The following is a 144,179-nucleotide window of genomic DNA, read 5'->3' as shown; positions in this document are numbered from 1 at the left end:
GCCATACTCTTGTCCCAGCCAATGAAATGATAGTGAGTGTGAAATGATCAAAGGCTTTCAAAGCACCTTCATGATGTTCTTGCCCCTGGGCCTCTGCCACCACCAGGGGAAGAGCTTGCCCCCAGGGCTGCTGATCTCCGAAAGAGGATGATAGATTCACAGAGCAGAGGTCAGCCTGGGTCAGTCAGTCCACATGAGAAAAAGTGTTTGTTTTGAACAACTTGGTTTGGGGGTAGTTTATGGCACAGCACATTTGTTGTTAACCAAACAGGTGGGCAGGTAAGGTGTTCTGAAGAAGTATGACTTAGAGTGGAACATACAACATTGTGGTTGAATCAGAAATACATACGGTACATTGGAATTTTTGCTCCTTTTGGTATTTGACCATAAATAAGCTTTTAAAACTCTCTTAGCCTTTGTTTTTTTTGTCTGTCAAATTGGACATTATCATAGAATTATGTATTATATATAATGGAATATACCTAAAACAGAGTGGGATGTTATACATAAGATACATAACTTTATAATGGCAGGATTTGAGGGAAAAACAAGAAAGTCGTTTGGATCTTATTAATACCATAAATAAATAAGGAAGAGAAGGGGAACCAAGAGTTTATTGACTTAACCTCAAATTGGATTTCTGATTGACTCCCAGTGGAATGTCAGAACAAATCTTTGTTAATGCAGGGTAATGTGAAATCATTTCCTGTATCAGTCACCTTAAAAAGCAAGATATCAGAGCAAGTATGAATCAAGAGTGACAGATCCTCCCACAGAGCTGAAAGCATTGACTTGTGGTGGCCATCGTCCAATAACACACCACTGCTTTTTCACACTCACGCTCCTGTCAAGCGTGATGAAAATATAGACTTTGCTTAATGAGGCATTTCCCAAATTGTGATCTATGAAACTGTACTTTCTTGGAATGTTACTAAATGTGTCATGAAGAAAAATTAGTTCTACGTTCAAAGTGGTTTTAAAACTTTTGAGCTAAATAAAGTTCCATCTTTAATATATTCACTTGTTCTGTGTACCTCCAGAAGAACAGGATAAAGAAAGATACCGTATACAGTATATAACATTACCCACACTCACTATGAAAATATTTTTTCTAGGGGGTATCTTGTAGGACTATGTTTTAGAGAACATATTTAGGTAAACACTGGGTTTATAAAAGTGCCAGGTTGAGACATTCAATAGAACCTGAGATTTAAGATGGTTGACTTTCTCAATAGCCATGAAACATAAGAACATTCTTGTAAAGAGATAAATTTGGCCTCGTACTACCATTACAAAAAAATACAATAGCCCTTGCCATAAGTACTTAAGTAAAAATCAGAATAAATCTGATAAAGATTAAACAGGGTTTTTAAGAATTTTGAGGTCGGTGCAGTGGCTCACACCTGTAATCCTAGCATGTTGGGAAGCCAAGGCAGGACAATTGCTTGAAGCCAGGAGTTCAAGACCAGCCTGAGCAAGAGCAAGATCCTGTTTCTACAAAAAATAGAAATATTAGCTGGGCATGGAGGTACATGCCTGTAGTCCCAGCTACTTGGGAAGCTGAGGCAAGAGGATAGCGTGAGCCCAGGAGCTTAAGATTGTAGTGAGCTATGATGATACCACTGCACTCTACCCAGGCGACAGAGCAGGATGCCATCTCTAATAATAATAATAATAATAATAATAATATTGAATAAAATAATACTATATTTATTTGGCATTTCTCAGGATCCAGACAGACTATAAGAAACTTTATATTATTTCATCTGTTCTTTCTAAGACAACCCCGAGGAATAGAAATTACTATCCCTGCTTTACAGACTAGGAAACTCACACAGAAAGTTTATGAAATTGTCCTTAGTACATGATAAATGTTGGGCAGTGGCAATTCATTAACAATTCCTTCACTCACTGAGTCCCAAAATGTGTGTTTTTGAACTCATGCAAGTGCAGTTGTGCAGAAGCTTCTCAAACTTCCCCATTAGTTAGTTGTGATGCCCCCAGCAAACACATATGCCCTGACACCCACATACAACAAGGTTGTGCCTAACAAAGCTCAAAACTAAGCCTCAAAAGGATCAACTTACTTTCAAGTTACTTAACTTCATCTCAGAACAAGTCACAATGATATTTATATGAATAAAAAATATATAGTGCCCAATTTGATTAAATTTACAATGATTTTCATCTAATCAAAATGAGAAAGCATGCCAAGAAGCAAGAAAATATAACCCACAATGAGGAGAAATATTAATAAATAGAAATAGATGCAAAAATGACACAGATGATAGAATTAGTAGAGGACATCAAAAATAATTGCATAACCATATTCTATATGTCCAAGAGGGAAAAGGAGTACAAGCAAAGTAAATATCTAAAAAATTTAAAGCAACCTAAATCAAACTTTTAGGAATGAAAAACATAATATCAAAACTGGAAAATAACACTGAATGGAATTAAAAAGCATACTAAACATTTCAGAACAAAAAATATTGTGTCTAAAAATATAGAAATAGAAACTATCCAAGTGAAGCAATGAGAGTAAAAGGATTGAAAAAAATTAACTCTGAAAGGAATAAATTGTGGGACAAATTCAAATAGCATAAAAATGTGTAATTGGATTCTATTTTAATAAAAGGGAAAAAGAAAAAACAATTGAAGGCAAAATATGGGTTGAAATTTTCCCAAATTGGTGAAAGTCAAAATCTACAGATGCAAGAATTTCAACAAACTCCAAACCCAAGAACGTGAAGAAAATTATACCAAGATGCATCATAAAACCAGTGGCAAAGATAAAATCTTAAAAGCAGACAGGGAAAAAAAAGACACATTATGAACAAATATAAGAATGATAGCAGATTTCTCAAGGAAAATAATGCCTGCCAGAAGACGGTGGATCAACATTTTCAAAGTAATAAGAGGAAAAAAAAGTCAATCTAGAAACTATACCCAGTAAAAATATTTTTATTTAAAAAGAGAGATATTTCAAAGACACAAAACCTGAGAGAATTAATCACTAGCAGACCTACACTCAGGAATGTCAAATCAGAGGATGGAGCAAGATGGCTGAATGGAAACCTCCAGTGATCATCCTTCGACAATTCAATGACTATTCACCCAAGGAAGCACCGTTAGAAGAACAAAAAGTCAGGTAAGCAATCACAGTAGCTGGCTTTAACATTACATCAAGGAAAGATGCACTAAAGAGGGCAGAAAGGCAATCTTGCACTGTCTGTACCACACACCCCCATCCCGTGGCAGTGCCATGCCAACATGCCGAGGGCAGAGAGAACCTGTGTGTGCCCAGGGGAGGAAGAGTGGAGTGAGTATGGGACATTGCACTGGAATTCAGGGATGCGCAGTCACAGGGGAACACAGAATAGGGCAGGATTCTCCTGGTGCCCATGGTGGAGCATTTAGACCAGCCTGGCCAGAGGGAAATCCTCCACCTTGAAACCTGAGTTCGGTTAGCCCCACTACTGACTGAGAAAAAGCGGCCTGGGGCCTGGATAAATTTGTAAGTCAGTCCAGACACAGAGGCTGCATTGCTTGGGCAATTCCTGCAGCTGTGCTGGCTCAGCTCAGCTTGGGATGCACATGGCCCATGAGACACCCACAGCCATGGCCAAGCCAGTGCCTGTGTCACCCCCACCCCCACCACCCCAACTGCAGGCAATGAAGCTCGGGGAATCTTCTTCCACTTGGGGAAAGAAAAGGGAAAAGTTAAAAGGACTTTGTTTTGCAACTTTAGTACCAGCTCTGCCACAGAAAAATAAAGTACCAGGCAGATTCCTGAAGCCCCTGAGTCCAGGTCTTAGTTCCTGGAGGGCATTTCTGGACCCATCCTGGGCCAAAAAGAAACATAAAGGATCCAGTTCTGGAAGGATTCGCCACCTGCTGCCTAAAGAGCCTTGGACTTTGAATAAACATCAGAGATAGCCAGGCAATAGTCACCAATGGCTTTGGGTGAGACTGAGCTGGCTTAGGTGTGACCTGGCATAGTCCAAGCTGCAGTGGTCACAAGGGAATGCCCATGTCATTCCTCCCCCAACTCCAGCAGCTCGGCACAGAGAAGGAAGCAAGAGATTGAGAAACTTTGCCTGGTAATCCAGGAAGTTCTTCTGTATCTTATCCAAGTCCACCAAGGCAGTACCACCAGGAGTCTGCAAGAGTCACAGCATTACTAGGTTTGGGCACCCCTCGTGCTGATACAGCTGCAATGGTCAAAGATGTACATCATGACACTCAATTCCCTTTGAATATCTGGAAAGCCTTCTCAAGAAAGACAGGGTCAAACAAGTCCAGACTTCAAAGATTAAAATAAATACCTAACTCTTCAATGCCCAGACAACAATGAACATCCACAAGCATCAGGAACATCCAAGAAAACCTGAGCTCACCAAACAAATTAATAAGGTGCCAGTGACTGATCCTGCAGTGATAGAGATATGTAAACTTTCAGCCAAAGAATTCAGCATAGGTGTCCTGGAAAAATTTGATGAACTTCAAGACAACACAGAGAAGGAATTCAGAAGACTATCAGAGAAAATTAACAAAGAGATTGAAATAATGGGAAAAAATCAAGCAGAAATTGCAGACCTGCAAAATTCAAGTAACAAACTGATAAAGTGCATCAGAGTCTCTCAATAGCAGAATTGATCAAGCAGAAGAAAAAAATAGTAAGCTTGAAGACAGGCTATTTGAAAATACAGTCAGAGGGGACAAAAGAATAAGCATGCCTACAAGATCTAGAAAATAGCCTCAAAAGGACAGATCTAAGCGTTACTAGATATCTCATCCTTAAAGAGGAGGGAGAGAGAGAGAGATTGGGGTGCAAAATTTATTCAAAGAAATAATAAAAGAGAACTTTCCAAGCCTAGAGAAAGATATCAGTATACAAGTACAAGAAGGTCATAGAATACCAATACTTTCATAAAATCAACAAAGGAACATTGGACTTAATCTACACTGTAGACCAAATAGACCTAATATAATGGATATTTACAGAACATTTCATCCCACAGCTGCAGAATATATATCCTTCTCCTAAGCTTATAGGTCATTCTCAAAGATAGACCATATGTTAGGCCACAAAAAAAGTTCTGAACAAAGTCAAAAAAATTGAAATCATATCAAGTATTTTCTCTGAACACAATAAATAAAAGTAGAAATCAATAACGGGAGGAACATTGGAAATAACTCAAACACATGAAAATTAAACAATATGCTCCTCAGTGACCAGTGGATCAATGAAGAGATTGAGAAATTTTAAAATTTCTCAAAACAGATGAAAACAAAAATACAACATATCAAAAAAGAAAAAGAAAAAAAAAACCCTAAGGAATACAGTTAAAGCAGTACTAAGAGGAAAGCTTATAGCAATATGTTCCTACATCAAAAAAAGTAGAAAAGTTTCAAGCAAACAACCTAATAATGCATCTTAAAGAACTAGAAAAACAAGAGCAAACCAATCCCAAAATTAGCATAAGAAAAGAAATAATAAAAATAATAAAAATCAGAGCAGAAATAAATAAAATTGAAAAAAAAGAAAGATTACTGGTGGGATTGCAAACTAGTTCAACCTCTGTGGAAAGCAATATGGAGATACCTCAAAGCGATACAAGTAGATCTATCATTTGATCCAGCAATTCCACTACTGGGCATCTACCCAAAAGATCAAATGACACTCTATGAAAAAGACACTTGCACTCAAATGTTTATAGCAGCACAATTCACAATTGCAAAGATGTGGAAACAACTCAAGTGCCCTCAATTCATGAGTGGATTTATAAAATGTGGTATATGTATACCATGGAGTACTACTCAGCTTTAAGAAACAACAGTGATGTAGCACCTCTTGTATATTCCTGGATAGAGCTGGAACCCATTCTACTAAGTGAAGTATATCAAGAATGGAAAAACCAGCACCACATGTACTCACCAGCAAATTGGTAATAACGGATCAACACCTAAGTGGACATATAGGAGTAACATTTATTGGGTGTAGGGAGGGTGGGAGGGGGGAGGAGGGGATGGGTGTATACAACCACAACGAGTAAGATGTGCAACGTTTGGGGGGTGGACATGCTTGAAGCTCTTACTTGAGGGATGAGGGGGGCATGGGCAATATAAGTAACCTTAACACTTGTACCCCCATAAAATAAAAAAAATGCAAAAAAAATGAAAGGAAAAGTTGATTTTTTGAATAGATAAACAAAATTGACAAACATTTGGCAAAACTAAATAAGAAAAAAAGAGAGAAGACCCAAATAAATAAAATCAGAGATGAAAAGGGAGACATTATAACTGATAAGACAGAAATTCAAATCACCTTTAGGCACTACTGTAAGCAACTGTATGTCAATAAATTGCAAAACCTAGAAGAAAGGGATAAATTCCTAGACACATAAAAACTAAGATGATTAAACCAGGAAGAAATTCAAAACCTGAGTAAGTCAATAACAAAGGATGAGATAGAAGCAGTAATAAAAGTCTCCCATCAAAGAAAAGACCAGGACTTGATGGCTTCACTGCCTAATTCTACAAAACACTCAAAGAACTAATGTCAATCCTACTAAAATTCTTCCAAAAAAGTCAAGGAGGAGGGAATACTCCCAAACTCATTCGACATGCCCGGTATCTTCCTGATACCAAAATCAAAGACACACAATAAAAGAAAATTATAGGCCAATATCTCTAATGAACATACATGCAAAAATACTCAACAAAAGACTAGCAAATCAAATTCAACAACACATTAAAAAGATTATTCATCATGGTCAAGTGAGATTCATCCCAGGGATTCAAGGATGATTCAACATATGCAAATCAACCACTGTGATACATCATACCAATAGAATGAAGGACTAATTGGAGAACAATAAAGAGGTTCCACAAAAAACTAAAAATAGAACTACCATATGAGCCAGCAATCCCACTGCTGGGTATCTATCCAAAAGAAAGGAAATCAATGTATTGAAAAAATATCTGCACTCGAATGTTTATTGTAACACTATTCACAATAGCCAAGATTTGGAATCAACCTAAATGTCCATCAGTGGATGAATGGATAAAGAAATTGTGGTAGAAATAACACCACTGATAAGCCATTTCTCACCCTGCCCCTAGACTAGAGAAAAATGCTGGGCACCATTGTGATGAGGTAGGAAAGAAAAGAGTCACTAAAATGCCTGTGGTTTAAAAGAATTTCTTATGAGCCAATGAGCCGTTAGAATGCCAAAGCTGAGAAGAAAAATAGTCCTGGGACAAAGGAAATAAACTATTTTCTGAAAATATGTTTGCAACAATATATCTAAAATAAAATATATTTGGTTACAACACACAACAATGTTGTTTAGTCAATCATGTTTCTTTTTTCTGTTTCATTAATGCTATCCTGGCCTCCCTACTAAATTTTCAACTACTCTTGGTTAAATACTGTGTCTGCTTCTTAAGTTGACTTACTGGCACGTCTGCGTTAAAAGACTGTTAGGCTGAGCTCAGTGGTTGGCATCTCCCTTCAGAGAGAGACTCCTGAAAACACTGCACATAAAATGACATAAATGAGACAGTGCAGGCCAGTGAAGAGAGCACAGCACAGTCTCGGGAAATAGAAAGACTCTTCCAATTGCAACCTAGTATTTAACAGCTGTGATAATTGGAGAATCAGTTAGGGTCCCAGCAGAGAACAGATTCCATCTGAGATGGCTCAGACAATTTAATAAAATGTAGCTTACACAGTGTGAGCTCAGATAAGGGAAATTGGGGGTGTTGAGGTACCCGGAGACTACCAGCGTGTGGAAGCCATTGCCACCCTGAGGTCTGGAGCAGCAGGGAGGATCTGCTATCAGCAGGGCCAGCGAGAGCTGGAGTCCCCAAGAGGAGCTGCCTAACAGCCTCGGAAGTCACGGAGAGAAGCAGCTACTGCGCAAATGCAGTAGGAAGGGAAGTGGGCAGTAGGAGGGGAAGTGGGCAGTAGGAGGGGAAGCGGGCAGTAGGAGGGGAAGTGGGCAGTAGGAAGGGAAGCGGGCAGTAGGAGGGGAAGTGGGCAGTAGGAGGGGAAGTGGGCAGTAGGAGGGGAAGCGGGCAGTAGGAAGGGAAGCGGGCAGTAGGAGGGGAAGCGGGCAGTAGGAAGGGAAGCGGGCAGTAGGAGGGGAAGCGGGCAGGAGGAGGGAAGCGGGCAGTAGGAAGGGAAGTGGGCAGTAGGAGGGGAAGCGGGCAGTAGGAGGGGAAGCGGGCAGTAGGAAGGGAAGCGGGCAGTAGGAGGGGAAGCGGGCAGTAGGAGGGGAAGCGGGCAGTAGGAGGGGAAGCGGGCAGTAGGAAGGGAAGCGGGCAGTAGGAGGGGAAGCGGGCAGTAGGAGGGGAAGCGGGCAGTAGGAAGGGAAGCGGGCAGTAGGAGGGGAAGTGGGCAGTAGGAGGGGAAGCAGGCAGTAGGAGGGGAAGTGGGCAGTAGGAAGGGAAGTGGGCAGTAGGAAGGGAAGCGGGCAGTAGGAGGGGAAGCGGGCAGTAGGAAGGGAAGTGGGCAGTAGGAGGGGAAGCGGGCAGTAGGAGGGGAAGCGGGCAGTAGGAGGGGAAGCGGGCAGGAGGAAGGGAAGCGGGCAGTAGGAAGGGAAGCGGGCAGGAGGAGGGGAAGCGGGCAGGAGGAGGGGAAGCGGGCAGTAGGAGGGGAAGCGGGCAGTAGGAAGGGAAGCGGGCAGGAGGAGGGGAAGCGGGCAGGAGGAGGGGAAGCGGGCAGGAGGAGGGGAAGCGGGCAGGAGGAGGGGAAGCGGGCAGGAGGAGGGGAAGCGGGCAGGAGGAGGGGAAGCGGGCAGGAGGAGGGGAAGCGGGCAGTAGGAAGGGAAGCGGGCAGTAGGAGGGGAAGCGGGCAGTAGGAGGGGAAGCGGGCAGTAGGAAGGGAAGCGGGCAGTAGGAGGGGAAGCGGGCAGTAGGAGGGGAAGCGGGCAGTAGGAGGGGAAGCGGGCAGTAGGAAGGGAAGCGGGCAGTAGGAAGGGAAGCGGGCAGTAGGAGGGGAAGCGGGCAGTAGGAGGGGAAGCGGGCAGTAGGAGGGGAAGCGGGCAGTAGGAGGGGAAGCGGGCAGTAGGAAGGGAAGCGGGCAGTAGGAAGGGAAGCGGGCAGTAGGAGGGGAAGCGGGCAGTAGGAAGGGAAGCGGGCAGTAGGAGGGGAAGCGGGCAGTAGGAGGGGAAGCGGGCAGTAGGAGGGGAAGCGGGCAGGAGGAAGGGAAGCGGGCAGGAGGAAGGGAAGCGGGCAGGAGGAGGGAAGCGGGCAGGAGGAGGGGAAGCGGGCAGGAGGAGGGGAAGCGGGCAGTAGGAGGGGAAGCGGGCAGTAGGAAGGGAAGCGGGCAGGAGGAGGGGAAGCGGGCAGGAGGAGGGGAAGCGGGCAGGAGGAAGGGAAGCGGGCAGTAGGAAGGGAAGCGGGCAGGAGGAGGGGAAGCGGGCAGGAGGAGGGGAAGCGGGCAGGAGGAGGGGAAGCGGGCAGGAGGAGGGGAAGCGGGCAGGAGGAGGGGAAGCGGGCAGTAGGAGGGGAAGCGGGCAGTAGGAGGGGAAGCGGGCAGTAGGAGGGGAAGCGGGCAGTAGGAGGGGAAGCGGGCAGGAGGAAGGGAAGCGGGCAGTAGGAAGGGAAGCGGGCAGGAGGAGGGAAGCGGGCAGGAGGAGGGGAAGCGGGCAGGAGGAGGGGAAGCGGGCAGTAGGAGGGGAAGCGGGCAGGAGGAGGGGAAGCGGGCAGGAGGAGGGGAAGCGGGCAGGAGGAGGGGAAGCGGGCAGGAGGAGGGGAAGCGGGCAGGAGGAGGGGAAGCGGGCAGGAGGAGGGGAAGCGGGCAGGAGGAGGGGAAGCGGGCAGGAGGAGGGGAAGCGGGCAGGAGGAGGGGAAGCGGGCAGTAGGAGGGGAAGCGGGCAGTAGGAGGGGAAGCGGGCAGTAGGAGGGGAAGCGGGCAGTAGGAGGGGAAGCGGGCAGGAGGAAGGGAAGCGGGCAGTAGGAAGGGAAGCGGGCAGGAGGAGGGGAAGCGGGCAGGAGGAAGGGAAGCGGGCAGTAGGAAGGGAAGCGGGCAGGAGGAGGGGAAGCGGGCAGGAGGAGGGAAGCGGGCAGGAGGAGGGAAGCGGGCAGGAGGAGGGGAAGCGGGCAGGAGGAGGGGAAGCGGGCAGGAGGAGGGGAAGCGGGCAGGAGGAGGGGAAGCGGGCAGGAGGGCAGGAGGAAGGGAAGCGGGCAGGAGGAGGGGAAGCGGGCAGGAGGAGGGGAAGCGGGCAGGAGGAGGGGAAGCGGGCAGGAGGAGGGGAAGCGGGCAGTAGGAGGGGAAGCGGGCAGTAGGAGGGGAAGCGGGCAGGAGGAGGGGAAGCGGGCAGGAGGAGGGGAAGCGGGCAGTAGGAAGGGAAGCGGGCAGTAGGAAGGGAAGTGGGCAGTAGGAGGGGAAGCGGGCAGTAGGAGGGGAGCTTGCGCAGGCGCCTCAGACACTCCTTCCACCTCCTGGGGTGCAGTGCCGGGCGGAGACGGGCAGAAAATGGGCAGCGTGTGTGGGGATATGTGAAAAATAACAAACACTTGAATGAGTATCCTAACCTCTCTGAACCTAGATGCTTTCATCTGTAGAAAATAGATCATAGCATCTACCTCATAGGCCTTTTGGTAAAGAATAAATTAGCTTTTCAGCATACAGCACGTAGCACGGTGGGGGTCTCACGGAAGTGGCTCCTTGTAACAGCGTCGAGCAGGGATGGCCACACAGTGGGTCTGCAGACTATGTCTGCAGATTCCATCAGAACAGAAGCAAAGCTGCCTGAGGTTCCAGAGCATGTGCTGTCCGGGAGGACTCGCCCGGGGCTGAGATGGCAGATGTAGGGTGCAGCCTGGGGGTCGGGGCATGGCAGCAAGCGGGCAGCGGCCCGTGCCAACAGCCACCTGGTTGAAATTCAAAATGTATAGCAACCCAAAGCTCTCACCAGTGATTTCCTCACTCTAAAACAGCAGTGTAAAATAAATCTTAGAAGAAATGACTAAGCCAGCCTACATAATAATGCTTTCAAGAGTGAAGAAGAGTATTTATACATTTTTGTAATTAGCTCATGATGACTAACATGTATTCAACATAGTATGTTCAAACTGTTTGCAAATGGGTCTAACAAGGAGCAGATCAAGCCCTCACGTTTGGCAAATATAACTAAAGCAATGTTTTGCTGGCAATTAATGACTATCTTTATGCAACTGGAATCAGATTTGAGCATAGCTTGCAAGATACTCCAATAAGGGAAATATACCACTGAGGAGACGGAGAAAACACCTCCCATAATATTTTCTGGCAGAAAAAGAAAATTAAGAAAATTATGAAAAGTAATTACTACACTCATTGGGGCTCATAAATTTCTTTTGGTGAAACTCCACCATTCCCGTCAAGATATATTTTTGAGTGTTTGTGTTTGTACTATGACGTCATGAGACACAAGTGGGTTATCCCGCTAACTTTCACTGCAGAGTAGAATGACATTTGTTTTGTTCATTCCAGATTCCTCTACCTGACTTAATTTGCCTTCCCAATACCTACTCATTCATTAATTCATTCATAAATATTTATTGGACACATTGTTTTGTCCCTGAAAAGATCAATAAAACATGGTCACTAATCATAGGACACTCTTAGTTGTAGTGGGAGGTGAGCCCTCCAGACTACGTGTTCCAGGGTGGAAGCAACGGCGACTTTTGCCTGGAGAAGGGCTGAAGTGCTGTGCCCCACCCTCCTTCCCTCAGCATTCCTCTTCATTGACACAGCATGTCTGTCACCCCCCACAGGGGACAAGACTGGGGACAAAGCCCACAGAGATACTATGTGTGGCTATCATGCTCCTGTGAGAATTATGTGGGGTAAAAAGTATGAAAACCATCTAGAGAGCCAGAAAATTATAATGACTAGATTCTGAGGAAAGGAGGAAAAGGAGTTAGGCCAGAGTGAGGAAGAGGAAAGGGAAGAAGAAAACCTATGACGGGTTCCGGCTGCCACTGTATTATCACCACCAACGCACGGAAGAGGAGTAATAGAGGGTTTGCTGAGGTGCTAGACTGACTTATGTTGCCTTCCCTCTGCCCAGCCTTTTTATGTGGAGAGAAAATTGAACCTTCTCCCAGGACAGTGCATAACACAAAAGAGTAACCATCAAGAAGAAAGAGATTATTTTCTCTCAGCAAATGAGCAAAGTAATTTTCATTGCAATAGTTTCCGTGTGTTCTTGAGCACTTTGTTCCTTTGAGTTTAATGACTTTATTTTAAAACCTCTTTGTTTATATGCCTGCGAATGAAGAAATTGGTATCAATTCAATTAAGCAGGCACTTTGTGAGCAACTATTATGTACCAAGCTCAGTTCTAAGTGCTAGGTGCCTTGCTAAATGTCACTTCTGCTCTCAAAAAGCTTCTAGTTTAAGAGAAAAGTTCAGTTTGAAAACACATAAATTGCAATACAGTAAATACAGTTTGATCAATGCACTAATAAAAGCCTGTTATTAACATTAGTAGTTAATAGAAAAATAAAAAAGTAAAAAAGAGGGAAAATGACCATCAGGAGATTTAGAGAAGAATTTCTAGAGAAAAAAAATCCACCTGACAGTTTTAAGAAGTGAATGTGGAGCGATGTCACTGAAATATGAGGTTAGGGTGGTTCAGGAATTGGTCTCCCCACTGAGGTATCCATTCAGCTTGAAAAAGCTGAGATAATCAACTTCCGTGAAGTTCTATAATCTAGTCAAAAACTTACAGCAGCCACAGGAGTACTTAATGAAGAAAGGAGCTGCTAAAAACAGGTGCAAAAGTGTGCTGGCATCTTTGCTTACCTGCCTACTACCTTCCATTCCCTAGAGCAGCAGTAAGTGTGGGGGTGACAGCCCACATTCCTAGTGTCGGGGGCAGTTTAGAGATATCCCTGCACACGTTCTGGTTGTGCATTTTGACCTGCCCACTGGAACCCTGAGGGATCGATGTGGGGCTGTCCCTGTTTCACTTCTTGAGGCGGAGTGACTGGGCAGGCAGCGTGCACAGAAAGCACTTAGAGATGCACATTGCATGCGCACGGCCAGCTAGTGCAAGGAAGGACAGACAGACACAACAGCTGAAAAGGAGGAAGCTAAGGAGAAATATCCTTTTTCAGTTTTGTTTTTTTTTTAAATTTTGGATATGGTCTCACTCTGTTTCCCAGGCTGGAGTACAGTGACATGATCATAACTCACTGCAGCCTCAAACTCCTGAGTTCAAACAATCCTCCTTCCTCAGCCTCCTGAGTAACTGGGACTGCAGGCATGCTCTGCCATACCTGACTCATTTCTTTCCTTTTTTTTAATTTTATTTAGAAACAGGGTCTCTCTACATTGTTCAAGTTGTTCTCAAATTCCTGGTCTCAAGTGATGCTCCCTGAGTCACTGGGACTACAGGCATGAGTCCCCAGGTCCGGCTCAGGAGGAATGTTCTTGAGGGAAGTAAGGCCTTTGAGAAGCTACCACATCTACTAGAGAATTAGGGCACAGTGCACATGCCCACGCCAGATGCGTGCTCAAAGCAGCTCTGAGAGGAACCTTGGTGTGTACCTCTAGCTGATATTTTCCATTCCTGCGTGAGCAGGAATGGAAAGTGAAGGCAGGTGTAGGCAGCTGGGCTTAGCATTGAAGGAGTGCTTTGGTCCAGAGCCAATATCCAAAGATTGAGAAATTTGTGTCAGATCATTGGCTGACTGCTAAGGTAATAAAGCAGAGACTCCAGTGGCCACAGATAGCAGGGGGTACAGTCTTTTAGAATATAGTTTGAAATGTCACTAAACAAGTAAATAACTATGGTGCTCAACAACCAACAACAGCAAACCTCAGGGACAGGAGTGAATCTTATTTCCAGAGTCACTATATTACAATATTCAAAATGTTCTGTTTTCAACAAAATGTTTTAAGGCAAACAAACAAACAAAAAAAAGGGAATGCATGATCCATTCACAGGAGTAAAGAAAATTGACGCCAATGTTGAGTAAACCTAGATATTGGGCTTACTAGACAACACTGTAAATGTGCAGAGAACAAGAAAACCATGGACAAATAACTAAAAGAAACCTAGAGAAAAATGTATGAACAAATAAAGAATATAAATGAAGATACAAAAATTATTTTAAAAGGAACCATATTGAAATTATAGAGTTAAAAGTACAAATACTGAATGAAAAATTCAGTAGAGGGTTTTAATAGCAGATTTGAGCTGGCAAAAGAAAGAATCAGAAAACATGAAGATAGGGCAATTGAAATTATCCATGAAATATCAGAAAGGGAAAAAAGAAAAAGAAAAATGAACAGAGCCTAAGGAACCTAGGGCCACTATCAAAGATATTATATACATGTGTATGTTTATATATATATGTGTGTATATGTATGTATATATACACACAAACACACACACACAATTTAGAGTCCAGAAGAATAGAAAAAGGGGTAGAAGAAACATTTGAAGATATAATGACCAAACACTTCCCAAATTTATATTTTTCATAAACCTACATAAGCAAAAAGCTTGATGAACTCTAAGTAGGATAAACCCAAAGAGACCCACACCAAGACATGTGAGGCTCAAACTGTGGAAAAACAAAGAGATCATTTTGAAAGCAGTAAAAAAAAAAAAAAAATGACTTGTCACATACAAATTATGCTCAGTAAGATTAAGAGCCAATTTTTCATAAGGAACAATGAAGGACAAAAGGCAGCATAACTACATATTTAATGTTCTGAAATATTTTTTAAAAGTCAACAAAGAAATCTTTATGTGACCAAACTATCCTTCAAAATTGAGTGAGAAATTAAGACATTCTCAGCTAAACAAATGCAAAGGAAGTTTGTCACTAGTAAACCAGCCTTATAAGAAATGCTAAAGGGAGTTCTTTGGGCTGAAATAAAAGCACATTAGCCCAGAACTTGAAGCTGTACCAAAAAACAAAGAACTATAGTAAACATAAATAAATATGTAAATAAAATCCAGTATTATCATACTTCTCATTTGTAACTCCTATTTTTCTTTACCATATTATTTAAAAGACATAAAATAATAATTATAAATCTATGTGAATGGACACACAATATATAAAGGTATAATTTGTGACAATAACAATATAAAGCAGGGAAGATGAGTAGGAGTAGAATTTTGTATGCTATTAAGCAAAGTTATTATCAATTCAAACTAGACTGTTGTAAATTTAGGATTTTAACATTGTAATCACTAAGAAAATAACTTTAAAATATACTTAAAGGGAACTGGGGTGAGAATAAAATGATATACTACTAAAAAATTAACCAAACATAAAAGATATATTATTGGAAGAGTTAGTATACAAATGATATAAAACATATAAAAAAACAAATAGAAAAATGGTAGTAGTATGTCCTTCCTTACTAATCACTTTAAATGTAAATGACTTAAATTTACCAAATAAAAATCAGAGACTGGGAGAATGGACTTCTAGAAGGATACAATTGCATACTATCTACAAGAGATTCACTTTAGATTCAGAGACACAAATAGGTTGAAGATAAAAAAATAGAAAAAGATATTCCATACAAATAGTAACCAAAAGAGATCTGAGGTAGCTATATTAGTATCAGACCAAATGTATTTTAACTCAAAATTTGTTACAGGAGATAAGTAAGTATGTTATATGTTACTAACATTGTCAATTCTTCAAGAAGACATAACTGCTATAAACATATATTCACTAAACTTCAGAGCCCCAAACTATATGAGCCAAATATTCATAGAATTGGCCAAAAAAGTTGACTGCTGTACAATAATAGTTGGAGACTTGAATAAACCATTTCAATAGTGGATAAGGCATCAAAACAGAAGACCAATAAAGATATAGAGAACATGAACAACACTATAAACTAACTAGACCTAAAAGATGATAGGTTAACTAACTAGATATATAGATAATACTCCACCCAACAACAGATTACACATTCTTCACAAGTGCACATGAAACATCTTCCACCACAAAACAAGATGCAACAAATTTGAAAAGATTGAAATCATAGAAAGTTTCTCTCCAATGACAGTGAAATCAAGCCATGAGTCAGTAACAGAATAAAAACAGGAAAATTAATAATATGTGTAAACTGAACAACACACTTTTTAATAACACATGGGTCAAAGAAGAAATCAGAAGAGAAATTGGAAAATACTTTGAAATGAATGAAAACAAAACACAACCTTTAGAAATGTATAAGATGCGTTAAAGTGGTATTCAGAGGGAAATTTATAGCTGTAAATGAAATTTATAGCTGTAAATGAAGAAAAAGCACAACAAATCAATACTCTAACTATGATATTAAGGAACTAGAAAAAGAAGAGTAAATCAAATCCAAATCTAGCAAAGGGAAGGAAATAATACAAATTGGAATAGAGAAAAATGAAATAGAGACTAGAAAAACAATATAATCAACAAAACCAAAGTGTGCTGTTTAAAACATAAATAAAATTACAAACATTTAGCTAAACTAACAAAGATAAAAGGGAGAAGAGACAAATAAAATAACTACAATGAAAGTGGAGATATTACTACTGACCTTACAGAAAAAAAATTATAAATGAATACCATAAAAATTTCAGGGCAGGCACACTGGCTGGTACCTGGACTCCCAGGACTTTGGGGGGCTAAGGCAGCAGGATTGCTTAAATCCAGGAATTTGAGACCAGCCTAGGCAACATAGCAAGACATTGTTTCTATAAAAAAAAAAAAAAATTAAATTGGCCAGAAGTGGTGACACACACCTGTAGTCCCAGCTTATTTGGGAGTCTGAGGCAGGAGGAGCACTTCAACGCAGGAGTTTGAGGCTGCAGTGAGCTATGATTGTGCCACTGCACTCGAGCCTGAGTGACAGAGTGAGACCCTATCTCTAGGGGAAAAAATGCACACAAATATATAACTTAGATGAAAGGGACAGATTCATAGAGACACAAAAATTCATAGAAACACAAAACACCAAAACTGACTCAAGAAGAAATCGAAAATCTAAACACACCTATAAGAAGTAAAGTAATTAAATCGGTAATAAAATACACCCAAACAAAGAAAAGTCTAGGACCAGATGGCTTCACTGGTGAATTCTACCAAAAATATAAAGTAGAATTAATACCAATGTTTTTCACATTCTTTCAAAAGATAGAACAGAAAATATATCCTACTTCCTTCTACAAAGCCAGCATTATTACCCTGATACCAAAGCCAGACAAAGATACCACGACAAAACTACAGACTAATATTTCTTATGAATATAGATGCAAAAGCCCTCCCCAAAATACTATCAAACTTAATCCAAACACATATTAAAAGTAACACACACAATGACTAAGTGGGATTTATCTCTGTTTAAACAAGGCAGTTTACCATGTAATATATAGCACATTAACAGAAAGAAAGAAAAGAACCACATAATCACAAATTGATGCAAAAAAAAGCATTTCGCAAAATCCAACCACCAATGATGATAAAAAAAAGAAGCATCTATGAAAAACCCTCAGCTAATATACTCATTTGTAGTAAACCAATGAAAGCTTCTTCTCTACAATCAAGAAAAGGAGGTCTGCTTCCACCATTGCTGTTCAACATTGTACTGGAAATTCTAATCAGAGCAAGAATAAGAAATAAAAGGTATCAAAATTGGAAAGAAATTAAACTCTCTCACCTATATACATAAACAATCTCAAAGAAACAAAAAGAAATACAAATGAATAAATTCAGCAAATTTGTGAAGTATAAGGTGAACACACCAAAATGTCTATTGTGTTCTTGACATTGAAAAGGAAATTAAGAATACAATTCCTTTGATAATAGCATCTAAATGAATAAATTATCTATTAATAAATTTAACAAAAGAGGTGAAAGACTTATACACTTAAAGCAGAAAACATTGGTAAAAGAAATTAAAGAAAACCTAAATAAATAAATATTTCACCCACGTATGTTCATGATTGGAACACTAGTATTGTTTAAGTGAAAATACTATCCAAAGCAATCTACACAGTCAAGGCAATCATTATCAAAATCCCAACAGCTTTTTTTTTTGCAGAAATGGAAAAGTATGTCCTCAAATTCATAAAAATGCAAGTGTCCCTGAATAACCAAAATAGTCTTGAGAAAGAAAAACGAGATTATAGGACTCACATTCCCAATTTCAAAACTTAACTTCAAGAACAGCAATCAGAACAGTGTGGTCCTAGCATGAGGGTAGGCATTTATCCTAGTGAAGAGAATTTAGTATCCATAAAGAAAATCATACATCTATGACCAATTAATTTTCAGAAAGGGTACTAAGACCATTCAATAAGGAAAGAATAGTTTTTTCAATAAGTAGTGCAGGAATAAGAGGATATCCTGATGCAAAACAAGAAAGCTGGGCCCATACCTCATACCATATACGAGAGTTAACTTAGAATGGGTCAAATCACTAAATAGGAGAGTTAAAACTATTAGATAAAAACATGGAGTAAATTTTCAAGACCTTTGATTTTTCATTGGATTCTTAGATATAATACCAAAAGGACAAGCAACAAAAGAAAAAGTATATAAAATAGACTTCAACAAAATTAGAAACATTTGGATCAAAGGACACTATCAAGTACCTGAAAAGACCACCTACAGAATGGGAGAAAATATTTGAGAATGATGTATCTGATAAATGTCTATCTAAAATATATAAAGATCTCCTATAGCTCAGCAATAACAGATAGCTTGATTTTTTAAATGGGCAAAAGACTTCAAAGAAAATGTACAGTTGGCTATTAAGCACATGAAAAGGTATTCAACATCACTAATCATTAGGGAAATGCAAATCAATACCACAGTGAGATACCACTTCACACCCATTAAAATGCTTATAATCAAAAAGATGGAAATATAATAATAATTGCTGGCACAGATGGGGAGAAATTGGAGCCATCCCCCATTGCTGACACCAAGATAGAAAGATGCATCCACTGTGGAAAAGTTTGCTGGTTACCAAAGGTTAAACATAGAGTTACCAAAAAATTCCACTTCTAGGCCGGGCGCTGTGGCTCACGCCTGTAATCCTAGCTCTTGGGAGGCCGAGGCGGGCGGATTGCTCAAGGTCAGGAGTTCAATACCAGCCTGAGCAAGAGCGAGACCCCGTCTCTACTATAAATAGAAAGAAATTAATTGGCCAACTGATATATATATAAAAAATTAGCCGGGCATGGTGGCGCATGCCTGTAGTCCCAGCTACTCGGGAGGCTGAGGCAGGAGGATCGCTTGAGCCCAGGAGTTTGAGGTTGCTGTGAGCTAGGCTGACGCCACGGCACTCACTCTAGCCTGGACAACAAAGTGAGACTCTGTCTCAAAAAAAAAAAAAAATTCCACTTCTAGGTATGTACCAAAAAGAATTGAAAATAGTTATTCAAACACATACTTGTACATGAATTATAGCAGCACTATAATAACCAAAATGTGTAAACAGCCCAAATGTGCACAATAGATGAATCTACAAATTGTGGTATACACATGCAACAGAATGTTATTGAGCCATAAAAAGGAGTGAAGAGTTGATACGTGCAGAACTAGAGAAACCTGACGAACATTATGCTAAATAAAGGAAGCCAGGCACAAAACGTCACATATTATATAATTCCATTTACATGAGTTATCTCGAACTGGTAAATCCACAGATACAGAAAGCAAATTTGTGGTTTCCAGGTGCTAGGGGAGGGGGAAGATGGAATGAGGAGTAACTGCTTAAAGTGCATGAGTTTTATTTGGGGGTGAAAAACGGTTTGGAACTAGTCAGAGGTGGTGATTGCACAGCATTGGAAGGTACTAAATTATATACTTTAAAATGGTTAATTTTGTTATGTGAATTTTGCTTCAATTTAAAAATATATTTTTAAGTCAATGAGACTATGCCAGAGGGAGAAAGGTAGAAAGGAAATTCCAGGCAGCGGAACCAACAGAAATAACGATATGCCGTTTAGCAACAGGAGAATGAGTACAGGAATCTCCAAATAATTCCACAGGATAGGATCAGACATTTGGGGGCCAGAATTGGAGAGTCAAGAGACTGGAGAGGGAGCCAGGGGACCTTGTGTGGCCTTGTGTGCCATGCCGAGGGACTCAGACTTGATCCAGCAGGGAAGGGAACCACTGGAAGGCTCTACCTATAAGAGGGGCACGTCCAGATAAGGGTTACGGATCACACTGGCCATTGACTGGAAGGAGAGTGGACAGGGCTGTGCCCACAAGTGGAGACCAACACTTAGGAACTCTTGTGGAGGGAGTCCAGTCAACGGGTGATGAGGGTATATGGACTCAGGCAATGGTAACAGGACTGGAAATAAGGAGAATATTTAAGAAATATTTGGGAAATAAAATGGGCAAGACCAGATTGTAGACTGAAGCACAGAGTTGAAGGAGTAAACACCAGCGTGACGTCCAGGCTTCCAGCCGGGTGCTGGGAGGACGCTGGCACCACCATCTGAGGTCGGGAGGGGATCTCATTTAAAACACACCCTGTCAGAAGGGCTGGAAGATTAAGGGGGCTCTCCTGGCATAACAAATTTTACATACCAACAGAAGATACATGCATCCTGCATCATCTCAAGCAGACGCCAGAGCAGCCAGGCCCTGCTCCTCAGAGGTCTGCATCCCCACCCGCCCCACTGCGCGGAGCCTCCCCTGAGAGGACCTGTCATTCCGGGTCCACCAACAGAAAGGCCTGGCGGTTTCACCCATCCTTTTAACACTTGCATTTGGTTGTCAACATAATAGGTTTATAACCTTTCCTTTGGACGAAATGCCATCTGCTTTTCACTATGCTTAACATCTGGCTATTATAACAAAGCGTATAATTATATTTAATGGGTGAGAAGTGTCTGATGGATTGTAGCCAAGTATCTAAGTAAGTCAGGAAAGCGTAAAAGCAATTTTTAGGGATTTGCATGATAGGACTTCCAGGCAAAGGGGAAAGGTCTTCTTTTGTCCAGGTGTACTGTCTGGCGTTCATATAATATCCAGTACAAAAAATGAAGTTAAGCGTCCACACTGGAATGCATGTGCTGTTAGGGCCTGGTACCTAAAGTTGTTTACCTCCTAAGAGTTATTAATCCAGAGGGCAAACAGGCCACCAGCACTGGCAGCCTGATAAAAGGTGAGACAGGGATAGAAACCAGGGACTGTCAAAGCATCCCGTAGGACCATTCAAATGAGCCAACGAGGTGGGAATCACGCAAGATTTGGAGGAAGGGCAAGAATTCTAATAAGCAGGGTTTAATGAAACAAAGAAATGGGAAGGACATTTTCAGGCAGAGGTAACAGCACAGGTAAAGTTATGGAGATTTCAACAGCATGACATTTGGGGGGATTATACCTAGTTCCATAGGGCAGGAGAAAAGTGTTCCTCCAGGGACAGAGGAGAGGCCAGGTTGCGTCACTGAGGGCCTTAAGGCCTGAGGAAAGAAACTCTCAAACCACATCCTGAAAGCTCAGGACCCACTGAAGGATGAGCAGATTCATTTTCAACAAGCCTGTGTGGTGCTGTAGGAAAGAGAAGAGGTGGCTGCTGGGAAAGGTAGACCAAGAGAATCTCAGGAGAAGACGCCTCAGAAATGCAAGAAAGAGAAGGAGCCAGAGAGCTGCGAGAGGCATTTACAACACTGAGGAAGCTGTGTGACCTTGGGAAAGACACTTAACTATTCTGAGCCTCAGTTTTCTTATTAGCAAAATGGAAATAGTAAGGTGTAACTTGTAGGTATTTTTATATTAGGTCCACTAAATGACAGCCATGTTTATTTCTGCTGTATTACATAAAAATAAAATATGCCTTAAAAGAAACCTCATGGAGCTGGGACTTAGGAACCTTTCAATGCATGCAAAATAACAAGAAACAAAGTGATTCAGAATCGAGTGTCATACCCAATGCATGTTCAGATGCTAAACCCACAAATGTAGATCTAAAGGTGACAAAACATCATAGTGAAGAGCACTGTTCTTAGAATCTTCCTTACCTGGGATTACACCCTGGCTCCATCACTTAGAGGTGCTGCTACCCATTCCAAGTCAATCCTTGGAGCCTCTGTTTCCTATTTTAAGTGAGTAAATCCTCCTTGTAACTAAATAATGTGGCCCTTGACACATAATAAGGCTCAGTGACCAACCCAAGGTCCATAAAAGTTAAAGTTCACCTGTAAGAGCTAGTCAGGAACTAGTCAGAAGCACAGGTAGACCTTGCACCCAGGTCTGTCTCACTTTAGAAACTGTACACTCTTATCTGAACTTTGTTGAAAAGTATTAAACCTAAAAGTGAAATGTTTAATCAGATCAAGTAATTATTATTTGGATAATTATAAAACAAAACAACACAAACAAATCAGATGACTTAGATAAAATGGACAAATTCCTAGAAAAACACAAACTACTGAAATTGACAAAAAGACATAAAAATTCTGAATAGATTTAGTAACAAAACAAGTTAAATTAGCAATTTTAAAAATTCCAACACAGGAAATCCTAAGCCCAGATTATTTACTGATGAATTCTACCAAACATTTAAAGAATATTAATTCTAATGAACTCTTTTAAAAAATAAATGAGGAAGGAACACTTCCCAACTCATTATTGGATGCCTATATTACCCTGATATGAAAACAGAAAAAGGCATCACAGAAAAGAAATTTACAGACCAGTATCTCATATAAACATAGACATAAAAATCCTCAACAAAATACTAGCCAACAAAATTCAGCAATAGGTGAAAGGGATTAGATATCGTGACCAATTTGCATACATCCCAGGAATGCAAGGTTGGTTTAACATCCAAAAATCAATTAATGTAATACTCCATGTCAATAGAATAAAGGATAAACACCATGTAATCATCTCAATAGGTAGATAAAAAATGGTTGACAAATGCTAACACCCTCTTGTGATAAACACCCTCTGCAAACTAGGAATAGAAAGGCAATTCATCAAACTGATGAAAGGCATGTATGAAAAATACACAGGAAATATCCTCCTTGGTAAAAAAAAAAAAACAACAACAAAAAAAAAACAGAGATCAGGAACAAAACAGGGATGTTTGCTTTTACCACTTCTTTTCTAAATTTTGCTAGAAGTTATAGTCAGGGCAATTAGGCAAGAATATATATATATATTTTAAAGGCATTCATATTGGAAAGAAGGAAGTAAAACTGTATCTTTGTAGATGGCATGATCTTGTATATAGAAAATTGTAAGGCATCTACTAAAAAGCTATTAGAATTAATAAATAAGTTCAGCACAATTTCAGGATACAAAATCAACATGCATATTAATAAATCAATTATATTTCCATACTCCAGCAATGAACAATGTAAATGTTAAATAAGAAAAAATTCCATATGAAATAGCTTCAAAAGAAGTAAAATAACAAATTTAACAAAAGAAGTGCACAACCTGTACACTTAACATTACAAAACATTGTTGAAAGACATTAAAGAAGACCTAAATATATGGAAAGATATCCTGTGTTCATGGATTAGAAGATTTAATGTTGTTAAAATGCCAATACTCTTCAAATTGATCTCCAGGTTCAATGTCATCCCTATCAAAATATCAGGTGACTTTTTGCAAAAATGGATGTGCTGATCCTAAAATTCATATGGAAATTCAAGGAACTAGAATAGCAAAAACAGAAGAACAACATAGGACTCAAATTTCCCAACTTTAAGGTGAACTACCACACCACAATAACCCATCAAGGCAAAATAGTACTTACATGAGAATGGATATAAGGATAAGTGAAATGCAATTGTGAGTACAGGAGTAAACCTTTACATTTATTGTCAGCTAGTTTTCAAAAAGAGCACCAAGCAAATTCAATGGAAAAAGAACAGTCTTTTCAACAAAAAGTGCTGGTATGATCAGATATCTGCAGGTAAATGAATGAAGATGAACCCTTTCTTCACATTACACACAAAAATTGACTCAACATGGATCATGAACCTAAAGGTGAGATCTAAAACTATAAAACAGGATCTTCATAACCTCGAGTTCAGGCAAAGCCTTCTTACATTATGGCACCCTAAGCTCATGACGAAGATAAGTAAATTTGACTTCATAAAACTTAAAAACCTTGTGCTTTATAGCTGCGGTCCCCAACCCCCTGGCCATAGAGCTCTGCCTCCCTCCACACCCCCCACATACACTCCTATCCATTGAAAAGTTGTCTTCCATGAAACTTAGAAACTGGGCTGCACGGCAGGTGAGCAGTGAGCCGGTGAGCAAGCTTCATCTCTTTTGACAGCCACTCCTCAGCACGGGCACCACCGCCTGAGCACCGCCTCCCCAGCCTGGCCATGGAAAAACTGCCTTCCATGAAACCGGTCTCTAGTGCCACAAAGGTTAGGGGCCACTGCTTTGTAGGATGCCATTAAGAAACTGAAAAGACAACCCATAGAATGGGAAAAAACATTTGCAAATACTAGAAATATTAATAATAAGGGATTTGTATCTAGAATGTATAAAGAACACTTACAACTCAGTAATAAAAAGACAAGTAACTCAATTTAAAAGGAACAAATGATCTGAATAGACATTTTCACAAAAAGATAAATGAGTATTCACTAAGTACTTGAAATGATGCTCAGCGTGATTAACCACCCAGAAAAATGCAAATCAAATCCACAATGTGCTACCACCCACTAGGATGACTATAATTAAAAAAATAAAAACAAAAAACAAGAATATGATGCCATATGTTGGCAAGGATATGAAGAACTGGGACACTCAGAGAGTCCCCTAGTGCTGTGAGGGAGGTGCTGTTGCCACCCTCATATCATAATGAAGAAACTGAGTCGAGGAAGATTAAGGACCTTGGCCAAGGAAGAGTCTAAGCAGCAACTTATGATGCAACATACACAGCTTTCTCTGCGTGTTTGTTTTGTTTTCCTTTCATAGAAACTAGACTGTTGGGCCCAAACTATAGCAAGTTGAACCCCACATGTTATGTACAACATTCTAAAGAAAGCAAAGTAGAATATCCACTACATGTAACATACCCAGCATGTCAATAATTGTGTAGACAATTGGAATGTTAAATTGTACAGCCACTTTGGAAAACAGTTTGGCAGTTCCTTAAAAAGTTAACTTTAGTTATATAGTTATATATAACTATAGTTATTGTTAACTTTAGTCATGTAGTTACTATTTGACTTAGGAAGTTTTCTTATGGGTATTACCAAGAATAAAAAAAAAAAAGACCTTCATACAAAACCCTGAACGTGAACTTTCATGGCAGCATTTACTTAATAGCCAGAAAGTGGAAACAACGGATGAATGGATAGGTAAAAATGTGGTACGCCGTATAACGGAATATGGGTTCCGCAATAGAAAGGAATGAAGAACAGTGAGTCCTCACTTAACATCATTGATAGGTTCTTGGAAATTGTGACTTTAAGTGAAACGACATATAACTAAACTAGCTTTACTATAGAGTACTGATATACACAAAAGTTAAATTCCTACAGCATATTCTGGTCACAGAAACATAACCAAACTTCTAAATAAAGACTCAAGCGCTTCTAATGTGAAACATTGAACTAAATGCGAAAGACTCCAATAAATGAAGTAAGATAATTATTTGCTCAGTTATTCCAGTTCAGAGTGCCGGGTGGCTGGAGACCATCCCAGCAGCTCAGGGCACGGGGCAGGGCCACTCACACACACCCACACCTGCTCAGGCTAGGACCACGCAGACATGCCAATGGACATAACAGACACATGTTGGAAGAAACCAGAGTATTCAGAAAAACCCATGCGGACATGGAGACAATGTGCAAACTCCACACGGACAGTGACTTCCATCTGAAATTGATTTTTTTTCTCACCAAGGTGAGAAAAGGACATTGACTGAAACGACGTGGTTTGAGGACCTGCAGCACGGATACATGCTGCAATGTGGATGAGCCTTGGGAATACAGTGTGTGCTAAGTGAAAGAAGTCAGATATAAAAGACCACTGACTATATGACTCCATCCACATGATATGTCTAGAATATGGAAATCTACAGAGACAGAAGTTAGATCAGCAATTGCTTACCTCTGGTGGGCGGTAGTTTGAGGGAAAATGGGGAGTAATTGATAATGGCTGCAGGTATATTTTGGGGATAATGAAAATGCTCTAAATTTGATATAGTGATGGTTGCACAACTTTGAGTACACGAAAACCACGGGGCATGTGTGTGGTAGGTGAATTGTATCTCAATAGTACTGTTTTATTAAAAACAACAAAAAATTCAAAGTTTTTGACTAAATTGAATGATTTTTATTTTTTGAAATTTTATTGGATTTTAATTTTGATGGAGAGTGCCCGTCCCTGATAAAGAGTAAAAATTTACATCTGAGGAAGTTGCAAATGTTGGTGTTTGTGAACATTAGAAACTTAGAGAAAATAAACCACGTTTTTCACATCATTTTAGTAAACTCCCCACTTGCTGCCTTTCCCGCCCTGTGTGAGGAAGGCCTGCACCACACAGCTGAGAGCGCCGGCCCACCGCTGAGCAGCCCGCCTGCCTCAACGTGGGCCACCAGGTGTCGGGGGAGGGAGCCCGATGTCAGCGGTGGGGGGGGCAGGAGCCCCGCCCTGGCCAGGGGACTGAGCAAGGCGCCCGCCTTCTCTGAGCCCCGTTCCTTTGTTCTTGTTACGCCTGCTCCCCACGGCCTGCCAGCTACGTCACAGAAGTGCTGTGGAAGATGGCACCCAGTGTGGGAAAGCAGTTCTAGCACTTCCAAACCACTTTACAAAGGGACACTGAGTGGGGGGTGATTGTGCCAAGGTCTTCATTTTCCAGATGGAGGCCAGAGACCGAGCGGTGAGTTGCAGGACCGTGGAGTGGCCGGGGCGGGTCTAGCATCTATGTCATTTTCATCCCCCTCCCCAGACATGACTCCTGGTCATCCACAGGCCATTCTCAGAAGGCCATTCCCCTCCCCCTGCAGATTACGGGAATCGGTCTCCTCCGCATGCCTGTGGTTTTATAAATCAAGTAGCTTTCAAAATATACTTCAAGTTACCACGCCTGCTGCTTGTGAACATTGATCATTTCTGGGTCAGAGACTTTTGTTGTTCGATGTTGGTTTACTGAAAAAGATTAAGGAAGTGTCTTAAGTAGCCACCAAATTGACTCTCCAATTATCAATGGACAGATACCTTTGACACTTTTCTATTTTCACATATTTTCCTCAGAAGGAAAACAAATGTTCAAGAAGTGTGGATCAAAGAAGATAATTCATGTGCAAACTGTGTCGGTACTGTTAAATTTGTGAGGATAAACACATTATTTAAAACAAGGTCAAATTTGCTTTCTGTGGGAAAATGGATATACATACCTATGTGTGACTTGCTTGACATAATATAGAATTTCCTTTAAGAAAAAGGCTTAAATTAACAGACTTCCTTGACTGTGAGCATTTGTTGATTTTTAGTGTGAGTATAAGAGTCAGAAATTTGTTTAAAAAACAATCGCTAGACTCCAATTCGTCTGACCCGCCCAGGCCCGACCGGAAGAAAGCAGGCCAACATCTGCGTCCTTCCTCTTTGTGAAGAAAAATGTAGATAAACATGCAAGCCTAATGCTTAACATTAAATCTAACTGGCCACCCAGACACGCACGCTTCTCAAATGCCCTGCAGCCTCCTTTCTTCTGGACATGCCACCTGCCAGAAACAGCTCCTTGGCTGCCTCTCCATGAGCCAGGGTCGGCGGTAGACACCAGCGCTGCCCCACAGCTCAGCGGGACACTTCTCTCCTTGAGTCAGCCGTCCCCAGTTCCCCTCATTGACCGTCCCCTGCCCTCAGCCCCACGCCATCCCAGCCGCACAAGTAAAATGAGAACCCGCTTTCTGGATTCCTCCCATGTGGCAAGCCTTGCACTGTTTGCATTTATCTTTGTCTCCCCACTTGACTGAGCTTCACGAGAACAGGCAGCATGTTTGAAGTGACTCTTCTCACTCCATGTGCTTGCTACTCACAGAGCCTCGTCACAGAACAGAGGCTCCATAGCTACCTGATGGATGAGCGAATGAAAGGAAGGACCGAATGAGAAGGACCTGTGCTGGGGACGATGACACTCACTCTCGGCCTTGGGAATTGACTCTTGCTTGTGGACTAGAGAGAAGAAGTCCCAGGCCTTGCAAGGCAGGACCACTGCCATCCTGGCTGTGCCTCCCTTCTGGGCTGCAAGCTCCACGGCGCTCCTGGGCAACCCCAGTCCACCCCCATCAAGCCTGTCCCTGCCCTTCATGACCCAACATCCATACCACTTTCCACCACATCCCCTGCACCCCATCCCTGACCCCTCATGCTCACACACAGAGAGCAGCTCAGTTCATGACGAGATGCTGCGTCCAAGATGGCTGACTGAGCACACGGCTTGGTCTTGCGTTCTCTCCTAAGACCCTAAACTGACAGCAGAAGCATGACAGGAATAAATCTGCACTAAAATATACGGCCGTGAGAAGGCAGTCATCAGTGGCCAAAAGATGCCCAACAAATTTCTGGAAGAGAAGACAAGATGAATAGCAGCTTATCACTGCTTGGTCAAAGTGAGGGGCGCTACAGCTGAGAACTGTGGCTGGGCAGAGGGCTTGGAGTTAGCAGGGCTGGGGAACGGACGGGAGGCAAGTGGCATCCAGCCTGACATTGAACCCCAGGGAAAAACACACACATGAGCAACTGAAAGGGGCTGAGGCTTCTAGTCCTTGGAGCCACAGACACAACCCACCTGACCCTGGCGAGGCACCGGGGGCTGGAGAGGACGGGAGAAGGCGATGCATCCACGGCCACCTCCCGTCCACCTCGAATCGAGCCCTTCCAGAAGCAGGTGCAAGGACAGATAGTCTCTCCTCCTTGCCAGAAAACAGACCTATCTGCCATCAGGAGACAGAACAGAATTTGAAATTCAAATTCTTAACCTAAAAATTTGAAATAAATATTATACTTAATTTTTTAAGTCAGATGCTATTTTAAAAAGGCAAAGAGAATAAAGACAAGCTGTTGGGGAAGAAGGGGGAAAAGATTGCCAAAAATGTTTAATTAGAATGCCTAGAAAATAATGTTGAGGAAATTTTACTTTCCAGGTGATAGAATTAAAGGAGATGAGAGAAAAGAGACATTGAATTTCAATGCAGGTTCTCCAAGAAAAAGGAATATAAAATAGAGGTGACATAATTTTAAAGAAATAATGAAAGAGTAGCTTCCCAGAGCCGGAGAGAAGCCTAAGTCACGGCATAGACAGAGCACACCATAACCTGAGCAGAACAAATGAAAAATAACTCCTGTTTCAACACATCTGCAAGACTCCAGAACACCAAGAATGATAGAAGGTTAAAAAGTTTCAAGAGAAAGAAAAAAGTTCCTACAAACTCTTAAGAATTAGGCTGATCTCAGACTTTCCTTTGGCAAGACTTGGATCAGAGCCCATGGCACAACAGCACCGAGTTTCATGGGAAACGATTACAAGCCTTGAGTTAATCTCAAACCAAAGGCCAGATTATGAACCAAATAGGAAGACAAAATAAAGCTATTTTCCAACATGGAGAGACAGAAAATTGACTTCACATATATCCTTTATCCTTTCTGAAGATATTACCTAAAATCTGCTGACAAAAGGAAGCACAAAATTCAAGGTAAAGGAAAACAGGGTACGGTAACAATGGGCTTAACCCAAAAGTCCAAGAAAAAGGAATTAATTGTGGGGTTCCAGCTGTGCAGCAGGTCCAAGGGAACACGGTGCGGTGAGCTCTCAGCAGAAACTATCGAGAGAAACAGGACACACAGCACCCGTTAAAGGAGCGCACGGAGCTAGCAGCAATGTGATGAGGCAGCATCAGTTTCTCCTTGGTGATCATAGGCATAAGCACTGGGAAAAACTAAAAGCAAAAACAAAAAACAGGGTGACAGAGCCACTCGAGGAGAGTGGGCTGCTCTCAAGATGAAGGGAGGAGAATGGAGGAGGGGGAGGTCATCAGGACTTCAAGCAAAACGATGATACTTTATTTCTCTTTAAAAACCTGAAGCAAAATTAAAAAGTACAATTGTATCTGGAAAATAGAGCTGAGAGTGGGAAGGGGTGAGGCAGAACAAAAGGGGTTACTATTCTTTTCTGTTATAAGACTTTTTGCAACGCTGGTTTCCTTCCCATGAACACAGGTCATCTAGATAAAAGTTCTGAAATCAATCAATTTCATTTTACTATATTAAGGGTCCATACGGCCCCACTGTGTCCCTCTGGGTGGAGTGTGGGACTGTTTCCTGTCGAAAGCCCCCTGGTGACCCTAATGTCAGCCAGTCCTCAGACTGGCATTGAGGAACCTGCTTAATAACTGTTTCTCTTCGGAAGAGCTCTCAATTCATCCCTTGCATATGGCTGGAGAGCGGGTGTCCCTCCTCTCTCCCTCGGCAGTGGTTTCGTGGTGTGCGTCACCCTCGGAAAAGAACGGAGATCTCTATTTCACCAGGCTGTGCCTGCTGTTTCCCCACAGCACTGTGGACTAAACACATAAGCGACACTCAATAATTATTCCCCTGACTGTCGGAGGTAGTTAAAAGTGAAGAAGTAGTTAAAAGTGAGGAGGTAGTTAAAAGAGAGGAGGTAGTTAAAAGATCATCCAGTCCTTAAATTCCCACTCTAATCAGCAGTAAATTAGCAAAAGATATCAAAGAAGCCCTCAAAACGACTTCCCTGGAGTCCACTACTCCGTGCAAGGCATATTTCGCAGTCCTGCCTCTACTCAGGAGAGCCGATTCCCCGGGGAGCCCTAAGATCCAGGACCCCCGGGGTACATGAGCTCCCCATTTCCTTTCCCTTCATTCTTCAAAACCCAATATGTATCTTTTAGTGCATTTGATTCTGATTCCACTTAATATATTTTTGTATATAGTTGACATTTCATATCTTCGGATTCCATATCCACGGATTCAACCAATCATAGGTCAGAAATAGTCAGAAAAAATAATAAATAAAAAGTAACAATTCAACAAGAAAAAGTATCAAAAATTTTAAAAGTAAAAATAGCAACTATTTACCTAGCATTTGCATTGTATTAGGTGTTACAAGTAATCTAGAGATGATTTAATGCATGTGGAAGGATGTGTGTAGATTTTATGCAAACACTATGCCATTTTATGTCAGGGACTTGAGCGTGGAATCCACAGGAGTCCTGGAACCAATCTCCTCTTAACGGCTGACGGTAAGCTGCAATAAAACACCAACTCCAGTATGTCATGTAACAAAATTTGCACAAGGGAGTCTACAGCATGCTCCCAGGGCAGCTAGGTTTACTTCGGGTAAATGTTGTCTTGCCATTCCCCAGCCTACAATTGAACTTCTGGGAATTTTGTCAGCAACCAGGAAGGGATTCGTCCTGCGGTGATGCCGGTTTGCAGGCAGAGCCGCACTTCCGCTTCCCTCGTCTGCAGACGGGCACCGTCCTCAGCTCACACGCACCACGGGCGGCTGAACGCTGGGTGCGCTCCGTGTGCGGGCAGTCACGCGGCACTAGCAGGGGGCAGGTGGCCACGCTGCACTCTGCAGACTGGAAATGACAGTCACAGCCTAAATACACTCACGGCCCAAATAGAGCGAGGAAGGAACTTGACAACCAAAGGTTTTATTCCACATGGAACACAGCACCAAAGAATTGCCCATTTTCATATTTGAGATGCTATTCAGGAGAGAAGCAGTGAGGAGCCGGAGCTGTCATGTAGCAGCACCTCTGAGCTTCACAGAATATTTAAATCATTTCCTATCATGCGAGGAAGAATCACACTGACTGTGAAGCCATTAGGAGCACAAGCTATTTCTAGAAGTAGATATGATTAGGAGGTCAACTTTGAAATAGGAGTTCCTGTTACTCTTCCAATTTCCAAGCTTGGAGATAAGTTTAAACGACCTGAGCCCAAAAAGGAATTACGAGAAAGAATTTTATCATTTTCAACTGGTTGTATTTAAAACTTTGAGATTTTCAAATAATGTAAAACAGAAATAAGTTGGATGCGGAAGCTGATGTAAAGCTAGTGGTCACAGTAAAAAAGCACACACATAATTTCCAATGTCTGTGATGGTCAGAACACCCTAATTTTTCTCACCGATTATTTTACAGGGAAAGCTATAATGCATATCTACTAAATAAGTATATGTCAATGCCCTTTTTACTCATTTTTTTATGCACTGATGTTCTGTGACTTGCCTGAAGACAAAGCTCGCTTTACTGGCATCCACCAGAACCAGGTGGGATCCAGGCTCTGTCACCTACGAGCCAGCAGACGCCTGTGATTCTTTCTAGAATAAGCCAGAAAATATTAAAAAGAAAAACTTGGAAAAATTGTACAACTTCATTAACTTCTGTAAACCTCAGCGTGCAGTGGAACAGCGATGCTCTCCCGAGCGTTGCTGTGAACGTTCTCAGCCTGGCCTTGGAACTCACACCAAGACTTCGGGAGCAGCTTAGAGTTCACCGCCTGCCTGACCCGGGCCGTGAGCTCACCTGCCCGGAGTCTCACTTCCCTCCACTGTCATGGGGTCCTCAAACCTCCCGCGCCCCACTGCCTCACAGGGTCGAGGAGCCAAGCCAGCCGCCCGCAGCGCAGTCCCGGGCCTGCTCTCGCAGGGATGCTTGGTGATAATCCGCACTCCCTGCGCAAGGGGGTCTGCTTTCTCTCACTTCCTTCTTGACGTGTTCCCATGAGACGTCATCCCAGACCTCAGCCACCACTCCTGTGTGAGCACAAGTTTTCTCCGAGGGCCTCTGAAGCCAGACATTCAGATTCCCTCTGCTCCACGCAGGCGCACGCGGCACCCAGACGCAGGGCCTCAGGACGCAATGTCTAGGCGCTTCTTGACACCTCTTGAGCAAAGCAGTCAGAGTGGCACAGATATCATTATTATTATTATTCACCCTCAAGCAATTATAATTAATGCAACACAAATAAATCCTACTGACCTCCAAATAACAGGACATTAAGAACCAGAAGAGTAACTTCCACTCTATTAGGCAGAAAAGTTCCTCTGATCCTTACTGAGAAATTATAGTCTTTCCAGGACAGATTTGACAACCACAAAAAATAGAACTCCATATTTTAAAAGCCAGATGAACAATATGTAATTTAAGGCATACTTACTTATGTCAGGAAAAAAGTCTTCCACTCACTCCTTATGTGGTTCACTTTGCAGCGCCAGCCCGCCACACGTGACGTGTGAGTGACAGATTAACAGGGGCTAGAAATGCACGTCCTTGCTTGATTCCAGAAGGAATGAAAAACTTACATGACCTGTTGGATAAAAAAGCCTTCATTATTTTTAGAGTCTCTTTGGTTGAAGGGAGTTTTGCTGGCTTTTCTCAATAAACTTTTTAAAAATACATCAGGTCCTCAAACTCTTTTAACACATACAGGTTCTGAAACAAGAGTGCTCAAGAAAGCTTCCTACTTTCTCTTCCCTCTCCCCTCAAGGGGTGGGAAACAGCTGACAGTGCTTGCTGTCTTGGGCAGGCATGCGGAAGGTGGGTCACGGTGCCGCTGGTTGGCTTGGTGGTGAAGGGTCACTAAGGGGGTCACAGACCAACCCCAGGGGTGCACACAACACTGTGGACTGCAGAGGTTGGGGCAAGTGGAGGCCACCACCCGCCCCGGGCATCCCATAAGGGAAAAGTCCATGACTTCACAGCCAAGCAGTGCCAGCGCCGCGTCCACAGACTCACTAGCCCAGCAGCAGCAACCCAGCACAACAGGGTCGGGGACCAAGCGAGCAAGGCACAGTTACCACCAGAGCCCAAGGAAGTGCACACCCCCCCCCCACCACTGAGCTCCGCTCTGCACACGGGCCCTGGCTTGGGTGGGGAAGGAGAGAGTAGAGTACTGAGAGTCTTACCATTAACCTGAAGGAATACATTTTGAACCAAAGGACACTAATCAGACCAGAAGACATTTAGATATATATTTTTAATAGCCAAGTTTAAGTTGTCCCGCAGGCCAGGTGGAGCTCATGGGAAACAGGTAGGTTTGTCCATCAGGGCAGGGCCTACCTCACCCAAGGCACATCATGAGACACCTGCGTCCACTTACGACGTGCGTCGGTGCGTATTTGCCACACGGCAATTGGTCCATCATCAGCAGACCATGTAAGGGCTGTCAGAAAGCACCCAGCCACCGTTAATATAAAGAGGATGGTTTGTGCGACATGGATGTAATCTGGCAGCCCAGGCAAGTGGACTGGGACGCGAATGTGTGAACAATGACAACTTCCCGGCACTGGTCAGTGGGGCGCTGGAGTGTTGAACGTGTACAGGTTAGCTTAAGAGACGCTAGAACTGTGTGCGGTCCCAAGTTTCCTACTTTGAAGGGGACTGAGGCGTCATTGTCCTATATACAATGTTTCTTGTACCTTATGTCTTCTTCAATAAATGTCTCTATTTTTCATATTACACGGCTGGATACTTTCTGGACAGACCTCTTCTAGTCACCACCCCTCCATCTGTGAAAGTGCCACACATACCAGACACTCGGCTACAACCTCACCAGCCTGCAAGCTGGACAAGACTACCCTATTTTACAGATGTGGAAACTGAGGCTGGAGAATCTCAGTGTCAGATGTAAGGTCACTCACCTGGTAAGTGACAAAGTCAAGATCCCAACCCAAATCTGTGGGACTCCAAAGCACGTGCTCTTTTCCTGAGCTGTGCAGAATTCTAAGTGGAAAGCCACATAGTGGGAAGGAAATGGGGCAATGGCAGTAGAGAAATGGAGGAAAGAGGCTTCCACTTTAGGGTGAGCAAAAACAGGACACCACAGCAGTGACTGAAGATGAAAACGGGGAAGAGGGACAGGTCCGGGCAGCGTCTGGCGTGCTAAGGCACAGAGGACACACGTGGGGCGTGGCGGGTAATGAGGCTGGCAAGGAGGGGGGACCACGCAGTCCCGCTCAGCGGGTAGGATGTGGAGGTGAGGGGGATTCCAGGAGGCCCTGATTCTCCAGGTGACAAAGGTCTCCACCTTGTGCAATGACTGCAGGGCCAGGCAGCCATCCACTTGGGAAGCAGAAGTGCGTGTCGCCCCGGCAGCTGGCTCCACGACACAGTTCCCCTGTCTTGTGCCTGCAGAGAACACACTGCCCTGGGCTGGGTCTTTGGCTGTCAAAAATGGCCATTGAGGGGTCTCAGCCCAGGCCCTCCTGCAGGAATAACGTCTCTGGCTCTACACCTGCCTAACCTGCAGGACTGGCCCACCTTATGCTCCAACTCTAAGGTTTACTTTAGACATAGGAGCTGAGTCTCCTCCACAGCTAATGTGTACCGATCACATGGCTAAATTATACAAGGTTGTCTGACGAGGTCAGGGGTCACCTGCTTGGCCAAATCCCCAGCTCCACCCCTGCTTGCTGTGTGACCTTAGACAAGCACTCGCTTCCCTAGCTCTCAGTCCCTCACTCTACAGTAGGAATCATAATATCTACCCCACAGTGCTATGGACAAGCTCACCAAATCAGCTCATCTCCATAAGACACCTACTGTAGGTTAGCTTTTACTAATAAGTCACCCCTTCCACTAAACTTGATATTCATGGGAGGTGACAATGATTCTTTTATACATAGAAATGAGACTCCAAGTGATTGATGGCAGAATGTGATTGGGAGGTATGGGGTTTGATGCCGGGCAGCCCAGGGTTCCGTGCATGTCACTGAGACCACAGACCTGTGGAGCCACCAATGTGCAACACCAGCCTGGGAAAGCCACAGGCACAGGGCACCTGGTGCCTTGGGGCCTTGGGGGCCCAACCTCCACCCCAGTGTGTCTGGAAGGCAGGATATGGAGTCAAAGAAGATGATTGTCAAGCCTTAAGATTGTTTGCCTTGTTGGGTTTAGACTTACTTGAGACCTGTCACTCCTTTCTTCTTGTCTATTCCTCCCTCATCCTATGCCTGCCCCTCCCTTGTGTTTTGGAAGCACATGACTTGTTTGATGTCACAGGCCCACAGCTGGAGAGCAGTCTGCCTCAGGATGAACTCCGCTTGAGTCTCACCACATTTGATTGGGATGAGACTTCAGACTTTAGATTTTTGAGTTGCTGTTGGAATAAGTTAAGACTTTTGGGGATAATGGGATGAAATAAATGTATTTTGCATGTGAGAACCTGAAATGTGGCAGAGGTGGGGGGCAGAAGTAGAATGCTGTGGTTTGAATGTGTCCCCTCCAAAATTCAGGTGTTGCCAATGTGATGATATATATAAGAGGTGACTAGGCCATGAGGATGCCTCCCTTGTGAACAGGACTGGGTGCCCTTATCAAAGAGGCTTCGCACAGCATTCGACGAGCTTGCCCTTCGGCTCCCACCACGTGAGGACACAGCATGCAGGAGCCAACTTGGAAGTAGAGAGCAGCCCTTACCAGCCCCCGAGACTGCTGACACCTCGATCTTGGTGATCCAGCCTCCAGAACTGTGAGAAATAAATTTTTTTCCTGTATAAATTACCCAGTTTGGGGTATTTTGTTATAGCAGCACAAAATACACTAAGTCAGTCAGAATGTAGAATTTTACTTTGGGAAGACGACAAAGTTCTGGAGATGGATGATAGTGATGGTTACAAAACAATGTGAATGTGCTTAATGCCATTAAATTGTACACTTAAAATGGTTAAAAAGCTGAATGTTATGGTATGGGCATTTTACCACAATTAGAAACACCTTCCCAAGCTCAAGCTCTCCAGCCAGGCTCACAGTTCCCGCCACAGGCTGGGCCCATGTACTAGTCCACTGTCACCTCTATTTCCTACCTGTAGTCCAGCCACAGTGAGTTTCCTGGTGTCCCTTCAAGGCATCCTTCTCTCACGTGTGTGCTTTTGTGCATGTGCTTCCGTCCACAGGGAATGTCCTTTGCTGTCAATACTTACCTTGGTTGGTGTGACCCAGCTCATGTGCTACATTCCTCTGGGGATTCCTCCTTGACCCTCAGAATGATCATCTTCACTTCCTCATCCTTCCACTGCTCTCTCACAGCACTGACCACCTTGCATTATAATCATCCTGCAACCACACAGTGGGGAACACCTATGAGAAAGAAACAAAGTCATCTCATGTTTGGACTTGAATGAGAGGAGAAAATTCCATTGATAGAAATAGACCCAGAAGTTACATAGACAATATAATTAGTAGACAAAGATGTTAAACCATTTATTGTAAGTATATTCCATATTCATAAGAAGGAAAGGAAAGTGTGAGCACAGTAAGCAGGGATGTGGAGCATATATACAAAGAACTCAAGTCAAACTGTTAGATATGAAAATACAACATTGGAGATGAAAAATATATGATGAATGGGATCAAAACCACATTACAGCCTACAGACTAAAAATTGGTAAACTTAAAAACATAAAAATAGAAACTGAGATAAAAACAGAGAGGAAAAGGGCTGAAAAAAATGAAAATTCCATCAGGGAGTTGTGGGACAACTTCAAGCAATCTAATCTAGGTATAATATAATGTATACATGAAGAGAAGAGGGATAAAATATATATTTGAAGAAATAATTGCCAAAAATATTCAAATTTGATTAAAACTATAAGTCCACAAATCCTAAAACCTCAAGGAACTACAATAGTTGAAAATCTTAAACCAGTGATAGAAAATCTTAAAACCACTCAGTGAAAAAAGTCTCACTGCGTACAAAGATAAGAATGGCAGAAGTCTCCTTCCTGGTAAAACTGCACTCAAGTTAACAGTGGAACAACATCTTCAAAATACTGAAAGAAAAAAAGTCAACTTACTATATGCAAAACTCGGCAAAAATATCTTTCAAAAACAAAAGTGAAATAAAGAGTTTTAAAGGCACACAAAAGCTGAAAGAATTCATAATTAGCTAGCCTACACTACAAAACATATTATGGGAAGTCCTTTAGGTAGAAGGAAAGTGATATCAGATGGAAAACTTTGTCTAAGTAAAAGAATGAATAGCTCCAGAAATAATAATTATATGGGTTTAAAAAACAAGATAATTTTTCTCATTAAAAAAAAACTTTAAGACAAAATTGATAGTTTGAAACGAAAATAATAGCAATGTATTGTGGGATTTATAAAATGAGTAGACACAAAATATATGCCAACAACAGCACAAAGCCAGGAGGGAAATACAGAAATATGTTGTTACAAATTTTTTATATTGTATGTAAGGGAAATAATGTTACTTATAGGTGGAAAGTGATAAGTAAAAGATACTAATAATAACTATAAATCCCAAAGCAAACTTTGCTATAACACACTCTTAAATTCATGATGGGATAATCCACCCATCATTGTAGGATCTCTTCCTCTTGAATATGTGTTAGACTTGGGACTCCCTTCTATTCAGTGGAATATGGCAAATACGATAGGATGTATGTGATTATGTTACACAATATTGTAGCATTCATCTTGCTGGAGTCTCCCTAATTGGTAAAAAATAAATGATGGTATTGATGTTTTCCCTCTATTTCATGGACAAAGCAACAATATCTACACTTACAACTCCTGTTCAACATTATACTTAATGCTCTATAATAAAGTAAGAAAAATAAATAAATGTCATAAGTTTGTAAAGAAGAGGGAAAAACTCCCTCTATTCACAATATGTTGTCTACGTAGAGAATGGCAAAGAATTTACCAAAACAACTACTATAAGAAATAAGTGAATTTAGCTAGGTTGCTGGACACAAGGTCGATATATTAAAATCAAATTCATTTCTATGTAATAGCAATAAAAATTGGAAATAGAAATTTTTAAATGTCATTTATAACACTGCCAAAATAAGAACTAAGTATAAATATAACAAAAATGTGAATGACCCTTAAGATAAAAACTATAACATATTGATAAAATAAATCAAAGTTACCCTAATTAAATGTTAAGATATGCCTTGTTCATGGATTGGAAAATTTAATGTTAAGAATTCAGGCCGGGCGCGGTGGCTCACGCCTGTAATCCTAGCACTCTGGGAGGCCGAGGCGGGCGGATTGCTCGAGGTCAGGAGTTCAAAACCAGCCTGAGCAAGACCCCGTCTCTACCAAAATATATAGAAAGAAATTAATTGACTAACTAAAAATATATATACAAAAAAAATTAGCTGGGCATGGTGGCGCATGCCTGTAGTCCCAGCTACTAGGGAGGCTGAGGCAGTAGGATCGCTGAGCCCAGGAGTTTGAGGTTGCTGTGAGCCAGGCTGACGCCAAGGCACTCACTCTAGCCTGGGCAAGAAAGTGAGACTCTGTCTCAAAAAAAAAAAAAAAAAAAGAATTCAGTTCTTTCTGAACTAAATTATATATACAACCTAATTTCAATCAAGATTCAGCAGATTTTTTTAAATAGAAAAAATGATTCTAAAATTATATAGAAAGATAAAGGAACTAGTATAGCCAAAACAATTTATGAAAAGTAGAACTAATTTTGAGGACCCTCAATACCCAAATCAAGACATAATATAAAACTATAATACTGAAGACAGTGAGATATTGAAAAAAGGATGGACATATAGGTCAATTGAACAGAATAAAGAGGCCAAAATTTTAAAAGAGAGAGATTGAACAACAATGAACAATGCCTCAGGGACTGAGGGACAACATAAAAGTGTCTAACACACATATCATTGGAATTCTAAAAAGGGAGATTAGAACAGAAAATTAAATGATGAAATATTTTTACAAGTCCCAAATTTGGTGAAATACATAAACTAAGAGATCTAATAAATGCAGCAAATAACAAGCATAATGACTACAAATGACTCCATATGCAGGCAGAACAGACTCAAAATGCTGAAAACTAAAGAGAAACAGCAAATCTTAAAAGCACTCCAAAAAGGAAAAAACCAAGAAATATTATACACCAGAGAACAACAAAAGAAATTACAGCTGACTTCTTCTCAGAAAAAAATGGATACTGGAGGACCAAGATGGCGGACAAGAAACACCGCCAGAAAGAGTGTCTCTGCAGAAAAGACAGATTCTAGCAGAAATTAGAAAAAAGAAGCAAGAAGGCAAGCATAGAGCAGACGAGGGCCGGAAGGAGGGGTACCTGAGACCCCGGGAGAATCCATGGGAGGAGACTGCGGAGGAGAACTGGAAGTTGAGACTGCCAGAGCAGCCCGGAGACCAGCAAGAAGGGTAGGTGGATAAATCACCTCTCCCCTCCCCTGCATTTGGGACTGCTGGTGGGCTCCCCAGTGGGTGGAGAGACCTGCGGACACCAGCCCCAAGATGGCCGCCGCCAGCTAGCGGTGAGCCTGTAGCGGACACGGCACCAGACTCCCAAATCCTTCGGGGCACCTCCGTGTGCATAGACCCGAGCCGCGCAGCAGGCACCATATTGCCTCCTCCGCCCCTCCGCCAACCCTACCAGCAGCTGCCCAGAGAGACAATGCAGCCAGAAGCCGGAGGCACCTCCAGGGAACAGGACCTTCACTTTTGGAACCCTACAGCTGACTAAGGGGAACTCAGACTGTGAGCTCCCTACCCGCCAGCCCTCCCAGGTGCTGCTGGCACGGTGTTCCCAGGAGAACGGTGCCAACTCAGAGGCTGAGAGACACAAACCTAGCTTGGGCTCCCTGTGGGTGACTTGGGACCAGAACTCCTCTCCCTGGTGGGGATACAGTTTGAACTCTGGGACGCAGAGGTTGGACCTGCAGACCAGATCCCGTGCACCAAGGTCTAGCATTGCCCGGGGCACAGAAGGGTTATACGTGAACAGCCTGCTGAGGTGTGTGTGTCTCCAGGGGCAGATCAGCATCCTAGAAGGCAACCCTCCGCCCAAAGGGAGGCCGTGTGCCCAGCACAGGTGGCGTTCCTGCGCAGGGAACCTCCCCGCCGGCATCAAAATCCTGGGAGGCCTGGTGGCGTGTGGTCTGGCCTGCTGGCAGAGGCCCAGGAGTAGCTGCGGAGTTGGGGAGGGTGGAAAGAAGCGAGGCCCACTCCAGACTGCAGGTCTCAGATAGCCCCACCCCCACACCCAGACTTTCTGACTGAGCGGAACCATTCCAGCCCCGCCCTGACAGCTTTTCCTGGAAGCAGAGAACAGAACTTTGACCCCTGCTAACAGCATTGGTGGTGCCTGAGGGCAGGCTTACCCAACCCAGCTCCTCTAAGAACAAGAGCTGATAACAGGACACAAAAACAACAGCATAGCCTGTTCCTCCAAGCAAGCGCCACCTACTGTCAGGGATGGCATCCTGCACAGCCTTTTCACGGCACCAACTGACTCATCAGACAGTGAGTGGTCGAATCTCACCCACAGACACCACCTAACGGCTCAGAAACTAAACAAGGCGTGTGAATACCCAAACAAAAACCTAAAGGAAAGAAACAACAACTGATTGACATGGGAAGAAATCAGCAAAAGAACTCAGGAAATACGAAGAACCAAACGGAAAACACACCCCCAAAGAGGAGCACCAGCCCCCTAGAAATGGACACCAACCCAAATAAGGCAACCAAAATGACAGAAGAGTAATTTCATATGTGGATCATAAGAACACTCACCGAGCTGCAACAACAACTCAATAACCAACACAAAGAAACCACAAAAAGCCTCCAGGACCTAGAAGAAAAGTTCACTAAAGAAATAGACACAATGAAAAAAAGTTTCACTGAACTCCTGGAAATGAAGAATCAATTCAAGGAACTATAAAATACAGTGGAAAGTCTCAAGAACAGGGTAGATCAAACAGAAGAAAGAATCTCAGAGACTGAAGATAACACCCTCCAACTAAATAAAACCATCACAACGATAGAGCAGAGAAACAAGAGAAAAGAGCAAAGCCTACTAGAGATGTGGGATTATGTGAAGAAACATAATGTGAGGGTCATAGGGTTACCAGAAGGAGAAGAGGACAACACCGAAGGGTTGAACAAGCTATTTGAAGATATAATAGAGAAAAATGTCCCAGGCCTTGCTCAAAATCTCGATATACAAGTTCAAGAAGCTCAGAGGACCCCTGGGAGATTCAATGCAAACAGGAAGACGTCACGACATGCAGTCATCAGACTGACCAAAGTATCAACTAAAGAGGCCCTTCTAAGAGCTGTAAGACAAAAGAAGCAAGTGACATACAAGGGAAAGCCAATTCGAATAACACCAGACTTCTCTAATGAGACTTTACAAGCAAGGAGAGACTGGGGCCCCATTCTCACTCTTCTGAAACAAAACAATGCCCAGCCTAGAATATTATTCCCTGCAAAACTAAGCTTCATATATGAAGGAGAAATAAAGACATTCTCAGACAAGCAGTCACAGAGAATTCACCAAGACAAGACTAGCCCTACAAGAAGTACTCAAAACAGTGTTATGCACGGAACACCATAATAAAAACTCATGAATATAAAAACAACCAAAACCCAAAGATTAAAGGCCAGATAATACAATGGCTCAAGAGAGAAATCAAAGCAACAACATCCAACCCAACAGAATGAACAGTAATCTACCTTACCTATCAGTTCTCTCAATAAATGTGAATGGCTTAAACTCTCCACTCAAGAGGCATAGGCTGGCTGAATGGATAATAAATACAGGCCAAGTATATGCTGTCTTCAGGAAACACATCTAACCTGCAAGGATGCATATAGACTAAAAGTAAAAGGGTGGAGATCAGTATTCCAGGCAAGTGGAAGCCAAAAAAAACCTGGAGTGGCAGTTCTAATTTCAGACGATTTAGTTTTTAAAGCAACAAAAGTAGTGAAAGACAAAGAGGGTCATTATATAATGGTGAAGCGCACACTTCAACAAGAAGAAATAACAATTTTAAATATATATGCACCCAACTTAGGTGCACCCAGTTTCATAAAGCAAACCTTACTGGATCTAAGCAAATGGATTAATAGCAACTCCATAATCACCGGAGATGTCAACACCCCACTGACGGCACAAGACAGATCCTCCAGACAGAAAATTAATAAAGAAATAATGGACTTAAACAAAACCTTGGAACAACTGGGTCTGACTGACATCTACAAGACATTCTACCCAAAATCCACTGAATATACGCTCTTCTCATCAGCTCACGGGACATTCTCTAAGATTGACTATATCCTAGGACACAAAGTAAATCTCAAGAAATTTAAAAAAATAGAAATCATACCATGTACCTTCTCAGATCACAGTGGAATAAAAGTAGAAATCAACCCTAACAGAAACACACATTTCTACACAAAAACGTGGAAATTTAACAACCTCCTACTAAATGATTACTTCATAAATGAAGAAATCAAGATGGAAATTAAAAAATTCTATACTCCTACACTGCTTGTGGGACTGCAAATTAGTTCAACCTATGTGGAAAGCAATATGGAGATACCTTAAAGTGATACAAGTGAATCTACCCTTTGATCCAGCAATCCCATTGCTGAGCATCTACCCAAAAGATCCAATGACACTCTACAAAAAAGACACCTGCACTCGAATGTTTATAGCAGCACAATTCATAATTGCAAGGCTGTGGAAACAGCCCAAGTGCCCATCAATCCAAGAATGGATTAATAAAATGTGGTATATGTATACCATGGAGTACTATTCAGCTCTAAGACACAATGGTGATATAGCACATCTTATATTTTCCTGGTTAGAGCTGGAACCCGTACTATTAAGTGAAGTTTTCCAAGAATGGAAAAACAAGCACCACATATACTCACCAGCAAATTGGTATTAACTGAACAGCACCTAAGTGGTCACATAGCTACTGCAGTAATAGGGTATTGGGCAGGGGGGAGGGGGGCCGGTATATACATATATAATGAGTGAGATGTGCACCATCTGGGGCATGGTCATGCTGGAGACTCAGACTTTTGGGGGGAGGGGGGAAATGGACATTTATTGAAACCTTAAAATCTGTACCCCCATAATATGCTGAAATTTAAAAAAATGGATAGTGTAATACAATGGAATAGCAACTTTAAGGTGCAGAAAGAAAAACTGTTAACCCAGAATTCTACATCTAGACAAAATACTCTTTAATTCTACATCTAACCAAAAGAAGATATCCACAAATAACAACTGATAGAATTTGTGTTCTTATCATAAATTCTTTAAAAGAAAACTGATTGTTCAAACCAAAGATAGTAACGCTTTATTGCTGAGTTGAGTTTGTACATAGAAATTAAATACACAACAATAAAATGCAAGATACAAGGATAAACAGAGTGGAAGTACTATGGGGAAAATAGGAGATGTTGATCAAAGGGTTCAAAGTTTCAAGTAGACAGAAGCAATAACGTTTTAAGATATATTGCCCAGCATGAAATCCACAGTTAATAATAATGTATAATTCAAAATTACTAAAACAGTAGATTTTAAATGTTCTCACTACAAAAAAATGGTAAGTATGTGAGGAGATAAATATGCCAATTGGCCTGATGTAATTGTTCCACTGTATATACAAGTATCAAAATATTACATTGTACCCCATAAATATATAAAATTACTGTTTGTTAAAAATAAGTTTTTAAAAAGAAGGTGTTATGAGTTTCTTAATACTTAAGAAAAATGGGCATCATTAAATCTAAGGAGAACTTAATAATATTAGGATATATACTATAATTTCTAGAACAACAAGTTCACAATAATATAAAAAGTTATAAGTGAAAGGTATTGGAAGTGAAAAGTAGAATATAAATATTATTTCAAATTAATATTTGAAAATTTTGTATATGTGAAAAAATATTTTTAAATATTTGAAGAAGACATTAACTCAAAGGAAGAGAAAAGCAAAAACTCCTATGTAACAAATAAAAAGAGATAGCAAGAAAGTGAACTTAAACCCAACAATTTTAATAATTACATGAAACATACCTAGACTAAATACTACAATTAAGAGACAGAGACTGTCCACAAGAAATAACATTCACTGTAAAGTAAGTGGACTAAAAAAGTAAAAGAATAGGGCAAGATATGTCATGCTAATAATAAGCCTAAAACAGCTGGTGTGGCTGTATTATCATAAAATGCATTATTAAGACAACCACTATTACTGGAGAAAAAGAAAACTGTGTATTAGATTCTTTTTAAAAGAGTTTGCAATTGTTTCTCTAATGATATGTGAATCTGAAAATTCCTAAAAGGGAAATGAGAGAAGGCACTTGCATGGCTTCCTGGCCAGGCCAGTAATAATAAAAGAGTTAATTCACAAAGAAACGTAAAAACACTTAATCTATCTCCCTCTAATTACAGGCTTTCAAAATATTCGAGGTAGAAATTGACAGAACTGAAAGGAGAAATAGACATATCCACAATTATAAATTGGAAATTTGAGCACTCCTCTCTCAAAAAATGACAGAACAAGTAGACAGAAAAATCAACAAGGAATAAAAGACTAAAACAACATGTCAACCAACTTGACCATTAGAATGTTACCCCTAACAACTGCAAAATGACAATATTTTTAAGTGCACATGAAATGTTTACCAAGCTAAACCATAAGTGATTTGTATACTAATAATAGCCTTAGTAAATTTCAAAAGATCAAAATCTTACAGAATACATTCTCTAACCAAAAAAGTATTATATTATAATAAATAGTATTATATCTAATAAAAGCACTAAATATTCAGAAAAGAAGCAATAAAAATAATAAATAATTCATAAGTAAAAGAAAAGATAGAAAATATTTCAAAATTGATGACTAAAACACAATATAATCCAAATCAAACCTTGTAGATTAAGCAGTACATAAGGATATTAATAAATTAACAATTAACAATTAATATAATTGACAACCCCTTATAAGAATTATCTAGGAAAAAATAAGAAAAAAGCACAAATTATAAATTTTAGTAATAAAAGAAGAGACATAACATATTCTAAACATTAAAAATATAATAAAGGAATATTATAGTAAACTTTATCCCAATAAATTGGATACTTTTTGAAAAACACAACTTGCCTGACAAAAGAAGAATTGATACATTTAAATAAACAAATTTATTAGGACATATATGTATGTCCTAAATGTATGTTATAATATACATTTATACAATATATACAGATGTAAAATATTTATTAAGACATAAATAGACATTTAATTAATTAATTAAGAAATTAAATCCAAAATCAAAATATCCAGGCCCAGATTACTTCACTGGTCAATTAGATAATTTAAGGAAGAAATCATAGCAATTTCACATAAACAGAAAATGAATAAGAAAAATGAATTCATTTCAGAAAATGCATAAGGAACACTTTCTAAATGCTTTAGGCCAGCATAAATCCAGAAAACCTGAAAGTTATTACACCAACGACAATTAAAAAAATGATGACCAATGTCATTCATATACATAGATACAAAGTCCTTAACAAAATAATAGACAATAAAATCTAATGATACATAAAAACACAGTTATGATTAATTTGGATAATCCCAGGAATGTAAGGAATGCAAGATTGGGTGAGAAATGCAAAGTTGGTTTAATGTTGTAAAGGAGTTCCAGCTCACGATGATTGAATACGTGCAAACAGTGTGCACCTCTCCCAGGGAGAGGGATCAAAATCAGCGAGTAGAAGGCTGGGCACAGTGGCTCACTCCTGTAATCCTAGCACTCTGGGAAGCTGAGGTGAGTAGGAGTTCAAGACTAGCCTGAGCAAGAGCAAGACCCATCTCTATAAAAAACAGAAAAATTAGCTGGCCATGGTAGTGTGTGCCTATATTCCAGCAATTAGGGAGGCTGAGGCAGGAGGATCACTTGAGGCCAGGAGTTGAAGGCTGCAGTGAGCTACAATGATGCCACTGCACTCTAGCTGAAGTGACAGAGAGAGAGAGAGAGAGAGAGAGAGAGAGAGAGAGACTCTGTCTAGAAAGAAAAAAAGAAAAGGAAGGAAGGAAGGAAGGAAGGAAGGAAGGAAGGAAGGAAGGAAGGAAGGAAGGAAGGAAGGAAGGAAGGAAGGAAGGAAGGAAGGAAGGAAGGGGGAGAGAGAGAGAGAAAGAGAGAAAGAGAGAAAGAGAGAAAGAAAGAAAGAAAGAAAGAAAGAAAGAAAGAAAGAAAGAAAGAAAGAAAGAAAGACGAAAACCAGTGAGTAGATATTCACCCTTTGGGTAGATAGTCTAAGAGACACTACTGAAATCCAACAGAGAAGGAACTGGGAAAGCAGAGGAGGGAAGCAGACATCCTGCTGGGTTGGGGTGGCTGGGAAGATGGAAGAAGTTCCTTCACAAGGGGAAAATGTGAGTGAGAAATTCCTAAGGTTCCACACTCCAGCCAGGAATTTTAGAATTCTAGCTGTAGGAAAATCCCCTAAGCCCTTAAAGGCCCCCAGATTGAGGCAAGGAGCTACCTAGAAAGTAGAATGAAGCATTGCTCAATTCGGGCGAAGCCCCACGGGCCTTTGTGGGCTAAGCCATTCAGAGAGCCCAGCCCTGTCCTGCTCTGGGACCACCACTTAAGCAGCTGTCACCATAGCCACAGGGACAAAAAGGGGTGAGGGGGCACTTTTGTGCACTCCAAGGACAGAACTGCCATCTCAGCATAGGAATGGCACATGGGGGGAGCAGCCCTTGCTCCCAGCTGCTGGCCTCTACTGAGAGGCACCTGCCCTCCCTGAAGGCAAGTCTGTGGCACAGCTGTTCCTTCCCCACCAGAGCAGGCCCACTACAGCCCACTGCCATTCTGGGCACCCAGGTCCCAGAAATTGAGCTGCCTCTGCCACCACCATGGCTGGGCCAGGTAGTACACTGGGAATCTGGGGTCTTTCATGCCCCCAAAGGACAGAGACTACTACTACTGCTGAGGGAGGGAGGGAGGTGCTATCAGCCTGTGCACCCCACAGCTGCCTGCCTCCACTAATCCCACAGATAGGGTCCTGCCCTACCTGGCTGCAGGCTAGCAGTGCACCAGCCCTTCCCCTGCATGAGTCCTGCAGACCAGGAGATCACCCCACCACTGCCTATAACAGCCAGTACCTGAACCCAGGGAGGCCTAAAGACAAGTTCTCCAGCCTGATCTTGGTCTGGACGCCCCAGGACTCAAGCATGCTGTCCAGGGGTCTGGGGACTGAAGAGTAACCAATCTAGTTTTCTGGCACCTGAACACTCTCCCAGAGGTCTGAGTTCCAGCTGACCCAATTGCCAGCAATACCACAGTGGATACTCATCTGCAATTGCCAAAAAGCACTGCAGCACTATCCTCTGCACATGGAGCAACAGAGTTCCTTGTGGAGAACAGGTGAGACACAAAGCTACCTGTTTTTGGCTGAGGGAAGAGGTTCTGCTCCAAAACCACTTAGGCAGAGAGCTGTGGGAATGGCATTTTCTGCAGCTCACAGCCACATCTGACCTGGAGATAGATGACAGGGTTTGACTGAACTGAAAGCCATGAGCCTCAAGACAGGGGCATGATAGGGAAGTGGATTGCTTTCCTACCACAGACTACTAGCCCCTCGCCTCAGACAGCAGAGAACACTTCACAGTAAACAAAGTTCAAACACCTCCCCGTCAATGTTTGCTGCAGTCTGCTCTCATCCATACGTGCCACCTACTGAGCCTGGAGGTTGAGAAGTATAACCCAATTTAATACCTGCAGTAAGAAGGGCATAGTCTGGAGAGCAAGTCTTCCATAATTCTGCAAATCTTCTTAATAGGTATGGAAAACCATTTGATAAAATGCAGCATCACTTCATGATATAAATCCTCAAAAAGCTAGGCATAGAAAGAATATACCTCAAAAATAACAAAAATCATATGTTAATATGACAACCCCACAGCCAACATCATATTAAGTGGGGAAAAGTTGAAAGCATTCCCCCTAAGAACTGGAATAAGACAAGGATTCCCACTTTCACCTCTTCTATTTAACATAGTACTGGAAGTCCTAGCCACAGCAATCAAGCAAGAAAAAGAAATAAAGGGCAATCAAACTGGAAAAAAGGAAGTCAAATTATCTCTGTTTGCTGATGATATAATCTTATACCTAGAAAACCCTAATAATTTCTCCAAAAGAGTCCCAGATCATCTGATAAACGAATTCAGCAGTCTCAGGTTATAAAATCAATGTCAAAAATTAATAGCATATTTATACACCAAAATGATCAAGCTGAGAACCAAATCAAGAACTCAATCTCATTTTCAATAGCTACAATAAAAATAAAATATCTAGGAATATATTTAACCAAGAAGTTAAAAGATCTCTACAAGGAGTACTAAAAAACATTGATGAAAGACATTATTGATTATACAAACAAATGAAAAAACATCCCATGCTCATGGATTGGAAGAATCAATATTGTTAAAATGACTATACTGCCCAAAGCAATGTACAGATTCAATGCAATTCCTACTAAAATACCAATGTCATTTTTCACAGAATTAAAAAAATAATCCTAAAAATTCATAAGCACTGAATATCAAAAGTAATTGTAAGCAAAAAGAACAAAACTAGAGGTATCACTTACCTGAACTTAAACTACAAGGCTATAGTAACCAAACCAGCATTTCACTGGTATAAAAGTAGACACATAGATTAATGGAACAGACTAGATAACCCAGAAATAAAACCAAATACCTACAATCAACTGATCTTTGGGAAAGCAGACAAAAATATACACACTAGTCAATAAATGGTGCCGGGGAAATTGTATAGTCATATAACAAAGAATGAAACTGGATCACTATCTCTCACTATATACAAAAACTAACTCAAGATGGATTAAAGACATAGATGTAAGACCTGAAACCATAAAAATTCTGGAAGAAAACCTAGCTGTTGGCCTAAGCAAAGAATTTATGACTAAGACCCCAAAATCAAACATAACAAAAACAAAAATAGACAAACTAAAAAGTTCTGCATAACAAAAGATATAATCAAAAGAGTAAATAGACAACCTACAGAATGGGAGAAAATATTTGCAAACTGTGTATCTGACAAAGGACTAATACCCAGAATCTACAAGAAACTCTAACAGTCACCAAAAACAAAACAAACAACCTCATTAAAAAGTGGGCAAATGACATGAACAAACATTTTTCAAAAAAATATACAAATGGCCAAGAAAAAAATGTTAAAGTGCTCAACATTACTAATCATCATAGAAATGCAAGTTAAAATCACAATGAAATATCTTGTTCCAATTAGACTGGCCACTATTAAAAAGTCAAACACCAATAGATGTAGGCACAGATGCAATGAAAAGAGAAGACTTATATACTGCTGTGGGAATGCATAATAAATTAGTGCAATGGAAATCAGTGTGGAGATTTTGCAAAGAGCTAAAAGTAGATGTACCATTCAATCCTGCAATCCCACTACTAGAAAATCAAAAAAAAGGTTAAAGTGCTTTACAAATTGAAATTGTTAAATTTAAAAATCTTAAAATCAATCAATCCTGCTGCCATTTGAACCTGTAATCTACCATTTGATACACCCAAAAGAAAAGAAACCATTATATAAAAAAATAGCTACACTCATATGTTTATCCCAGCACATTTCACAGTGACAAAGATAGGAAATAAACCTAAGTTCCAATCAACCAATGAGTGGATAAAGCAAACGTGGTGTGTGTGTATGTGTGTATAGTGTGTGTGTGTATACACATATACAGTATATACATATAATCTATATCACATTGTGGGGGAATCAACATCTTAATATGCAGTCTTCTAATCCTTGACTATGTCATGCCTCTCCATTCATTTAGGTCTTCTTTGATACCTGTCACACATACACACACACACACACACACACACACCATAGAGTACTACTCAGCGATATGAAAGAATGAAGTAGTCTTTTGCAGCAGCTCGGATGGAATTGGAGGCCATTATCCTAAGTGAAGTAACTCAAGAACAGAAAAATAAATGCTGCATGTTCTTACTCATAAGTGGGAGGTAAGCTATGGCTATACAAGGACACAGAGTGTTATAACGAACACTGGAGATTTAAAAGAGGGAAGAAAAAAGGGTTGTAGGAGAAGGGATGAAAAATTACCTGATGGGTACAATGTGCACTGTTCGGGTGATGGGGACCCTAAAAGCCAGACTTCATCACTGCACACTGTATACCTGTAACAGAATTCAACTTGTACCCCTGGATCTATCAAAATAAAAAAAAAATTTCTATAGCTTAGCTTTATTCATCATCTAGAAATATCACAGCATGGAACCAGAGACTTGTGTTTTATCTAATACAGGTTTTACTGTGAATACACATTATAATTTTGGACAAATTACAACATCCCCATGCTTTTCATCTGAAAATTAAATGTAATAATATTGGCCCAGGTGTCTCCAACTTGTTGATAGAACAAAATAAAACCAAAAAAAAGAGAGAGAGAGAGAAATGTGTTTTACAATTTAAAATTGTTAAATTTAAAAAAATCTTGAATTTAATCATTTTTATTTATATTGCAGAATATAAACATTTATGTTGCAGAATTATTACCATTAGTGGAAAAAGGCATATGCTAAAAACTTCTAAAAACTATCCTCAAAGTAGAAAAGAAAGGGACTTTCTTAATCTGATAAAGGGCATCTATGAAAAGCTACTGGATAACATTAAACACTGTGAGGAAAGACCAGATGATGTCCCTATAGGTCAGGAAAAGTAAGCGTATCTGTTCTCATCACTTCTATTCAACATTGCACTAGAAGCCACGCCTTGTGCAACATGGCAAGAAAAATAAATAAAGGGAATACTCATTGAAAAGAAGAAGTAAAAATTTATTTATAACAGAAGAAATGGCTGTAAAAATCCAAAAAAATCATCAAAAACTAAATTAGTCAATTTAGAAAAGTCATAGGATAAAGGGTCAATATAGAAACCTGAATTGTATTTCTCCCTGCTATGAGCACACAAAGTGTGTTGGCTTTGTATTGTGTCAAGTTAGCTAAGCATATCAAGAAAGACGCAAAAGAATTTTGCATGATATTTTGAAGGTGGAAGTAAGAGTACATGTCCAGAAACAGCCGGGGCTATCGTAGCTAGCATACATTGCTATTTATTTGCTATCTCACTGGAGGGAGCCGGAGGTGGGCCTGCAGCTCCTTCAGCTTTTGCCCAACGTCTTCATTTAGCTTCTGTAAGTCCTGGGCCAGGTACGTGAGCAGCTACATGGTGAAGGACAGCAGCTTATCCTGCAAGTTTCTTTCACCATAAAAGTTATAGGTTGTCTTAGTCAATTCAGGCTGTCATAACACAATACTGTAGACTAGGTGGCTGAGACAAAATAAATGTATTTCTCACAGTTCTAGAGGCTAGAAGTGCAAGATCAGGGTGCCAGCATGATTGGTTTCTAGGGAGGGCTCTTTTCTGGCTTGTAGACGGCTGCCTCCTCACATGGCAGAGAAAGAGACAGATATCCCTCTCTTCCTCGTCTTGTGTGGCCACCAACCCTAAGACCCCTACCTATGACCTCATTTAACCATAACCATAATTACTTCCCAAAAGCCTATCCCTAAATACAATTAAGTTATCCCTAAATACAATTAAGTTGGGAGCTAGGGCTTCAACATATGAAGTTGGACATGGGAACGGATAGATGACACAATTCAGTCTGTAGCAGCAGTGGTGAGAGACAGACAGGGTTCCATTTTGGTTTGTCCCTGTTTTTTCCTGCTCCATGCCCATCTTCCTTTCCCAAATAGCCCTGTTTACCTGAGTCCCAGTACCAGGCACAAAGGCAATGTTCCTAGGCTATTGACCTCCCATAATTGCATAAAATCTAAAACTATAATTAATCTCCATTCTAAATTACTTTCTATATAGTAGTCCTGCTCCTCTGATTAAACTTTGGCTATTTCATGATGAAAAATGAAATTTAAAAATATGTTTTTTACAATTACATTGAAAACACAAAATAACTGGGAATAAATTTAATGAAAGAAAATTCTATACTTAAAAATACAATATACTGGTGACAGGTATCAAAAAAGACCTAAATGAATGGAGAGGCATTACATAGTCAAGGATTAGAAGATTGCATATTAAGATGTTGATTCCCCCACAGTGTGATATAGATTTAATTCAATCCCTTGAAATATTTGTGGGATGTTTTGTAGAAATTGAAGAATTGACTCTAAAATTTGCATAGAAAAGTAAAAGACCTAGAAGAAACAATATTGAAAAAAGAAATACAAAGTTGTAGAACTCAAACTTATGGAATTCAAAACTTCCTATAAAGTTGCAATAATATCACAGTATGGTATCAACACTAGGAGAGCCAATATTATAAATGGAGTAGAAAAGAGAGTCTGGAAATAAAACCACACATATGACCAATCAATTTTTACTAAAGGTGCCAAGGTACTACATAACCATATAAAAATTAATCTGATTCCTACCTTATACCATACACAAAAAAATTTATTCAAGAAAAACCATAGACCTAAATATAAATGTTAAAAGTTTGAAGCTTCCAAAAGAAAATATAGGTTACTATCTTGATGACTGTGAAGTAAATAAGGATTTTTTTTTAGAGAGGACATAATTTCTTTTATGTTTCTGTTTTTTATGTCCTCTCTCAGAAACCATAAAAGAAAAAAGGTACAGTCATGCTTCACTTAATGATGGGATATGTTCTGAGAAATGCATCATTAAGGGATTTCATCATTATGGGAACATTACCGAGTGTAGTTACACAAACCTCTCTGTAAGTATATTATGTTTATATATATATTTTCATATGCGAAACCAAGTATTCCAGCATCATTACTGAATATCAATCATTTCCCCCACTTATCTGCAATGTCAAGATCGAGTGCCACATATCAGATTTCTGTATACGTTCCATCATAATCTTGTGGGCACACCATCAAATGTGAGTGCCTTGGCCCGTTTGCAGGACAGAGGATGAACACAGAACAAAAAAAGACACACAGACCCACACAAAGACAGTTATAAGACTGCAGTGCAGAACACACCAGTCATTTTATTTTTATACCCCAAAAATCAAAGTTAGTTCCTTGTACGTGCCCACCCAGGCATGGCAGTGATAGCCATAAATTCTGGAACACATAGCTTAAGGACACAATTGTCCCCTGACTCAAGGTTTCCAGGCAGTTGCTTGAGGCGCCAGGCATAGATCACAGACCGAGATTAGCAAGGTTGGGCAAGGCCACCACAGGGGGCATTTTTCGTCCCTGGTTCCTCTTAGGCCGATCCCCTCTGGCTGTGCCTGGCTTAGGTCTCCCCTCCTTTGAAGGGTCTTACCCGTCATTGACTAACCAGCCATCTTATGGGGCTAAGCAGCAATCAAAAGAACAATGTGCTTATTGTGTGGCCTCCAGGCCTCCACTTATTGTGGGGCTGGGCAGCTCTTGCCTCAGTGCAGAAACTCAGGTCTATTGTTATGCCTCTAGGCAACAGCCTTGTTTATCACAAGGAGACTGTCCGGAACACATTACTTTTAAACGCTCTGGGCAGAACACATACATTACTCACTAAATTTAATTCTTAAACTAGGAAAATATATGTCAGTCCCCTCCAGTGGGTTTGTTGTTTACCGAAATGTTTATGTGGTGTGTGTCTGTACAGTGAACTTCATCAGAACTGAAAATTGTGTTCATCAAAAGACACCGTTAAGAAAATGAAAATGCAATTCACAGACTGGGAAAAAGTATGTGCAAACCATATAATTGATAAGAGACTTATATGTAAAATAATATGTAAAGACTCTTAATATTCAATAATAAGAAGAGAAACAGCCCTATAAAAATGAGCTAAAGATTTGAGCACATCCTTCAGAAAATAAGACATATTAATAGCCAATAAGCACATATCCTTAGTCATGAAGGAAATGCAAATTAAAACCACAAAAGATACTAAGCAAATTAATAAAATTAAATTTTGGCAACACTAAATGCTTGTTCATTACTACTAAGGGGCCAAGAGTGCCCCTCTGGCCCTAGCGAAAGTTGACAGCCTTTCCCAGCAGACAGATGGAAATACTGGCACTTGCCAGCTATACCTGAAAAGATGGATTAGAGGAAGAGTGTGATATCAGAAACCAAAAGCAAAAGAATATTTTAGTTTCGCTAGTTTTCTGAGCCTCTGGAAAATTAAATTTTCCTTTAGAATTCATCTCATTCCACACAGTAAATAAGCAGTGTGGAAGTGGAGCCCTCTCTCCCTGGGTTGCTTGAGACTGTGGGCAGACACCAAGGAAGCAGGACTGTTGCAAACAGCTCATCACAAACCCCTAAATGTTCGCACCGCAATTAAAGACATTTGTTCTCCCATGAAAGCCATCCCATAAGCTTGCAGGATCCCAGTCAGGGCTCCCAAATAACACACTCATAAATCAGGAGAGTCTCCCAATAAAAAGGGCCAATTAAACTGACTAGTTCTCTGCATAATAGAGTTTATTTTTCGGTCATGCCTTTAACTCTCCCTCCCTCCTCTCCTCCAAGGGCAATGGTCTGAAAAGGAAACACCCGAAGTTCAGTGTGTGCCCACGCAGCTCCAAAACAACTGCATTTGGGAAACAGAGGAAAGGGCAATTCTTTAGCACTTTGGACAGTTTTTCCACATTAGAAAAATTATTGACTCAATCACATCTGCTCACAAATAAGCCAAGTGTCTAACAGTTTTTCCAGCGCCAAGTTTGGTCTGCAAATCCCTTGGGAGGAAGGCAGGGTAGTCAAGTGCAAGGGAGGGGCTTGGGGACAGCAAGGTCCTTTCCTGGACAGCTGTGCACCGGGACAGACTTGTCCTTGCCTGTTCTCAGATCCCTGCCTGCCAATGGGGACAGCGAGACGGCACCCCCAGGGCTGTGGCGCAGAGTAAACGGAGCAGGTGGTGCTCGCAGGTCCTGTGCTCCCTCCCGCTCCTTATTGACACCTGGCTGCTTGCAGAGGGAGGTGGCCTGCACAGCAGCCTGATCCTTTCTGTCATTCCCCATCCGGACTAAGGGAAGCCTCTCCAAGAATGTTTAATTTCAAAATGATCTTGCGGAAAGTTCTCAAGCGGAGGACAAACTCCGTCCCACCCCCACCTTCACAATATAGTCCCCTGTGTAGTGTCGTAACTCCCAGGGACGCTGTTTTACAATTCTGTTGTGAAAGAGCTGTCCACACGGCCGCTCCCAGAGCCGCCTGGGTCTCACACCCTACCCTCCAGTCAGCCGTCCCAGACGGTGCCCACGCAGGCCTTGGCTCTCTGTCCTCACACGGCACCGGGAGGCAGGCACCTCTCTGGGGCCTCTTCTACAAGGTCATCCTTATAGATAATAATCCCAGTCATGGGCGCTCCACCCACATGAACTGATCCCCTCCCTAGGCCCCACCTCCAAATACCATTGCACTGAGGTTTCACATATGAATTTTGGGAGGACACAAACCTTCAGTCTCTAGTAGTGCCCATCCTCTGGGGAACTGTTACCAGCTACTAGTCCTTCTGTCTTGCCTTCAAGGACAGACACTATTCTTAACCACTCATAAGTATTAGAAAGAATAAGGGCAAAAGCATGCAGAAAAGTATACCAGGCAAGTAATAACCAAAACAGCTATAGCTCTATAAATAGGGAAAAAATAGACTTTAAGGCATAAAGCATTAATAAATAAACACTATTAAACAATTAAAGGTTTAATTCTCAAGGAAGATATAATAATTACAAAATTGCATGCATATAACAACACAGATTAAAATAAAATAAGCAGAAATTGAAAGAACTAGAAGGAAAAATTATCAACAGCAAAACCAATATCATTGTAGCAAATTTTTATAGTAAATAATATATGTATATATCAGGAAAATACTCAATACACACATGTAAAATTAAGCCAATGTAACTAACAAATTTAATTAAGCACACAAAGCTGGCACATTAACCCAGCCAATGGAAAATGTAGATTTTTCTTAGGCATCATTTAACATTTATGAAAATTGAGCAACTGGGCCATAATTCAAGCACCAAAGAATTAATGAAATTTCAATAATAAAACTATAAACTTTAAAATTCTTGATATTCTTAAAAATTAGAATTTAGTCTTATATTCCCATAAATTAGAAAGCAATACCAAAAAAGATAAGCAAATATTATTTTTTAGGATACAGTTTAAATTCATGGATCAAATAAGTTATAATTATGTTAAAAAGAGGTGAGCAACAGTGAAACTGTAGTACAGGCTGAGTGTCCCTTATCTGAAATATGTGGACCAGAAGTGCTTTGGATTTCAATTTTTTTTCAGATTTTAGAATATTTGTAGATACATAATGTGTATCTTGGGTATAAGACCCAAGTCTAAACATGAAATTCATTTATGTTTTACAAAAATATTATATGCATAGATTTAAGATAATTTTATAAAATTTTTTTAATAATTCTGTGCATAAAACAAAGTCCATGCACATTGTGTTACATACACAGTAAGCAAAGGTATCAGGTATAGCTGTGGCATTGTATCAGCACTTAAAAAGTCTCAAATTTTGGAGCATTTTGGATTTCAGATTTTTGAATTAGGAATGTTCAACCTGGATTAAAAAAATATGGATTTCAGCTAAAGCAGTATATAGAGGTAAATGTATAACCTAATAATTTATATTAGAAAGCAAAAAGGATGAAATTTAATAAGCAAAGACTCCAACTTGACTGGTCAAAGCATAAGTGAAGGAAGGAAGGAATTACAGAGCAGACAGTATTTCAATAAGAAGTGACAATCCTCTGTAAGGCTAATGGAGAAGGAAATAATACTAGCAATAATAAATATATACAACTACAGATGCTGTGCAAATAAAAACATAAAAAGATTAATAAATAACTTTATACTGATAAATCTGAAAATATATGAAAGAACAAATTACTTAAAAATAAAACATAAAAACCAACACCAAAAGACATACAAAATGTAAATAATCCCATAGCTATTTAATAAATTAAATCAGCAGTTTAAAATCTTTATATAAAGAAAATATGTCTGAGATGATTTTCTGTATTAGTTCCAACTGTCAAAGGGAAAATAATTCCAATGGTAAACAAATATTTCAGAGGATAAAACAGTGGCAATTCTCTACAACTCATTTGACAAGAGAAAAAAAATCTATAGACCCATCTCATTCATGAGCTTAAATGCAAAAACTTCCAAATAAATGTAACAAACTAAACCAAAAATGTATGAAAAAGATAATACAATATGCCATTAGGGAAGTAGCATTAATTTAACATCAGAAATCAGTTTTTATAAATCCTATATTAAATTTAGAAGAGAATAATTATAGAATTTTTTATTTGATGAAAAATATTCTTTCACTTTTAAAAAATAAATTCTCATAGAACTAAAAGTGGAAGTGAATTTTTTTAATTGACAAAATAAGCATCAGACTAAATGGGAAAATGCTGAAAGCATTTCCTTTAAGAATGGGGAATGTCAAGGGAGCCTGTTGTCACCATTTCTGGTGAGCACTTACTAGTGATTTACCATGCAATAAGAAAAGATGAAAAAATGAAAAGTATATGGACAGGAAGGAAGACAGGAGAGAGAGAGGAAGGGAGGGAGGAAGGATATCGTTTAATTGTTAAAGTAGGCAGATAAGTTATTATAATTAAGTATATTTAGCAAAGTTGTCTGATTTAAAAAATCATTTATACACAAAGCAGTAGACATTTCAAAACTACAACTAAATGCAAGATACCATTTAAGAACCTCAAAGTTATAAAGTAGCCAAGTTATAAATCTAGCCAAGATTTTAAACTTTCTATGAAGAAAATTATAAAACTATATTCAAAAACATTAAGGAAGATCCAAATAAATGAAGGAACATACAATTTTCATGGATCAGAACACTCAATAGCTTAAAGAAGTTAATTATCTCCAAAAGTTCAGTGCAAATCCAACCCAAATCCTCAAAGCTATTTTGTGGTACTCTAGGAATAGTTTCTAAAATGTATATGGAGAGGGTGGGAAAGGAAGTGTGGGATAAAAACTTACCTATGGGGTGCAATGAACACTATTCTGGTGACAGACACACAAAAAGCCCTGACTGAAGCATTATATGAGGTATCAATATAACAAAAACATTTGTACCCCCTTAATATATGTATATTTTTTGAGACAGGATCTTGCTCTATCGCCCAGGCTAGAGTGCCATCATCACAGCTCACTGCAACCTCAAATGCCTAGACTCAAGCCATCCTCTTGCCTCAACTTCCCAAGATGGGATACAGGTGTGCACCACCACACCCAGCTAAGTTTTCTATTTTTTTGTAGAAAAACAGTCTTGCTCTTGCTCAGGCTGGTCTCAAACTCCTGGCCTCAAGTGATCCTACTCCGTCAGCCTCCCAGAGTGCTAGAGTTGCAAGCATGAGCCACTGTGCCCAACCCTCCCCCTTAATATTTGGAAATTCAAAAAAACATGTAAAATAAAATGAAATATATATGGAAGACCTTAGGAGCAGGAATCACCAAGATGCTACTGAAGCAGAAATCAGGTAGGGAAGTCTACCCCACTAAACTTATTAAAAAGCCATAATAATTTTTAAAAATACAGCATTTGTGTGGGGAAGCATTAATAGTGCAACTAAGCAGAACAGAGAGACCACACACCCCTGTGCATACGAGAAACTTGCTGCATAACAATGGAGAAAGCAGGAGCTTTTCAATAATCTGTCTGAGACAACCACTTACCCACAAAGAGGAAGAAAAGAAAGAAATTGGAGTGTTACCTCACACCATACATAAAGATTAATTTCAGATGCCTCAAATATTCAAAGGTGTAACATAAAGCTATAAACATTTTAGAATAACATATGAAAGAATATCTTTGACTTCCGGATAGAAATGGGTTTCTTGATTCAAAAAAGGCAAAGCATAAAAAGTGTGAACATATTAAAACTAAGAACTTCTGAGAAAACATTTTAGATATGAATATAAGCCACACATTGAAAATATATTTGCAATATATATAACTGACAAAGAATTGGAATACAGAATGTTTAAACAACTACTATAAACTAATAGGAAAAAGATAATTCCAAAGACAAATGTGCAAAAGCCTCGAAGGAACACTTCACAAAGAAACGCCAACAGCTGAGAAAATATGCAAAGATGCTCAGTTCATTATTATTCGGGAAAATGAAAATACCACAATTAGATTCCATTTCACATCCACCAGATTGGCAAAATTTTCAAAGTCTAATGATATCAAATTTTGGCAAAGATGTTAGGAAAAAAAACATCTATTGCTACAGGCTACCAATCTGGCATTATCTAATAAAATTGCAGATGTGCATTCCAGAGATGCAGGAGTTCCTTTCCTAGGAATTCATGATATGTGTGTGCACATGAAGTGTTCCAAGGAATATCTACAAAATGTTCATAACAGCACTGTTTATAATAGCAAAACCTCAGAAACAAGCCAAATGCCCAATGACAGGAGACTATCTAAAGATTTGATACATTCATTCCACACAATACTGTACAGAAGTGAAAATAAATGAACTATAGCCATGGGCATATGGCACCCTCAGGAGAGTGTGCTGAGCAGTGTAAAGCGAGGCGCAGATGAATGCATATGCTATGATTCCATTTATTTTATTTATTTAAAATTTTGAAATTTGCACCATTAAATGCCACGTTCTTTCGGAGGTGCTGCAAGTGCTGGCCCTATAATGTACTGCCTAGATATTTACATAGCAAGATAACCCCTGGAATTGTACAGTGTATATTCTCTGAAGCATTATAGTGACCCTGCTACAGATTCAGCTTTAATTGTTAAAACTATGGAGAAATCCAAGAAAATGCTCAGCAAAAAAAGTTCAGAATAGTGGTTACCTCTGTAGAAGGGAAGAAGATGAGACCAAGGAGAAGCCCTACCTGGACTTCAAAGACCATGGTAATGTTTGTGTCTTGGACTCCCATTTATTGTATTTTGTATTGTTATTATATATTTATTATACATATTTTATAAGTATTATTTTGCATCTAACCAATATTTAATAAGAGCTATTACAGAAATGACTTGTTTAGTCATGGCCTGCCTTTACAATGTGACCAAGGATGCTGCCCTTCCAGGGCTCATATTTTTCTACAGGATCTCAGCTTTCTGGGCTCACCCCCTGTGAATGAGCCCTCGCTTCCATGGACCGTGGAAGCAGCAGACGCTTAGGGAAGCCATCATGGCACAGGCAGTGAAGCAAAAACAAGCTGACCTGGGCAAATCGTCATTAGATTATATACCTGAGTGACACTGAAAACCTTCCCCTGACTCTGCTGGCTCCTCATCATTAAAATGGGCACGGTGCCATATAACTTGCAATGTTGTAGAAAACTGAACTGCTTGGGCAGAGGAAGGGCAAATCAGATACAGCACTGTTCGGTGAACAGTTTGCAGAAACTGTCAAAATACTAAATGTTCTTGTCATTTAATCAGCAATTCAATTACTTCGAATCTATTCCAGAAAAAATTTTCCAAACTTCCCATAGATTTATGGCCAAGCTGGTCCATTGCAGCATTGTTTTGGATAGGAAAAAAATGAGAAACAACTTTCAATATGAGAATTGTTAAATAAATTATGATACATCAATACTTGGAAATATATTACACAGCCATGAAAACAAATAAGGTAGATAATGTATTGACATAAGAAAATCTCTATGATGCATGGCTAAGTGAAAAATATTCATGCACATAGAGTCTGAATCCCAGAAAATTTCATAGATGTCTAGTTTTTATCAGCTCTTTGAAGGCAGAACAGGGACCATGACCCACATGACGTCATTCTCAAATAACAATTATTCCTGCTCCAACACAAAACCATCTTAAGAAATCTCTGATAGTTATAATTCCTTCTTTCTCTCTCCTAAAGTTTTTTTTTAAGTTATTCAAAGTCATAACTGTAGCAATGAAAGCCTAATGATTTTAGGGATTTTCTGAAATCTAAAAAAGCAAGACAAGTTCTGTGAGAATAGGGCAGCTGTGTTCTGTGGGGCTTTGCGAAGGAGGGGCTTGGCTATATTTGGGGCGCGTGGTGGATCCTACTTCACATGGTCACCACCCGTCTGTGGTACTATTTTTGCCTGGAAAACAGGGTTGCAATGTCACAGAAAGGCATCCCCAAGGCGCTAGGATGAATAATGCAGTCATTCTCTACTTGTTTCAATGACGCTGAGCCTGTCTCTCAAGCATGACCAAAGAAGGGACCCCAGAGGTTGCTCTGACCCTGTGCCTTCATCTGTCACTGCCGGTGTCACGCTTGTCTGTCTTCCTTGAAGGCAGGCTCAAAGAATGATTAGAAGACTCCCTGGAGAGGGAAAAATAATCATTAAAGGTGTTTCTTGAACGTGGAGGCGGGGCGGGCAAGGACGTGAGAACCACCGTCCTGAGCCCCCAGGATTAGTGCAGTGACTGGGTTTGGGCCGAGGGTTCAGTTCCAGTTTTTTTTTTTTTTTTCTTGAGAGGCGATGGCCGAACCATTTTTAAAACTAACTGTGATATTGCTTCAAAAGAAACCAGCTCCTTTTCCCCTGACAGAGATGGGAAAGGCATGGAGTGCTGGCTTGCTTCCACGCGCCAGGCAGCCAGGAGCTGCAGAGGCCAGCTCCTCAGTCCACCCGAGCGGGCGGGCCTCCAAAGCCAGCTGCCAGACTCTGCCCAGTGCTCTCCCAGAGCCCTGGATCAGAGTGTGTCTGAGACCTCTAAGAGGGACCCGGCATGAGACCCAGCCCCCAAGGACCCTTGCTCGACCGCCCTGTGCATGGTCTGTGTGCTGGCGACTGCCACCGGCACAAGGCAATGACAAGCCTCGTGAAAGGAGAGCTAGGTTGGCACTGGCTTGCGCAGAGGACTTTCATGGGGGACATAGGAAGTGGGGCCACTAGTACTCACGAGCCACGGATGTACATAACCTCATATAATCCTCACGGTGATTTTACCAACTCCGTGTTTGTATCCTAATTCTGTAGATAAAAGGTCTGAGATTCAATATTTAAGAAACTTTCCGAGATCTCTCTACTCCCAAATAGTGGGATTAGGGTGTGAACCCAGCCCCATATGGTTCCAAGTCATGCTTTTCCCACAACTTCTCCTTCCACTGACATCGCTGCAGTCAGAGCTGCTTGGGGCCATCATGATTTGTCTCGTACCCAGTATTTTCTGCAAATCCCAGCTCAGTTTGAGAGCTCTCAGCTGCCCCAAAGACAGAAAGCCAGATGAGGGTTGATCTCAGGGAGCCCCCACACTAGACTCCATTGCCCCAGATGAGGACAGACGCTGCCCTGCCCCGAGTGCCAGCAGGGACGTCCTTCATGGACAGCGCCTTACCATGCTGTCCCCAGCAGTCCAGGGCAGCTCTGTGAGGATGATGGGGAGACTTGCTACTTCTTGAAAGAAAAGTAAAAACATTGTTTCAATGGCCCTGTCAGGAAACAGGGGCTGGAGTACAGCCAATAGCAGAAGGCCTCAGCTGCTGAGTGAAGCAGTACCTGCAGTGCTGCCTGCCGCGAGACGGGCATTCACAATACTTAGCTTCCTCGTGGGAACAGCCATTTTAGGGGCTTCATATAATTTATCGTAGACGTCCCCGTGGCCCCTCAGCACCTCCACTGAGCTGATGACGAGACTGGAGCTCCAAACCCCATGCTCTGCATGGTCAGGCACAACAGACCCGTCCACCTGCCACTGCTGTGTGTGTGAGCCCGAGCCAGGCACTGGTGAGGGCGGCACGGTACAGGGAAAGGTCCCGTCTACCCCCCAAGGAGCTGGCGGTCAGACTGCGGAGAGAAGCAACACACCATGAATGAAAAGCTGCAGTGGAAGGGAGTGAGTGCCCTTGTCACACAGGCAGGAAGGCTCTCCTGACCAGACGACACCTCCTCCAGGGAGTCCTCCCAGAGCCCAAGACAGTATTAACCACTCCCTCTTCCGAGCCCCGTGGATTCTGTGCACGTTTCTGTCTTTGCACACATCACCTGTCTAGGAGGCACTTTGCCCACTTGCCTATTTCCCCAGTAGAGTCTGGGCTCGCTGAGGCAGGCACTGTGACTTAGGCTGTGTGTGCCTACGACCAGCAAAAAAAAAAAAAAAAAAAAAAAAAAATTCCAGAAGAAAAAGTGTTCACTGCTGTAGGATCTGAGTGGTGAGAGCAGGATGCCCGGGCCTGACTGGGCTGGGAGTTCCGTGCAGAGTGATTTCTGCAACAGCAAAGGATCACAGTGAAAATAGTCAAAACCTCACCGAGATGGAGTCCTAGTCTCTCCTACTCTCCCTCCATCACCTAGCTTTGCCTGTTTAAATGCTAATTCATTGTGGTGTATTGTATGAATCCATTTTTCAACCTTAAGAAGTGCCCCAGAATTATAGACTAGGAAGGGGCACCAGCCTGAGCCAAGGGAGCTGAGTGTGCCAGCTCTGTCACTGTCACACTGCCACGGTGGGGAGGCCCCAGCACCTCTGCAAGCCTCAGCGTGCCCGTTGGTGAGATGAGAGGGCTGAACTCGCTGAGCCCCAAGCCCCTTTCCCCTGCCCGCATTGTGTTAGCCGGAGAAGAATGACATGCAGAAGCTGTTAGTGCCCACAAAGCCAGACATCAGGGAAAACTGGAGTCTTCTGAACGGTGACTTTGCAGACAGGCACTGGGGCATGGTAAACGCCCCTGCCACTCTCCAAGCTGTAATAACACCTCATTGTCACCACCACCTAGTTACTGCAGTCCTTTCCTTTCATTTTATGGCTGGTTCCTGCAGCCTTCCCAGTCAGCTGAGCAGGTTGGACAGCACGAGGAGAGGACGGGGCGATGCGGGCTGTGATTTGCAGGTTGCGAGCAGGGTATAAACCAGGCACACCAACAGCGGGCGAGGCGTCGCCTTAGCTCCGGAGACAGAGCCCGACCTCCTCCCGAGCAAAATGCTCGGGCCTCAGGGCGGGGGCTGGCTGGGGTGGTGCTGGTGTGCGCTCACCAAAGGCACCTGCACGGCGCAAAGGTTGTCACTGCACACAGAGACAAGCAGGCAGGATCTGGTCACAAGTCGAAAAAAGGATCCTGGACCAGTACCTGCCTAGGACAGCCTCAATGCCCCAACCTGAGAGCAGGAAAGTGTGACCCCTGAGTGGGGGTCGCTTCCAGCACCATGTGTGGAAGAGGCAGGCACTGCCAGGTTCAATTCTCAGGCAAGTTACTTAACCTGCACAAGCCTCAGTTTCCCCAGGGATGAAATGGGGACAGTAATAACTGTTTTCTGAATAGCTGTATCATCTTTATGCAGAAGGTCAGCCGTGTCCCCGTCCCAGTAGCAGTGAAGACCCAGCGAGGGTGACCGCGCGTGCTGTTGTTGGGCAGCTGCCGCCAGGCCTGGCCGCGTGCTCAGCGCAGGGCCCTCAGGCGCACCAGCACCTGCTCGTTCAGCACGCCAGCCTGCCGGTGAGTCTCTCTCACAAACATCCTGTGTCTGATTTGGCCCTGTTGCTCCAGAGTACAACGGGGTGCCTGAGCAGGAAGGCCTAGGAAGGACCTGAAGGGGGCTGGGGCGTGCCTGGCACGGGGGGCATGGGAAAGCAGCTTCCCAACAGGCCTGGGAGTGCGGGAGGAGAGTGCGGGAAGGGAAAGACCACCTCCGCGCATCTCTCCCACCAGCCCTGCCCAGCAGAGGCCGACCCGTGACCAGGTGCCCACCTGCCTCCCTTCTGCCCCGCAGGTTTTCTGGAGGTGGGTTGACCACTGGATCAAGGTCAAACCCACAGGAAGCCAACTTCTACTCACCTGGTGGGTTTGAAATGCGAACCTGGGACAGGAAGGAGGAAATGCCTTCCTCTTAGGTGTAGGAGTGTCCTGGCCTGCTGGGTGTGACTGGAATCTGGTTCACAGTGGCTATAATGGGACCGTAATGGGCAGTAAAGTGGTGTGGCTGGAGGGACCTTGGCTCCCTGTAGGCCCAAAACTCCACCTAAGGACAGTACTGTGGGTCCAGCAATAGTGCCCAGGCCCCTGCCTGCCGGGCACTGCTCTACACGCATTGCATGCATCAGCTCACGCAATGCCCGCCACGGCCGTGAGGCAAAGCCGCTACCAGCGAGGACGTGAGCCCCAGGGAGGTGAGCCCCACGGGGAGCACACAGCTGGTAACAGGGGAGGGAGGTGACCTAGCAGGTTTCTCCTCTGCTGCACTACGGGCATTTACGGCCTGACCATTCTTTGTTGCAGGGCTGTCCTGTGCATTATGGGATGTTTAGTAGCATCCTTGGCCTCATATGCAGATGATTTTGGTGTACAAATTTATCATTAGCAGAGATGGAAACCGGCATTTGCTGTGGGGGCCGCTGCGGGAGCATGGGGGAGGGGTGTTGAGCTCACTCTGGTGTGTGGGAAGTGGGCGGGGCTGAGGATGAGGAGCACTCAGCTGGGGGAAGAGGCTGGGGAAGGGTGTCCCAGGCAGGGGGTGGGGAGGACAGGAGTACGAGCTGGCAGCATGTCAGGACCATCTGAGAGCTTTCCACACACAACTGTCTAGAGCATCCTGTCCCCAGACCCACTGAGTCAGAAGGTCCAGGGTAGGTCTTGGAATCTGCACTCTGAAAGGTGCCCCACAAATCCGTGCACAGCCAGCCAGAGCTAAGGAGGAAGAATCACAGAAATTGGTGTGGCTGAGGCTTAAAGTGTGAGCAGAGGCTCTGGAACCCTCCAAGGACCCTCTGCGTGGGCCTGGCAGTGAGCAGCATCAGGTGTATGGCCGTGGCCACTCCCAGCCCCATCGCCCCATGGGACGGGCTGTCCCCAGCTGAAATCTAGTCTCATCTAGAGACTAGCCAGACATCACCACACCCTTGGCCCCTGTGGAGGGGAAGAGACAGGTTTGGGAAGCAAACAGAATTGAGTTCGAGTCCATAATTTACAGACCATCAGCACTGGCCTCGTTGAGATTCTGTTTTCTTATCTGCCTCCCAGGCATTTTAAGGCTGGAATTGAGTATTAGAAGTGTGCATGAGCTTTCACCCCAGGTTTCTGCAGGCTGACCCCAGCACGAGGAGCTGCTCCAGAGGCAGCCCTGCCAAGCTGATGATGCTTCTGAGATGCACGCGGAGCTCGTGGGAAAGAGTCACCGAGAGAGCTTATTAAAAACGCAGAGGTCCAGATTAGAACCAGGCCCCCACTGCAGAGGGGTTTTCCCTCCAAAGAGCTTTTAGTTTTAACCCCACAACCATGATTTCTAAACCACACACTGGTTCCTACCACGCCTGGGAGGAATGTGGGGACGAACTCCTCACGTGGGGGGACCATGCCGCACTCCGCTTTGCCAGCCAGAGGCAGGACCCACGTCCAGGCCGCTGACCGGCTCTGCCAGGCCTGACAGCCTCCCTCTGAGCCACAGCCACCTCCCTCCACACGGCACGCACTTCCTCCCAGCCGTTTCCTGAGTAAGGGGCTTTTCCCAGCACCACTAATGAAAACCAGGACGGCAAGTGGACAGCTTCATTCGCTTTCCCTACTTCTTGGGGACTGCATTTTAATCAGAAGCTCTGAAATCCTTCCACACTCAGCAGTCAGTGGCCCAGTACTGGCTCGGTTTTCTCTACACTATATCCCAAATCTGCTGGCTGTACCCCAAACCCACATTTTAAACACGTATTTGCTTCTTGGTTAAAACAACAACAACAAAGCTCAACACCTTCCCCACAAATAAAAGCACAGCTAACAAGAATAACACATGTTATTTTTTTACCTGAGCCTGCAATTTGCCAGTGACTCCGACATGAAGGGAAATGCAGTATTTGAGGCATCTTTAAAAATGATGCCATCGGGGTCGCTTTCCAACTTAAACCCATTTGGACGGCAAACAAGCGTAACTGAGGAGCTGGTCCACTGCTTGTCCAAAGTCGGAAAATCTCTGCTCCCGCAGGCACGATTACAGAGGCATTCCTCAACGTGAGGAGTGACCATGGACAGAAGTGAGCCTGGGGACGAAGGGCGTGGGGGTCAGGAGAGACCCAGAAAGGCCAACACCGCCAAGGGCAAGGGCACACTGCGCCAGGCGCTCGGTGAACACGCGGAAGGCAGACTGGCTAATGCAGTGAAAGGTGGATGGGCATCTCAGGCATCATGGCAAATGGCAAAAGGGACATTGCTGGATGGAGGTGTCCTATCTGTTTGTCCCAGAACTGTTCATCCCAGAACTGCACATCCATCTTAACAAGTGGAAGCAGTCTGAGGACAAACCTGATGGACTGAGAGTGGTAAAGTCTGCCAAGACTCCCAGCCCTCTGCAAACCCCAGGAGCTGCGCCGTGGTCAGTAGGCAGAGGCCTCTGACCTCTCTGGGGTAACAGTGTCACAAGGTGCCTTGCTTCGTGGACTCTTCTCCTTCTGATATGTAGACCATTACTGCTCAGCCAAAGGTTTGAGCTAACTTAGGCCAGGGCTCTCAAGGAATTGTGATGGGTAGGCTGATCTCATCGCTTATTTTAGAATAAAATGATTTAAAACATACTTGATGTAAATAGGTTTGCAGACAATATTTGCAAACAAAATGCTTGTTTGTGTAGAAAGCCCTAGTGAAGCCACAAAATAAAAACTATAATAAATTTACATATCTAAGAAATGAAGTTTAGCAAGGCTTCAGGATAAATAGTTTTACACAAAAATAATTTGATTTTTTGTAATTAGCAACAAACAATTAGAAAAGAGATTTAAAAATATTCCATGGATTAATGGAATATTCCTAGATACTTAGGAATAAAGTTAACGAAAGATGTTTAAGACCTCTTCACTGAAAACCACAAAACAGTTTTGAGAGATATCAAATAAAGAGATATGCCATGTTCATGGGTTAAAGGCTTCAGAATGTAAAGTTTAATTCACCACAAATGGAGCTTTTTGAAATGTGCCCAGAACCTTCTGTTCTGCATAACAAAGACCAGCCCATAATGAAAACAACTTTACCAGAGTCTTGTCTGACCTAGGGGCAGAGCAATTAGACAATTCCAAACCCACCCTCCTTTCTCACATGAAAGGAGAAGAAAAATGGCCAATAAATATTTCTGGAAATCACAAGTCAAGGACTCAGTCCAGCTAAAAAGAACTGATATTTAATCATAAAGACAATATAGTGCGTTTTCTTCCCAACTTCTTACCACCTGACTAATAAGGCGCCAGTACAATTACAGAGGATTACAATCAGAGCAGCTGCAAGACACAGACTCTCTGTAAAGAGGAGTTCTTAGGGAAACACAAAGGCAGCAGGGAAGAAAGAATTAACAAGGAAACTGAAGCCCTCTGGTATCTATAGCTGCAGCAATCAATAAATGCAACCCACATCTTAGTCTGAATAATATAAAAAACACTCTAAAATCCTAATTATCTCCATTTCTATTACCAGATACATCATGCCGACTTTCAACAAAAAATTACAATCCATGCTAAAAGGCAAGAAAATACATCATCTGAGAAAACAAAAGAAGCATCAAAATGATACTCAAATACTTAACAACACAAAGTTTGGAATTATGAGATAGGGCAATTAAAATAACTACTACTATGATATGCTAAGGAGTCTATGGAAAAGTAGACAACATACCAGTACAGACAGGTAGGGTAAATAGAGAGATGTCAACTCTAAGTATCAAAAGAAAATGCTAGAAATCAAAAACGCTGTAACAGAAATAAAGAATGCTTTTGTTGTGCTTATCAATAGATTGGGCAAGGCTGAGCAACGATCAGTGATCTTGAAGATATGTCAATAAAAACTTCCTTAACTGATATGAAAAGACAAAAAAATGAAAAGAAAATGGAACAGAATAACTGAGGACTGTAGGGTAATTAAAAGGGTGTAAAGTATGTGTAATTGATACACGAGAAGGAAAAGAAACAGAAAAAGGAGCAGAAGAAATGTGTGAAGTAATAATGGCTGAGTAAGGCCTGGTGAGGTGGCTCACGCCTGTAATCCCAGCACTCTGGGAGGCGGATGTGGGAGGATCACTTGAGCTCAGGAGTTTGAGACCAGCCTGAATGAGAGTGAGACCCTGTCTCTACTGAAAATATAAAATATTAGCCAGGCATGGTGGCATGCACCTATAGTCTCAGCTACTCGGGAGGCTGAGGCAGGAAGATTACCTGAGCCTCGGAGTTTGAGGTTGCTGTGGGGTAGGGTAATGCCACCACACTCACCCAGGCAATAGAGTGAGGATCTGTATCAAAAAATAATAATAGAGGAGGATCAAGATGACGGACGAGAAACACCGCCAGAAAGAGTGTGTCTGCAGAAAAGAGAGATTCTAGCAGAAATTAGAAAAAAGAAGCAAGAAGGCAAGCATACAGCAGACGAGGGCCAGAAGGAGAGGTACCTGAGACCCCGGGAGACTCCACAGGAGGAGGCTGCGGAGGACAACTGGAAGCTGAGACCACTGGAGCAGCTCAGAGACCAGCAGGAAGGGTAGGTGGATAAATCACCTTTCCCCTCCCTTGCATTTGGGACTGCTGGTGGGCTCCCCAGCGGGTGGAGAGACCTGCGGACACCAGCCCCAAGACGGCCACCGCCAGTTAGCAGTGAACCAATAGCGGACGCGGCACCAGACTCCCAAATCCCTCTGGGCACCTCGGTGAGCACAGACCCGAGCTGTGAGGCAGGTGCCATATTGCCTCCTCCTCCCCTCCCCCGACACTACCCATGGCTGCCCAGAGAGACAATACAGCCACCAGTCGGAGGCACCTCCAGGGAACGGGACCTTCCCTTTTGGGACCATACAGCTAAACTCAGACTGTGAGCTCCCTACCCGCCAGCCCTCCCAGGTGATGCTGGCACGGTGTTCCCAGAAGAACGGTGCCGACTCAGAGGCTGAGAGACACAGACACAGCTTGGGCTCCCTGGTGGGGATAGAGTTTGAACTCTGGGACCCAGAGGTCGGACCCGCAGACCAGATCTCCTGCACCGAGGTCTAGCATTGCCCGGGGCACAGAAGGTATATTTGTGAACAGCCTGCTGAGGTGAGTGTGCCTCCAGGGGAAGATCAGCATCCTAGAGGGCAACCCTCCCCCCAAAGGGAGGCCGTGGGCCCAGCACAGGTGGCGTTCTTGCGCAGGGAAACTCCTTGCCGGCATCACAATCCTGGGAGGCCTGGTGGCATGTGGTCTGGCCTGCTGGCAGAGGCCCAGGAGTAGCTGAGGAGTTGGGGAGGGTGGAAAGAAGCGAGGCCTGCTCCAGACTGTGGGTCTCAGACAGCCCCACCCCCACATGCAGACTTTCTGGCTGAGCGGGTCCATTCCAGCTCCACCCTGACAGGTTTTCCTGGAAGTAGAGAACAGAACTTTGACCCCTCCTAACGGCATTGGTGGTGCCTGAGGGCAGGCTTACCCAACCCAGCTCCGCAAAGAACAAGAGCTGATAACAGGACACAAAAACAACAGCATAGCCTGTTCCTCCAAGCAAGCGCCACCTACTGACAGGGACGGCATCCTGCACAACCTTTTCAGGGCATCCACTGACTCATTATACAGGGAGTGATCGAATCTCACCCACAGACACCACCTACCGGCTCAGAAACTAAAAAAGCGTGTGAATACCCAAATAAAAACCTAAAGGAAAGAAACAACAACTGATCAACATGGGAAGAAATCAGCAAAAGAACTCAGGAAATATGAAGAACCAAATGGAAAATACACCCCCAAAGAGGAGCACCAGCCCCCTAGAAATGGACACCAACCCAAATCAGGCAACCAAAATGACAGAAGAGGAATTTCGTATGTGGATCATAAGAACACTCACCGAGCAGCAACAACAACTCAATAACCAACACAAAGAAACCACAAAAAGCCTCCAGGACCTAGAAGAAAAGTTCACTAAAGAAATAGACACAATGAAGAAAAGTTTAACCGAACTCCTGGAAATGAAGAATTAATTCAGGGAACTACAAAATACAGTGGAAAGTCTCAAGAACAGGGTAGATCACACAGAAGAAAGAATCTCAGAGATTGAAGATAACACCCTCGAATTAAATAAATAAGTCACAGAGATAGAGCAGAGAAACAAGAGAAAAGAGCAAAGCCTACAAGAGATGTGGGATTATGTGAAGAAACCTAATGTGAGGGCCATAGGGTTACCAGAAGGGGAAGAGGACAACACCCAAGGGTTGGACAAGCTATTTGAAGATATAATAGAGAAAAATTTCCCAAGCCTTGCTCAAAATCTCGATATACAAGTTCAAGAAGCTCAGAGGACCCCTGGGAGATTCAATGCAAACAGGAAGACGTCACGACATGCAGTCATCAGACTGACCAAAATATCAACTAAAGAGGCCCTTCTAAGAGCTGTAAGACAAAGGAAGCAAGTGACATACAAGGGAAAGCCAATTCGAATAACACCAGACTTCTCTAATGAGACTTTACAAGAAAGGAGAGACTGGGGCCCTATTCTCACTCTTCTGAAACAAAACAATGCCCAGCCTAGAATATTATTCCCTGCAAAACTAAGCTTCATATATGAAGGAGAAATAAAGACATTCTCAGACAAGCAAAGTCTCAGAGAATTCCCCAAGACAAGACCAGCCCTACAAGAAGTACTCAAAACAGTGTTATGCACGGAACACCATAATAAAAACTCATGAATATAAAAACAACCAAAACCCAAAGATTAAAGGCCAGATAATATAATGGCTCAAGAGAGAAATCAAAGCAACAACATCCAACCCAACAGAATGAACAGTAATCTACCCTACCTATCAGTTCTCTCAATAAATGTGAATGGCTTAAACTTTCCACTCAAGAGACATAGGCTGGCTGAATGGATAAGAAAATACAGGCCAAGTATATGCTGTCTTCAGGAAACACATCTAACCTGCAAGGATGCATATAGACTAAAAGTAAAAGGGTGGAGATCAGTATTCCAGGCAAGTGGAAGCCAAAAGAAGCCTGGCGTGGCAGTTCTAATTTCAGACAATTTAGTTTTTAAAGCAACAAAAGTAGTGAAAGACAAAGAGGGTCATTATGTAAGGGCATACTTAAACAAGGAGAGATAAGAATTTTAAATATATATGCACCCAACTTAGGTGCACCCAGTTTCATAAAGCAAACCTTACTGGATCTAAGCAAATGGATTAATAGCAACTCCATAATCACCGGAGATGTCAACACCCCACTGATGGCACAAGACAGATCCTCCAGACAGAAAATTAATAAAGAAATAATGGACTTAAACAAAACCTTGGAACAACTGGGTCTGACTCACATCTACAGGACATTCTACCCCAAATCCACTGAATATACGTTCTTCTCATCAGCTCACGGGACATTCTCTAAGATTGACTATATCCTAGGACACAAAGTAAATCTCAAGAAATTTAAAAAAATAGAAATCATACCATGTACCTTTTCAGATCACAGTGGAATAAAAGTAGAAATCAACCCTAACAGAAACACACATTTCTACACAAAAATGTGGAAATTTAACAACCTCCTACTAAATGATTACTTCATAAATGAAGAAATCAAGATGGAAATAAAAAAATTCTATACTCCTACACTGCTTGTAGGACTGCAAATTAGTTCAACCTCTGTGGAAAGCAATATGGAGATACCTTAAAGCGATACAAGTGAATCTACCATTTGATCCAGCAATCCCATTGCTGGGCATCTACCCAGAGATCCAATGACACTCTACCAAAAAGACACCTGCACTCGAATGTTTATAGTAGCACAATTCATAATTGCAAGGCTGTGGAAACAGCCCAAGTGCCCATCAATCCAAGAATGGATTAATAAAATGTGGTATATATATACCATGGAGTACTATTCAGCTCTAAGACACAATGGTGATATAGCACAGCTTATATTTTCCTGGTTAGAGCTGGAACCCGTACTATTAAGTGAAGTTTCCCAAGAATGGTAAAACAAGCACCACATATACTCACCAGCAAATTGGTATTAACTGAACAGCACCTAAGTGGTCACATAGCTACTGCAGTAATAGGGTATTGGGCAGGAGGGAGTGGTGCGGGTATATACATATATAATGAGTGAGATGTGGACCATCTGGGGGATGGTCATACTGGAGACTCAGACTTGTGGGGGGAGGCGGGTATGGGTATTTATTGAAACCTTAAAATCTGTACCCCCATACTATGCTGAAATAAAATAATAATAATAATAAAAATGGTCCAAAATTTTCCAAATTATTGAAAGACACCAAATCACAGTTCCAGGAAGCTGAGAGTACTTCAATCCAGATAAATACAAAAAACAAAAATATCCCACCTGGGTTTAGAACTTTCAAATTGCAGAAAACCAGGACAAAGAGAAAATCTTGAAAGTAGTCAGAGGAGAAAACCACCTTAACTATATAGCAAAAAAAAAGAATTACATAATTATATTTCTCTTCAGAAACCATGCAGGCCACAAACCTAGAATTTTGAATACAATGAAATTATCTTTCAAATGGGAAGCAGCAATACATATTTCTCAGATAAACAAACACAGAGGCATAAATATGTAGACACACCTCACAAGAAATATTTTTTAAAAATTGTTCAGAGACAAAGAAAATGATGGCTGTAAGCAACTTGGATCTACATGTAGTAAGGAGGAGTGCTAGAAAAGGAATTAAAGAAGGTTATATAGGGGAAAAACAAACTGTCTTTCCCTTCTCCCACACTCAATACAGAACACTTCTGTGATCCAATGTGTGAGGATTTTCCAGTACCTTGCAGACACCAACGGGGTGTGCTATAATTCAATTCAGTTCTCGTACTAACCAGAATTAGTGCAGACTCCACAAGTTAAGAGCTAAGTCCCACAAGACTGCCCCCACTTCAGATGTCGATCACAAGTGGTAGGTCCCTTGGTCACACACAACTTCTATTCAACTTAGCTACAAATCGGAAGTTCTCAGAAGCCCCTTCTTGGGTTCCACCCTTTGCTAGAATGACTCACAGAACCCTGGGAAACACATCACTTATATTTCACAGCCAAGTGGAAGAGATGCACAGGGCAAGGTATGGCGAAAGGGCACGGAGCTTCCACGCCTCCTGTGGGTGTGACACCCTCCCTGCACCTCCATGTGTTTAACAAGCAGAAGACCTTCAAACCTCATCCTTTGGGGTTTTGTATGGAGGCTTTAGTATGTAGGCATGATTGGTTAGATCATTGACCACCAGTGATTAACTCAACCTTCAGTCCCTCTTCTCTCCAACCCCTCTGGAAGTTGAAAGGTAGAACTCAAAGTAGCCACTTTTTAATCTCATAGTTGGTTCCCCTAGCAACTAACCCCCCATCCAAAAGCTATCTGGGATACCCCAGCCACCAGTCGTCTCAGTGGCATACAAAAGACACTTATCACTTCAGATATTCCAAGAGTTTTACCAGCCATATGCCAGAAAATGGGAATGAAGACCAAAATATGTATTTCTATTGTATCACAGTGTCCCAATATCTTTTTCTTGTACTTAACTGATCTAATAGTTAACTGTTTGTTCAGAGTAATAATAGCAAAAATATATTGGGGTGGGATTATAGCTTAAGGATAAGTGAAATGAATGACAACAATGTTATAAGGGAAGGGAGGAAGGAATTGGGTATGCCTTATTATAAGGTAATGGCACTACCTATGAAGAAGTACAGGGTTATCTGAAAATGAACTGAAATTAGTTGTAAATGTCTACTGCAAATTTTAGGGCAACAACTTAAAAAAATTCAAGAAATACAATTCATATGCTAAGAAAAGAGAGAAATAGAATCCTACAAAATATTCAATTAAAACCAGAGAAGACACCTGCACTCAAATGTTTATAGCAGCACAATTCACAATTGCAAAGGTGTAGAAACAACCCAAGTGCCCATCAATTCATGAGTGGATTAATAAAATGTGGTATATGTATACCATGGAGTACTACTCAGCTTTAAGAAACAACAGTGATATAGCACCTCTTGTATATTCCTGGATAAAGCTGGAACCCATTATACTAAATGAAGTATCTCAAGAATGGAAAAACAAGCACCACATGTACTCACCAGAAAATTGGTATTAACGGATCAACACCTAAGTGGACATATAGGAGTAACATTTATCGGGTGTCGGGAGGGTGGGAGGGGGAGGTGGGGATAGGTATATACAACCACAACGAGTAAGGTGTGCAACGTTTAGGGGATGGACACACTTGAAGCTCTTACTCGAGGGGAGAGGAGGGCATGGGCAATATATGTAACCTTAACACTTGTACCCTCATAATATGCTAAAATAAAAAAATAAAAAATAATAAAAAGAAGATATTGTACCTATCAAGCTGAAAAACCAAACATACTTTATTTATGGGCTTTATACCATTAGAAATGAGAAATCAAAAGCCTCATATAGATGATCATATGTTGTCATTATAGATCATTAAAATGGAAGGTGGTAAAAAACACTGCTAAAACAAAACAAAACAAAACAAAAAACCAGAGAAGACAAAAAAGGAATGAAAGAGTAAAACATTTTTAAAAAGAAAACAAAAGAAAAGGACAATGAAAACAGTTACAGATATGGTAGACATTAATCCAAGTACATTGGTCATCACTTTAAATACAAACAGCCTAAATATACAAACTAAAAAAATAAATAAATAAACTTTCAAAGTGTGTTTTAAAAAACCCAACTATATGTCATGTATAAGAAACCCACTTTAAATATAAAGACACAGATAGATTAAAAATAAAGCCTTGGAAAAAGATAAGCTAAGATAGCACTAACCAAAAAAAAAAAAAGAAAAAGAAAGAAAAAGAAAAGAAAAGAAAACTGGAATAACCATATTAATCTCAAACAAGGCGAACTTCAGAATAAGGGAAATTATCAGGAATAAAGTTGAACATTACATAGTGTTTACAGAATTAATTCTCCGAGAATATATAACAATTCTTAGCATATATGTGTCTAACAAAAGAGCACCAAAATATCTTAGGCAAAACCTGCTAGGACTACAAAAAGAAATATATCCACTATCACAATTATAGATGTCAACATTTCTCCATCTTTAATTGACAGATCAGCAGGCGGAAAATTGGTAAGGATACATTAATAGTTGAACTGAACAACACCATCAATGTACTGGATTTAATTGATATTTATAAAATATTTTACCCAATCTCAACAGAATATAAATTATTCTCAAGCTCAAATTGACATTTATCAAACTAGATCATATTCTGGGACATAAAAGTACTTTAACAAATTTAAAAGAATAGAAATCATACTATGTCTGCTCTTAAACAACAGTGGAATTAAATTAGAAATCAATAATAGAAAGATACCTAGAAATGCCAAAATATTTGAAGATTTAACACATTCACACTTTGACCCATAACACGTGGGTCAAAGAAGCAGTTTCAAAAAATAAAAAATAAAATACTGTGAATAAAGCAAAAATGAAAACACGAATTATCAAAATGTATGGGATGCAGCAAAAGCAGTGCTTAGAGGGAAATTTGTCGCACTGAATGCATACATTAGAAAAAAGAAAGATCTGAAATTAATAATATAAACTTCCACCATAGGACACCAGAGGGAAAAAAGAGCAATATAAACCTAAAAAATGTCGACGAAAAGAAATAATTTAAATCAAGGCAGAAATCAATGAAATTGAAAACAAGATATCAATATATAAAATCAATGAACTTAAAAGCTGATATTTTTCAAGTTCATTACAATTGATTAATAAATTGATCAATTTAATAAGCCTCTAAGCAGGCTAACCAAGAGGAAAAGAGATGAAGCACAAATTACTAAAATCAAAAATGAATAAGAGAACATCATTACTGAATCCATGGATATTAAAAGAATAATAAAGGAATATTATAAGCAATTCTATGTTTGCAAATGTGAAAAATTAGATGAACTGGAAAAATTCTTTGAAAAATATCTTTCTTGAAAAAATAGATAATCTGAATAGGTCTCTATCAAAAATGTAAATCAACAATTAATAACCTTCCAAAGCATGAAGTATGAGGTCTAGAGGGTTTCACTATTGAATTCTACCAAACATCTGAGGAAGAAATGATACTGATTCTCTACAATCTCTTCCAGAAAACAGAAGCAAAAGGAACACTTGCTACCTTACTCTATAGGGTCAGCAGTATCCTAATACCAAAATAAGATAAACACATCACAAGAAAGGAGAGCCACATACCAATATATTTCATGAATATAGCTGTAAAAGTTCTCAACAAAATATTACTGAATTAAATCAGTAGAATTATACATCATAGCCAAGTGAAATTTATTCCAGGTATGCAAGGCTGATTTAACCATTTAAAAACTTAATAAATACAATTCATAACATCAATATGCTAAAGAAGAAAAAATCATATGATCATATCAATAGATGCACAAAAAGCATTTGATGAAATCTAACACTTATTCATGTTAAAAACCCTCAGCAAACTAAGAATGGAGAACTTCCTAAGCCTAATAAAGAACATCTACAAAATAAGAAAAAGAGCTCCCAAGCCACAAGTAGACACGAGAGAACCTTAAATGCATATTATCAAATATAAGAAGCCAATCTAAAAAGGCTGCATTCTGTAGGATTCCAACCATAAAACATTCTAGAAAATGCAGAACTGTAGAGAAGATCGGTGTTTGCCAAGGACTCAGGGGAGGGCTAGGATGAGTAGGTAAAACCCAGGGTATTTTAAGGGTAGTGAGACTGTTCTTTATGATACTGTAATGGTGGATGCACGACATTATGCATTTGTCGAAACCCATAGAACTCTACAATACAAAGGGTGATAAAACTATAGACGTTAGTTCATAATAATGCATCCGTATTAGTTCACTGATCGTAACAAATGTACCATACAAATGAAACCATTAATAAACCAGAGACCCCACCTAAATGCTGGGGTGCTTACCAGAGCCCCTCCTTGTCGGTGGGCCCTGAAATCCATCTTCTCCCTAGCCTCAACAGATCATCGCCAACGCTCTCGGCTTTCTCAGCCACCACCTGCGTATGAGAAAATGCCTCTGGAGAAAAGCCGGCACCAAATGTCAGATACACCTACCTGGGTTTCTCCTTTCCATGAAATCTTAGCCCTGCCTCAGTGTTTCTTCTATAACCACAAAGCAATTTTCCTAATACTGTGTCCAAGGTTTATAACTGTTCTTAGATGGAGAGCTGGTGCCCTATGCTACCCTAAAATTAACTGGAAGCCATTATAAAGAGTAAGAACAGTAGGCCATAGTCAAAAGACAGTAAGAAAATATTTGCATATATTATGTACAATCTATAAAGAGCTACAATAATCAATAAGAATAGAGAGAATCAACACAAAGGGAAGATGAGCAAAGGGTATTAACAGCCCATTCACAAACACAGCACAAATAAGCTATAGATGACTAGATCTAACAGATGTGCAAGCTCACTCTTCATCCAGAAAATGCAACTTAAGCTAGCTATAAACTGCTGTTTTTCATACATTGTATTTTTAAAATTTTACAAATTAATGCGACATATTATTGACCTGTGGTGGTAAAATTGGGACTTTCATATTCTATGAAATTGAAAAATTGGTGAAAATTGCCAATTGGCAGATTTCAAAGTTACCTACTGTTTGACTCAGCAATTAGTTTTTTAAGGCTCTGTCACTCAAACTTTCATTAAAGCACACAAAGATATACTAGCTAATAAAAGCATTTGTTGAGAGCCCACTATTTGCTAGACATTGTTCTTAGTGCTTTACATGAACTTATATCATTCTCACAATGACATAGAGACAATAGATGTATCCTAGTCTGAATGGTAGTTGAGATAGAAAACCAAAGATAGAATATAAATAGACTGTCTTATACTATAAGCTATAGAAGAGTTAACTATTATCTCAAACAATAGGTAGTAGAAGCATGATTTTCAAAGAGAGATAAAGAGAGAGAATGGCTAAATGTAGGGAGACCATGCTTGGTTTGTAGGATGGACATAGATCAGGAAGTGTTGTCCAGGTGAATCAAGGGGCTGTGACATAAAACCAGGTGGAAATAGCCACATGGCTGGGCTGGCCATGTCCCTACAATTTGATAACCATGGGAGAAGATTTTCTTACCTCCACACCAAGAATTTTCAATCACCTGCCACCTCCCTGCACCTCCACTATGCCAACTGCTGTGGAGTTTGGGGAGGAAGTAAGAGTCAGAGTCTCCGTCCCTAAGGATCAGACAGCTTTGCAGGGCCACGGCGTGCTCTCCTCCAGCGTCCCAGGAAGCAGCCCGCCCGGCACCCGGGCGGCACCTGCAGCCCCGCGTGGGGTTTCCTGTGACAGCCTCCACTGCCCGGCTCCGCTCTTCTTGAAAGCATTCCTGCATCACCGTGTCCCCGCACCGCACAGCACCTGGCACGCAGTGGATGGCCGTGCAGTGATGAGTGGTTTGGTCTGTGGGTGGGTAGACGGGGGAATAGCTTAGTGGGCAGTCGGTTGGGGAGATGACCAAATACTTCATGTTTAGTGATAACCCTTTCCTTGTGATATGCAGACCAGAGGGCTGCACTAAGTGATGTCTAAGGTTTACTGTTCTGCAAATATTTTTACATTCTGATCTAGTGTGTTTCCATCCTTCCAGATTCCAGTTTTGTGGAATTTATTTTTACCCTTCAAGTTGCACCAGTACAGAGAAAACTATGATTTAAAATGTTGCTGTTTCTTTTAACTGTGTTTTCTCTTTTCAAAGCAGAAAGATCTTTTGTGCCTACAGTTTCATGTTTCTGAGAAGACAAACACTAACAGCTTCAGGGCTGAAAATTGGAGTATGTGTCCACTTGTATTTATTCTTGTATTTATTCTTATCTCCAAAGAAAATCTATTTTATGTTGATTACTTTGTATTGTTGCCATGCACAATAGAATTCTGACATGTCAGAGTGTCACGTTTCCAGCAGTTCTCAGCACAGTCACATACAGCTGAGTCCAGGCATCAGGATAGTGCAGTAAGGCTTCCAGGAGCGTGGCTCAGGCTGCAGAAGTGGCCGCTTCCCGGGCGTGCTCTTCCCGAGGTGGAGGGCTGGAGAACAGGAGGCCAAGCCGAACCCTGCTAGGACATTCCACGCCTCTGCTGGGATGTGCACAGGTCATGTCCACTCACATTCCACCAGCCAAAGTAAACCCCACAAAACTAGGGCAGGGCAGGGCAGGGCAGGCCCTGGGCTCATGCAGGCGGGCAGGGCAGGGCAGGGCAGGCCCTGGGCTCATGCAGGGGAGGGGAAGAGTAAACACATGTGGGATAACAACACAAGCTGTCACAGGGGGTCCCGCTGCTCCTACGTTCTGCTGAGCTCTGCTGCTTTGTCTGCTTGGTGGCTTCTCTGCCAGTGAGTAAGGAGACGAAGCACAAAGAGTCACCATTTATCAAGTACCTACTGTGTCCCAGCCACATGACGCGTATTGTCTTTAACCCTCACATCAAGTCTGTGAGGTCAAAGTTGTTCCATGCACATTACATAAGAGAAAGCTACAGATCAAAGAGAGAAATTGACTAGTCCCATGTCACTGAGTCCATGGCAAAAAAAGACGTCAAGCCCAGCTCCACCAGCGCTCAGAATCGCCCATGCGCTCTTTCCAGTTTAAGTGGGTTCTCAGCCCCATTGGCCATTTTATCTGATTATTTCTCTATCTGTGCCAACGAAGACCACAATGAAATACTCCTCCACACCAAACAGAAGGACTCACTTCAAAAGATTCAAAATACCAAGTGTTTAGAAGACGTAGAGTATGGAGAACACCAGGTGCTACTGGTGGTGATGGAAATTGGCTCTTTGGAAAACAATTTTACATTATCTAATAAAGTGGAATGCAGACTCCATAACTCAGCAAGTCCACTTTCCTGTGTATAGAGCCAAGCATGCGTGTATATAGTATATATAGTGTGTCTGTAGTGTGTGTGTGTACCCAACAGAAATGCGTGCACCTGGATTCATGTACATGCACAAGAATTTTCTCAGCCACGTTGCTTAAATTGCCCCAAAATGAAAATACTGCAAATGTCCATTGATGGTAGAATGGAGCAAATTAATTCTAATCTATTCATATATGGGTGTACATACAACAATGGAAATGAATGAACTACAGCTCCAGACAACAACACAGTGGGTTAATCTCCTGGACATAAGTCCATGAGATTATGTTGAATGAAAGAGGCCAGGCTCCAATTAGTATATATTGTATAATTCCATTTATGGAATGTGCAAAAAGCAAGCAGAACCATATTCTTGCTTAGGTAAAAAAAAAAATCTAAAAAGAATCATAAGAAAAATGAATAACATTTGTTAATAGCATAGCAGTTACCTTTATGTGAGGAAAAGGAAAGTAAGATTTGGAGAAGGCGTGAGAGGCTCTGTGGTGTTGGCCACGCTCCGCGCCGTGGCCTTGGTGGAGCTTGCACAGGCGTTCACGTTGTGATCATCCACTGAGCTGTATGTTTCTGTTTATGTAAGAGTTGCATGCATATATAATGCTTCACAATTCAAAAAATACAGTTAAAAGAGAAAGACAGAATGGCAGATAAAGAAGTGGAGGCAGTAACACTCGATGGATTTTTAAAGAAGTTTTGCTGTAACAGAGCACTAGCAGATTAGTAGCCGGAGAGGAACATGCGGGGGGGGGTGCGGCTAAAGTGCAAGGTACGTACTGACCCAAATGATCCAGAAGGCAGAAGGGCAAAACCCATGAGAAAGTGAGAAGAGATGGGATTTGACACACCTGCGAAAAGGTAGCCGTAGAGAAAAGCAGGATTGTCCTTCCAGGCCTGCAGGTTCAGAGATTCTGCAGTAGAAAGAGGCAGTGGGTCTATTCTACTTGATGCTAGTTTTACAGTAATAAGGTGTGTGATCATCAGCTGAGAACGAGAAGGGGGAGGGCTTCAGGGATCTGAAACAAAAGAGAAAAGAGACGCAGCGGCATTCGCAGAGAGAGATCCAGTCGACCGGCACGTGTGAGCTGGAGTGTACATGAATGTAACATGAGATCAGTCAGCGCACACTGAGCCTTAGGGTGGAGGTGCAGGAGGCGAGCTGGGTCCAGGCGGGTTGGGCTTTCTCAAGACACTGCAGCGCAAGGAGAGAAGGGCAAGGTCACCAAAGGGCAGAGAGGAGGCAGGCACCGCGTGGACGCCAGAGTCTCAGCTGGGCAAGGACAGAACTGTGGGCAAGAGAGACAGGAGGACAAAGGCGTAGGGCTCGTGGACTGAGGATCCCGCCGGTCCTGAAGGACTGTTAGAGTCAGTTCTAGAGAGAGCGATGGGAAGACGCGTGCAGGCGGCCGGAGAACGCGCTGCCGGACGGAGACGGCAGTGTAAGGTCTGCAGTGCGGCCACTGGCGCGGGCCTGCGGGGCTGGAGCGGAGGTCGGGTGTGGGCAGGCGCAGGCCGGCAGCCAGCCTGGTGCTGGTGCGGAGGCTGCCGTCGCCAAGAACTGCGAGGAAAGCAGTGCTGGAGAGAAAAGCTCCAAGCTTGCACTGTCTTCAGGAAACGCAGGGTAGCGACTGGAGGGCAGGGAGGTGGGGCCGTGATCTGAAACGGGCATTTCAAATACCCAGAGCCTTTGCAGAAAGAGGGATGAGAGACAGGCCATGGGAGACATGGGAAACAAGGACACCTGCCTGGCCGTTGGTCCCAGCAGTCCCGAGGGTGAGAAAAACGAACAACAGAAATCGGTCCCTGCTGGAGTGGACTGAGAGGCAGCAATGCCCTTGGGGAAAGCCCGGCTCTTGAAAGAGGAAGAACATTAAGGTCATTTTAACCACTTCGGTAAGAGCGTCGACTACAGTCGACAGCCACAGATGAGCGCGCAGCAGAGCGTCGGCTGTGGCCGAGGCCGTGATGTGAGGGCCACAGCGGAGCGTCTGCTGTAGTCGACAGCCAAAAGCTTTTACTTTTACAGCTCTTACCTCTGCAGTTGCAGTGTGTACGTTCAGCTAATAAGTTACTACGAATCTGCGAACTTTTAACAAGTCCTTAGTAGGAATTATTATAGTTTTTTTCTTAAAGCTGCCTGTAAAGTAAAACAAGCCTTCCGTGTTTTCAAGCTTTCCTCATCACACAAGCGCAAAATGGATCCGCCGTCAACGCGCAGCACCGACCACCGTGCGGACCGAGAGCGCCGCTGTGGGCGAGGATTTGTGGCCGGTGAGCGCCGCGCCACCGTGGTTAAGAAAACGTTGCAGAGCACAGGGACATTTGCTGATAGGCCTGGGCGTTCCAGAGCGCCGGTGGAAGGGTTTGAGGAGTTGGAAGTAATGGGCGATTGTAAGACACTGGGCTAAAAGGACAATGGACACCTTCCAGCTTCTGTTTACTGCTTGTTTGCTGACTGCAAGGCATTATGAGTACATTATGGGATGCAGAAGAAAAAGACAAAGAGAGCAGAAACCGGAGTCTCTCAGCTAGGACCCGGAACAGGTTAGGGCCTATCAGGGGCAGGATGAAGTAAGAATCCCTGTGGGGGCGGATGCAAGACCAGTGTGTAAACAACTAAGTTATAAAAGGGGACTAACACACAAAGGAGGGTCCCTGCCCGGAGAAGAGGCCACTGCGCTGGCACTCTGGGGGCTCGGACCCTAGCTCGAGCTGGACAATAAAACTCCTTTTGATAATTACAGCCTCGGTGACTCATCTCTCTGTCCTGCGGCCTTGTGAATCTTAGATATAACAGCGATAACTCCTATTAAGGGATTTAAGAAGAGCCGGGAGGCTTGATGCTTTGGGCGGAGGCTGCAGCACAGTGACATTAATCTGGGTGGTGTGCTGGGAGCAGGCGGGCCAGCATTGCTACTGAGCGCCTCTGGCGTTGGCTGTGGTGGGCTGGGGGTCAGGGTCAGTGCCTGCAGGAGATCACAGAGCTGTGGGCACCCCCACCGCACCCCTTAATCATGGAGGCTGAGCTAAGCCACCCCCCTTGGCTCTCTCTTGAAACAAAATCAGCAATTTAAATTAATTGCTGCTAAATTTCATCTCACTAAATCAAGCCCATTTTCTCAGCCTGCTGACATCTTTGTAATGGCATATGCTTTCCCTTTGGTTTACAAGTTTTCTTCAAGAATTAAAAAAACAACTTCACGTAGTGCAGAAAGCTTTATTTTAAAAGCAACCCTCTGCCAGCACATGCACCTTGTCCACAGCCCGCTCGCCACAGCCGCTTTCCCCTCTGATTGTAGGTCTGCAGTCGGCCACTTCGTTTCCTAGATAATATGCTCATTATCCTAGTTTTTGACTTGCCAGCTTCAGAAAATGCCTGCTGACTTCTGCTGGTTACTCTTCGTACAACCCCCGCCGGACGCACGCTCCCCTGCCCGTGCCCAGGGGAGGAGGCCGGCTGCAAGGGCATCAGGGCAGAGCGTCCAGGCAGGCCTGGCAAAGAGGGTGCCCGGTCCCCGTCCTCTCTCCGCGCTTCTGCGGTACTGTGTTCGGCCAGGCCACAGCTGTGCAGAGCCCCTCACGCAGGCCCTGCCTGTCCCACTAGAACAGCGCCGTCCTCACCTGCTCCTTGGGACCTGAGGGTGGTGCCCGTCCCAGGTCGCCAGGCCGCACCCCGGCCATGCTTGAAATGAGGGCCCTCAAGACTCTGTGTGCATGTCCATCCCTTTGGCTGCGTCCTCCTTCTCACACCAGCAGCCTGCTGACTCGCCGGCCCATAAGAGTGATGGTGGTTCGGTGCTTGGCACCACTCCCTGCTTCCTTTCCCTCCGCTTCTCCAAATGTCGGGCAATTTTATCATTGCATCTGGTTCTCCTCCAGATGATTGTCTTTGTAACTAACTTCAAATGGTATGGCAGAGCACACCTCCTTGGTCATCCCATGCCCTCTGCGTCCCAGCACCCCTGTGCGGAGCGGGCGTCAGCATCCTCACTGCCCCGTCTCACCCCCCATCCTTCCACCTCTGTCACCTGGACTTGTGCAATGTCAACATTGTCAAAAACCATATTCCATTCAGTGACCCCAAGTGTCTTCAGTGTGTGTTTGCTCATTTGTTCCTCACAGGCTTGTTCTGAACCTGAACGCCAGTCAGCCGAGACCCGGAGTGACAGCTGTGAAGCCACTTCCACCGCACAGCCCAGCGGCGTGGGGTTTGTCCCCCATTGTCCCCTGTTGCTGGGGTCCAATTTCTTGGCCCCTGTGTTCCCCAGTGGAAAACGCCACATTGTCTTTTCTCATACTCCATCAGTGGCCCGAAGTGATGCCACATCTTAGTTAGCTTCGAGTTTGGACTATGGCTCGCTGGTACAGCATTTTGTTTGCTTGTTTGTCTCCTGGGTTTTTAGCCAACATTCTTTCCTCGTGGAAAAACAAGATCTGCCTTCTCACCACATTTGCAGATGTCTCCGACAGCTCAGCGGCCCTTTCTCATCTGTGTGATCTCTTTTTCATTTTTCCTGCAACATCACCCCTCCTGCAGCTCACCTTCCTCCGGCCCTGACTGCTGCCCCGCCTGCCCCAGACACCCCACGCGGCCCGCATGCGGCTGGGGCGCCTCGCACTCTCCCGGGTGGGGCGGGGGCCTTCTCCAACAGCTTCTAAACTTTTTCAGTCCTTACATCCCCAAATATGTCTTTATTCTTCTCTCAGAACCAATTGATCTTTCAGCCATCTGTAAGATTTAAGGTTCAAAGCCATCTCCACCCTCAGATTTGAAAGCACTGTTCTGCTGGCTTCTAGCATTCCGTGCTATCGGCGTGGGTTCTGAGGCCAGTCGGACTTCACTTTCTGCAGAAGCCTCTCTGTCTCCCCTGTCCCTGCCTGTGAAAACTTTTAAAGCTCTTCTCTTAATTGTACTTGTTCTGGACTTACATAACATACAGGTATACGCATTCCTTAAATTCATCCATTCCAGTCTGAAGACCAGTGTCCTTCATCAGCTCTGAGCTATTTTCTCCTCTTTTTTCTCTTCATTCTTCTTTGTCTCCTTCACATATATATATACATATATGTATACATATGTATATACACATGTATATACACACGTATATACACACATATGTGTATACACATATGTATATACACGTGACATTTAGGTACATATATTACTACATATATATAAAATATATACATACATATATATGTCATTTTCTCCCTTTTATTTCTGTGTTCTTTCTTTGAGAAATTCACATTAGGTAGGCCTCCTATATTATCTATCATCTTTTCCCTCATATTTTCTCTTGTTTTGCTCTCAGTTTAGGAAAATTTCTTTAGCTTTAACTTTCAACTCTGCAATTGAATTTTTATTTCAGCAATTATTTTGTTAAATTTTCAAGAACTCTCTCTTATTATTTGCTTTTCCTTTTTCATAGACTATTACTCTTATTTTACGGTTTTAATATTTTCTCAAATCTCTGAGTGTATGAAATTTCTGCTTTGTTTCTTTGTTTTATTGTAGTTCTCTTCCTATTTGGTTTTTTTTTTTTCACCAGTGTTAGTTTTTCATTTTGTTTAACTTGGCCAACTCCCTTGATGTTCTGGTTTTAACATTTGACTTAGTTGCTGTACATAATTGTCTATCAACATTTAAAATGAAAGACCAGGCTGATTAAAGCATTGTTCCCAGTTTCCTCTTCTATTACCTGAATCCACCTGTTTCCTGATTGCCCTCCCTGCGGCACAGAAACTCGGCTGAGAGACCTGTGTTTGAGACCTGTGGGCTCTGCAGGAGTGGGGGCAGGGGAGCTGTCTGACAGCCATGGCCCCAAATCCCATGAGGAGGCGTTTACGGCCCATACTAGTGGGCCGTAACACAGCTCTCTCACACAGTTTCTTAATTTTCTTAGACACATCCACACTTTCTGTCCCTGGGGGCAAACCTCTGTGGCCTGCCTGGCATCGTGTGCCCAAAGGCGGGGAAGTGGGGAGCATCTGCCTCTCCCACGCAGGCCTCAGCCCTCTCCTCACCTTCAGCCCCATGCAGCCCACCCTCCAGCCAGCGTCCCTCGGACAGATGCGCACGGCCCTGACAGCCTAACCCCACACACCCTCTTCCGGGGCCCCCTGGGCTGCAGTCTCCAGCCCTCCGCTGCGTCCCCTCAGCGGTTCGAACACCACGCGCAGTGTCCCGCAGTTCCCAAACTCTCACACGTGGCTGACGGAGCCCCCATAGAATCTCCACTTCGCAGGGTGAAGATTCCTCTCATCATTCCTTTATATAACTGTAGAGAGAGGACGAAACATGCCAAGGCTACTCGCTTCAGCCAGGCACTTGCAGTACAAATGAGAGAAATAGATGAGGAAATAAACAGTCATCTATGCCTCCATGGCCTTGGCATGACCGGCCACTGTAGGTAGATACAGTTATATCTGACGTGGTCCTGGCACACCTACGTCCACGCGTGTGTGTTTATTTCACACGATGTCTTTTAATTTTTTCTACAGTGCCACAAAGACTTTGTCTTTGTCAACACTGATAATATGTTCATGAAGGAGTAGACCTCCCGGGGCCTGCGCCAACCCTGCAGAGCGCGTCAGTCACCAGTGCCATTTGCCTGCCATTTGCAAAGTCACTAGGCGAAGTAGCAAGTGATGACTCAGGAACGAGAGGCCATGTCTGCCACATTCCAAACCCTGGTCTGTCCTTGCTGGTGAGACCATCCAGGGAATTAAATCAGGTAAAATATAGAAAGCTTATAGTAAAAGTTTGGCAAATGACTTACCATTCCAGTTCCCCTTCTTAGTCACTGTTGGTGCTCAGAAAACAATGCCCCAAAGTATGATGCTCTGACATGCTGAGTGCTTTGAACTGAAGAAGCACACTCAGAACCAAGGTCGCCCGCCTTCCCCGCTCTCCGGTTTCTGAATGCTCTTCCTCTCTTGAAGCACAGGGAGGGGCTTTCTCTGGTTTCCTTTGTCAGGCTAAGGGAAGGTCTTCCAGAGGAAACCCAGTGTCATGAACTCCCTCCCTGGCATGTACATCAGCAGGAGAAGATCAACTTTCATCACAGGAGACAGAAACTGAAGATCTCCACAGCAGGGACACCCGCCCAGAGAAACTGCCCAGGGGACACCATGCCCAGACAGACTGCCCGGGGGACACCATGGCCAGACAGATTGCCCAGGGGACACCTGTCCAGAGTGATTGCTCAGGGGACACCCGCCCACACAGACTGCCCAGGGGACACCGTGCCCAGACAGACTGCCCAGGGCACCATGCCCTCACTGACCCTTCCCTGTTCTGCGGAGGACTGCTCCTGGAAACTCTGCTTGCATGACAAGACAGCCTTTGTCCTCACCTTAGTTCTTCCCCTCACCCTTCCACAGCTTGTCACTACTACCCTCCAGAAACCTCCAGCCCTTCTTTCTTTCTGTAGTTCAAACTGCTGTTTAATCTTTAACCACCTGGCCCTTATTTGAGTCTCATACTTCATGGGACCCCCTTGCATATGCACATAATAAATTGTGTGCCTTTTCTCCTGTTGAATATGCACATAATAAATTGTGTGCCTTTTCTACTGTCTAGTGCATTTCTAGACTCAAATATCAAACCTCCAGAGAGGAAAGACAGGTTCTCTCTCCCCTAAATCACAGCTACTTACACCAAAGTCCTCCCTCCTGTTGCCTAAAGAGGGGATAAGCCACAATAAAAGGTGCTAGCGGGAGTGGCTTTCTTCCCTTAGTGGGCTCAAGGGCTCGGCTGGGAGCAGGTGGAGGTGCTGGATTTTAATTTGGTTTCACATCAACTTATACCCACAGGGAAAGGGCTGTGGCTCAAATAAGGCTTCCTGAGAGTTGGTAATGCACTCCCTGATTACTGAAGACTTTCATTTCTGTCTGTCCTGACGGGAGCCATCTGAAAGTTGTTCAGCAGCTCCCTGCTTCCTTAGCTTGTGTCTCAGGGGTCCTGCACGAACAGGCCCCATCGGGCATGTAGCAGCACCAGGAGTCCAGGAGCTGGGCTGCACAGGGTGGGTGAGGTGCCCAAGGACATGAACTGCTAGCACAGCCCCACACAGAGCTTCAGAGAGGGACAGACCTGGATGGAAATCTAGCTCAGCAGTTGCAGTTACTTCCCCTTCCCTGCACTGGTCCTCAGTTTCCCTTTCTGCAAAGTGAAGAAGAGAGAAAAGGAAAAATAAACAAAAACAAAGTACCACCCACTGTGACAATTAAAAATGACCATAGGAGAGAGGCCCAGCACAGTACCAATCCGGCACATCTTAGGTGCTCAGGAAAGTGTTTCTGTGTGTGTAATCCTATGCCTGCTGGAATGCGATTTTATGGAAATGTACACACCTCCTGGGTGTCTGGACCACCCCAGCTGTCTCTGTGCTGTCTTGTCCTCTTCGCTGATGCCTCCATTAGAGATTCAAGCTTCCCCTGATGCTTCTCTGAGCCTCCCCCCCTTTTTTTCCAGTCTGAGTCTTCCTGGCTTTGCTGAACCCAGATCACACAGGTTGGTTCCTAGAGCAGACACCAACAGATGAGATTGTGCCTGCTGCTCACTTCAACCCAGCCAGACCATGCAGTGTTCCCACTGGGTTTCTGTGCTGCTCCTATTTCTCATAGATGCCCATTAGGAAGCTTCCAGAAGTGGGCCATTCTGGATGCTTAAATGAATGAGGTGCAGCTGTAAATGAGGGGAGCAGACCATAGCCTCACCCATGGCTGGGTGCCACTAGGGATCAGAAACTGACACCCCAAAATATGGTGCTTTCACAGGCTGGACTGAGGAAGTTGCCTCAAGGTCTCTCTGACCTTCTCCCCAACCTCCTGTCTCTCAAATCCTCTGTCTGTCCCAAAGCACAGGGTGAAGTTGTTCTCAGAAGTCCCTTATCTGCCTAAATTCCTGACCCACCAGAGAAGACAATGGCCTCTGGTCCCTTCCCTGAGTTCCCATTAACTGAACTCATATCTCAGGAAGAAAGACAAGTCTGTCAACACAACTGGGCAGACTTTGGTCATAAACTACTGTCTGTGAGCCCAACAGACTTTGTCCCAGGTCAGTGTAGGTTTTTCAAGCCCATTGAATTCCCCTAAAAATCATTTACTACCCCCCTAAAATCATCCACACTTCCCCATCCCCCTTGCCCCCCTAAGAAGAAGGGTGTGTCACCGTCAATATCCCTTTGGCTTACTGGGGACTCATTCTCCTATGATTCCCCATGCATACACATTAAAATAATTCTACATGCCTTTTTTCTCACATTAATCTGCCTTTTATGAGCTGACTTTTCTGCAAAACTTCAGAGAGTGAAGGGGAAGTTGTTCCTTGGCCCCTAGAGCACTCTCCCCTCTGCCAGCCTTTAGCAACTTCTAGAAGAAAAAGGAACCAAGTAGCTCTGTCCCAGCAGGCAATATAAAGTCTCTTCCTGTACCTCAAGGCACTCGTCTGAGCCCCCAAACCTCCCCAAGCAGTGATGCTTCTCAGAAAGCGTTCGGGCCACAAGTGAGGAAGTTCCCGGTCAGGGCTACAGAGCTGGGGACACTGACCCCTCTGTGCCTGGTGCAGGTCCAGGAGCAGGTCCAGGCTCCCCTGTCCCCCACAGGTCCACTCCCTACCTCCTTCTCATGAGGAGCAGCTAGTGACAGCATGTACAAACCAGACCCCTGTTTCTCCTCTACATCCCTCTTAAAATATGCATGGCCACACTTGAGTTTTCTTAAAAGCTGCCAACTTGCCAATCAAATAACTCAAACTACATTTGTGTGCTAATGGGAAAGAACTGGGAAAAAGCCAAAAGGGAAAATATTTGCAAAACACATGAAAAGGTGATGTTGTCTTTTGTGTATAAGGAGTTCATATAAATCTATAAGAAAAACATTTGTCACCCCTCCAAATAAGGAAACAGCCTGAGTAAAATATTCTCCTAAAAGAACATGTGATTTGTAAATAAGCATTGACAGCATGTTCACCCCCACCAGTAATCAAGAAAATGAAAACACAAGTAACTACTTACGTTTCTCATCTGAAGAACTAACAATGGTTTAAAATTTAATGTTTGATTCTGGCAAGAGGCTCTGAGATGAGCTCTGGTACTCTTGAGTGGGGAGAAAATAAACTGTTATGGCCACAGCTGGTGAATGTGCTGAGTAATTCTACTTGTTGGAATATAAGCTAAGGAAATAAAGTATGGAATCCAGATATTTATGTTCATATGGTTTATCCCAGCGTTATTTAGGAAACAACAGAGTAAATAAAACAAATTAAAGAGCTTTTATACTTTTAAACGGTAAAATGTTTGTGACATAATATTTGGTAGTAAAAGCTCAGCACTCAAAATCACATATTCAGTAAAATTTCAATAGTGTAAAGCAAATATCCCTAAGTATATAAAAGGACTGAAAGTAAATAACCTTAATGTGCTAGTGATTGTGAGCAATTATTGATTATTAAGGTTTGAGTTTCTTTGTCTTTTTTCCCTCCACTTAACTGTTTTTCGACAAAGAGCATCTATCACTGTGATGAAGGGCAAAACATTTCAATAAAAACTGTAAAATGGCCCTGCATGGTGGCTCACATCTCTGAGCTCACATCACTCTAGCCTCACATCACTCTAGGAGACCAAGGCGGGAGGATTGCTTGAGCCCAGGAGTTTGAGGTTGCAGTGATGCAGTGATGATGCCACCGCACTCTAGCTGGGGCAACAGAGTGAGACTCTGTCTCCAAAAATAAACTGTAAAAAGCCCAAGTAACAGCTACCCACCTCCATCTGCAAGGGCTCACACCGGGAGATGGAAACAACAGTGGGGGGCCTCTAAGCCCCTCCCAGTGAGGGGGCCAGCACTGAGTGTGTACTAGTTTGCAGTGGCATTGGGAGGGCAGTTCCTCCCTGCATAGTGCCAGAGGAAGAGAACATTCCCCTCTAGGACTCAACCACACCGTCACCCCCTGGAGGCCACACATTTGATGAAGAGATGCCCAGGGCTGAGTCTCCACCCTGGCTGCACAGCCCTGGACAAGTGCTTGTCACTGCTCTGAACCTCAGTGATCTCATATTTAAAATGGGCCTTTGGAATTAAATGAGAATTGTTCTATTGTTACAAAATATAGCTGCATTTTTCCTACGTCATGAATAAATATCCAACACACAAAGACAGATTAATAATGCACTTTTGTGACTTAATGTCTGATTCTGCCATATAATCTAATTTTTCATATAATTATTTTATGTTCTTAAAATAGTAGTCATTTCTTTAAAATTAGACACTTGTATGGTTGAACTTTCTCAAATATACCCAATGTTTCCTTGGTAGCTAAACTGTGACTCACTATAAAACATTATTTACTATACAAAGTGTGTATGTCCGAGGGAAGGAGACCAATATCTTTAAGTAACTCCTATGTGCTGAGTAAGACACTGTAATTATCTCACTAATTATTAATTATCTAATGTGTTACTCACAACAACCTAATGTTGCAGATTGTTCCATTTTCATGGATGAGAAAATTGAGGTTCAGAGAAGTAAAATGCTGAAGGTTACCCAGCTAGTAGACATTAGAGTAACTACCCCCCATGGCACCTAGAACAGTCACATCCTGTGGTTACATCAGCCGCTGAGATGCTTCAGTTCTATAATAAATGTTACTTTGTTCTTATGCCTTTATAGTCAGTAGGGCTGTCACTTTTGTTGTTTAGTTACTTAGCCGATTAGTTCATTTTGGGGCTTCCTTTCTTTAAGAAATTCTTGTAACATTTTGGTGCTTTTAACCTCTTCTGCCCTGAGAAGTTAGATAAGCAAACCTCTTATGATTATGTCTAAGGTCAAAGTGAGCCTTTTATAAGAGCAGTGTAATGACTTGATGATTTCTTCCGTGTTTGTCTGGTGGGGCTGTCTACTTCCAACTCTCCATTATTATGCATTTCAGGGAACTAAAGTTATTTTCTCTGAATATGGAGGGAGGGGTATTATTGTCCCACATGGACATATATGTATTGTAAAACAAAATGTTAAATTGTCACAGTAATCCTTGCTAGTTTCTATTTATTAAATGCCTTTCCTGATCCCACTGTGATTTTATAGTCACTGTGACTGTAAAACCTTGGAATACAGGTGTTCTTGTCTCCATTTTATAGATGAGGAAAACAAGACTCAAAGGCTTCCACACCTGGCTAAAAGCATTCTGTGAATAGTTCACTTCAAGCCAACATGAGTGTGTTCAATGAGTAAGATGTGCAACGTTTGGGGGATGGGCATGCTTGAAGCTTTTACTCAAGGGGGACATGGGCAATATAAGTAACCTTAACACTTGAACCCCCATAATATGCTAAAATTAAGAAATTAAAAATAAATAAAAATAAAAAAATAAATCTCTTGCACAAATAAAAAAAATGTGTGTGTTAGCATGGAAATTTGATTAAAGATCTCTAAAGAGTGGGGGTTCTTCACCATCTAACGTGAATTATGAATGCTTCCCCACCGTGTCAAGGCTGCCTGGAGTTTTTGCAGCCCAGAGAGAGGTTGGCAAGGCTCTGCCTTGCACACCTCCAGGGGGCAGAGTCGCATTATGTCCAGAGCGATGCTGCTCTCAGCGGCATGGCCCCTGCATCCTGCAGACAGCAGGCACCGTGCAAGAAGTGGCAGGAGGTGGGGGAGGGGCCACAACGGTGCTTTGGGGCTTTAAATAAACAACAATGAGGAGCAGCAGGGGAAAGATCCCACAGCAGACTCAAGAAGTGCAGAAGTGCAGGTTCTCTTGTGGGGCGGGGACGCAGTTTAAAACAAGGGCAACACCAACGCCCCTGAAGTTCTCCACCTTCCCTCTGGGAGTGGGGGAGATATACTATATTATATAACATAATTTGTGGATGGTGGAGTTGATTCCATTTAATTAATCAAAGTATATATATTTTTAAAGTTTTAACTGTATAAATGGAGTGAATTCTCCACAAATTCCACTATGTCTGTAAGCTTCAGCCAAAGGTGATTGCAACAAATCACGTGGCCCTTGTCCAGAAATTCTTCTCTTTTTCTAATACTCCTCCCAGATGGAAGCGCTCGGGGGAGCAGGGTCCGCGGAGGCGCGAGGCGGGCTCTTCCCAGGCCGCGGCCGCCCAGCCCGAGAGCGGCGGCCAAGACTGGAGCACAGGTCTGCCCTATTTGGTCACCGTCGCCGCCGGCGCGGGGCCAAGCCATCTTGTCACATCCAGAGCTTTTCAGGGAACCCAGGGGAATTCGCAACCGCAACCTCTGTATCTGGTAGTGCAGAGGAAAACAGAAACAGGAAAAATGTGATTCTTGCGCAGGAAAGTTGGAAGTTGGAGCGCAGAAGAGTTCAGAAGTGGGCGGGTGCATGTGTGTTTAAAAAAAAAAAAGAGGTTGGAAACCCCACCAGCCAAGTCTACAGAAAAAAATAAATGAAGTCTGCCTATCTCCGGCCGGCCCCTCCCCCGGCCCGCGCCCAGTGTGACCGACCCAGGTGCCGCTTCCTCCTGGCGCCCAGGCCCGCGCCGGCGAGCGCGACCCTCGCGGCACCCGCCCGCCCCTGGCCCTGCCCGCGCTGGCGCACGACCGTGGCGATGAGCAGCCTCAACCGCACGTCGCCGCTGCCCCGCGACGGTGAGTCCCGCCTGGGAGGGAGCCCGGCGCCCACAGCGGCGCGCCCGAGCACGCACGGCCCGGCCCTGGCGTCGCCGGGGCTGCGGGTCCCCGTCCCGCGCCGCGCCGGACTCCGCGGGCGCCGGGCGTCCCCTCGCCGCTTTCTGTTTCTTTGTGGGGGGCTTGTGCGGTGTTGGGGCCAGAACCTGCCTGTCACTCTAAGGGGAGAACCGAGGCGCCCCTGGGAGAGAGAAGGCGCGCTGGACACGAGAGTCCCCGTCACAGGGCAAGCCGCTTCTGTGCGGCGCCGCGCCACGCCGGGCAGGGCTGGGGGGCGCTGGAGCGCCCGGGCCTGCGCTCCCCCGGCGGCCTGAGGCTCCCTGGGAGAGTTCCTCGCTGCTTGTTTGCTCTCTTTTTAAAACCACCACGTTTTCTTGCTGACAGGAAATCACATGCGATGTGATTGTTTGCAGCTGCTTGAGACATGGCTGGGCCTCTCCCAGCCTTCCTCCTCTGCCATCAGGCTTTTGCCACAAAAACTAAAATTTTAATTAACAACAAAAAGTGAATGTGTATCCCTTTTACCCCCACCCTGGCTGGGCCCGATCATTAGGGTCTGTTCGAGAGGAGATACTCTGAGCCTACAATGTAATCACATTGAATTATTAATAAGAGAAAGGGATGGGCATCGGAGACACCAACTCTTTTATAAGTCTTTGAAACCAATCCAGGTGTTTGTGAGGCCCACCCACTCGCCGGGCCGAGCGTGGCTTCGGCCTAACCCTTGACGGGAGAGGCGTGTGCCCCAACAGGCCTGGGTCCCAGCAGGCCTGGGTCCCAGCAGGCCTGGGTCAGCCTGGGGGTGCCCGGAACCGGTGGGGAGGCGGCCACAGGAGCGAGGAAGGGCCCCGCTGCCGCAGGGACCGTCTGCGCGCTTGCTAGCAAGTCGCACTCTCCTAGCTCCAGTGTCCGCATCTGCAAAGTGCGAACCGTTAGGGGTATTCCTCATCGGGTTTTGAGAATTAAGTGTGCACAAATTGCTCAGCGCGGAAACTGACGCCAAGTGCTCAGTAAATGTCGTTCCGGCACCTTTATATTGATTTTACATGGCACCGTGGGTCCCTGAGTTCTTGTGCTTTAGTGTGTTCAGTGTGTATGTGTCTTACTTGAGCTCCTGTGTGTGTGTGAGTGTGTGTGTACATGTGTGTGGCACGGGGCCTGGGTTAAGGGGACAGAGCCACTGTGACCCTCCCAGTTCAGGCCCTGAGGAAACAGGCTGCAGCCGGGTCTGAAAAGGACAGGCTAGCCTTCCCGCTGGGGCCCTCCTCCCTGCCCCAGGCCATTCTCCAGGATTCCGGTTTCAGACCTTGACCAATGACTGCCAACCCTCCCCTCAGGACTCCTGGGGATGCAGCCCTCACTTGCAAGCCATGCCGGATTACCCTTCGATTTGATTTATGACAGGTCCCTGCTGTGGGAGAGCTGCCCGGCCCTATTTCTTGCTGCTAAGTCAGGCAGGATGTGTCTATATCCTGTCTCAGTTTACACAGCTGCTCCTCAGACCCTGAGGTTAGAGAGGAGAGGACCCACTTCCGCGGCCAGGCCTGCCCCTGAACGCCCCAGTTACTGCAGTTCCTATGAGCAAGGCCCACGCAGGCGATCCATTGCCTTGCCCTTGGATGGAAGTGGTGGAGCCCCATCGAGGAGACTGCCAGGTCTGGCAGCTTTATATAGAATTCACTGCCTCTGGCAGAGGATTGCAGTAAGTGCCAAATGAAATTCCATCTCAGCCATTGCTCAATCCCTCCAAATATCAGTGGTGTGGGGAGTCACATGGCACTGGCACCATCAGCAGGGGGACCTTTCCAAGGATACCCATGGTTAGGCAAGTATTTCTGGGGACTTGCAGAACATGCTGGGAGGCAGAGGAGTGTGGGGTAAGAGGCAATCTGTGTTTGCAGGGGGGCATGCAACCCCATACGCAATGACTAGGAAGAGGCCCCTCAGCAGTGCTGAGAGAGGTTGAGCAAGCCGAGTCAGTTTGCCTTTTCGGGTAGTGTGTGTATATACCGTTCTGAGGACCAACCTAGACACCTTCCAGCGATCGAGAACACACAATGGGTCAACAAGCACAAGCTAAACACAAAACCAGCCAAACAAACGGGCAGAAATGTTTGATGAAGTGTGAACAATAGGAAAGAGAAAGATACCTTCCTCCTACTTCAAAGATAATTGCTTTACTGATAGGTTAGAGTCCTTCTAGAAGTACTATATGCACGTATACTTACTTCTTAGTTTACATAATGAAACTCTACTTCATCTTTCTTTTTTTGCATAGGAACATATCTTGAAGATTATACCTTAGCACCGTAGAGAGACTAGCTCATTCTTCTCAGGGCAGCAGAGTGTGAATTATATGAATATATCAATGAACTCGTTCTTTTATTTAAACAGTTCCTCTGCTGATGGACATTTAGGTTGTATACAGACTTTATTTAATTCTTTCTACCCTCACGCAGTGCTGCCATGACAATCCCTGTAAGTAGGGTTTTGCATGCATGTGTTTGTAAACCTTTAGGGCAAATTCCCCCACCTCAAAGTTTGATTTCTGGGACAAAGTGCGTATTCATTTAAAATGTTAGTAGATACTGAGAAACTTCCCTCCTAAAGGTCACACTAGTTTCTAATGCTCACAAGCAGCTTATGAAAGTCACTATTTCCCCACATCCTCACTCACACTGTGCAGTTTTTAGGTTGGCCAAACTGATGGTAAAAATGTTGTCACTTTGGAATGTGCCTCTGTAACACGTGAGGCCGAGCTTGTGTTCTTATCTCCACATTACTTTTGGGGGAAGTGCCTGTTTGTGCCTTCATCTGTTTCCTATCAGCACGGCCCTCCCACGAGCACACGTGTCCCAGACGTTAAATGATGTGCTCTGGTCACAGGGCAAGTGAGAGGCAGAGACCAGAGCCCCACCCGCTGAGGAGTCAGCCTGGTTTGATCTCCCTCGCGCTTGCTGGCAGCGGGAAAGATGCAAGCACCTCGGCTGCTCGGCTCCCGGCTGTGAGTGGGAGTAACCGCTACTTCCCATGAGTCACGTGACTAACGGTGCATGAGAGCCTGGCACTGTGCCAGCAAGAGCAGAGGTGGCTTTGGTAACAGAACTGACAGAGTAGACCTGGCCTTCAGATGCTTGTGATTTCAGGAGTCTCCCTTCAGACAGCGGCTACCTTTCGCTTTCGCTGTCACAGCAACAGCAGCAGTGCTTTTGCTCCACTAAGCCCTGCCAAAGCCTTGCCTGCCTCTCCCTCCACGGGGGAGATGGGCATTTTCTCGCCTGTTCTGCAGCTGGAGGACTGGAGGCTCGGGGGAGATGGCCTGCCACAGCGCTCCCAGGTACTGAGGGTGAGCCAGGCTGTGCACACAGGCACCAGACCCCACAGGCCTCTGGGGCCAGCCCGTGGCAGAAGGCTGTGTGGGTCTGCTGCCGGTGTGTGCCTGGCGGGGCACTCTGCCCGCCGCAGGGGCTGTGGCTGGGAAGTCACTGCATCGCACCACAGGGAGGGACTGCACAGAGGTTCAACCCTGATCCCCCACTGGCCATTACCACCCCCTTTCTATGCTCAGCCCTGGCCCGGGAGCCTGCCCTCATGCACCACCGGTGCCGATGCCTGCCACCGCCCTAGCGTGCCCCCAGCTCTCTGGGTACCAACCCCCAGTGACGCACACACAGTCACACCTGCTGCTCTGCAAAGGCCCCGTTTATGCATTCCCACAACACAGAACATTTTCCCACTCCTAGAAAACCACCTCCCATGGCCCTGGGAATACTCTGCAGCTCCGATTGATCCCTGTGTCTGTCCCCTTGTCAGAATTCTGACCTTCCACTCAGGGCCTGGTGCAGAGGGGTGCTCGGGAAGCGGCTATGAAATGGATAGATGATTGCCAGGTGGCCCGAGGGCCCACACCAGGGCTGCCTGCATTCCAAAAGCGAAAAGTGCCCTTTAAAAATCATACCCTCAGGAGCCCCTAGCCCAGAGCTTGGCATATACTTGGAGGCCAGTAAATAACAAATTGAAATGGACAGAAGTCAACCAAAGCAAGTTCTAAGAACATAGTCCGTGGGCTCCAGAAATCCCACCTAGCCCTCCCTGCATCCCCACTCCAGCATGGGCTCATTTTTCAAACCGTGCCACTGTGTCCCTGTGCCCACTTCCCTCTCATCTTGGCCTGGGGTTTTCTTCAGGTCATTATATAATCTGAACTTCTGAGGGAGTGCTGACTCCTGCCCTTAGTTATTACACATTTTAGTTTTTCCACATTCTTCCAGAACAGTGTCCTCTACAAAGGCTTGGCAACAGCAGGAACTGACAGGAGCCCACTCCCCTCCTGCCAGCAGCTGGGGCCAGCCCCGCACCACTGGGTCCCCCCCACCCCCCGGGTCCACGGTGAGGGCTGCATGGGGCCCGGCACGACCCCTCCAGCCATGGAGAGCCTGGGCAGTGCTGGCCGCTCCCAGGCGAGCACTGGGCGGGGAAGGGAGGGCTGCCTTGCGGGGGCCCAGCCACGGTCCCTGCCCCTTCTCCCGCCCTGACTTCTTCCCTGGCATCCTCCATAACCCCTCAGAGCTTCAGTACAGCCTCTTGTTCCTGCTTGTTGAGCAAACTCCTTCTGCTTGAAGCCAGACAGCCCCTCTCTTAGTGGCAAACACGGGCTGTGCACCTTGGGGCCCGCAGGCACGCCGCTGCCTCTGTCCAGGGCTCTAAGGGAAGGAAGCCCCGGCCGGGCCCTGTGTTGGGGGACGCCGGCAAGGCTGCCTCAGCACCTATCTTGGCGCCCCTGGCTGGCACACCCTGCTGGAGCCGCTATCTCCACTCCGCATGTGCGCGCAGGCAGCCTCCGCCAGAGCCCGCACCCTTCTCCCGGGCGGTGTGGCGTTCTGATGCGCCCCAGCACGGGCTTCCAGCTGACCTGGCCCAGCGCTGCCCTTCTTCCTCCTTGGACTCCGGTGCGGAGAATCTTCACGCTTCGTGGGCAGCGGATGGGCACATGTATTCTCAGCAGAGTCTAAAAGGGAAGGAAACCATGGTTTGTCAGATCAAAGCCAGACAGAACAGTGATGCCTGCCGGCCCCCGGGTTGGACCCCCGAGGTGACTGCTCCTGTGCTCACCTGGTGGCAGAGCCCACTGGCTGTCAGATCCACCTTCACTTGAGGTGCCCGCCTAACTGTCTTGCTAAAGCTGACCCAGCCTTTGGCAAGGCCGAAGGCTTAAAGATTCCCCTTGTCTATTTTTTAAAAATACCATTTAGTTCTAATAGACTTTGTGCCAATTTGCTGGTGATGAGGAGGTTAGCTTCAAAGTCCCAGGGTGAGGCTTTGAATTTGGACATGCTGCAAGCTGGCTGTGACCTGGCGCGAGTGGTGGGGCCTCTCTGTGTCGCAGTCCATCATCCAGATCAGGGCTGCCTTCCCAGGGGAGACACCCACGCGGTCACACAGGACCCTGGGCACAGCAGGGCCCCGCACATCGGTTTAATGCTCTGCTGTCACTGTCTTGAAATTCCTCATTTTGAACAAGCGGCCCCAGGGTTTTATTTAGCACTGGCCTCTGCAAATTCTATAGCTAGTCCTGATCCTGCAAATGGGGGTAATAATCATCTCTATCTCAGGGATTTGTTCTGGGGATTGAATGTGTTGTCACTGATGAAATTGTAGCGTCATGCCCGGTGCATGTGCCTCTCACTGTGTGAGTGTGTTGAAGTGGCGGTCCCTCCCCCCGCTCAGCTCCCTTCCCTCTGCCCAGCCTTGTCTCTCTTGGCCCATTCGCCACTGGAAATCATGCCCTGAGAGAGGGGACCTTCTGCATTTGCCTGAGGCCTGCAGAGCCCAGGGCTAGGCCCTCCGCCTCTTCAGTCCCCGTGTGCGCGGCTCCGGAGCCCGGCTAGCTGCCTCCCAGCCCTGCGCCTTCACGTTTTCATCAGAGAGCTGCTGTGGCGGAGAGCAGCCCGGAAACCCCGCCGGCTCCTGGCCTCACACACCCACACCGCTCCTGAGTGCCGTCTCCTCACATCCTAACCTGCTTCGCAGGACCACCCAACACTCAGCCGACTCGCCCTCCAGGGGCAAGATAGCCTCTTCCCAAACACCCTGCGATGAAGGAGTGATTGAATGCATAAAGGATGGATGGATGGACGGATGGGGAGTCCAGCCAGCGTGGACGAGACAGTCTGCGGAGAGTGCTGTGGGCCCCACACTCCCCGAACTGCTCTGCTCGGCCTCCCTCCCTCCAGTGCTCCCTCCCCTGCACCTGCCCCAGTGCTAGGCCCTGCTCTGCCCTCCTGCCCCCCCCCCAGGCTCCCCTTGAGCGGGCGCAGCTGGGACTCTCTCTGCTCTGAAGGCTTTCCTGTCCCTGCCTCCTCCCCTGGGGGCTCCTCCTCTGCGCCCTCCTGTGAGGGGCCAGGCCCTCTTTGATCATGCCCTGGGAGGGGGTTGTCCTTTGAATCACCCTCTTCAGCTTCTGCAGAGCTTCTCATTTCAGCTCTGGCTGAAAACCCTTAGTGTCCCCTTTTTTCCTTAATTCCATAATCTCCTCTTTTCTTCCTTTTTCACAAACTCTGTAAGTGATCCTGACCCATCCTGCTCCCAGCGCGACTGCCCCTGACTGGGTGTGGAGAGCTGGACACACCATCCCACTCCACCCGTGGGCAGGAGATACTTTTATCTCCGTGTCACATGTGAACTGCAGCACAGAGACCGCAGCAGGTGCGACTTGCAGAGCCCGAGGCCCACAGGCACCCTCTCTTCCCCCTCCACACACGGGCTTTGCAGGAGGGGCTCAGCCAAGGCCCCCAGCCACAGTGCTTGCTAAATGTTTAGCTTCTTTTAAAATCAGGTGGAAGGAAATGAATCCAAGGTCAAAGAGTGCATTTGCATCTATACCAATATAACAATAAAATATGATTTCTAACATCGGGAGGAGAAGGGACCCATACGGGCAGAGCACGTGGGCCCATGGAGGTCCCTGTGCGCTGGACTCCCATGGGGATGAGTGGCCTGGGCCTCTGTCCCTGCGCTCTCCCAGCCCAACTCTGCCCTCTGCTTGGGGCTCCGACCCTCCTCTTGAGGGCAGTTGGTTCCCTGGAGTCCTGCCAGCGCCCTGTGTCTGCACAGCCCCTGCCTCTGCCCCCACGGGGTCCCCCGGCCACTGGGACGCAGGGCACGCTCCCGCACTCTTCTCTCTTACTTTTTTGGCTTTTTCACTTAAAATAAATTTAAAGTTTAAAAATAAATATCTTTTACCCCATTTCATTATTACAGAAGCAATTTTTGTTCATTGTAGAACTGTAGGCATGAGACTGAGAGGCAGAACATAGGAAGATTCTCTCTCGGAGCAAGAGGTGACTCTGAGACACGGTGGTCCCCCTTCTGAGGTTTTGGTCACCCACCGTCTGGTGCCGGAAGGCAATGTGTGTGGGAAGGAGAGCAACCACATCCACACGGCTTTTCTACAGGACATTGCTGTAACTGATTTATTAGTTATTATTGTTAATCTCTTACTGTGCCTGATTTATGAATTAAACTTATCATAGGTGTGTACGTGTAGGAAGAAGCATAGTATTCATAGGGTTTGGTGCTATTGTCTAGCGGTGTTCAACTTGGCCGTCACCCTATGCCCTGAGGAGGTGTTCTGGGTGGTCCCCTTCTTCAGGGAGCAGCCATGGCTGAGAGCATCAGGACTGTGATTTGAACCCGGGCCCAACCCCTGGGCCATCCTTTAACTCTGCACAACACCACCCTCGCCTGTGCAGGGAACGGGGACTTTCAAGGGAGAACAAAGTTCTCTTTCACAGGAGGAGTGAACGACTGCTGGTTCAGCTGCCTGAGTACATTCATTTATATCAGGCTTTGGTAATTACCCCGAGTCATTGCCTGCTTCAGCGTTCTGGAGCCTCTGGAAAACCCTTCTGGAACACGCTAAACAATCTGGAACACGATAAACAATCCATTTGAACGAAATGGTGTTGGTTACTCACTGAGAAAACAAACAATGGTGCGGAAGTCAGAATACAGCCTTCAGGACGTTGCAGTCCCCACGGATGAATCAGTGGTGTCCTTCCAAGGTCTGCGGCCTGCCTGCGAGCCCTAGTTCCACTCGGGGCAGGTCCGAGCCTCATTCTGTGTCTCATTTCCTGGAGGCCTTGGGTCTCTGTCTCACTCTTTCACTGTCCTTTCTCCCTCTGTTTCCAGGGTGGTGCTTTTGGGTAAAAGCCGTCTCTGAGGTTTGACATCTCAGAGGCACAATTGTCCGAGTTCCTGGCCACATCTGACCCTCCTTGTCCGGGGGCTGTGGGAACAGAGGCCGCTTGTCTGAGCTGATGAAAGGTTGGCCTCCCGCTGCCCTGCCTCCCACCGGAACCCCTGACAGCTCTCAAGGGCGGTTCTCCTTTGAGCTGCCTGCGTGCAGGCCCGCCCCGCGGCAAGCGAGTTCTCACCTGCCTCATCTGTGGCGTCTCCTTCTGAGACAGGACTGCCCAGAGCGCCCCGACCCGCCTGGACTGAGCCCTTGGTTAGCCAGCTCTGCCACCTGGACAGGCCCCTTCCGGGACCCCGACACCCCCAGAGCTCCGCATTCGGTGCAGGGTCCATCCGTGGCAGGGTCCCACCAACCAGGGCCACGGCCACAGAGGGCTACACTGGGCTGAGTCGGAGCCGCCGACTGGCACGACACCAGCTGCTGTGTTGGCCCCACAGCCAGGAGCCCAGTGATGCGTCAGGGCCAGGCTGGGGCCTTGGGGATGGGACAGGGAACACGCCAGCGTAACCCCAAAGGGAAGCTTACCCTCTGGTGGGGTGGGCAGACACACTCAAGGCACATGAGCAGGAAGCTCAGGAGGTCAGATGTGCAGCGGGCTGCAGGACGGGCAAGCCAGGAGGTGCAATGCGGAGGGGGTGGCGGGCAGGGCGGGGCGCCACTGTAAAGAGTGTGGCCAGAGAAGGCTTCCCTGGGGAGATGATGTTTGAGAAAGATCTGAAAAAGGCAAGAAAGCCGAGCATGGGGCTATCTGAGAAACAGCAGGCAGAGAGCAGCACAGCCAGTGCACGGGCCCTGAGGCGGGAGCAGGCCGGGTCTGGTCAGGGAGCAACCAGGGGCTGCTGTGGCTGGGGAGCACGGTGAGGAGAGGTGACTGGGCAGCGAAGTCAGGTGCGGTGGCAGAGAGAGGAGGGGACCACCTCCTGGCACCCAATGCAGAGTCAGGAATTCACCATCTCCCTGAGGCTTGAAGCCTCCGGGTCCCCCTCGCCCCACTCCAGGCAAGGAGGCTCATGACTCAGAGCGCGCCGTCCAGCTTGCACTCCAGCAGGCGGCTGAGAGTGAGGCCTGGGCGAGCCGAGCCATGACGTGGTGGGAGCTGGGAAGGAGGAAGAGGACGGCGAGACTTCCCAGAGTCCCTGAATTGAGGGGTAGGGCAGGAGGGCCTTCACGGAGGGCCCAGTTTGCACACACAGAGGCCCGCTTTCAGAGTGTGTGTGGCGCTGCTGGCTCACCTTCTGGGTGAAGGTTTCCTGCAGTCTCCAGGCCTGTGCCCGGCTCTGCGGGGAGTGTGAGTGGGGGCCCCTGGCTCCCAGCGTCCGCAGTCCACAGCACGCAGACCGCAGGGAGAAGGGGGGTGCGCATGGGCCTCTTGCCCGCAGCTCCAGGTCAGTGCAAGCCCGGCCAGCAGAGGGCACGGAGCAGCGACCTTCTCCCCGCAGGGTGGAGGTCTGGCCCCGCGGACAGAGAATGGAGAGCGGATGTGTACAAGGGAGGTCTCCACCTGCTGCTCCTAGGTCCAGGCTGCCACCTGCCTGGGGAGGAAGGCCCTGCACCATGCTCAGACCCAGCCAGTCTTCCCTGGCACAATGAGAACAATCCCAGAAATGCAGTCTCCTTCTCCGGCCTGAAATCAGGGAGAGAAGGGCTCAGGCCACACAGCCCAGGCTGGCACCCAGGCTCCCACGTGTCAGAGCGCGCCTCAGCGCAGCCCGCACGGGCAGGCACACTCGAGGAAAGGTGTCGGGAGGTGCTTTTCGGCTGCTCGGGTTTTGGATGTCATTCCGCAAGTGAGCAAGGCCCTGGAGGATGAGCACAGGCGTCTCCTGCGCGTCCTCTCCTCACTTAGCGTGGGCCCAGCACGGGCGTCCAGCGGCTGCGCGGCCGTCTCCTGCGCGTCCTCTCCTCACTTAGCGTGGGCCCAGCACGGGCGTCCAGCGGCTGCGCGGGCGTCTCCTGCGCGTCCTCTCCTCACTTAGCGTGGGCCCAGCACGGGCGTCCAGCGGCTGCGCGGCCGTCTCCTGCGCGTCCTCTCCTCACTTAGCGTGGGCCCAGCACGGGCGTCCAGCGGCTGCGCGGCCGTCTCCTGCGCGTCCTCTCCTCACTTAGCGTGGGCCCAGCACGGGCGTCCAGCGGCTGCGCGGCCGTCTCCTGCGCGTCCTCTCCTCACTTAGCGTGGGCCCAGCACGGGCGTCCAGCGGCTGCGCGGCCGTCTCCTGCGCGTCCTCTCCTCACTTAGCGTGGGCCCAGCACGGGCGTCCAGCGGCTGCGCGGCCGTCTCCTGCGCGTCCTCTCCTCACTTAGCGTGGGCCCAGCACGGGCGTCTAGCTGCTGCACAGGCGGTCGCTACCTGACGCCCGGCTGGCTCTCATCTTCATCCAGCAGCCCTGGAAGTCCGGGCCCTGGGCATGTCTGTACCTGGAGGGCGCGTGCACACCAAAGCCATTCTCGTCTCGTGCCGTTTCCACGGCAGCCTGCTACAGCAGCGGGCGGGACGCATCGTGCTCGCGCAGCTCCCTTGCCGGGCGGGCCGGCCGCGTGTGCACGGGGAGCGGAGTGTTACCGCGCACTTCCCTAGAAGACGGGTCTGGGGTTCTCATCCAGCCTGGTATCCTGAACGTCCCTGAATAAACGGGATTTGGAAAGGCACAGAGTAACTGTCCTAAAGCCACAGCAATAGCAAATGGCAGAGCCGGGACTGGAATCCAGGTGTTTCCTCCATCTGGGTGTCTCTCAGGCTAACCTGCAGGCAGAGAGCATCACTTTCCTCTTCTCGGCAGGTTCAAGAGGACGGACGGCTGCGTGCTTCCGCACTGCCCGATCCTCCCCCACGCACGTACGCACACGCACACACACGCACACGTGCGCAGGCTGTCCAGGAGACCCAAGTGGCACCGCCCGCACAGGGTCAGCCTCTCGGATTCAAGCTCAGGTCTCTGCTGAGCTCTCCGAGCCTGTGCTGTGGGAGGGCCCCCAACTCGTTCCTGTGTGGGGTGCATGTAGTGCCTTGTCCTAAGGGGGGTCTCGAGACCCCGTCCCTGAGTGGGAGGAGACACGCGCCTGCCATGTGCGCCAGAACACAGCTTGGCCTCGGGCGGGCAGCTCGCGAGGCCGTGTCTGCGTGTGCAGGACGCTGTGTTCCTTCTGAGCACGGGGCTGACGGGAGGGCTCCCCCACCCGGGCGTGCCTCCGGTAAGCCTCCCGGGCAGTGGCGTGCAGAGCGGGCCCCTTATCAGGCCGCTGCAGGGGACCTGGAGGCCTGCGCTGGGCAGCAGTGCTGATAAAGTGGGCCTGGGCCACCGCTCACCAGCAGCTCTCTGGGACCCGTCCCCGCACCAACCTCTCAGAAATAGGAGCAGTGAGGCCCAGGAAACTTCTTTACTTTCTTAGACTCCAAAGCAGGGCAGGTTTCTGGTGGCGGCAGGTGGCAGGACCTGAGGGAAACAGCGAGGAGACAGGTCTGGCCAGGAGAACCAGTGGGGAGGGCCCTGAACTTGGTGGTGGGAGCAGGTGCCCAGTGGGTGCAGCAGGACGGGGGCGGGGGGGTTGAGCCTGCTCAGAATTCCTGTGAGGCAGACACTGCTACTCCCATTTAGGCCAAAACACTGAGACCAGAAAAGAAAGGAAAGTATGGAAGTACTTTGTCTGATGTGGTGTGCTCAGGTTGGAAGCCAGGTTTGCTGGCACCAAAGCCCAGGCCACCTTCCTGCCTCCTGGGAGCTCTGGCTGGAGGGGTTCACGCCCCTCACACCCCAGCACACACCCTGTCGGACCACAGCACATTCCACCTCTGGGAGGTCACTTTCTTTCTCTAAGCTTTGAAAAATTTTTGGTGGTTTATCTGAAAGTCAAATTTAACTGGTGTCCTGTATTTTATCTAGCAACCCTAGTAGAAGAAGACATGGCAGTGGGTGTTTGGGAGTGTTTTTCAAAGGGTTCCAGATGATTCTAACATGCAGAGTTTGAGAACCGACTGCTGTGTGTGCCACCCCAGAGCCTCCCCAGAGCGTCCCTGGTCTTCACAAGCACCCTCGGGGGAGCTGCTTGCTCGTCCTCCGTGTCCGTCTCACGGACGCCACTCCAGTGGTTAGAGTCCTGATTTTACTTAAATGTGAAAATCTGAGACACTTTGTAATTTTCAATACTTTAGATAATGTCATTGTGGTGGTGACTCCATAACTGGATATAAGGAAATAAAAAATAATAAATTATTCATAACCCTCCTCCCTCTCCCCTCACACTCATGTTCCCTTCCTTACCTTCTAATTGCACTCCTGCCCAAACCCCAAACTCTCAGACCTCCATCCGCCCAGCCTGTCAGGTCTGCCCTCCTGCAGCCCCCACCTCACACCCAGAACCCCTGTCCCCTACTCCCTGTCATCCTGACACTCTCAGTAGCTTCCAAGTGCTCTTCCAAGCCGTGGGCTCCCTCCCCAGCCCCTCGGATCTCCTGTGTGTCTCCCGCACTGGCTGCCCATTGCCTACACGAGAAGACCCAGCTCCCGTCTCCTGGTCTTCAAGACCCCTCAGTGCCCAGGACTCGCCCAAGCAGGTAGCTGATGAAATTTATTAATGACTGTGAACATGGCAGCAATGGTGGAAGAAATAATAAGGAAAAGAAAGGAAAATAAGCTCATGACAGATACTGGATTTAGCTGTTTATATTCTTTTTTTTCCTCCCCAAACCTCAGCTTTTATATTTCCCAAAACAAAATTCAAAAGCCATTACTTGAAAGGTGTAAAATAAAAAATTGCATTTGTTTTGATATGAACTAATCAATACTTAACCACTTCGGTACGGCGCTCACCAGCCGAGAAACCTTGCCCACAGCCGCACTCACAGTCCACACGGCGGTCTGTGCTGTGCATGGACGACGGATCCGTTCTGCTCTTGTGTGATGAGGAAAGCTTGAAAGCACTGAAAGCTTGTTTTTACTTTATAGGCAGCTTTACTTGTAAGATAAATCAGAATAGGTAACATATACATATGTTTTCAATGTTATTTTTAAATGTTCACAATTTTATTTTGATAAATGAAAAATTAGAAAAGTCATATCATGGCCGTCGGCTAAAGTCGCTGTGGGTGTTCATCTGTGGCTGTCAACTATAGTCGAGGCAGGTCCTGAAGTGGTTAAAAAGAGTATGAATATTTGAAACCTGTACTGTTGTAGACAATCTGGCTTCTCTGAAGGCCCCTAACCCTGACTGCTCAAACAGAGCCAGCCCTGTAGCTGCCATGTCTCTGTGGGTGACTCTGTCTTCACTCTCTTACCTGGTTTGCCTAAGCAAAGGCTTCTTTCCTTTACCAAAGAAAGGAGCACGCCAGTCGGTCTGGCGGAGGAGTACCCTGTGTACTTACCCTTCTTCTCCTAAGATTATGCATTAGGTTTCAACCTTGCTTTGAAGTACTGAGAGCCTTGCAGAGAAATGATGAACAAAGCTTCCTGTTTACAAAACACCAGGACTGTGCCTGTGTCCTCACCTGTCCCCGGACTTCAGCCACACCACCTACACACGCGACTCTGAAGTGAAACAAAGTCTAAGTTAGTTGACTCTTCCTTGATTAGTCTCCAGGGCATTTATCACTCTCTATGAAAGAAACATCTAATTTAGGTGGCAGTTGATTTGTGTCATGGGATTTCAGCTGACAAGAGGCAGAGTTATGTATGTGTTTATGGCTTCTTTGCTTTTAAAAGATTAATGTTGGGCAAATATAAATCACAAGACCTGGACAGGGGCTGGGAAGATGGAGCAGGAGCTTGCCAGGGTGATGAATTGAGACATATTTTAGAGTATTTTCATCAGCTAGAAAAACAGTGGGAGGATGAAGCCGCGGGGGCGGGTAGAGAAATGGCTTTTTCTCCCCAGGCGCTGAGAACAGCCGGCGCAGGGGCTGACCCAGGGGCAGGTGGCTTCCGGGCTCTGCTGCGGAATGAGGAAGGGAGCTGGTGACTTCCAGAAGCTCCTTCCCTGCCCTGATACCCAGGAGACAGGACTTGGAGGCCAAAGGAGGCCAAGGGCAGGGCGGGAAGGACTCAGGAAGTCGCTGGCACTCCCTGCCTGCCCTGGCCTCCCAGCACTTGCGTGTGTGCGTGTCCCTGTGTGTGTGGGTGTGGCGTGTGTGACAGAGACAGGACAGAAAGGAGCGGGAGAAGGAGCCATTCGCACGTGTCTGCGCACAGTAGGAGCTTCCGCGCGCGACCAGACCCGCACGCAGCGCCCTGGCCCTCCTCTGCAGACGCGCGGCTGCGGCTCAGAGCGGTCCGTACACGCAGCTGGGACACAGCGACCGGGACTCGGCCCAGATCTCCCGGCTCCGAAGCCCATGCTCCCCAGGCCCCACGCCACCGTCCGGTGCCCCTTGCAGCGCCACTGAGGCGACTTTGCAAAGAGCGGTTGGTGGCGCGTGCGCACCTGCGCTTCTCTTCACCCCCGCCCCGTCAGCGCTCCCGTCTTCCCGCGCCCTTTCTCCCGCCAGTCTCGCGTAAAAGACCGACGACAGCACCATTAACCGAACGCTAACGCGTCCAGTGCGCAAACTCCGCCGGGCCGGGCTCTCCGCACCCGGGCCTGTGAGGTGCTGCTCCGCCCGCCTCCGGGACGCCGCGTGGTTCTGGGGACGCCGACACGTCCCACCCACCCTCTTCACCTGTGTGCCTCGGATTGGCCTCCTGTTGGGGCACGTCCTGCGGGCGCCCTGCCGCCCTGCCCGCGGGCGGCGCCGCCCCCGTCTGCGTGGAGCGTGCAGGCCGCCTCCTGCGCCCGCCCCAGTCCCTGCCGCCCCACGGCCCTGCGCGCCCGCAGAAAAACGTTCCCGCGTCCTGTTCGCCCACTGATGGGCCTTCTGGAAATCCAGTAACACAGCGTGGATAACTAAATCATCGTTATTTACACATGCAGCCCGATCGGGGACGTTTAGTCATGTAATTAGGTACCTAATTATGCTGAAAATGCAATTATCTGATTCTTTTAAGTGAATTAAGCCCTCCTGGGAAGTGGTGAAGATCAGCACGTGGGACCTGGCTGGAGAGCAGGGACCTCAGAGGGCACTCAAGGGTGACTCTAGGCTGCACGAGGACCGCGTGGGCTGGACGTGCACCGCACGTGTGAGCACACACCGGCACACCGGCTCATGTACAGGGGATGCCAGCGTCGCCTCTGTCTCCGCAGGTTTCTGCAAAGGCCTGCTACACACCAGGAACTTAGTAAATGGCAGGCATGAGCATCATTGGAAGCTTAGTGTGTATCTGTGCAGTGACTGTTAGGAGACTTAGAGAAGCTTAGGAAGAGGCCATTTATCCAGCATCAAGAGGCAGGTGTATAGGAAAAAAATAATGACAGAAGGATCAGCTGGGACATGTCAGGGTATACTTAGTGCAACATCACTTATTCATCACTTGGCATTGTGTCAGATCCGGATGCGTAAAATACAGTCCTGTCCTCTAGTAGCTCAAAAATTAGTGCAGAGACGGGCAAAGCCTTTTAGTGGAGATGTGAACAAACTACAGCCTGTGGGCTGCAGGCAACATGTGGCCTGTTTCTGTGCAGTTGTCTAGCTAAGAATGATTTTCACAGTTTTAAAGGGCTCCCTCACTTACGCCCCACGCAGCCGGGACTCTGTGACCCACATGCCAGTCCCTCGCTGTGTGTGCTTAACTCCAGCAGGGACCCACAGGGGTTTGGAGGTACTTCTGTATAAACACGGGAGCAAGTGTGTGGAGCAGTACCGTTGATAAAAAGAGTCATTATTCCTTGGAAGGAAGCAAGCAATGTGGATAAGGATGCAGAGATGGAAGATGGTCACAGGGACCAAGAGAAAAGGAGAGGGAGGAAGAGGAGGCCAAGAGGCGGAACCGAGTGTGTGCGGTTCAGCGTAAGGTGCTTTCCCACAAAATCGAAATCCAAGGGACAATGGGGCCTCCCCTCACAGAATCCTAGCAGAGCACTCTCTAGTCTGGGGAGGGAGAGGAACCTTCCGGCGTCTCTAGGAAGCTATTCAAACCCGACATGCTGAGAAGCCAGCCGTGTAGCACACCAGTGGCAGCCTCAGGGGACTCCAGAGAACCAAAACCCACAGCCAGCCCTGACCTGTTGCCTGAGAGTCAGAGCGCACCTCCGCGCCCTCCTGCACAAGCGAAGGTGTGGGTGAGGGCTCTGGACTGAAGCCGCAGCTCACGGTCCTCTGCCCACAGGTGCAGCCCAGGGACAGGGTGAGGAGCCGGTCACTGCGCGCACTCGCGCTTTCCCACCGCCGCCGCGTGTCTGTCTTGGGAATGAAACTGTCCACTTGGAGCATCTCCCTACTGGGTTAGGCAAAGGATGTGTGAACACAAGATCCACAGGGTCACCCCAACGGGTGGCTGTGGTCCCGCTCTCCGTCAACAGCCCAAGGCAGGCTGTGGGAGTCACCAGACGGGGTGCAGGCACCCAGTGGGGGCCTGGAGCGAGGCAGGCAGGTCGGGCGAAGGAAAGCACCTTGACAGACCTTCCAATCTGAGACTTTGGTGATTCTGCAAGACAATAGCTAGTTCTGAGGATCCAGCCCATTTCTTTACTATACAATGTTATTGTGGTTGGCTTGGAAAGTACAGAAAACTGTATATTAGAAGAAAGCAAAATCACCCACAACCCTGCCCACCACACAAAAGCCACCACCTAACATTTAAGAGTGTTTCCTTTTCTTCTTTTGTCTAAGACTTTTTTGGGATATTTAGCATCATTTTTATTGGCAGGGTCCTGTTCCTTTCACTTAACATCATACCCATAAACATTGCTTCCTGTCACTAAGAATTCATATGCATCATTTCAACAACTGCATAATATTGCATCATATAGGCATATTGAGATTTACATGACCAATTCTCCAATACGGAGCATTTAGATTGTCCTCTCTCTTTAAATTTTCACTTTAAACCACATTGCAATACACTTTCCTAAGCATGGATTTTCTTTCCATTCCAGATTACTTCTCTAGGATCAATTACAAGAAGTGGATTGCTTGATTCTGAAGGTGATGCATTTGCCAGATAGCACACAAGAGCATTGAAGGTGCTGTTTTTGACAATCCTGCATTGACCCAGGCCATGCCAACATAACTGACAATGACAAAAATGGCCCAACGTATGCCAAGCACCACTTGCCACATGCTCACTCACAACAAGCCCACACAGTAGCACCATTGTGTTTACACGTGAAGAAGCCAGGCTAGACAGGCCGTGTCACCCCAATATGGTCTAGGCACTAGTGCTGGTGCTGAGCTGTCACTCCTTCCGTGGTGCCCTCCAAGCTGGCCAGTGTGCTGACCCCACAGGGGCATGGCCAGGGGCTGGCCCAAGCCTGGTGGTTGCAGGCGAGGGCTCCAGGGGCCCCACAGGCCTTCCTGTGCACCCTCACACTCCTTGGGAAGGTGTCTGGATGGAGCTGGGGCTAGAAATAGGGGTGTCCAGGCCTGCTGTGTTCCAGCCGCCTGTGCTGGAGCCACGCAAACACTGATTGGTACACAGCCCCCTCCTGGCTCCTGACATAAGCGACCTCTATCTCCTTATCTCCTCAGAACCTTTTTTTTTTTTTTTTTTTTTTTTTTTTTTTTTTTTTTTTGGAGAAGCATTTCCCTACTGCATCATCCCAGCCCACCTATCCTTAAATCAATCAGCAGGCCGTTTGCCCTCCATTGGCCTCACTGCAGGGGCTTGGCATACGAGTAGTTGGAGTAGTTGCCGGGGGCAGGGGGTCCTGGGAACTTTGTTTAATTTCCCAAGAACAAAGCAGAGGAGACTGCAGCCTCAGGAGCGTGTGCGCATCTACCAGGCCCTGCACAAGGGCCTCACTGCTGCTCCCGCATCACAGGGGCAGACGGGGGCACAGGCAGAGGGGACAGATTCTCAGACATTCAACCCCTCCAGGTCCCTTCTACTGCAGCCAGGGTGGAGCCTGGCCCCACCTCACCATCAGGTGGCCTCTCCTGCTCCTCCCTCAGCTTCAGTCCCCTTCTGCTGTGCAGATCTGTCAGCCTGACAAAGTGACAGGTGCAAATTAGAAGTTACAGAGCTGGGTCTCCTCCGTGTACTAAAGCCACACCAACTATTTCAGGGTGGATTTTCTTCTAGGAGAAAAACAAACTTACTAAACTTTCTTTATATGGTGGGCATTGTCTCAAGCAAGACCTGCTTCAGTTGCTTGCTGATACCTGACGCTGCAGCCCCCTGCCCAGCCCTAGCTCCAGGTGGTTCACCAAGAGGACCCTCTCCTCCTCTGCTCTTCCCTGGTGGATTTTCCTAGAAACCCTCGGCAGGGTTTGTGTGCTGGGAGTTGGGGGAGGGGGAGCGCTGGTTCTTTTCCCCTTTACTCTGCACCGTGAATAAAGGAGGACATTTGCTGCTCCCTAATAAGCCGCAAACTCTGCAGTCCAGAGCTGATGCTCTTCCTGGGGGAGAGTCCCCGTGTGGGCAACAGCACCCCCATCCTGCTCAGCAAACCCTCTTATCCCAAGACTCGTCTTCCCTTCAGGGCTTCTTACTGGTTTCCCTGCCTGTCACCATCCTGGACGTATGAGAGGGTCATTCTACTTTTCTATACTCTGGCCCCAAATGGAGACAAAGGATTCTTTCCTTTTACTTAGATGCCGCAGCTCAACTGAGGCAGGTGGGTTGTGGTGTTGAAATAAGGCTCTGGTTTTTTTTGTTTTTTTTTTGTTTTTTTGAAAAAAAAAAAAAGGAGTTTAGGGGAAATAGCAAGGAAAGCCACACAGCAAACTCTGGAAGCAGATTCTCTGACTGGTAAGTCACAGTGAGGTCACCTGTCTCTCCAGCTCCCCTGCTGGGAGCACAGCCCCAGAGCAGGGCCAAGATGTGAAAGCCCTGGCGGGACTCTGCCTTCTGGGTGTCCAGGCCCTGCTTCGTCCCCAGGTTACTGCAGGGGGCCACAGGGCGCCGCCACCCACCTCCACACCTCGCGTCCACACAGCAGCAGCGGCAGGACCGGATCCCAGTGAGGAGGAGGAGGGTGTGGCAGGCAGTGACACCACACTGCTCAGCACCTTGGCAGCCCTGGGGCCTGGGGGGATTATTCATAAGGGGACCCATACAGACCTTCAAGGTAATTTTTTTTATTTTTATTTTTAATTATGATGGTACATAACAGTTGCATGTCTTTATTGGGTATGTGTGGTGTTTTGATACAGGCATACAATGTGAACTAATCAAATCTGAGTAATTGGGGCATCCATCCCCTCAGGCATTTATCATTTCTTTGTCTTAGGAACACCCCAATTCCACTCTTTTAGTTATTTTGAAATATACCTTGACTTGTTGTGCTATCAAATATTGTTCATTCTATCTAACTATCCAGCTATATTTTTGCACCCGTTAACCATGCCCACCTTATTCCCCTCCCCGCTACCCTTCCCATCCTCTGGCAGCCAGAATTCTGCTCTGTGTCTAGGAAATCAATTGTTTTTAACATTTATCTCCCACACGAGTGAGATATGGGAGATTTGTCTTTCTGTGTTGGCTTATTTCACTTGTTTCCAGTTCCGTCCATGTTGTTGCAAATGGTAGGATTTTATTCTTTTGTGGCTGTATAACATTCCAGTGTGTGTATGTATCACAATTTCTTTATCCGTTGATTCATTGATGAATACTTAGGTTGCTTCTAATCTTGGCTATTGTGAATAGTGCTGCAATAAACAGGGGAGTGCAGATATCTTTCCAATACACTGAATTACCGTCCTTTGGACATATGCCCAACAGTGGGATTGCTGGGTCATATGGCAGAATTTTCAGTTTTTTGAGAAATCTACATACTGTTCTCCATACTTGTTGTACATATTTTCATTCCCACCAACAGTGGGCATGGGTTTCCCTTTCCCCACACCTCACCAGCGTCCATTATGGCCTATGCTTTTGATGATGGGTGAGATGACATCTCATTGTGTTGTTTTGATTTGCATTTCTGATGACTAGTAATGTTGAGCATTTTTCATACACCTGTTGGCCATTTCTGTCTTCTTCTGAGAAATGTCTGTTTGGATCCTTTGCCCATTTTAATTGGATTATTTGATTTTTTCCTATTGAATTCTTAGAGCTCCTTATATATTCTAGTTATTAATCCCTTGTCAGATGGGTAGTTTGCACATATTTTCCCCCATTCTGTGGGTTGTTGCCTCACTTTGTTGATTGTTTTTGCTTTGTTTTGTATTTTGCTGTGCAGAGGCTTTTTAGCTTGATGTGACCCAAGACAATTAATTTAACCTTGAGACTGACCGGGGCAATCTAGTGCACATGGCCCTTACCTGGGGACTCTGTCCACAGCCCAGGTGATGGCAAGGACGGCCATGCCAGTGACAGTGTGGGCAGTGAAGCCCCCATGGCCTGCTTCCAGCAGCCGCCCAGGCACGGAGGCAGTTGAGTGCCAGTTGAGAGAGGCTCTCTGCCCAGCCCCGAAGCCCCGCCGACCACCCCAGCACCGTGGGCTTTCCCTCCAGGTCCCCGTCTCACCACTGCGCCAGCGCCAGTGTTGCCTGCCCACGGTCTCAGCAGGCCGGACTGGGCCTGCCAGGGATGGCGTGAGACAGCAGTTCTCAAGGTGTCCCTAGACCAGCAGGATCCCCAGGAAGCCTCTTAGAAATGGAAATTCTCAGGCTCCAGATCAGATCTACTGTACCAGAAACACCAAAGCTGGCCCAGCAACCAAGGTGTTAACAGCCTCCAGGGGATTCTAATGTATGCTTAGGCTGAGAAGTGCAGGTGTGAAAGAAGCCTTCCCACAGGGGGGTATATCAGGATTGGCCTTTGAAGGATGAATAGGAGTTTGCTGCACAGAGGGTATAAGCATCCTGGGCAGAGAGCTCAGTATCTGTGGAGTCCTCACCCCTGCTTGCTTCTCGGCTTTCTCCCCAAGGATCTGCTCGCCACCCATGGCTCCCGATGCCTGGGCTTCCATCGCATGCCTCTGGAGAAGGTGGGGGGAGAGCTCTCATCTGCTGTTCCCAGACAATCTCTAATCTCCTCCATGCTGATTCTGGCCGGTGTGGCTGTTCTGGTCAGGCTGAATGTCATTTCCTGGAGTCCGTTGCATTGTGCAACCGGAGGGGGACAGGGCCTGGAAAGCACAGTGAACCAGGGGGCTTTCCTGTCCCCGGTGCCCCCAGCGGACTTGGGCTTACAGGGAGCCCATGCTGGGAGGCCCGACTGGTGATGCCCTGGTCTCAGGCCCCACCTGCCCTCCCAGCCCACCTGTCCTGCTGGAAGTGCATCTGGTATCCCGGTATGTAGATTTGGGTACAAGGTCCCCAACACAAGCCAAGAAATGCACCCCAAGTGGTTGAAGCCAAGTACCTCATCTGGAAATCAGCTCACTAAGGCTCCCACTGGGCAGTGCCCTGTAGGGTTGAACTCCCTGACTCAGAGCTCTTTGGGCTTGAGCTGGGTGACTCCTGACTCTCACGGTGGCTGCATGACTAGGGATAACAATAACACCTTTCTGGGACTCAGCTTCCAAATCTATAAAATGGTGACAATAATAAGTCCTACCAAATGGGACTGCTGTGAGCACTAAGTGAGTTAAAACCTGGTAAATGCTGAGAAGGGTACCAGCACCTGGTAAGCAATTGCTAATTGTTTTTAAAGGAAGAGGGAATAACAGTCCCCTGTAACCCTGGCTGCATTGGACAGACCAAGGTAAGACATGCTGGTCTTCTAGAAATCCCTAGGGGCAATTCCAGGTATTCGAGTTTCTCCAACCATCCCTGCCAACCTAAGCAAGGTCTGTTCCTTCTTACAGAACTGGGAGGTGCTCAGTGATTGGAAAGGTCTAGCACTCCACCTCTCGGTCCACTCATTCACATGTGCATGCATTCAGTCCCGCGCGCAGTGACCGCTTACTGAGCACCCACTCTGTGCTGGGCACTGAACTGCAGAGTCCAGCAGCCACTTACACTTGCTGCGCCTCTGCCGTGGGTCCTACCATGGAGCAGCACTTTGAACACTGAGCCCCTCTCTGCCTGGCTCCCAAGCATGCCTGCTCTCTCTTTGCTGACCTGCTGCTTTCTTTCATCCTCTTCCCCAACAGGCTCCTCCCTGCTCTGGCCCAGCCTGAGGTCTGTTCCCCCCACCTGCTCTCCCTCCCAACACCGGCAGCCCATTCTTATCAGAAAGAGGCATCTGGCTACTTTGCTGAGGAGAATGACCTTAGAGCCCTATAATTAAAGTGATTACCTGAGCATCCTTCTCTGTTTCATCCTTCTCTGTTCCACCGAAGCGACACCTGGTGCTGTGGTCCGTCCCCACTAGAGCTCATGTGGAAATTAGATCCCCAGTGTGGCAGCGCTGGAGATGGGGCCCAGCGGGAGGTGTCCGGGTCACGGAGACGGCTCCCACGCGTGGACTGACGCCCTTCCCAGGGAAGGAGTGGGGCAGGGAGTCCTTGCGCTTCTTGAGTCCAGAGCTCTCATAATGGGAACACAGGGTTTCCATGTTAACGCTGATGCTTCCCAGTGTCGAACAGATCTTCTCACTCATCTCCCGGAGGAGGCGAGACTTTCTGTGCAGCAGCCCGAGGAAACACTTAGGTTCCCACTCTTCCAGAGATCCTAGTGCTCTGGCCAGGCCCCTGAACTTCAGAATACACACTCAGTAACTTGGATGGCACCACAGAGCCCTCCTTCCCACTGGAGAGTCAATCGAGAGACCCATGCAGGCGCCCTGGGAGGGGCTTCTTCTGGAGAGGAGAGGAGGTCCAGCCCAGAGGCCAGAGGACTGGCTAGGTCCTGTGAGCTTGTGGGCGCGTCCCCTCCCTGAGCCTCCGTGTTCTGCCTGTGAAATGGACCAGCAGTGCCAGGCACCTCACGGGACTGCTGTGAGACCTGCGGCACCGTGGATTGAAGGCCACCGAAGCGACACCTGGTGCTGTGGTCCGTCCCCACTAGAACTCATGTGGAAATTAGATCCCCAGTGTGGCAGCACTGGAGATGGGGCCCAGCGGGAGGTGTCCGGGTCACGGAGACGGCTCCCTAATGCGTGGACTGACGCCCTTCCCAGGGAAGGAGGGGGGCAGGGAGTCCTTCTTGCGCTCGCTCGCGGGACTGGGTCGGTCCCTGGAGGCGGTGGCGGTGCAAGTGCTGCGGTGCTGCCAGGCAGGAGAGCCTTCCTCTCTCACCGTCTCACCGCAGACCCTTCTCTTCTGTTCGCAGAGCCTGGCCGGGGGATGCCCTCCACCATCACTGACATCGCTGTCATAGCAGGTGAGCTGTCGTCACAGGGCCCCTCATGCAGCCGGGAGGGTCTCAGACGAAATGCCCAGGGGAGAACTGGTCTGAGGACTTGGGTGGAGGCAGCTGCAGTCGCCTCTTTCCCTCCCTCCGAGTTGGTTTCGAATGTGGAATGGGAAGTCCAGCCCTGGCTAAGGAAGTCCAGCAGTGTCCTGGCAGAGCAGGCAGAGCGGGGTGACAGGAGGGGCAGGCCCAGTGTCGGGAGGTGCCCCTCTCAGGGTGCAGAGTGTGGCTCTGGACAGGGAGGTTCGAAGGCGGAGGCGGGTGGGCAAGTGGACTGACCAGGCTGCCTGGGCTTCTCCCCCAGCCGACCCCGCCTGTGGCCCGCCCTGCGTCCTATGGCCCTGCCATCCATCCCGAGTCTGACCCTGCCCCCACCTTGCTGTGAGCCCTGGGCAGGTGGCTCCCCGGGTCATGACTGTGAGTCCAGATTGTGTTTCAGGAACAACCAAGTTTGGGAAATGTCACATGCTCTGTGTCCTCCTTTGAGAGCCACGCTTCTCACTAGCTTATTAATCGCTCAGGGAACTTCTACAATTAAAAAGAAGGAAAAGGGAGCAAAGACCCCTGTTGCATTCCGGGCAGGCAGCATTCTCCAGCTCACTGACCACTGAGCCGTTCTCAGTCGGCATCGTCGGCAAGTGCAGGCACAGCGCTCCCCTGAAGGCCCAGGAAGTTCAGGAAACTTCTCTGTGAAGTGGGCTCAGGAGCGGCCCAGCCGGCCTGTTCTCCGCGGCTCCCCAGGCCCCATCCGCCTGCATTCTGAGGAAGGGCAGAGGCTTGTTCCGCAGCTTCCAATCAGTGCACAGACTCGCAGCACCCCGATGGGACTGCGGCCCTCAGCCCCTGACCCCTCACCCGCCACTCCCAGGGCCCAGTGGCCTGACGCCTCCGGAGTCCCGGTGGATGGCGTGCTCAGCAGGACCCTCTCGCTCAGTCCTGCAGGTGGCCACGCCCCGGCCCTCCTGCAGATTCGTGGCAGTCCTCACTTCCCAGGGAAACGCCACACCTCACACCACCTGTCCCAAGTGCGGCTAACAGCCCTCGTCTTTGTCCCCTGCGTGGTGCATAGGAGGTAACAAGCTCTTCCCGGTTTTCCGGGACCTTCCTGGTTTTAGCATGGAAAGTCCCACGGTCCCAGAGCCCTTCAGTGGGGATTGTGCTGCTTTAAAAGGTGAAGCTCTGCATGAACCCCACAGTTTCAGGCAAACGCATGCACTTCCCTTACGCAAATAAGTCTGCCTTCTTCAATAGACTGTGAGCACCTCCAGGCAGGGGCCGCCCTGGGACTCCACCCAGCCTGTCTGCAGAGCGCTGGGCTGGTGGGGAGGAGAGGAAGGAACGGAGAGAGAGGAGAGAACGAGAGAGAAGGGAGCCTTTGTGGTGGGCACAGATGAGAAGCCAGCACCCCAGGCAGAGGACACATACAGAAGGAAGGGACCTGCCGTTGGTACAGATGGCCTCCAACTTACGGGTTTTCAACTATACAATGATGCAAAAGTAAATACATTCAGTATAAACCATACTTTGAGTTTTGAATTTTGATCTTTTCCTAGGCTAGCAATGTGCAGGATGAATACACTTTATTAATATGTCGTAGGCTTTGTGTTAGATAATTTCACCCAGCTGTCAGCCTATGTAAGTGTTCCGAGTCCGAGTAAGGCGGCTGAGGCTGAGCCGTGATGTTCAGCGGCAGGTGTATTAATGCATGTGGACCTGTGATACTTTCAGCTTATGACAGGTTTACAGGAATGTGACCCTGTCTTACAGTGAGGAGTGTCTATGCTTGTTACAGCAGCATGTCTTTCCTGACACACCCTGTCCCTTGTCCCAGGGCCCCTGTACCACACTGACCCATGCATTTCTTCCCACCTGCAGGCGTGATTGCTGCGGTGGCCCTCGTCCTGGTCTGCCTCCTCCTTGTCATGCTACGCTACCTGTGTCGGCACAAGGGCACGTACCACACCAATGAGGCCAAGGGCACGGAGTTTGCTGAGAGTGCAGATGCAGCCCTGCAGGACGACCCTGCCCTCCAGGATGTTGGTGGTGGCAGCAGAAAGGAGTACTTTATCTGAGGGGCTCCTGACCTCACCTCCCCAAATGCCTCCTCAAGCCCCATCGTAGAAAATGCACCCCACCACCCACCAGCGCTGCTGGGACCTCCGTGCAGACTGCAAGAGCAGCCGCCTCTTCCCGCCCCCCGCACCTGGGAGCACTCGGTGCCCACCCAGGGAGGAAAGCAGGGTCTCTAGCTGCGAGAGGCATCTCCCAGGGACACAGGGAGGCAGAGGCCACCCAGAGAGGCCAGCCTTTGCTCTGGCAAAGAGGGAGAAAGTCTGAGCACACAGGTCTCCTGGGCAGGCCGAAAGGTCATCTCATTGGCGTGAAAGTCCTTGCGGAGGGTGAGTGGGCGCGGGCCTGGGGGCTGGGAAGCAAGGAAGTGCATCATCAGTGCACTGCCCGGGGATAGCGGCATCAAATGTCAGTCCTTGACATTTGGGGGGAACAGCAGGTGCCACAGTGAAAGGGTACCTTTGTCTCCCATTGATCCAGCTTGAAATGATTGGAAATAAATTTGAAATGTAACAGAGCACTCAAGAGTCTGCCGGCGTTACTGTAGGCGCGGGGGAAGACAAACGGCACCGGGCTTGCTTCTTGCCCTCCCGCGGGCCAGTTCCCAGAGAGCACAGGTGGTGCGGTCGGCCGGGACCTGCCCCAGCACCCGCTGCAGGAAACAAACGTGGATGAGATGCCCCTCTAGAAAGAGATTGTCTCTGGGCAGCGCACTGGCTGAGGAGTTGATTTCCTAATGCACAATACTAGACAAACCAGACCTGATGAACAATATGAGTGAGCCCCGTCCTTCCCATGACCATGGTGACGGCACCTGTTGCTGCCCGACCGGGTTCATCTGCCCGCTGCCCAAGTGGCAGCCAGCGCGCCGAGCCGCAGGCTCAGGGCAGAGTGTTTTCAGTCCACACAGCGCTAAGCCGGGAGATGGGAGGCATTTCTCAAATCTGCCGCCTGAGAACTTGGGAGACAGGGCTTTTAAGGATGGTTTAGCAGGCAGGGGATTAGGTAATTAGGTCTGTTAATTGGGGCAGAATTATAGGAGTGTGGAAACCATCTTCCTGTGTTGCTCCAGTCCCTGGAGTCACAATCCAATTGAGTCAGTTTCTAGGTCTGGGCCGCTGGTCTGGGTGGGCCAGTGGATCCACTGGACCGAGGGGCCTGGATGGTATCATGAAACCACCCTTAGGTTCTGAAAAGGTGACAGAGAAAGTTAAGAATCTTTATGGACAGCAGCTGCGTGGCTCTGGAGTGGCAATACAGGGGACAGTTGCTATTATCATTAATTTTATCCATCCCTCAGGGGGCCCAGGGGCTGTCCATGCCAAGCTTGGCTCCCTGGCTGCTCCACTCACCTCCCCTTCCTCACCTCTGCTCGTCCTCACTCTTTTGCCTGCCCAGCGTCCTGGGACACTATTGGGCCATAGCCTTCTCCCCAGGTCCAGCCGGAACCTGGCTCAGCAGCAGAAGCAGCAGCGACTCGGAGACTGTAGGGCTGAGTCATCCAAGGTGGCTCAGTCCAGATGACACCGAGCAGAGAGCTGTCACAGGCTACCTGCAGAGGCCAGATGGCCACACCAAAGAGTAGAGCACCTTAAAGAGATGTTGTGCATACACACACCCAATGCACACTGGTGGGCAAAAAGTCATCCTCCCTCAGGTCGGGGTCGGCTTCTCTGTCCTGAGCTCTCCCGCAACAGCGCACCAAGGGCGCTCTGCAGCACGCCTGGCAACGAAATCTGGGTCGGAGTAAACATGCAAAGCACCAGAGTTTCTGGAAACCGTAAAGGAGGAAGGAGGGACAAGGAGAGGAAAAGAAGAGAGGGGAGATAAGAGGAGGGGTGTGGAGAGGAAGGCTGGAGGAAGGAGGCAGACCTCACGCTGTGGGACATCCTGGCTTTGTGCATGAGCCTCCTTTAGTCCTCCCAGTAACTGTTAGGCGCATATCCTCATCGCCCCTTTAGAGCTGTGAAAACTGAGGCTCAGAAAGGCTGAAGGCTTTGCTGAGGTCTCAGAGCTCCGAATGGCAAAGGAGGGATTCACCCCAGGCCTGACTGGCCAGAGGGCTGTAAAACAGACCCTCTTCCCTCCAGCAGGTTGGGGCACCAGGACTCACTGATGCTGGGGTGACTCGTCAGTGGGGGCCCGGCACCTGTGCCAGCATCCTTGTGCCTGGTGGGAGCTGGCCTGGGACAAGTGGTGGCAGGAGACCCTCCAGTGGAGGCCGCCTGCCCCGGCAGGATGGGTAGGAAGATAAAGACAACAGGTGCAGCAGGCCCGGTCACAGCACCCGGCACCTCAAGCACCACTCTTATGAAAAGGAAGGGAATCGGCTGGACAACATGCCAAAGCATCCCCACCAGCTCTCCTGGATGATTTGTGCTTCTTACAAGTGTTCATTCCATTCCCAAACTAGTATTTCAGCGATGAAACTTCAGACTTAGTGACATATGATGCACTAAGTCTGAGTATACAGCTGCCATCCACAAACACTGATTCGATATCCACGTAAGCTGGATTTACATCGTTGAATATGGCAGCTCCTGCCTTAAGGGGTCCTGGCTTAGCAGAGAAGATAAACATGTAAATGTGCACAAGCCCTGAAGTGTCAGGTGCTGACAGAGAAGAGATGCAGATCAGTTTGGAACACTCAGAGGGCGGGGCCGGTCCTCGCTGGTGGAACAGGAAAGGCCTCAGAGACGGTGGGAGGCTTGGGCAGCTGCACAGCAGGTGAGGGCTAGGCCACAGCGCATCCGGGCCCGAAGCTGAAGAATCTGGACTCTGCCGTGCGGGCAATAGGGAGCCCTGGAAGGAGGAGGTCAGTCTATATCATAAGGGTGAGCCAAGGATCAAACTAGACAGGACGCAAGATGCAAACGCGCCATGGAAATTTACAAGTGGGCTGGAAAGGCTCCTGGAGCTGAAGGCCTCCCCAGCCGGTTCGCCTGCTGCTCCTGCCGCCCTGGAGTTTGGTCCGGGTGTCATGTGACTCTACGCATCTGCCTGGTGAGAGGCGGCTCTGGCCTGCTCTCCAGAGCGGGGCAGTGGGTCGTGGCGTAGAGCCAACTGCTATGTAAGCATTAGAGAAGAACCTTCTCTTCTTTGAGTGGAAGAAACGCCTCACGGTTTTATCTGCTTATGCTCCTTAGAGGAAAGGCTGCTCAATTGTTTTCCATTCTTTGCCTGAACATTCTCATCTTCATAGCAAGGGGGATGACTCAAGGGCCAAAAGGACTTTACCGGCCCAGTGCCACAAGGAGAGCTGCAGGCATCAATGTTTGCAGTGTGCTGCGTCAGCACGAGGTCGCGGAAAGGCAGTGGTCTGGCATCAGACAGAGCTGGACAAAAGTCTCATTTCCAGCACTAAGTAGCTCTGCAACCCAGGGAGAGTCCCCAACTCCTCCACACGCCAGTCTTCTCATCCACAACGTAAAGATCAGCATGTTTGACCTCTAGGGTGTTTTGACTGTGCATTTAAGTAAGGATAGAGTCTTGCCAAGACTTGTGAAGGGCCTGAGATTTGCCCTGCTTTCAAGTGAGCAAGTTAGCCTGTAACAGTGGCATGGATGCTAAGTTCTTCACGATCATGTAGACACATCCGAAGTTCCTCTGGGACAAAAGATGCCTGGGTAGAATCCCAGAGGAGAAATGAAAACAAAGGATTCAGAAGGGCTACCTCATAAAGATAAAGCCTGCCCTAAACGGCATCTGAGATCCCCAAACTTTCACCCCAAGTAAGCCAGAAGTTCCACAGTTCAAGTTTTCTTCTTTAGGATGAGGACTGCACAGCTGTCTGCCACATGCAGCCCTCTAGGCTGGGAGCAAGCAGGGGAGCAGTGCGGTCCGACCCCTGCCTGCAGATGGGAGAACCGAAAGGGGTGCCGAGGCACTGGTGGGATACAGAGTGGGATAGATGAGGGACAGCAGAGAACACAGACAGTCCTACCTTACTGTTTAGCTCAGCTCTGACACCTTCTCAGGCCAGAATGCCATCCTGGCCTGTGTGGGAACATGAGACAGAAAAAGGCTGAGCTTGAGGTCAGCCCAAACACCCAGGAATGTTCTAGACAAGGAACCAGTACAAGACTTATGTCTAACTTTCTATTCTTCCTAAGAAGAAATGTGGTCCTGGAGACTCCAGCGAACACATCCCACATTAAGTGCTGGCCATCTGCACAACCCTAGCATCTGCGCTATGCTGGGCACCTGCGCAACCCTGGCTACCTGTGGAACACCAGACACCTGTGCGATGTTGGCCTCCTGGGCAGTACTGGCACCGGTACAATCCTAGCATCTGAGCGATACTGGCACTTCTGCAATACTGGCTCCTGTATAATACTGGGTACCTGGGCAACACAGGCTCCTGAGCAGCACTGGCACCCGGAAAATACTGAACACCTGTGCAGTATTGGCACCTGTGCCATACTGGGTACAGCTGTGCAACACAGGCATCTGTGCAAACTCAAACCTGCACAATACTGGTACCTGTGTAATATGGGCCACCTGAGTAACACTGGTACCTGGCCATTACTGGGCACGGACGTGGGGCTGACAATTAAATGAACCTGTTGATGTCTTACAGTTGATTGTCACCAGCTGAAGATGACGACGTGGCTCCTGGGAGATGACAAGGCGCAGAGTGGTTCTCCTCTTGGAGCTTTGATTTCCTCACTAGGACAAAGGAGGTGATGAATCCCACACCCCTTCCTCGTGAAACTGTTAGAGTCGGCCAATGCCATGAGATGCAGAGGTGCTTCAAAGTGAGGAAAGCGCTCTACCACAAGTATTCTTTCCTTCCTTTCAGTGCCCTGCGCCATCAGAGAGAGATTTTTGCAAGTTGCAATGCACTATCACAGAGAGATTTCTGATTGTGAGGGGGATTGCTTCCTCACAGACATGTTTGATATTCAAAAAAAAAAAAAAAAGGCTGGAGATTTTAAACAGCTAAGCTGAACTGGAATTCTTGGCAGCTAACTGCAGCTAACCCCCAGGGAGGAAAAAGGAAGTTCTCTAACTTGTTTATTCCACCCAATATTAATCACTTGCCATAGAAAAATGATTCTAGCAGGAAAACATGTGCAGCTGCTATTTGAAAACAATTTTAAATATATATATACATATTTGTGTATACATACATGAACAGTTGAAACTTAAACAACACAGATTTGACTACACAATTCAACACATATTTGACTTCACAACAACTCCATTTGTATGTGGATTTTCTTCCACCTCTGCCACCCCTGGACTGCAAGACTCACCCTCTTCCTCCTCCTCCTCAGCCTGCTCAGCGTGCGGATGATGAGGTCAGAGCCCTTCACGATGGTCCCCTGCTGTGTAATGAATAGGAAATATATTTTCTCTTCTTAATAGCAGTCTTTTCTCTAGCTTAGTTTACTGTAAGAGAATATGTGTATACAGTATACAATACATATAACATGCAGAATACATGTTAAATGTTATCAGTAAGCCTTCTGGTCAACACTAGGTGATTACTAGTTAAGTTTTAAAAGAGTCAAAACATATGTGGATTTTCAACTGTGTGGAGAGTTGGTGCCCCAGGCCCCACCTTGTTCAAGGGTCAACAGTATATATATGTGTGTGTGCATGTATGTCCATGTGTGTGTATATAAGTATGGGTGTATGTGTATCACATTTTAACATACTAATAAAGTCAGATTTTATTTAAAAGAATCTTACTCAAAGCCACCAAGAGTCAAATGGGCTCACTGGTTGGTAAGTACAAACTTCACAACTTCTCTGGCAGTACATTTGGCAGTGTGCCAACAATCTTATTAAAGTTCAAATTCTTTGATCCAGAAATTCTACCTCTCTAAAAGTATATCTTGAGGAAATATTCTAAAATACAGGCCAAGATTTCAGATAAAAAAGACTTATAGTAGAAATAGCTCTTGCAGTAGGAGAAATAAAGAACTGTTTAAGTGTTCATTAGAAGAATGTTAAGAGAATTATGATGCAGATTTGCAAGTAGATATTCTACAGCAAGATGATGCTACAGAGAATTTCAATAAGTTGGAGAAGTACTTATGATGTCATGTTAAGTGAAAAACATTGAAACACACATTATACCCAGTCTAAACTCGAGCAGGCCAGAAAGGCACACAAAAGATTGGCAAAGTTCACCTGCATATTATTGCACAGTAACTACTCAGGGTGCTAAGACCATTAAGAGAAGTTTCCATAGGAATCAAGGAAGCTTTTCTGAGACTCTAACCTCTTCAGAGGCCAAGACAGAAGCTTCAGTGTGGGCCTCTTCTCTGCGCTCCACGAGAAGGCACATTTATGGGTTCCCTCTTCCCGCTGCCCAACTCCTGTCAGTGTCCCACAGTAGCACTGTGCGTCCCACAGTCTCCTGAGATTCTGCAAAGTGGCTGCTTTTCTCCACTTACTCCGCAGAGGGCCTTAGATCCTGAACTAGAGTTTCTTCAGCAGATAGCGGCAGGTTATGAGTCATTGCTTTCTGATACTTTCCTCCTATGAAGTACTTTTCCAAATCTTCTACCAAAATATATAATCAGAAAAAAAAAAAAATGGATGAGCCTCACCAAGGGTTGGCACTGTTGCAAAATGCAGACTATTTCACAGCCTGCCCTCAAGGGTCTTTAGAACCAAATAGAAAAAGTAGATCATCATGATTATCACCCAGACTACAAGGAAGGCTGTGCAGAGTGATTTCAGACCTATGCCCAGCCATGCTGCTTGGTAAACATGCCATGGGTTTAGAAGCTTATTGTGGATGGGGATGGTGAGATGGGAGAGAACCAGGGGGCCCCAGCTGCCAAAAGGCACAGAAGAGATTAATATAGCCCAGCTCTCTCCCTTAGCAGGTGGGGAGACCAGGAGGGGATGGGGAAGGGCTTGTCTGAGACTACAGGATGCATCAGAGGTGAGCTATGACTAACACCTGTGAATGTACTGAGCACTTACTATGGACCAGGTATGATCTAGTCTCTCATTTAATTCTCACAACTATTTTCTGAGATAGGTGTTATTATTTTCTCCCCATTTTACAGATGAGGAAACTAAGAAGAAGAAATATCACAAAGCTTATCCAGATTGCATAGCACCAAGTGGCAAAGGCAGGGGCTGAACCCAGCCTTCAGCCAGTACTCTTAACCACTACACAGCAGTTTTGAAACTGCTAGGTCTGAAATGGGAGAGTTATACTGAGTTTCTGGGAACACGAGGCCTGTTTAACTGGAGAGCCTGCAAAGGAATTGCTCTACAAGGGCCCAGACACACTCCTGCTGAGCATGAGGTAGGCGGGTTTATCCACAGCCCTTGCCCAGCCAAGCCAGCTTCCCCATCTGCAGAGCTGGCATTTATCCCAACGGAAAAAGGTGCTTCCCCTGCCAAAACCTCCAGAGGCCAGGGCAGATACCCCACAACGTAGTTATTTCTTTTATGATTTCCCTGCTTCACCAGGGATGTCTACCTTAGATGGGATAATGGAGGGGTAATGGCAAATCCTTCCAGAAATGTCCTGAATGGATGCAGACACTCAAGTCTCAGGATAGGAGAAAACCCTGGTGGTCGGGGTGGGGGATGATGTCTTGGGGTCAGGTTCGGAAGCTTTGTTCATTGTCCAAGGCAGAGCATAACTTGTGGAGCCCCAAGCAGGCAGAGCATGACCTGTACCGTACTAAGAGAATGCACCTTCCTTTCAAGTCACTGAGTATGCATGGACAGCCTCCTATGTACCCAGCCCTGTGTGTACACTGGGTCTCTAGAAAGGAATGCCTGCCTTCAAGGAGGTCCCAGAGACAGATAATGAAAAGTAACCCAAAAAATGTCAATAAAGCTTGCTAAGTGCAGGGATGGAGGGAACCACAGTATGCATCCATACATGACCCAGAAGGTGGCAGGATGAGAAGTGAAGCATTGGTCACACCAACCGTCCTGGAAGAACAACTCTGTTGGTCTGGATGGATGAGGAGGAAGTATTGAGTTGCCAATTATTTGAGTTAGCAAATGAGGAATTTCAGGAAGAAGAGGAGTGATAGGTAGACATGAATGTGGCATGTTCAAAGTCCTGTGAGTAGTTGGGGGATATACATGAGACAGGCAAGCTGGCAGGAGGCAAGCCTATAAGTGGGCAGGAAGATGCTCATTAATAGGGTCAAGCCATGAAGTTTCTGCTCTGCTCTGCAGCAAAGCAGAAAATCAGGAGTGGCATGATCAGATTAGGAATTTTGAAATACCAGTTTTAGTGCCAGGAGAGGCCAAAGAGATGAAAATACCCACCATTTTTGAAAACCCTTAATTTGGAAGAACACATTATCTCTGAAAAAGAAGTGAGCAACCTTATCTTCCTGGATGGTTCAGCAGCAGCCACCAACACGTAAGCACTTAACGGCACATGAGCCTGGATCCCTTTCTCAGATTAGCTGGGAAAGCAAGACTAGGCCCAAAGATCATAAAGCATAGGAAAATCACTTAATTTGTTTTTAATATCATTATTATCACTTTTAATATACTATTAGAAGTAGTGGCTCCAGTAAAGATGGCACAAGTAAATTCCCTCCTTAGATGCATCACCTCTGTTCTAAATATATGATTGTAAGAGATAAAGCACAAAAGAGAGAAAGTAGCCACAAATTGAGGAGGACATTTGTGTGAACTCAGAAAAAAAACAGAGCTATAGAGAGGCACCGGCTTGCTGACTCAGAAATGACTATGGCTGAATAATAGGAAGTAAAAATATTTGCCTGTCAAGGGAGGCCCAGAGTTCAGAAAACCCAACTCTAAAATAAAATGGGCCCTCCAAGCACAGAGAAGACCAAGCACACGTAAGTTCACACCTTGACACATTCTAATAAAACCACAGAAGAGCAGGGGAAAGGAGAGATTACCGCCAAAGGACTGGTAATTGGGCTAATGGATGACTTCCCTGACAGCAGCAAAGGAAGCCAGAAGGCAATGGATTAGCTACTATATACTGAGCAGAAATTACCCAGAAAGTGGAAAATAGAAACAAAAGATAGAGGGAGAAGTTAAGAGATGAAAGATATATGGAAGACTGAGTAAGACCTAATATACATCTAATCATATTTCTAGAAGGGGAAGAAAGAAATGGTGAGAGAACATAGGTAGCTGAGAATTTTCCAGAATTAAAGACACCAATCTTCAGAATACAAAAATCCCAAACCCAAGGAGGAAAAATGTGAAGAACCCATACCTAGGCATATCACAGTGAAATTGCTAAACAGTGATGAGAACAAGAATATATTAGAAGTAAAATAAGAGAAAATATAGGGTAAATTTTAAAGTGTCAACAATTATTTTAACAGGTAACTTCTCAATAGATGTGAAGTCATAAAAAACTGAAACAATACTTTCAAGGAGAAGGTAAAGAAAATTGTCAACCTAGAATTGTACAGTTATCAATAACATGATGAAAGAAAGACATTTTCAGCCCAAAAAAATTCTTACTAAAGGAAATTCTAAAATAATTCAGGAAGAAAGTAATGCTAGATAGAAAGTGTGAGATGAAATGATAAGAAAAGATATAAGTAAATTTAAACAAATACTGATTTATAAAATAATAATTATGTTCAATGAGATTAAAAATATGGTAAAACTAAAATGTTGAATATCAACACCATATTTAGAAAGAAGAGTTAAAATTAAAATGTTCTCGGGTCCTATATTGTTTGGGGAAATGACAATGATATTCATTAAATTTTGACTCTGATAAGTTACACACACCTATTACAGAAAATAGGAAAAAAGTATAAATTCTAAACTAGAGCCAACAAAGTAAAATGGTAAAAAAAATCAATTAAAAAAATCAATAAAAATAAATATAGGAAAAATTCAGAAAGTACAGAGTAAGCTATTGGAAATCAATCCAATTATACTATAAATATAATTAATGTAAATTTATTAAATTATCCATTTAAAAGAGAAGATTTTCATAATAGAAAAGTAAAACAGATGCTGGTTACAAGAAATAGATCTAAAGCATATCAATAGAGAAAGGATAAAAGTAAAATGTAAAAACAAACCATGCAAATACTAATTCTCTTAAAAGCTAATATAAAAATTATAAACTTGTATGCAGCTAAAACATGGTCTTAAAATGTATAAAGCAAAATTGACAGAACTTCAAGGAGAAATATACAAATCTACCGTTATTTCAGGAGATATTGACAGGAGGGGGAGGGGAAGGGGAGAGGAGGGGGAGGGGAAAGAAGAGAATGGAAGGAAGGAGGGAGGAGAGGAGGAAGGAGGGAGGAGAGGAGGAAGGAGGGAAAGAGGGATGAAGGAGACATGCAAGATTTGAAAAACACATCAATATCAATACAATGGAGATCAAGGTAGGTAGGAAGGTAGGCAGAGAAAGATGATAGAAGATAACTTGATTGATTGATAGACAATCAATTAATATTCATTAGTGTCCAACAATAAAAAAAAATACACCTTTGCTTCAAGTCCACACAGAATATTTACAAAAACTGTTCACACACTAAGACCAAAAAAAAGTCTAAACTATTTTCAAAGGATTGGTATCTTGGCATCTTACAAACTCCATTCTCTTACCACAATGTAAAAACATCAATAACATAAAGATTATATACATATATGTATTCAATGACATACTTCTAAATAACATGAGTCAAAGAAATGATAGTCAAAATTAGAAAATATTTAAAACTTAAAGATAATAAAAGACTGCATATGAAAATGAAATGAAAATTTGGTATATGAAAGGTCTTCAAAAACTTCATGGAAAATATGTACTATGAAAAAACTACCAGTATCCATAGATTTCAAAATTGTTTTGCACCAAAATAAACTCATACTAACTTTTCATAACATGTCTGAACAGAATCTAGTGTGAGGCACTAAGAAATGTAAAATATCAGTTTGAAAAGAACCCCTAACAGAGCAACATAAATTCTGTGAAAATTGAAGCAAGAGCAGATATAAGATATATGGTGAAGCTTGGTGGAAGAATGGTGAAACTATTGATGCTTTGTGAAAATTTTATGGGGACAATGCCCCAAAGAAATCAGCAGTTTACAAATGAATTACTCATTTTAATATGGGGCAAGATGATGTTGAAGATGAAGCCTTCAGCAGTAAAACATCCACATCAATTTTGGAGGAAAAAATTTTGTAGTACCCTAATTGAAGAGGACAGGTGGTTAAAAACAGAAACAATAGCCAACACCAGATGTCTTAACTGGTTCAGCTTACATATTCTGACTGAAAAGTTAAAGTTAAGCAAACTTTTCACTTGATGCTGCCAAAACCACTATAATCCTGAAGACAAAGCACAACCAAAACCATGGCTACAAGAGGGGGAGGTGGTCCAGTTGAAGCAAAGTGGATCAGTCAAGAGCAAAGGTCATGGCAGCAGTTTGGGGGGAGGCTCAAGGCATTTTGCTTGTTGACTTTCTGGAAGGCCAAAGAACAGTAGCATCCACTTGTTATGAGAGTGTTTTGAGGTCAGCCAAAGCTTTAGTAGAACAACCCCTGGGAGACAGCAGAACTTTCTCGTCACACAAGGGCAATTTTGCAAGAGTTTTGATGGGACATCATTATGCATCCACCTTACAGTCCTGACTTGGCTCCTTCTGACTTCTTTTTTTATTTCTTAATATTAAAGAATCTATAAAGGGCACAAATTTTTTCTTCAATTGATAATGTAAAACAGATTGCATTGACAGTCTTTTTTCCCAGGACCCTAAGTTCTTTAAGGATGGACTAAATGGCTGGTGTCATAGCTTACAAAAGCATCTTGAGCTTGATGGATCGTATGCTGAGAAATAAAGTTTATGTGTCTTACTTTTAATCTTTTAATTCCATTTTTTTTCCATGAACTTTTTGAAGTCTCCTTGTATAGGTAGAAATTTATAGCCTTAAATATTAATGCTAGGAACAAGAAAGTCTGTAATTTAATGAGCTAAGCATTTGACTTTAGAATAAACCTAAAGAAAATAGAAAGGAGAATGTACTAAAGATGAAAACAAAAAATAATGAAAAATAAGCACACACAATAGACAGAAAATAACGCCAAAGATCTGTCCTTTGAAAACACTAATTTTAAAACTTTAGGCAAAAGTAATCAAGAAAAGCATGAGAGAAGGCACAAACAAATAATTTAGGAGTAAAACAGAAAACAACTTTTAATGCTATAGATATTTAAAATGCAATACAAGGACATTACAAGCGACACTACACCAATAAACTTGAAAACTTATATAAAATGCGCAAATTTATTTTAAAAATAACTTACCAATGCTAAGGAAAAATACAAGTCAAGAATTCTGAATGGTCCTATAACCCTTAAAAAAAACTGAGTAGTAGCTAGAGAGATCTCCTCCCAGAGAGAGCACTGAATCCATCCCGTTCCACAGAGAGCTACACCAAATACCCGAAAGATGCACAGTTCTACTGAGATTCCTCCAGAAAACAGACAATGGCCTCATTTCATGAGGTTGACATAACCTAGCACAACCAAAATCCAACCACAACAGTAGAGAAAATAAAATTACAGGCAACCTGTCTTTCATGAATATAGATGTAAGAAAACCTTAAAATGTGAACTGAATCCAGCAATGTCTAAGACCACACTAGGCTTACTCCAAAATTGTAAGGTTGAGGTTAACTTTAAAAAAAAAAAAAAAAAATCAATGAATGAATCATAGACTTATCTATTAGCAATTCATAAAACAATTATGAAAAGCAATTCATAAAACATATATTCATTATAAAAATCCTTAACAAGCTAATAATAGAAGGAAAATTCCTCAACCCAATAATATAAACCTCATGTATAACAGTGACAAATTGAAAGTATTCCCTTAAGATTAGGAGTAGGTACAGGCCCACTGTCACTATTTCCATTAGACATCAGACTGGCGTCCCAGCTGGCATAGAAAGACAAGACATAATCAGAATCTGTCTAATCAAAAATATTAGACAAGAACCAAAACAGTTGGTACTTGCAGATAATATGACTGTCCACATAGAAAACCCAGAGCATCTACAGATAAACTACTGACTTAATAAGAGAGTTTACTAGATAGAGGTCATTTTTTAAAATTGCATTTCTATACACTAACAACAATTTTTAAACACATCATTTCTAAAAGTACCATTTAAAATTGTATCAAGAATGTAAAGTCTACAAGAATAAATGTAACAAAGAATGTGCCTGACCTATATAAACAAAATAATGAACTTAATTAGAACATACTAAAGAATACCATTATCTATGTCTTGAATGTATTCCAACCACAACACAACACTGGCTGAGTTTTGTCTCGTTGTTGTGTTTGTGACTACGTAACGTGATCTGCTGTTTCTAATACTGACATGGAAGAGCAAAAACTAAGGCAGCCAGGATAGTTCTGAAGAAGCAGAGTTGGTAGGAAGACTTACCCTGTCAAAACTGAGTATTGCAGAGCTGGAGTCATCAAGCAATGAGGCATTGGTGAAGGAGGGGAAAAGGCAGGTGGAAATGAATAGAGAAACAAAACACTGGCCACGCACGCAGAACTGAGATTGCACTTCCATGAGAAAACCTGGACTTCTGAGGAAATAAAGAAAACATGTTTCCCACCCATCCTGATCTTTACGTGGACTTTCTCGTCTCTGCTGTGGGTGCCGGTGTCTCCACGCCGGCAAGAGGCTGGCGGTCTGGGGCTCACCCCGGGTGCTGGGGAGTCCAAGCCGCGGTGGGTGACGCCCCACAACAAGGAGCCCACGACAAGGAGCCGCCGGCCACACAGAGACTCACAGGCGCCCGGCCCCAAGACCGAGGGTCCTAAGGAAGAGTAGCTGGCAATGCCAAATATGGTTTACAGACTCAACTCCAGCATTGCAGTGTTCCTTATAAAGGGTGGGTTTGGAGCAGAGAAAAAAATATAGCTTCATATTAAACTGGCACAACCACAAGATTAAACCGCCCCTGTCACTGGAACCGGCCTGAAGGGCCCCTGTCACTGGACAGGCCTGAAGTGGAAGGTGGGACAGCAGCCTGAAGGGCCCCTGTCACTGGACAGGCCTGAAGTGGAAGGTGGGACAGCAGCCCAGACACGGGAGTTGAAAGAGGGGCCCTGGGCCCCTGTCACTGTCACTGGAACTCGGCCCATGGTGGGCGACATGCCTGCCCAGAGCTTCGAACTGGGTCCCCTGGCATCACAATGCACTTCAGGCCTGTCCAGTGACAGGGGCCCTTCAGGCTGCTGTCCCACCTTCCACTTCAGGCCTGTCCAGTGACAGGGGCCCTTCAGGCCGGTTCCAGTGACAGGGGCCCTGGGCCCCTCTTTCAACTCCCGTGTCTGGGCTGCTGTCCCACCTTCCACTTCAGGCCTGTCTTGGCATCCCGCCTCTGCCTCAGGCCCCACAACACACCTGCTGGCCAGGCCCGCGTGCTCTTCCCAGTACACGCTCCTCCCCAGGCCCGGCCTGAGCAGGTTGCTCCCTGAACCCAGAGCCGTCTCCTGACTCCGTCCGCTCCAGCGGCCTGGGCCCTTGAGCCAGCGCGCTCGGACCCACAGGCGGCCGCACACCACAGGGCCCAGACTGGCGAGTCCACACCGTAGACCTCAGCCCGCTGTCCTCAGCGTTTGTGCTGTTCTACATCTGCTCCATTCACCGATCTGGTGGCTTCAAGGGGCCAGCTCTGCCCATGCTGTCAAGGGGCTAGCTCGTGATACCCATCATTCCACATCCAGGGTGCCCACCAGCACCCGTTCCTGCAGCCACTTCCGAGTTCCAATCATGATCTGTCGCCGTTAGGTACTGAAGAGGGTCAGCAGGAGCTGCCGGGCAATCTTCCCACGTGGGATGGTGAATCTGGAAGATAGACTCCAGAAGGTCAATGAGGGCCTGCGGTTTCTCTGAGTAGGACGGCGTATGGTGCTTCAAATTCAACAGATCGGTGGTGGAGAAAGGCTGATAATACAGGGCAGGTTGCCCCAGCTAGATGGTTCCGTCATCCCGAACCTGCAGCAGACCTCGCATTTCACGCAGAGGCATCTGGAAGGCTGGGGCAGACCGCAACCAGTGGACGAATGGTGGAGATGCCAGCAGTGGAGAAACCGATGGTGGTGGGGTGTCAGGTGCAGTCCCAGTCACCTCTCCACAATGAATGCATGAAACTTATCAGCACACACCTTACAACTGTTGGCTTGGATTCGAACCCTCCCATGTTTATCCAGCACTCCTGTTCCCAACACCTCCCAACACTCCTTTTCTGAACCTTGTCCCTGCTTAGACTCTGATCCCTGCTCTATCTCCTAACCAGCGCTTCCATTCCCTACGCCGCCTGACAACACTCCTTTTCTGAACTTTGTCCCTGCCCAGACTCTGGTCCTTGCTCTGGTTCCTAACCAGCGTTCCTGTTCCCTACGCCACCCAACACTACTTTCCTGCTCTCAGGTGGCCACCTAGCTTTGTCCCTTGAGGGAACTTAGGCGTGTCTTGGCAATCACCGTTATGCTGCTGCCACAGAACCCCAGATTAGGACCCACTCAAATCCCATAGCCGAAGCTATGGGGCTACCGACACAATGACTGCAAGCAGTCACTGTTCCACTCAGATACATTCCCTCCCCTGGGGGATCCCCATCCTTAGGAGCCTAATGGGCCTCCCCTTCTGTCCCACTGACAGGCTTACACCCTAGGAGCTGATAGGCTCCTCTTCTGTCCCACTGACAGCCTACTCCGGTGGGTCCAGGGACTGTACCTTGTCCAACATCATGGCCTTGGTCTGCTGCTGCAGCTTAGCCCGGCACCCACCTGCTCAGCCTCCTGCTATTGCCCCTGACCAACAGCACCGTGGAGGTCAGCACCCGCCGGGAGGCCTGTTGCAGTGTGGTCTGCGTCAGTGCCCCTGCTTCCCCTCCCTCAACAAGGCCTTGGCAAGCTTATTGCCCTTGGCCAACAGCTCTTGGTGCTGAAGGAGAGAGATGCTACTCGGTGCCACCCACCGTCTGGGTGCAGTCCACTTGCTGTCCACACCATAGATCTCAGCCCAATGTCCGTGGTGTTTGTGCCATTCTCCATCTGCACCGTTCACCGATCTGGTGACTTCAAGGGGCCAGCTAGGTCAGCTTTCCTGGTCAGGGAACCAAAATGTTGCAGCAATGTGTACAGCTAGTGTTACAGCTCTTGTTCATTTGACCGGGGAAAGAACCGAGCAGCCCATGAAGAGCCGGAGAACAGCCTTTATTCTTCCACAGCAGGCTCAACACACCTACTGTTATAGCTGTCTTTGCATCTTCCAATCTTCTCACCCTTTTGCCTTTTCTGACCCTGCTTTTATACCCTTGGTAGGGCTCAAAAAGCATCCAATCAACTACAAGCTTTAACATCCAATCAACATCAAGCTTTAACATCCAATCACCAACAAGCTTTAACATCCAATCAACATCAAGCTTTAACATCCAATCACCAACAAGCTTTAACATCCAATCAAAAACAGTGGGATTCAAAAATTACCCAATCAGGATCACGCAAACAGCGTGGCCGGAAATAGGCAGCTGCACGTGGTCCCGGGGGCATTCCCAGTGGCTCTCTGCCTTGGGGCCGCCCCAGAAGTGTGCTCTCCACTTGGCCACAGCATTGGTGGCCCAGAGATGCAGAGCGACAGGGAGGCAGCAAGTGGCTTTCAGAAAGCGCTGTCTCGGTTAGGCCTCGCAGCAGCCAGGAGGTAACTGCTATTAGCGCAGAGAGCGCTGCAAGCTCTGAGGCCCGAGCACACCTCGAACAAAGCACGCAAAAGCTTGCCCTGGGTGACAGAACGAGTCAACGGCAGGGCCAGCATTAGCAAGAATCAGCTGCGTTCGGAGCAGCCCAGGGACGGTCCTCCTGCAAGCGTCTGGCTGGCCCGCGCCCTCGGGGTCCCACCGCAGCCGCCTATTTCTCGCAGTCCTGAGTGCGGCCCGGCCTGGGGAAGGCGGCCCGGCCTGGGGAAGGCGGCCCGGCCTGGGGAAGGCGGCCCCGGCCTGGGGAAGGCGGCCCCGGCCTGGGGAAGGCGGCCCCGGCCTGGGGAAGGCGGCCCGGCGTCCTCACAGGGCGGAGAAGAGGGACTGCGAGGGAGCGGCGCCCCGCCTCTGGCCTCGCTCGCTGGCCAGGGCCGCGCCCGCGTGGCCACCCTCCCACGCATCTAACCGCCGCTGCCCAAAGGCCGCCTCCTCAGTGCCAGCGCGGCTGCGGGCTCCCGCGGGCGGGGGAGGCGCACGCCCCCGCAGCCCTCCGCGGCGCAGGCCCTCGCCTACCGTCCGGACGCCGCAGAGCCCGGGGCCAGCCCGCCCTGCTCAGGGACGTGCCCCCTCGCCACGCCCCTCCGCGATTGGACCGGGACACACCATGTCCACGTGCCCTCTGGCCACAGCTGATTGGTCCAGGCAGAAGCACCTGACCCAGGCTAAGCCAATCACAGTGTTTTCAGCCTCTCCCCACCTTATAGTTGCCCCCATGCAGAAGAGGGCATTTGACCGAGTTGGGCTAACTCAGAGCCCTTCTGTGGGATTCTAAAATTGAGTCCTGAGGACACGTACCTCTGTCCTCCTGTGCCAGTGGGCAATGCATTGTGATGCCAGGGGACCCAGTTCGAAGCTCTGGGCAGGCATGTCGCCCACCATGGGCCGAGTGGAGAAAATAACAGTTTTGTAAGTAAAATCCCACAAGGACCGAGGTAACCTGGCCCATGTGTATAGGTGTCACATGCTCTGTCCTGTGAATAACACCTGGAGAAGCCTGGGGGTGGGAACTGGCAGCCTCTAGAACAGACTGCACACCCCCCTACAGCCACGCAGCGTTTGAATGTCACGGTGCTGCCCTGCACAGGGATTTTAAAAACACTGGATTACTTGCCCATGTTTAAAAATTGGAGGACATCCCATAAATATCTGCATTTATGGATTCTCTTAAAAAAGTAGAGAAACTGGAAACATTGGGCTTTTGTCCTTGTTGGCAACAACATGCTGGAAGCCAGATGGCTGACTGCTGTGGGCTGGGCACATTCTCACTTGACCACAGCCTGCCTTGGTCTCCATCACGCCCCCACCTGAAGTCACATGTCAGCTGCCATTTATGTCTGTCTCTGCACTGTTCCTTCATGGGAGATAAAGGGCTGGGCCAGGAGGACTGTGCATTTTAGGGCGTTTGGGAGACAAGTGTTACTTTGTGGAAGAAAAGAGTGCTCCTGCATGATAACAAGCAAACAGAATCTGTGCTAACATGAGACAACTGAAGACGTTACAGACCTAACAATTGTCAGTTCACTCCGTGTGCGGCTGGCTTGGCCCTTCTGCATGTTTTGTTCTTCGAGAGCTGCTCTAGGCTATTAATCGTCCTGGGCACCAGTAATTCAAATTCAAGGTCAGCAGTTAGCACTCAAAGGGCAACATTTGCTGTTTATAGAAGGTGCACTCTGAGACTCATGTTCTACTGTCTTAGTCTTGTTTCCGCTGCTATAATAAAATGCCTGAGACTGGGCGATTCATAAAGGACAGAACATTATTCCTCACAGCTCTGGAGGCTGGGAAGATGGAGATCAAGGCCCTGGCAGGTTTGGTGTCTGCGGAGGGCCTGGTCTCTGCTCCAAGATAGCACCCTGCTGCTTCGTCCTCCAGAGGGGAGGAACGCTGTGCCCTCTCACGGCAGAAAAGGTGCAGAGGCCTGAGGGCCACCGAGTTCTCCCCAGCCCTTTCCCATGGTGCTAATTCCACACACAAGGCAGAGCCCTCCCGGCTTCATCACTAGAGACCTCACCTCTTAATGCCGTTGCACTGGGGATGACGTGTCAACAAGAATTTTGAAAGAGACACAAATATGCAAGCCATAGCACCTACATAAAGAAAATTAAAACATGAGGCTCTGTTATGACAAGCAAATGTCCTGCTTTGTGTCCCTTGAAGGTCTGTGGCCAGGAATATCAAGTTCCCCATTCTTATGTAAAAGAAAAAATCTTCAAGAAATTCAAACATGATCTTTCAAGAAATAGTTAGCAAATGTCCAAAAGGTATGTTTTCCTTAGCAGGATCTGGTAGGATGTGGATAAAAAATCATATATCTTATTTATCTAGTGGTGTTGGCCTGCCCACCTCCATGTGAGTGCTCATGGTTTCTGATTAAAAAAAATGGAATTACTAACTCACTTTTCACCTGCCATCTGTGCCTTTCCATTCCCAGTCAGCCACTTCATGACAGCCATCTTGTTCCCAGGCCCAGCCTTGACACGCTCTGCTAACTGCCAGGGCTCCGTGGAGGAGCTGGACCAGCCAAGGCTCTAACAGGCAAGGACAGAATCACAGACAGACGGGATGTTGTCTTGTTCTTTAGTAAATGAAGAGACGCTGGTTCACAGAGGTCAAGGGGCTCCAACTCACTGGTTCTTCTTTTTATTTCAAAATATTATGGGGGTACAACTGTTTTTGGTTACATGGATGGCTTTCGTAATACTCAAGTCAGGGTTAAAAGTACGCCCCTCACCCTGATAGCTTCACTGTTCCCTGAGGCTAGCGCTTCTTCCTCCTCAAACCTGTGGATCCCCTTCCGCCTGGGGCCCTGTGTCTGCCAACTCCTCCCTCTGGAACGCTCTCCTCCCCGCCTCCGAAAGCTGGCTCCTTCCCGTCTAGATGTGCCTCCTCAGAGGTCTGCTCGGCCATCACATCTGCCCATGCCTCCCAGCCTTCTGTCTTAGGTCCCTGTGTCACTCCCTCACAGTGTCTGACGAGTGCTCATCGGTTGAATGCTCCTTGATCCTGTGGTTCTTTGGATTTTTCATGTAACTTTCTGCTCAAAAACCTCTCCTAACTCCAAACATAACCTCAAGATCACATCACACTCACTAGCTGAGCACTCAAGCACTCCGCTGCCTAGGCTGACAGCCTCCCAGCCCAGTGCACCCCGCTCACCCCTCGAGCCAGCCCAGCCCACAGCAGTGCAGGGGCTTTGTAAGTGGGCCTCAGGGGCAGTTTATAAAGAAAAGTGAGCCTAAGCCCCTGTGTGGTGTGGGGAAGGGGCAGCCTAGCTCTGCCGCCGCAGTGAGAGTGAGGGAGGGTGGCGAGGAGGCTCGAGGCGAGACAGGAAGAGGGAGTGGGGCGGGGCGGCAGGGCTGGGTGGGCGCTGCCAACGTGTGGGGTGGCAGTCGTCCTGGCCTTTGGGCTGGGTGCTGCCGTAGGTGGCAGGACGGGCCGTACCAGTGTTGGGGCTGAGATGAGGTGTTAATGGTGGTGGTGGTGGTTTCAAGGTGATGGTGGTGTTTGGGGGAGGCAGAGGTGGCTGTGGGGACAGGAATGGGCTGACGGGGGGTACATCACACTGGGACTCCGGTCATGGATCTGACAGAGCTGCCTGGGTCTCCCTGTCAGGGTCTCACCTAAATCACTACCCAGTTGGGGTAACCCAGGGGCACCCCAATCCCAAGTAATCACTCCAATCCTAACTCAGGACACTGGAAATGACTCTGGCTGTGTGAGACAAGGGCCACACACAATTTAGGTGTGGAAAACCTACAACTTGGAGAGTGAGGGCCTGGACAGGTCCACTGCAAACAGATCCAGCTGCGATCCCCAGAATCCTTCAGCCCCGCCTCCTCCAGGCGTCTTTGAGACAGCAGCCGGCAGCCGGGCACCTGCCCGCACGCTCCCAGGCAGCTGCCCGCACGCTCCCAGGCACCTGCCCGCACGCTCCCAGGCACCTGCCCGCACGCTCCCAGGCACCTGCCCGCACGCTCCCAGGCAGCTGCCCGCACGCTCCCAGGCACCTGCCCGCACGCTCCCAGGCACCTGCCCGCACGCTCCCAGGCAGCTGCCCGGCAGGGTGTCAGTACTGGCGGGCACTCAGCAGGCACTGGTAACAGGCGGCCGGAAAGGCAGGCGGAGGCCGTCGGTGATCTGGCTGTGGAATCTCAGGCCTCCCCAACTCACCCAAGTGCCCGAAGAGCAGAAAAAGCCCCGGGGACCGCGGGGCGTCTGTTGAGCAGCGGAGGAGCCGATGTGGTGAGACGGGCCTCTCTGTGTCAGGCTGGACTCCGTCAATGAGAGCTGTGCGGGGCCAGTGGGCCCACCCAGCGCATCCACTTTGCAAAGAGGGAAGAGGCCAGGAGTGAAGGTGCGAGTGAGCGACCAGGTTTGTCTATTTGTGGAGGGGTGGGGCCACAACGAGTTCTGCAATCATTTATTCATTCTTTTATTTGCTCCTTTGTTCATATGGGCATTCATCTTTTTTTTTACTTCATTTGCTCAATAAATGTAGCACTTGGCCAGGAAATAGCAACAGGCCCTGATCAAGGAAAGAGGCAACCGACTTCAGGCCACAATGCAGCAAACGTCATCCAGAAGTAGTTTGCAAGTGAAGCAGGAAAGCAGGGACCTGGGTGAAGTCAGCAGGGAGGGCTTCCTGGAGAAGGAAGAGCAGCAGACTGTCCAGGCTGAGAGATGCTGCAGGTAAAGGGGTGAAGGCAGAAGTGAATGGGGTGCATTGCAGGTGAGCAGAGCAGGCTCCCGGGAGATCTTGAGAGAAGGGGGAGCCGTGGCCAGACGCATGGGGACGAGGGCGGGAGGGCCACAGGCTGAGCCTGGCCCAGCGCTCAGGCCAGCCCGCCTGTCCTGCTGCTGAGTCTCGTGCAGAGGAAACGGGGTTTGGACATCGAGGTCTGGTGCATCTGCTTCATCTGGGATCAATTTCAAAATAGTCACAGCTAGGTGCGTCGAAATGCCTGGATGTGGCCTCGGCTTATCAGTTTAGGGGAGAGTGGCTCTGGGGTGAGTCCGAAGACACACGTGAGTTAGAAGCAGTGCTCTGTAGGAACGTAGAAATGCCAGAAAGGACACAGGCAGAGAATGTCCTAGGATGCCACCATGGTGGCCATCGTCCTTAACTTTCAGACCATGCCCAACCTGTAACAGACTGCAGTATTCCCGCATCAGCAAGGCACTCCAGAATGTGTCCCTGGCCCCTGGCTGGGCCCAGATTCCGCAGAGCTGCAGCCTCCATCTGAGCGCTGACCTCGGTGAGCTTGGGGGGCGGCACCAGCTCCCCGGCTCCTGCTCTGCACCTGGGAGCGACCCTTCCCCATACTGCCACAGCCCCTGTGGGGAGAGGCTCCCCACCCTCCCAGGAGCAGGGTCCGTGGGGCTGCAGCACCTGCCGGCTGCCACACATCTGCCCGGCTCTGGCCCTGCCTCACATCCTCTTCTGCCTGCCCATGGACACCCTGCAGTGACTTGAGCTAGGGGAGGAGTCACAGGTCAGGGAGTGTCAGGGCCCCTGCCCCATCCATGACAGCCACCAGGCCTCTCTGGATGGAGAGAAAGTCAAGCTCTGGTCCCTTCTCCCTTCTGACCCTCCATGTCTTCCTTGGCAAGCAGGCCGCTGCACGCTGAGAGCTCCCGACACCCTGCGAAGGGTGGAAAACTGCAGTCTACCTTCTTCCATTAGCATTTGGCCACTGGGTCTCTCCTAGCAGAGGTGACTCCAGCGGGATTCTTGGTTGTGCAGGTAAAGCCTAAACCCTCTTCTACAAAGGTAGAAGTTGAAGCAGGAGAGGTATAGTCCACAGTGGTGCACGAGGCCCTCCGCCCAGGAGTGAAGGACCAGGGGGGTTATGAGAGGAGACCAGGCCTGGAAGTCAGGGCGGGGGCCTTGGCTTTCTCCTCCTGCTGGCCTGACAGCATGGCCCTGGAGGCTCAGGGAGGGAGTTCAGACAGGCTGACCCCTGCCAAATGGCAGCAGTTGGAACATAAGACTAGACCCCGTGAAGGGCTTCTAGACCTGAAATAGTCATTCCTGAGCTCATTTGTGTTTATCATTTGATTGACTGGTTGGTTGAATGAGAAAGGGGAACATATGCACATGATTCACAATTTTAAGTTAAGAATTCCATAAGTTTAGACCAGAAAGCAAGTCTCCTTTCATCCTCTGCCCAGCAATCTAATCCCCACTACGTTACCGGGGACCTGTCATCCTTCCTTAAATATTGCTTCTGTGTGCGTGCCTGAGACTCAGTGTTGCGGGTATCCTGCCGACTGCGCCAAACAGCAGGGCGAGAGTAGTGTTTGAGGCAGGCCCCTGAGGAGATCAGCTGCTTCTTCCCACAGAGCCAGGTCCCTAAGATAGGGGTCGCCACCGAGGATAAGGAAATTGATTGGCAACAGAGAGAAATAAAAGGATATACAGAGACTAATGTATAGTTTACAGTTTTATATGTATATATAAAGAGA

General features: G+C 46.0%; 1 protein-coding gene and 1 long non-coding RNA gene across 4 annotated transcripts; one reads left to right on the top strand and one right to left on the bottom strand.

The window, feature by feature from the left end:
- Positions 1-33,133: 33,133 nt before the first annotated feature.
- LOC105879490 (uncharacterized) lies at positions 33,134-104,941 on the bottom strand. Of its 3 annotated transcripts, none has more exons than XR_012920529.1 (4): positions 103,358-103,763; positions 100,294-100,389; positions 36,914-37,070; positions 33,134-33,300 (listed from the first exon to the last, which is right to left on the bottom strand). It is a non-coding gene; the product is annotated as an uncharacterized LOC105879490 (long non-coding RNA). The 3 variants fall into 3 exon arrangements; XR_012920528.1 differs by lacking the exons at positions 33,134-33,300; positions 36,914-37,070 and adding exons at positions 94,585-94,979; positions 104,871-104,941 and having other exon boundaries at positions 103,358-103,668; XR_001157766.2 differs by lacking the exons at positions 33,134-33,300; positions 36,914-37,070 and adding an exon at positions 94,585-94,979 and having other exon boundaries at positions 103,358-103,761.
- Positions 94,938-121,493, top strand: GYPC (glycophorin C (Gerbich blood group)). The gene is made up of 3 exons (XM_012779761.2): positions 94,938-95,342; positions 118,823-118,873; positions 120,779-121,493. The coding sequence occupies exons 1-3, from the start codon at positions 95,141-95,143 to the stop codon at positions 120,973-120,975; spliced, it is 450 nt and encodes a 149-aa protein (XP_012635215.2). The 5' UTR covers positions 94,938-95,140; the 3' UTR covers positions 120,976-121,493.
- The last annotated feature ends 22,686 nt before the right edge of the window (positions 121,494-144,179 follow it).

The sequence above is a fragment of the Microcebus murinus genome, chromosome 8 (genome assembly GCF_040939455.1).
Source record: "Microcebus murinus isolate Inina chromosome 8, M.murinus_Inina_mat1.0, whole genome shotgun sequence".
In the NCBI taxonomy this organism is placed as follows: Eukaryota; Metazoa; Chordata; class Mammalia; order Primates; family Cheirogaleidae; genus Microcebus; species Microcebus murinus.
The sequence above is the reverse complement of the archived record's forward strand: the minus strand, read 5'-3'. Positions and strand labels throughout refer to the sequence as shown.

What these genes read in the sequence shown, in the direction of transcription:
- GYPC (XM_012779761.2), top strand. Translation starts at nt 95,141, where the DNA reads ATGAAGTCTGCCTATCTCCGGCCGGCCCCTCCCCCGGCCCGCGCCCAG. An exon ending in GTCGCCGCTGCCCCGCGACG is followed by an intron (nt 95,343 to 118,822) that starts GTGAGTCCCGCC and finishes TTCTGTTCGCAG; the next exon opens with AGCCTGGCCGGGGGATGCCC. An exon ending in TGACATCGCTGTCATAGCAG is followed by an intron (nt 118,874 to 120,778) that starts GTGAGCTGTCGT and finishes TCCCACCTGCAG; the next exon opens with GCGTGATTGCTGCGGTGGCC.